This window comes from Aethina tumida, chromosome 7 (genome assembly GCF_024364675.1).
Source record: "Aethina tumida isolate Nest 87 chromosome 7, icAetTumi1.1, whole genome shotgun sequence".
Taxonomy (NCBI): domain Eukaryota; kingdom Metazoa; phylum Arthropoda; class Insecta; order Coleoptera; family Nitidulidae; genus Aethina; species Aethina tumida.
This window is the reverse complement of record NC_065441.1, coordinates 4,379,488-4,503,577: the sequence shown is the minus strand read 5'-3', so window position 1 is coordinate 4,503,577 and position 124,090 is coordinate 4,379,488. Positions and strand designations below refer to the sequence as shown.

The window sequence follows — 124,090 nt, the reverse complement described above, 5'->3', positions numbered from 1 at the left end:
AAGATTTTATTTTATTACTATATATAGTGAAGGAGATTCCGTGGCAACAACAACCACGGATCTATTGATCATCTTTGAAAAGTGAATGAGAAAACCTTTCAAATGAGGTGTGCCAAATCTATATTTCCCGTTCATTTTAGGATTTTATTACTATATATAGAGGAGGAGATTCCGTGGCAACAACAACCACGGATCTATTGATCATCTTTGAAAAGTGAATGAAAAAACCTTTCAAATGAGGTGTCACAAATCTATGTAACCTGTTTATTTTATATATACCATAAGTCATTTCAAATTATTTAAAATGGCAAAACTTAAACAAAGGGATTTCAGTGTAATGAATTGAATTTATTCTTAATACATCCAATATAGGGGATACCACGCACGCCAAGAAACACACAATATGTTAAAACCTTTCTCGGCTAGCTCGGTCGTCAGGCCAACAATCGGAGCCACCGTCCGCCGAACACAGCGAGTCGATCTCTAAGATTTTATTTTATTACTATATATAGTGAAGGAGATTCCGTGGCAACAACAACCACGGATCTATTGATCATCTTTGAAAAGTGAATGAGAAAACCTTTCAAATGAGGTGTGCCAAATCTATATTTCCCGTTCATTTTAGGATTTTATTACTATATATAGAGGAGGAGATTCCGTGGCAACAACAACCACGGATCTATTGATCATCTTTGAAAAGTGAATGAAAAAACCTTTCAAATGAGGTGTCACAAATCTATGTAACCTGTTTATTTTATATATACCATAAGTCATTTCAAATTATTTAAAATGGCAAAACTTAAACAAAGGGATTTCAGTGTAATGAATTGAATTTATTCTTAATACATCCAATATAGGGGATACCACGCACGCCAAGAAACACACAATATGTTAAAACCTTTCTCGGCTAGCTCGGTCGTCAGGCCAACAATCGGAGCCACCGTCCGCCGAACACAGCGAGTCGATCTCTAAGATTTTATTTTATTACTATATATAGTGAAGGAGATTCCGTGGCAACAACAACCACGGATCTATTGATCATCTTTGAAAAGTGAATGAGAAAACCTTTCAAATGAGGTGTGCCAAATCTATATTTCCCGTTCATTTTAGGATTTTATTACTATATATAGAGGAGGAGATTCCGTGGCAACAACAACCACGGATCTATTGATCATCTTTGAAAAGTGAATGAAAAAACCTTTCAAATGAGGTGTCACAAATCTATATAACCTGTTTATTTTATATATACCATAAGTCATTTCAAATTATTTAAAATGGCAAAACTTAAACAAAGGGATTTCAGTGTAATGAATTGAATTTATTCTTAATACATGCAATATAGGGGATACCACGCACGCCAAGAAACACACAATATGTTAAAACCTTTCTCGGCTAGCTCGGTCGTCAGGCCAACAATCGGAGCCACCGTCCGCCGAACACAGCGAGTCGATCTCTAAGATTTTATTTTATTACTATATATAGAGGAGGAGATTCTGTGGCAACAACAACCACGGATATATTGATCATCTTTGAAAAGTGAATGAGAAAACCTTTCAAATGAGGTGTCACAAATCTATATAACCCGTTTATTTTAGGATTTTATTACTATATATAGAGGAGGAGATTCTGTGGCAACAACAACCACGGATATATTGATCATCTTTGAAAATTGAATAAAACTTTTCAAATAAGGTGTCAAATCTATATTAACCCATTTATTTTAGGATTTTATTACTATATATAGAGAAGAAGATTCCGTGGCAGCCACCTAAGCCAGCTAGCTGGGCAACAATCGCTGGTCCGGTCGTCAAACGCGATGGATGGATGTTGCGACAAAGCACAACATTAATCGGTCCCCCAGGATTTTACTTAATATTGTTCTCTTCTTATAATAGAGAAGGAGGACATTCCTGGCTAACGTCGATACAACTACAAGCTAGTTTTTGTAGCTGGCGTGGGTATCCGCCACAGTACGCAACCTCGGCCACCGTTCTCCGTATACGATGAGTCGATCTCTACGATTTTATTACTATATATAGGAGAAGAATTCCGTGGCAGCCATCTAGCCGGTTGGTTAATCGTTGGCTGGTCCGGTCGTCAAACGCGATGGATGGATTTTGCGACAAACCACAACATTAATCGGTCCGCCAGGATTTTACTTAATATTGTTCTCTTATAATAGAGAAGGAGGAAATTCCTGGCTAACGTCGATACATCTACAAGCTAGTTTTTGTAGCTGGCTTGGCAAATGTAATCTCGTTCAACATACGCGACCGACGACTGCAATGAACCAACAACCATTATACACCATCGTCCACAACACCAAAGGCGACGGACGACAGCCAGGAATCGCAAAGCAACAACATGATGCAACACCTCTAAGCAACGACTTCTAAACTGATTGAATAGTATATTATAAACCTGACGACGGTCATATATATATATCCTTTTCCTTTTACAAGATGATCTCTTCTTAGCCAAGAGCAGGGCAACAAACACCTTGCTTTTGGTTCCCTTAGGCGTCATAGTGGGGTGTGAAACTTTACTGTAAATCGTATATTGATTGGATTCCATCCGTGGAATTTGGACAAACTTAATGATTGACTCTTAACAACAAGGACAAATATGAACCGTCGTACCTCTCAACTATCATCATCTCTCCTTCTCTCGCAAGATGAATGTTAAACTTTGTGACTCTGGTTTGTTTATAGGCATACTTTGTTCTTAACTGGTCAATATGCGTTCCTATAGTTAGGCCACACGCGACGGAGAAGGGATCTCTTTGAACCAAGCACAATGTTGAAAATTTATTTAATTTTTTGACAATGTGCGAGGTTTGATCCCTGAACCGACACGATAACACGCTCAAACAATGATAGACTAACAAAATTCGCGAGAGGGTTTTTAATCAGCTGTTTCATATTATTGTTTGATTCATTTTGAATTCCTCTTGTCGAAATAGACTCAGCAGCTGTCGTCATCGAATAGACCCATAGAACAACTTAAAGAGATTCCACCCTACTTTCTTGATCGAAAATTACACAGATTCCACACGTCTACTGAGGCTGCGAGTTGAGTTGACTCGATTATTAAATTTATTGTTTGATTCATGATGATTCATCATAATAGGTGCGCATGAAAGAATTTCAGAGGGAGAGATACGCATTAGTGTGCGTTTATTTTAGAATTTTATTACTATATTATAGAGGAGAAGATTCCGTGGCAACAACAACCACGGATATATTGATCATCTTTGAAAAGTGAACTTTTCAAATGAGGTGTCACAAATCTATATTAACCCATTTATTTTAGGATTTTATTACTATATATAGGAGGAGAAGAATATTTTATATTTTATATCCTATATTTTATATTCTATATTCTATATTTTATATCCTATATTATTATATTCTATATTTTATATTTTATATTATCGCTAGTCCGGTCGTCAAACGCGATGGATGGATTTTGCGACAAACCACAACATTAATCGGTCCGCCAGGATTTTACCTAATATTGTTCTCTTATAATAGAGGAGGAGGAAATTACTGGCTAACGTCGACACATCTACAAGCTAGTTTTTGTAGCTGGCGTGGGTATCGGCCACAGTACGCAACCTCGGCCACCGTTCTCCGTATACGATGACGATCTCTACGATTTTATTACTATATATAGGAGGAGAAGAATTCCGTGGCAGCCACCTAGCCGGTTAACCAGCAACAATCGTTGGCTGGTCCGGTCGTCAAACGCGATGGATGGATTTTGCGACAAACCACAACATTAATCGGTCCGCCAGGATTTTACTTAATATTGTTCTCTTATAATAGAGAAGGAGGAAATTCCTGGCTAACGTCGATACAACTACAAGCTAATTTTTGTAGCTGGCGTGGGTATCCGCCACAGTACGCAACCTCGGCCACCGTTCTCCGTATACGATGAGTCGATCTCTACGATTTTATTACTATATATAGGAGAAGAATTCCGTGGCAGCCATCTAGCCGGTTGGTTAATCGTTGGCTGGTCCGGTCGTCAAACGCGATGGATGGATTTTGCGACAAACCACAACATTAATCGGTCCGCCAGGATTTTACTTAATATTGTTCTCTTATAATAGAGAAGGAGGAAATTCCTGGCTAACGTCGATACATCTACAAGCTAGTTTTTGTAGCTGGCTTGGCAAATGTAATCTCGTTCAACATACGCGACCGACGACTGCAATGAACCAACAACCATTATACACCATCGTCCACAACACCAAAGGCGACGGACGACAGCCAGGAATCGCAAAGCAACAACATGATGCAACACCTCTAAGCAACGACTCTAAACTGATTGAATAGTATATTATAAACCTGACGACGGTCATATATTATATATCCTTTTCCTTTTATAAGATGATCTCTTCTTAGCCAAGAGCAGGGCAACAAACACCTTGCTTTTGGTTCCCTTAGGCGTCATAGTGGGGTGTGAAACTTTACTGTAAATCGTATATTGATTGGATTCCATCCGTGGAATTTGGACAAACTTAATGATTGACTCTTAACAACAAGGACAAATATGAACCGTCGTACCTCTCAACTATCATCATCTCTCCTTCTCTCGCAAGATGAATGTTAAACTTTGTGACTCTGGTTTGTTTATAGGCATACTTTGTTCTTAACTGGTCAATATGCGTTCCTATAGTTAGGCCACACGCGACGGAGAAGGGATCTCTTTGAACCAAGCACAATGTTGAAAATTTATTTAATTTTTTGACAATGTGCGAGGTTCGATCCCTGAACCGACACGATAACACGCTCAAACAATGATAGACTAACAAAATTCGCGAGAGGGTTTTTAATCAGCTGTTTCATATTATTGTTTGATTCATTTTGAATTCCTCTTCTCGAAATAGACCAGCAGCTGTCGTCATCGAATAGGCCCATAGAACAACTTAAAGAGATCCCACCCTACTTTCTTGATCGAAAATTACACAGATTCCACACGTCTACTGAGGCTGCGAGTTGAGTTGACTCGATTATTAAATTTATTGTTTGATTCATGATGATTCATCATCATAGGTGCGCATGAATGAATTTCAGAGGGAGAGATAAAAGCATTAGTGTGCGTTTATTTTAGGATTTTATTACTATATTATAGAGGAGGAGATTCCGTGGCAACAACAACCACGGATATATTGATCATCTTTGAAAAGTGAACTTTTCAAATGAGGTTTCACAAATCTATATTAACCCATTTATTTTAGAATTTTATTACTATATATAGGAGGAGAAGAATATTTTATATTTTATATCCTATAATTTTATATTCTATATTCTATATTTTATATCCTATATTATATATTCTATATTTTATATTTTATATTATCGCTAGTCCGGTCGTCAAACGCGATGGATGGATTTTGCGACAAACCACAACATTAATCGGTCCGCCAGGATTTTACCTAATATTGTTCTCTTATAATAGAGGAGGAGGAAATTACTGGCTAACGTCGACACATCTACAAGCTAGTTTTTGTAGCTGGCGTGGGTATCGGCCACAGTACGCAACCTCGGCCACCGTTCTCCGTATTCGATGAGTCGATCTCTACGATTTTATTACTATATATAGGAGGAGAAGAATTCCGTGGCAGCCACCTAGCCGGTTAATCAGCAACAATCGTTGGCTGGTCCGGTCGTCAAACGCGATGAATGGATTTTGCGACAAACCACAACATTAATCGGTCCCCCAGGATTTTACTTAATATTGTTCTCTTATAATAGAGAAGGAGGAAATTCCTGGCTAACGTCGATACATCTACAAGCTAGTTTTTGTAGCTGGCTTGGCAAATGTAATCTCGTTCAACATAAGCGACCGACGACTGCAATGATGAACCAACAACCATTATACACCACCGTCCACAACACCAAAGGCGACGGACGACAGCCAGGAATCGCAAAGCACCAACATCATGCAACACCTCTAAGCAACGACTCTAAACTGATTGAATAGTATATTATAAACCTGACGACGGTCATATATTATATATCCTTTTCCTTTTACAAGATGATCTCTTCTTAGCCAAGAACAGGGCAACAAACACCTTGCTTTTGGTTTCTTTAGGCGTCATAGTGGGGTGTGAAACTTTACTGTAAATCGTATATTGATTGGATTCCATCCGTGGAATTTGGACAAACTTAATGATTGACTCTTAACAACAAGGACAAATATGAACCGTCGTACCTCTCAACTATCATCATCTCTCCTTCTCTCGCAAGATGAATGTTAAACTTTGTGACTCTGGTTTGTTTATAGGCATACTTTGTTCTTAACTGGTCAATATGCGTTCCTATAGTTAGGCCACACGCGACGGAGAAGGGATCTCTTTGAACCAAGCACAATGTTGAAAATTTATTTAATTTTTTGACAATGTGCGAGGTTCGATCCCTGTACCGACACGGTAACACGCTCAAACAATGATAGACTAACAGAATTCGCGAAATCAGCTGTTTCATATTATTGTTCGATTCATCTTGAATTCTTCTCTCGAAATAGACTCAGCTGTCGTCATTGAATAGGCCCATAGCACAACTTAAAGAGATCCTACCCTACTTTCTTGATCGATAATTACACAGATTCCACACGTCTACTGCGGCTGCGAGTTGAGTTGACTCGATTATTAAATTTATTGTTTGATTCATGATAATTCATTGAATAGGTTCGCATGAATGAATTTCAGAGAGAGATATACTTATGCATTAGTGTGCGAGCTAGACAGAGAACGCATATGAGACCCTAAGTAAACTTGCAGTTGATTGGTTGATGGATGATATGTTATGCACATGCGTGAAAATAGCATTTTAAGCGCGAATTTAATTCAAATGTTATCAGATTGATCTTTTGTGAGATTCGTAAACTCATTATTTTTTTTTAAACATCTTTTGTCCCTTTCTTTTATTGTTATTTTATTACTATTACAAGCTAAAATGAAAGTAATTTTATTAATTATAAATTTTTGATAATATTGTAATAATCATAAATACCTAAATTTAATTATAATCCCTTAACTATTTAATAAACATTATTAATAATGTTATATATCAAAGGTTCGATCAATGGTTAAGCAAATTTATTAGTTAATTTAATTTTTATAAAGAATAGTAATTTTTTAATTAATTAGAGTAATAAATTTTTCTCTGGTCGTAAAAAATACAAAAAATCATCCTTACATACTCTTATTGAAGAACATTTATGCAGCTTTTTAATTAAAAAAATCAAAAATCAACAATAAAATAAAGATATTACAAATAAACCATTTTTAATTATTTTTTTTATCGTTTCGGTGAGTATATAAATGTTTCAATTGTTGGAGCTCTAAATTTTTTTCCTTGAGGGTTTTCTTTAATGTTTTCTGTTTGGTTTCCAGTCGATTCAAGCTGTTGTTCAAAATTTTTTCCTTTTCCCTAAATCTAGCCTGATTTTCCATCACCCGTTCAATTTGTGAAAAAATTTGATTTTCCGCCCTTTTCTTTGTGGCCTCAAACTGGCGTTTCAGACATACATAATTGTTTTCGGCAATGGATAGATCCGACTTTAAAATCTCCTCAGTGGTTTTGTAACCCTCGATTGCCAATTTTAGTCGTTCATAAGATTCGTGGATGTTCAAGAGGCTTTGATCCAAATGAGCTAAACGTTTCACCGTGTTTTCCCTCAAGTCCTTCAGCTTCACATACTGAACAGCTTGGTTGGCCAAAACTTTTTCGTTTGCTTTAAGTTCGTTTAATAGATTCGTCTCTTCCATGTTTTTCTCGTTTAATTTTTCCCTCGCTTCGTCCAGTTTTTTCTTGACTTGTTCTAAATTTGATTCTAGTACTTTCCTCTCTTTGAGCTTAGTACTTCGGATAATCTTTTCTTTGATTTCGTTGATTTTCAGCCTGAATTCTTGTTCTTTCTTTAAGGCGGTGGTGTGACCTCTGAGATCTTTTTCTTTTTCGTCAATGTCGAGTTCCAATTTTTTGATGGATTTCTGAAGAAAGTGGAATTCCAGTTTCATGTCAATTATTTTGTTTTTCTGTTCGGCCGTTAGCGCGGCCAAATTGTTGATTTCAGCCTTTTTCATATTAACCTTCTCATTTGTTTGTATTTGTACAGTCGATTTGCTATCAGGAACGTCTTCCAAATAACACATCTCGGACACATCTTTGCCCGTTGAGCTGGAATCCCTTTTCTTCGTGTCCGGGAGAGTTTCTTGAAATGCAACTTCGGAAGACTTATCCGTATCAGTGTTTCGGCACTTGTTAATGTTTGCGTTGGCCTTTTCGATCAAGTCCTTTATGGTAATGTGACTGTTTTTGTCAATTCCTGCCACCTTCTTCAGAAATAATTGGGCCGATTCACTATTTAATGACAAATTAATTTTTGATTCCAAGCCCTCCATATTGTTGCTGGTTGTTGATACATTATCACATTCCTCGTCTTCGTAACGATCTTCTATGAAATCGAGAATGTAGGCAAGTACGTCTTCTCGGATAAAATCAACGGCATTCGACGAATTTCTTGATGGGTCGACGCTATTATTGGAAAGGTCTTTACCATCGTTCAGTCGACTATCACCACATGAAGAATTTTGTAACTGGTCAGTTGCTTCTTGTTTATTACTATCATTGCTCATAATATCAATAATGTAATTGATTCTCTAACAAAAAACGTGCATTTTTGGATGTTGTGATGGAAAAGTGACAGATCTGACAATCTGGGTTGCATATGTCAAAATGCTACATTTAATTTAACAATTACTTTTAATTTTATTTATTGATTTCTAGTTACGCTTTTCATTTTTTCTCTTTTTTATGATTAATATATATTAGTTTTAAATTTTAAAATTAATATTTATTCCCTATAAAGCTTTTAAGCGTCGCCTCATCATTCACCTCCAGGATGGATCCACCTCGTCGTGGTCCTGGGGCTCAGTACCACTCTACAAACCAGTGGCAGTGGGAAGCTAACGGATCCAACCCCCCAATCCCAATCCCTCCCTAGGAAGATCTTCCTCAAATTGATTTGCCTGCCTTATGCATTACAATTTATGTTTAAAAGCAACATATTAACGTTAATTTAATTCAACTTACTTATTATTTCAATATTTTGTCAATTTTTTTCATAAACTATTTGATCTTTTTTCTCATACATTTTTTAATATTCTCAATTTCTATATATTTTAATGTTCTTATTAGATTTTAGGTTTTATTATATTTAAATTTTACCATCTTCGTTTCATTTATTATTTTTCGTGAATTTTAGAAATTTATTGATGATATATATTTACCATATATTCAATATAATTCAGAACGATATATATATATATATGTTAGCTTACGTCATCACCTTCACCGATGGACCGATACGACGTGCTCACATCTATTTAGACTAGTTTTGTTTTATAAGCAAATCTGAAGTATTTGTTTACATTTAATAATCGGGGCAGTTCTTAAGAAAGAACCAGGCAGTCAAGCTTTAGATGTCGAGGGTTAAAGTACGTTTGTTGTAATAAAGCGTATTATTGTGAATTTAGTGTTTTAATCAAACTAAAAAGCCAGATTAACAGTCGCTAATCTATCATATATATATGTCGCAGCGCGGTCAGGATTATCGGCCATTTCGAATATTAAATAACACGCAAATAGTCCTTACAATGTAATTGAACTAACAGGCACAGGATTACAACTAATAGTCAAACAATTAGGTAGGAGTCGTATGAAACGCGGTGATCCCGACGGTTATGCCAAGCCAAGACTTCTACGCAGCTTCCCTGACGGAGCTTAACTGTCCGCCCTCGCAGGTCTCCTCTACAGTCACCCTCGGTTCGAGTACCATCCCCTGCTTAGCACTTCCGCTGATTCCACCCAAGTACTATAAGTATGCAACCCATAGTACTACTTGCGTTTCACATGAACCCTCCGACACGGCCATTCTGACAAGTCACACGTCCTCGTGTGATTTTCCTGCAAATTAAGTTCAAACAGTAATAGTTCATTTGGCTTTTCCTGACTAATATCAGACAATCTTTAGTTTTATCAACCTTTCAAATCAAATGCATAAAAGTTTGCCCCAATGCGTGTTACATCTACGATATTTTCGAATATAAGACTAGAGTTTATCTATGGACATGAAAACCTCAAGATCTGCATCACTTAACCAGCAATACAGACTCGTCATCACTTAACCAGCGATGACTCTCAACAGAAATTATCACTTAACCAGCGATAAAATCTCTTCGCCACTTAACCAGCGACGGCTCTCACTAGAAATTATCACTTAACCAGCGATAAAATCTCTTCGCCACTTTACCAGCGACGGCTCTCACTAGAAATTATCACTTAACCAGCGATAAAATCTCTTCGCCACTTTACCAGCGACGGCTCTCAACTTAATCAGTGTCCACACAGTTTTCAGTCCAATGATAAAATAATAATAAAAATATAAAAAATGAATAAAATTAAGATTTAAACTATTATTTACGTTGATTCTTCTTCTTCAGAAAAAGTGATTAAATCATCGTCATTGGGTACAAAGTTTTCTGGCATTTTCTTTATGCGGTCATACCAAATAAATATCTGTTACAAGACACTCATAAAATAATTATTACATTTTTACAATTAACTCTTTCCCAAAATAAGACAACCGATTCCATTCAACACAGGTACTGTTTAGATCTATTTCAAAATATCCAAACATGAACATTGATAATAATTCAAATGCCTTTGTTTATATTCCCAATTAAACACATGAATCATCGTCTAAACAATGATCATCTACACACAACGTCTCTACATTGCCTCTGCCCCCTGCGCCATGATCAAAACCAACTGATTTTGCACTTGCAGTTACAGATCGACACATGTAAGACAATCCACAGTCTCACTACTGGGACTCAAACTGACGTCTCTTTCAACGCCTTCAAGTTCAACTGGAATATAACTTTCTGGCATTTTCCACGATTTTTCATGCGCTTACTTATAAGTTCGATTGCTACTTAATGACTTCAAAAATATAGATTACCATTCAATACCTCTATCAGGAAGAAAACAATTCTAAACATAGGGTCAAATTTTGTTTGGTGTCTGACTTTAGAGCGATCAAACATGACTTTATGATATTTATGTAAATTTTGCATACTTCATAAACTTGATATACAAGATATTGAATAGACTTTTTTAAGAAAAGAACATTTCTCCATATGAAAAGAAAATCTAGCTTTTGTCAGTTTCTATGTCTAAATTTTGAAAATTAATTTTGTAGGAATCGTTTAAAACGCACATGTTAACTACATTGATTTTCTTTAGGCTAAGTTCCTCAAATGTCATATGAACAGCTAATCCTTTACTCAAAATTTCTCGGTCAATCATTGTGTCATGTTGCAAACAATAATCCGGTAAAAAGTGAAACAATACTTCAAGAGAGATATTATAAATTTCAACAACAGCCTAAATTTGTTAGGTACTGTTTATACTCATCTGTCCCATGCCAGTCATAACAACAACATTAGAAAATCGTTTACCATTAAGCTTAAGTGATATAGATTTTTTTAATGAGCGAACATTCCGACCCGGAATCAAAACAAAATGAAAACTTCTCACCCTTATGTTTTAAAGTGGCTGCAGGTGTGTTTACCAAACACATATTGACGCGACGCTCGGTACTTGATCCCTTCGACTACGGATTGGCGTCTAAGTGGTTGGGTACAGTACAACGTGATGCAAAGTGTCCCTGTCGTCCACACTTGAAACAGGCAATCGATGGCTTCGTTGAATTTGGTCCATTGAATGATGGATGTCCACTCGAGGTACTGGGTCTCGACATCTGGTTCTCATTATTTCTTGAGCTCCGACACTTGTCCGATTTATGACCCAATTTCCCACAATTGTAACATATTGTTGAAGCCATTGGTAATTTAGGCTTTTTATTGGGGTTGTGGTCGAGGTCGTTCGTCGTTGATTTCCTTTTCATATAAGAAAAAAACGGTCAGTTCTTTTAGCAGTTTAGCTCTTGTATCGATGTCGGAGGTAATCGCAAGTCGACGAGTCCTGGGTTCGAATGATGCGATATGTGCAAGAACTGCACTCGCTAGACGCTCGACGTCATTTGGCGAGCTGCATACGATGCAAGACATTCATCATCCTTTGGCTTATTGTTTAGGAAATTTAGAAAAACAGTCGCTGTTGTTTCGGGACAATGATATCTTGACGCAAAAATGTCTTTAAATTCCGACCACGTCATCTCCGGGTATGTCACTTTTGATAGCCAAGAGGATGCTTGACCCCTTAAAGCTTTACTAAGCAAAATTATCAAGGGAGCACCACTCATTGATTTGTCCGAAATGCACATATCTGCCGTCGAGATCCAAGCTTGTGCATCAGCGTTCTCTGTATCCGGATCAAACTCTGGCAATTCTACACTGACCTGATTCGACGGTGGCCGCAGAGCTTGTAGAAGAGCCAAAAAGTTCCTATTTTGTTGTTCCAATAAAGACTCCCACTTCACTTCACTTCCACCAGATCCAGATCCTGATCCTGATTCAAATCTTGATTCAGATCCCACTTCTGATGTCGCAGCGCGGTCAGGATTATCGGCCATTTCGAATATTAAATAACACGCAAATAGTCCTTACAATGTAATTGAACTAACAGGCACAGGATTACAACTAATAGTCAAACAATTAGGTAGGAGTCGTATGAAACGCGGTGATCCCGACGGTTATGCCAAGCCAAGACTTCTACGCAGCTTCCCTGACGGAGCTTAACTGTCCGCCCTCGCAGGTCTCCTCTACAGTCACCCTCGGTTCGAGTACCATCCCCTGCTTAGCACTTCCGCTGATTCCACCCAAGTACTATAAGTATGCAACCCATAGTACTACTTGCGTTTCACATGAACCCTCCGACATATATATATATATATATATATATATATATATATATATATATATATATATATATATATATATATATTATATATATATAATAGTTCACATTAAATAAAAAAAGAGTTAAAAGCCAAAATAATTAACATTTTAAAAGTTCCTATATTAATGTCCACCATATTTTTATAATTTAATTGTTTCTCAGATAATAAACCGATACAGGTGAATTAGTCAGTTGTTTCGCAAACGATAAAACCCACCGACAAAATAAAAACGAAAGTAACGTAAAATTAAAGAAAGCGATTTCGGGAAACATAAATAATAAATTCGCATCGATTATTTTAGCGCAAGTAAATTACACAAATTAATTTGGTCACATCGTGCATGAAACGGTGAAAGTGGATGTGTCAACTAAGAAAACCGCTTCTGTTGCTCGTAATTTATGTCACGTAGCGTCTGTCAGGTTAAGGTTGAAGTTTAAAGGCACAATGCAGAGGTTAAACTAATCAACCAGTCGAAACAATTCGCATTATTCATCGGTTTTTTTTTTATTTATGGCACCGGATCACAAAGATCAACTTCTTCACTTGAATCATTGTTATGATTTGCTATTCGTTGATAGCTATGTGTGTTGTGCAAATTACTAAGGCCATTTGTTGATAAAGAAATGTGATGTTTTTTAACGTTATCAACAAATGTGCAAAACAGTTCAAGATGCAAGGTCGATTTGTATAAATAAAAAACTGCATTGAAGCAGACATAAAAATTTAATTTTTATAATCATGTATTATACTATTTTTTATAATATATAATTATAATTACTAATAATATTTTATTTATTTCTGCAGGGAACAATTTTCCTTTTAACAATACAACATTAAATAAAATATAAAAACGATTAATATTATCCCATAAAAGTCTTGGATATTCCATGCGTACAATTAGCAATTAATTAAAATTAAAATTCATTGTAGACCTGTGACAAATTGTTGTCACCTTAGTATGATTTCTTTTATTCTTTTGTCGCAATGAAACAAAATTACTTGAACCTCGCTAAATGAAATGATGCCTTAATGTCCGTGAATTTTTATGCTGGTTGTGCAATTTTAATTTTATCACAGATGTGTTTACCAATCAATTAATTAGTGCAATAATTTTCTACTTTAACAGCAATAATAAAATTAATTAATTAACTCAGTATTGTTATCTACAGATAAAAACTTCTCGGGATTTTTTAATTCTTATTTATTTTTCTAAATTAGCCAACTTTTCTGTTATTAAATATTGTTGTTACCATTATTTTGTAAGAAATTTATAATACACATTTAAATTTTCTTTATGTAATTTATATATTTTCTAGATCAGAAATTTGTTTATATATATTTTAATTTTCTAAACATATTTTAATATTTCAAAATTCATATATTTTTTTCTATATTTTATGATTTTTTAGCATTTTTAGTTTATATCTTATACGTAAATTTAAATTCCTAGTGTGTAAAATTTACACGTTGTGGAAATTGATTATTCATTTCTTTTTATTTTATAAACTTGTTTAATATTTATCGTACAGTATTTTTATATTTTTATTTTCTAATTTTAGAATTGTTAATTTTAATAAAATTAAATCTTTTGTAATTTTTATCATTTCAAAACCTAATATGAATGCTGATTTATTTCTAGTTATTTACTTTCATTAATTTATCAAATTATAAAATTATTTATTCCCATAATTTTTGAATGGTTTTGGATATTTCTTTCGTTCAATTTTATTCTTCTATATTTTATAAACTTTTTTTTGTTATTATTGAATTAAATTTGACGAATTAATATTACATATATTTTTCCAAGTTTCCAAATCGTCTTAATTTAGTTTTTGAATTGCGTAGAATTTATAACATTTAATTTAATTAATTTCCATTTTTTATAAATTTTTTATTTAATTTTATTATTATTATTATTTATTATTTTTTTTTATTATATGTTAATTATTTTTAATAGATTTTATTATGTTGAAAAGTATATATTGATATTAATTTTAGCTTTTCTTTTTCAAGAATTATGTACATTTTTTAATAAATTTTCAACTGGTTAATTTTAGGCCATTTTATTGTTTCTTAGAATTTTTTTGATTTTATTATGTCAAATATTTTAATAAATTTTATAGTCCTAAAATATATTGAATTTTGTATTTTAATATTTACCTTAAATTTGTCTGGTTTTTAATAAATTTTTAACATTTTAGGCTTTTTTTTAAATTTTTTGGAGATAAAAAAATTGTTAATTTTAGGCCATTTTGTAGTTTCCTATAATAAAAAAAATAATAAATAAAATCCTATATATATATATATATATATATATATATATATTAATAATTTGTTAACCTTTTGACAATTTTTTTTTAATTTTTTAGAGATTAAAAATTTGTTAATTTTAGACTATTCTGTTGTTTCTTATTATTTTTGTTGTTTTTTATCAAATATTTTAATAAATTTTATGTTGAAAAGTACATATTAATATTAATTTGAGCTTTTTGTTTTCAAGAATTATGTACATTTTTTAATAAATTTTCAACCCCTTGGTTTGTATCTGTTTTTTGTTGTTGTTTCTTATAATATCAAATATATTAAATTTTAGTTGTTAATATTTCCCTTAAATTTGTCTAGTATTATATGTATATTTTTAATAAATTATTAACTTTTTGGTTTATTTTTTTTTACTTTTTGGAGATTAAAAATTGGCTAATTTTAGGCCACTTTATTGTTTCTTATAATTTTTTTGATTTTATATTGTAACAAAAATTTTAATAAATTTTATAGTCCTAAAATATATTGAAATTCGTATTTTAATATTTATCTTAAATTTATCTAGTTTTATATACATATAATTTTTTGGAGATAAAAAATTTGTTAATTTTAGGCCATTTTAATAATTTTTTAACCTTTTGACATATTCTTTTTTTTAATTTTTTAGAGATTAAAAATTTGTTAATTTTAAGCCATTTTGTAGTTTCCTATAATTTTTTTGATTTTATATTGTAACAAATATTTTAATAAATTTTATAATCCTAAAATATATTAAATTTTGTTAATTTTAGACTATTTTGTTGTTTCTTATTATTTTTGCTGTTTTTTTTATCAAATATTTTAATAAATTTTATATATATTTATGTATTGAATTTCGTATTTTAACATTTACGTTAAATTTTTCTAATATTATATACATTTCTTAATAAATTTTTAATTTATTTGTTTATTTTTTATTATATCAAATATTTTAATATTTAAAATATATTGAATTTCGTATTTCAATATATACATAAAATTTTTATAGTATTATATACATTTTGAAATAAATTTTTATCCTCTTGGTTCATTATCATTCTCCAATTATAAAATTACTTATAATTTATTTATTCTCTCCAGTTTATAATCTTTTTTCAGTTTTCTAAAGTTATATTTTGTTATTATTATTATTATTATTAACATTATATTTTGTTTATAAAAAAATAATATCAATATAATTTTTGAAAAACCCAAAGAACAAAGCAACCGCTGAAGCATTAAGGTGAGGCGTCGCGACGGTCCGAGTTCAAATGTCGTTCACCCACGCACCGACGTCGTTTCCGTGACACACTGAAAACGCACAAATGTTTACATGAGTCAGACGAACGGAAGGGGAATATACTCATCGGCGGCTGAATGTTTTTAAATCTAGTGCGGCGCCCGTACCGAGCGCTCGACGTGACGATCGACCGATTAGAATTTCGGTTTTTGGGCCAAACGTACCGCGATCATCCGCGATCATCATCCAATCAAGTGCAAAAATGGACGAGGCGGTGAACAGTGCTAAAAGGACGATAACTTGTGTGTCGAGTCCAACGAGGATCGATTTGGAGTTTCACGATTTGAGTTTTTCGGTGCCGCAGGGACGGAAAGGTCTGAAAATTGTTTAGAAATTTTGTTTATATTAAATAAAAATAAATGTCTACAATAAATGAATCATTTAATTCGATATTATGGCATTTTAACATTTATTTTGTAAATGGTAAATCAATAAAAGAGAAGTTACTTAATAAATAATGCATTTAAAAGTCGTTCATGAATTGTTTATTTTGATTTTTTTGTCACTTTTGACACTCAAAAATGGTTATTTCAATGGTGTTATAAAATTATTTTTATAGCATATTGATTGATAATTTATTTTTCTAGTGTATTATATATTAAATTCAAGTTTTATATAATACATTTAATTGCTGTATTAATCATATAATTACTAAATTATTTATTAATTTTAAAATTAGAATAATTAAAAAAATAGAAATGAAAATCATTTTTTATTTAAATTAAATGTTTATATTTCTTTTAATTTAGAAAATTTAGGTTCTTTTTTCAATGCACTATTTTTTTATTGATTTTATTATGATTGATGACACTATGATACATTTATTGACAAAAGTTTAAATTACAGCTAACATTTAATCATATAATTACCTAACTTTTATTTATTAATTTTGATATCAAAATAAATAAAATAAATCACTATAAAAAAGTATATTTAAATTAAATATTAAAATCTCTTAATTTTTATTGTATAATTATTGACATTAAAAGTTTAGATTATAGTTAATATTAATAATTTTGATATTAAATATAATACAAAAAATACATTAAAATCATTTTTATTTAAATTAAATTTTCTTTCAATTTAGAATTTTATGTTTTTTATAATGTACTTTTTCTATTTAATTTTTACTATAAAATTATTGTGTTAAATTTTAATATTTACTCACATAATTACTCAATTTTTATTTATTAATTTTGATATTAAAATAATTAAAAAAAATACAACAAAAATCAAATTTTATTTAAATTAAATTATAAAATCTTTTTTAACTTAACTTATAATTTATCATAATTTTAGAATTTAATTTTTATGATATAATTGTCATTAATTATATCATAAAAGTTAAAATTTTACTGATATTTAATCTATCAATCATCAATTTTTATTTATTAATTTTAATACTAAAATAATTAAAAAAAGCACAATGAAAACCATTTTTTATTTAAATTAAATTTTAAAATCTGTTTTAATTTAGAAATTTTAGGATTTTTTATAATGTAATTTTTTTATTTAATTTTTATGATAAAATTATTGACATTAAAAGTTTCCAATATTTATTATAATTACTCAATTTTTATTCATTGATTTTGATATTAGAATAATTAAAAAAAATACAATGAAAATCATGTTTATATTTAAATTAAATATTAAAATATCTTTATACTATAAATTTTAAGTTCTTTGTATAATGTATAATTTTAGAATTTAATTTTTATAATATTGTATATAATTATACACAATGAAAATTATTTTTAATTTATAAATTTTAGATTCTTTTTATAATTTTCTATAACTTTTTTATTTTATTTTTAATATATAATTTAAGATATTTTAAAATTTAAGAATAATTTAAAAAACTAAATGAAAATCATTTTAATCTTCCTCTGTTTTTACAATAAAATTAAGCTAATAAATTATATTAATATTTTTTAGATATAAAAGGCTAATTTATTATTATATATTAACCTTTTAATCTTCAAGAAAAAAATGTAAATTAACATTTATATTAATAAAAATCTAAACATATTCTTGTGAAAATCATCAATTTTAAATTTTCGGATGCATTATTAAATTAGCTTAATTAAACATTAAAATTTTTAATAAAATTTCAGGAAGCACATTTGATTAATAATTAACCTTGGCAAAAAAACATTTTTTATAAATTTACATAATGACGGAGATCAAAGTTTTCAAATAGATGCATTATGGATAAAAATGAATTTATGCGATCTCCTTGGCTTTTAATGATTTTAGACTAAAAAAACTTAGGTCATGTGCTAATTAATGTCACACGTGTGTTAATTATTACATCACATGGAGGGTGGTTTTATCTATATTTGCATTAAATTAATTTAAATTTTTTCTCATCATGTGTGTAGGTGAATTATGACCACTTTTGGATCATTTATAACAATATAAATAATTTGAAACATTGTTCAACGACTGAATATGGATACACAGATTTGATTTTTTTATTTATGCATTATTTAAATATTTAATAAATGGGAGAAAAAAAAAGAACCACAAATTAATTATTAAGCAAACTTTAATAATTTATATTTGTATTGATTCATTTTAATATATGGTGTACATTTTATAATAATTGTAATTTATGTGATTATGATATTTGCCAAATTATAGTTTATTTTGTATAAACTAACTTAATTATTTATTTATAAATCAATCCAAATAATACAACTCATATTTTTAATCAAAGATTAGATAAATTAAATATATTTCTTGTCAGTAGTAAAAGATAAAGTGATGAATATTAATGTAGTGTTTTCCACAATGTTTATTTTTTTTATTTTACGACCTGGTCATTTATTACTCAATAAATACCAATTAATTACATTCATTAATATCAACAAACATTCGTTTTTGGGCTTCTTCAAGTTTATACAATTTCGTACCTCCTGGTCGTTAATTATTAAACAAATATGAGACTTTCTCTTTACTTCTTGTTATTTTCCGGTTGTATTTTTGCCCAGTTACACTCCAACGTACAATCTGATAAAAATAATTGCCAAGGTGTATTATTTATTACTTTTAATTTACTTGAACATATTCAACACATATCCAATTAGACGTAGTAAAAAACCAATACTGCAATGTTTGTAAAACACAAACATCACTAATCTTAACACTAACTGATAAAGGTTTCCTCGAATTTAACATAAACGTTATCAGTTGGAGAACTTCTAAATATAATCAGTTAAGTGACTTATTTTGTAGCAAACGTAAAACATTTTGGGTTAAATGTAAGTAACAATTGTTGCACTTAAGATTCAGACGAATTAAGTGAAAGTACTTAGTCTTTTGACGTTACGTCGTGATAGTTCCATTGATATCGAACCTGAATCTCTTGTAAAATGCAACTTTCTTCTCCTCCTTCTGTTGTCGAAATACGGTGTAGTTTTTGAAATGGAATATTTTAAATTATTTTACTATTAACTATAGGACTCGAGGTCTCGAATTGCTTAATTGATATTTCAGGCGTTAAAAATTTGTTGATCGTTTTTAGACACGAATACTGAAATTAGTGTTGTTTACAACAACTTGTTGGTGTAGCAATAAATTAATATTATGAAGTAGGAAAGTTACAGACAAAACTTAGTTTGTACATAAATCGAGGTAAAAACTAACGTAAATAATTTATTTGTTTGTCACATCTATTTTAAATGTTAGAATTTCTTATTAATTATAAAATGAATCAAATTACACTGTACTCAATTAAAATTTCTCATCTATACAATTTATATTTCTTTATTATTATAAATATGTTATATTTATTATTAATACATGTTTTATTTTAATTTTATATACACTTCTGGATAAAAATCTGGGATATAATTGATTAAAATAACAAATAAACTATAAAATAATGATAAAATAAAATTCTGTATATTAAAATACAAAATAATAATAATGCAATACTGCACTTTAGACTCAGTTTTTTACCAAAACAAAGGTTTGGAAACTCCTTAAATTTAAGCAGGTAGTTACGCCACAAAATATTAAAGCTTCTATTTGTTTTTGTTTTATTACTCGAAAATTAAATTATTAAATAAGGTTGCCAATCATATGTTCAATTAAGAAAATTTTATTTTGAATAATATACTTTACTTTATAATATTTTAATAAAGGTAAATACAATTTATGACACATTTAATCTGAATAATAACAATTCAATTTTATCATTTATAATAATAAGGTATCCAAACATATGTCCAAATAAAAAAGTTTTATTTTGAATAATATATTTTACTTTATAATATCTTAATAAAAGTACAATACAATTTATGTAGCATTTTTATTAATCCAAATAATAACAATTCAATTTCAGGGTTTCCAAACTTTTGTCCAGGAGTGTGTATATATACAATTGCAATTGATAAATAATTAATTTAATTACTTAATATATAATAAAAAAAATTAATTCATGTCATTTATTAAATTCACTTATTAATTATAATTGTACATGAAAAATAAATTATAACGTGTACATTTTATAACACAATTGCATACTAATTACATACAAACAGTTGCAAAAATTTAAATTTTTAAATTAATTGTAAATTTAGTACAAATTCACACTTTTTTCGGCTGTCTAAACCTGTATATTATAAACAATTAATTAAACATTTTCTTGTCATTTATATTACTTGAACGTTACTGATGCAAATTTAGTTTAAACAGTAAATATAATTGACATTGGAATTATCTAATTAGAGGGTTTCGAAATTTCACTGAATATTAAATTAATTTATTAATTATATTTTAATTTATATTAAAAAATTAGTGCTTTAAAAAAATTTCTAATAATTATTTTGATATAAAAACTAAATTGGACTTGAATAACTGTACTTACTAAATGAATACTGTTTTAATTTAATACCTAAGGCATTATTTTTTAAAGTTAATACATCTCGAAGTAAAACGAATGACAATTTTAATAATTAAGGTGTGGCTTTAATTGCGTTAACGCATATAAAAAAGGTAATTGGTAATTAGGACATTTCCTCTAGTTATTAGTCCGATAATTAAATACGTTCACTTTGACCAAATACAGCAACAATTCACAATCAAATGACAATATTTCTAATTAAAAAAGAACAATGGAGAACCTTGGCCAAAAATTTATGTGTGTACCATGTTTTGTGTAGGTTTTAACCTTACGAAACGAGACCAAATGCGAAAAGTAGTAGTTCATCTTGCCATAGATGTAACTGATTTTGTTGTAATAATAGTTACGTTATGCGACCGTAAGTTCATTGCACTATGAAAGTAAGATATACAACTGTACTTAACAATTTCCTAGATGAATGCAGTGGAAAAAAACAACAAAGATCGCTGATACACACTCGAATCTCTCCGTTGATTAGAATCAACGAGTAAATCATAATATTGGACGGTTACGTTTTTATTGTGACGTAATTTCCTTAAATATAAACAAACATTTTGCAAATTATTAATTTAAATATGTGTTGGTTTTCTAATTATATAAAATTTTAACTGGTATTAAATAATCAATTAAATAACTCGTTTTTTTCTAATTTATTAATTTGTACCATTAAAATAGATATTTTTATAATTATTTAAAGTGAATAATTATTTAATTGATGCAAATATTATTTAATAATTAAACAACATTTTACCATCTGAATTAAATTTTTATAAAATTTATATTTTTAATTTAATTTAATAATATGGTAAATAACGCCTTCTTTTTTGTGATATGCACCCTTTGAAATATTTGAAAAATTTAATATTTATGGAAGAAATATTAATTAATTAATCACATAAGTTTTATAAAATTTCCACATATTTCTCCACATAAATAGAATTTTTATAAATTTAATAATAAATAATTGGTTCTTTTTTGTGATATACATTTTTTTATATATTTTAGAATTTTAGTATTTATGGAACAAATATTAATTAATCTATTAAATCTCATAAATTGTATTAATTTTCTACACATTTCCCACCTAAATAGAATTTTTATAAAAAATATGTTTTTAATTAAATTTAACAATAAATAACACCTTCTTTTTTATGATTTTAGAAAGTTAATATTTATGGAACACATATTAATTAATCTATTAAACTTTAATAAATTTTCACACATGTCTTTTCTTTAATAGACTTTTTTATAAAAATTATCTTTTTAATTTGATTTGATAATAGGTAATACCTTTTTCTGTGATATGCATCTTTTGAAATATTTTAGAAATTTAATATTTATGAAACAAATATTAATTAATCTATGAAATCACATAAGTTTCATTAAATTTTCACATATTTCTCCACCTAAATAGAATTTTTATAAAAATTATCTTTTTAATTTAATTTAACAATAAATATATAAATAATAAATGACACAATTTGGACAACAAGGATGTTGTTTCTTTTAAAAATTATTTTAATTAGCTTATTTCCAACGCAGTACATTATTTCCAATACCAAATATTAACCAACTTTCAACAAACTTTCATATAGCACTTGACTAATTACAGTAAAATATTACACTAAAACATCAATTATTCGCGGTTTGCGAATTTCACGAATGCACTTTGTCGATCTAACGCAATCTTCAGTGGTTTCGTCACGTGAAAAATTTCGTTTCTACAAATAAACGGAGCCGGCTGAAATTCGCCATCGTGTCGTAAGTGCAACAGAAGAAAACGTTCGACGTTCGTCTTGTGCAAACCGTCGAATCAATTAAAACATTGTGCTAATAATAGATATAATAAATACATTCGGGATTGCATCAGAGATTGTTGGATTGCGGGAATTTAATCACCGGGTAATTTGCACCTGCACCGGACAACGGAAGAGAAAATACACTTCCTTTCTGTGTTATTTCAAGTTCGATACCATTTCTGTTTTGTGAGGCGTTGTTTTTAAATTACTGGCTTTGTTCCGGATTCTAAAAAATATATAAGTTTAATAGATAATTAATGATGTCACATAATGTCACATGATTTTACCCAGAACTTTAAAAAATTTAAAACTTTATTTGGGTTCCATTATTTATCAAACTGTTTGTTCTGATAGATTTTTAGACAAATTTTGGGAGAATACAAATATTTTTTATCAATCTTCACATAATTATTAATTGATAATTACCAAAGCATAAATATCAGGATAATTATTAATAAACTGATTTTATTCAGGACTCTAAAAATATTAAAATTTTAAACAATTAATAGTTAATTATTAAAATTTGATAATATTTAATACTGCATCTTTTTATTTTTATGTTTAATTTATGTATTATTATTATTTTTTTTAAATAAAAAAGTGTTTATTTGTGTTCCATCTTTTAGAAAATTTTTTCTTCTGTTGGATTTTTAGAAAAAATTTTGGAGATTACAAAATATTACGATAATTATTAGTAATTTTATTCAGGAGTCTAAAACTTTTAAAATTTTAAACAATTAATGGTTAATATCAAAATATGATAATATTTGATACGATATCTTTTATTTTATTTGGGTTCCTTTTTTATAAAACTTTTTGTTCTGTTGGATTTTTAGATAAATTTTGGGAGATTACAAATATTTTTGACCAATCTTCACATATTATCAATTGATAATTATCAACACAAAAATATTACGATATTATTAGTAAACTAATTTGATTCATAATTCTAAAACTTAAAATTTTAAACAATTAATGGTTAATTATTAAAATTTGATAATATTTGATTCTATTATTATTTTATAAAACTTTTTGTTCTGTTGGATTTTTAAACAAATTTTGGGAGAATACAAATATTTTTGAGTCTATCAGGATAATTATTATTAAATTGATTTCATTCAGGACTCTAAACATATTAAAATTTTAAACCATTGATGATTAATTATTAAAATTTGATAATATTTAATACTGCATCTTTTTATTTTTATGTTTAATTTATGTATTATTATTATTTTTTTTAAATAAAAAAGTGTTTATTTGTGTTCCATCTTTTAGAAAATTTTTTCTTCTGTTGGATTTTTAGAAAAAATTTTGGAGATTACAAAATATTACGATAATTATTAGTAATTTTATTCAGGAGTCTAAAACTTTTAAAATTTTAAACAATTAATGGTTAATATCAAAATATGATAATATTTGATACGATATCTTTTATTTTATTTGGGTTCCTTTTTTATAAAACTTTTTGTTCTGTTGGATTTTTAGATAAATTTTGGGAGATTACAAATATTTTTGACCAATCTTCACATATTATCAATTGATAATTATCAACACAAAAATATTACGATATTATTAGTAAACTAATTTGATTCATAATTCTAAAACTTAAAATTTTAAACAATTAATGGTTAATTATTAAAATTTGATAATATTTGATTCTATTATTATTTTATAAAACTTTTTGTTCTGTTGGATTTTTAAACAAATTTTGGGAGAATACAAATATTTTTGAGTCTATCAGGATAATTATTATTAAATTGATTTCATTCAGGACTCTAAACATATTAAAATTTTAAACCATTGATGATTAATTATTAAAATTTGATAATATTTAATACTGCATCTTTTTATTTTTATGTTTAATTTATGTATTATTATTATTTTTTTTTAATAAAAAAGTGTTTATTTGTGTTCCATTTTTTAGAAAATTTTTTCTTCTGTTGGATTTTTAGAAAAATTTTGGGAGATTACAAAAATATTACGATAATTATTAGTAATTTTATTCAGGACTCTAAAACTTTTAAAATTTTAAACAATTAATGGTTAATATCAAAATGTGATAATATTTGATACGATATCTTTTATTTTATTTGGGTTCCTTTTTTATAAAATTTTTTGTTCTGTTGGATTTTTAGATAAATTTTGGGAGATTACAAATATTTTTGACCAATCTTCACATATTATCAATTGATAATTATCAACACAAAAATATTACGATATTATTAGTAAACTAATTTGATTCATAATTCTAAAACTTAAAATTTTAAACAATTAATGGTTAATTATCAAAATTTGATGATATTTGATTCTATTATTATTTTATAAAACTTTTTGTTCTGTTGGATTTTTAAACAAATTTTGGGAGAATACAAATATTTTTGAGTCTATCAGGATAATTATTATTAAATTGATTTCATTCAGGACTCTAAACATATTAAAATTTTAAACCATTGATGGTTAATTATTAAAATTTGATAATATTTAACACTGCATCTTTTTATGTTTATGTTTAATTTATTTTATATGGTGCCCAGTTTTATAAAACTTTTTGTTCTGTTGGATTTTTAGATAAATTTTGGGAGGATATAAATATTTTTGATCAATCTTCACATAATTATCAATTGATAATTACCAACCATATGTTTTATTTTATTTGAGTCCTATTTTTATAAAAATGTTTTTTTTTTGTTGGATTTTTAGAGAAATATTGGTAAAAAACAAATATTTTTGATTATTTTTCACATAATAATCAATTGATAATTACCAAAGCATTAATATCAGAATAATTATTAATGAACTGATTTTATTCAGGACTCTAAAATCTTTAAACTTTTTAACGATTAATGGTTAATTATCAAACTTTGATAATATATGATACATCTTTTTATTTTTATGACTAATTTATTTTATTTAATTTTTTTAAATAAAAAAGTGTTTTATTTTATTTGGGTTTTAATTTTCATAAAACTGAATTTTCAAACAAATTTTAGGCAAATATTACTGGAATTATTAAGTTAATTAGGAATAACTCCACTTAAAACTGTCTTTACCAGAACAATTATTTCTTTGTTCATTATTTTTTACATGTGCACAAAGTCGTGTCGTTTTTCAAGCTCCACTGAATCATATTTTTGTTGCATTGTTCACAACGGCGAATAAACCAACGTCAACGCCCATGAAATACGAAGAAGACGTGTTAACAATTTTTTTACACGTTAAGCTTTCTTGAGTTTCCGGTGTGTTGTTACGAAAATTGTGTAAGTCTCAAACTTACAATTTGTAGCAAGCCAGCGTTAAAAATTGTTAATAATAATTTAAAAAATTATTAAAACTAAATTATGTCGGAGTTACGAATTGATTAGGCATTTCAACCTTCACAGGAATTAGCGTAGCCTCGTGCAGAACAATCTGCACACAATCAAAAAATTTTTTTTGTAACTCACGGTCGGTTTCCAGCAATTAAATTGTCGTTTGTCTGAAATTTAAATTAGTGACCACAACTTATTGTTGACAATAAGTAATTTTTAATGTCAGATCAAATTTAATGACGATGTTTGTGGTTGAAAAAAATGTGGGGAAATGAGTGGTCTACGCACAATTATAAAATCGTCATACACAGAGTTATTAAGGCTTAGAAAAACATGTAATTAAAATTAAAATAAAAATACTTAACGAGGTCGCAAGACGCTTTTGCAAAAATCAACAACCTTAACCTGTGCAATATTGTAGTTTTTATTGCTTCCTTATTCTTGTGGCATTTAAAATTAGTCCGAAGAGATCAACAAACCTAAATTTAAGTTAGAGCGATTAACGGATTAAACGGCATGTTAACAAACTAATGAATACTTAACAAGGACAATTGTCTAGTCAATTATTATAAAAAATAGATGACCTTAACCTGTCTAAGATTTAAGTCTTTTTTTGCTGGAAATTTCAATAACAAACTTAATACTTCCTTGTTTTTTGCCAAACAACCATAGATATTTCGTCGATTGACCGCTAAAGGCAAGTTTAATTTTATAGAAAACACAAGATGTGTTGCTGCAAAACAAGGCCGAGGCTGTTTCACGCCGATTCTAAGATTAGTGTCTTGGAAAAACTGCCATGATAGTTTCACCTTGTAAAATCGATTAATCACGCATAAAAAACGTAAGTAATTAATTTATCTTTGGAAATTTTTTAATAAAAATGGCAACAGCAACAACAAGTACTATTTTTATTGTCCTGGCTGATCAGATAATGTCAAACATGGCACAACAATGGTGCGGAATACGCCGACAACAAACAAATGTGACGCTTGTAATATTCATAATATAATTAAATCCTTGACAATGAATTGAGGGGAATATTTTCGTAACAGTTTCGCGAGTTCAAGGACAATTCAACTAACTCATGTTAAGCTCTTAATAGTCATGCACAGACAGCTTTCATCTCTGCCAGAATTAATTTGTGCACTTACGTAAAAAGCACGTGAATGCGATTCGAAAAGTAAAAGCATTGAATAATTATCGAGCAGTCGGGTTACTAAACTTTATGACTGGCGCTATATATTGTTTTAGGAAATCGAGAAACGATGATGATTGTAATAAAAATATGGACATATTTAAATTTATTTAAATTATATTATATCATCGATAATTTATATTTGTTTTATAAATTTTAAATTTTTGCAATAGTTTAGAAATATTATATAATTAAATGTTAAAAGAAATTGTTATAATTTAATAATAATATTAACAATTATTTCTCAAATATTTATAATATTTTAAAATCTTAATATCAATACTATTTGTTTTTATATATTAAATTTTTATAATATTTTAAAAGCTACATATCACAGAAAAACAAATATTATTTATTGTCACAAAATCAACTAGATAATTATTAATAAAATTTAATTTAGATGGCAAAATTCATGGAAATTTAACAAAATTAATATATATTAACTCAATAATCAATATTTGTTTATAAAATATTAAATTTTTAAAGCTTCATACCACATAAAAGCAAATATTATTTATTGTGTTACAAAATGAACTAAATAACTATTAATAAAATTTAATTTAGGTGTCAAAATTCATGGTAATTTAGTATTAATTAATTCAATAATCAATATTTGTTTAGTAAATATTAAATTTTTGTAATATTGTGAATGCTACATATCAAACAAAACATATATTATTTATCGTGTTACAAAATTAATTAGTTAATTATTAACAAACTTTAAGGATTAAAATTCATGGAAATTTTATCAAATTGGTATTAATTAATTCAATAATCAATATTTGTTTATAAAATATTAAATTTTTGCAATAATTTATAAGCTACATATCACTGAAAAACAAATATTATTTGTGATGTCACAAGTTGAACTAGATAATTATAAATAAAATTTAATGTAGGTCGCAAAATTCGTGAAAATTTAATAAAATTAATAATAATTTATTTTATAATCAATATTTGTTTATAAAATATTAAATTTTTACAATATTTTAAAAGCTACATGTCACAGAAAAACAAATATTATTTGTTGTGTCTCAAGATTAACTAAATAATTATTAATAAAATGTAATTTAAGTTGCAAAATTCATAGAAATTTAATAAAATTAATATTAATTAATTCAATAATCAATATTTGTTTATAAAATATTAAATATATACAATATTTTAAAAGCTACATGTCACAGAAAAACAAAAATTATTTGTTGCGTCACAAGATTAACTAGATAATTATTAATAAAATGTAATTTAAGTTGCAAAATTCATGGAAATTTATTGAAACTAATATTAATTAATTCAATAATCAATATTTGTTTATTAAATATTAAATTTTTGCAATAATTTATGAGCTACATATCACTGAAACACAAATATTATTTGTCGTGTCACAATATTAACTAAATAATTATTAATAAAATTTAATTTAAGTGGTAAAATTCATGGAAATTTAATAAAATTAATAATAATTAACTCAATAATAAAAAAATAAAATAAAAAAAAATATATTAAATTTTTACAATATTTTAAAAGCTACATGTCACAGAAAAACAAATATTATTTATTATGCCACAAAATTAGCTATATAATTATTATTAAAATTTAATTTAGGCTCCAAAATTCATGGAAATTTAATAAAATTAATATTAATTAATTCAATAATCAATATTTGTTTATAAAATATTAAATTTTTACAATATTTTAAAAGCTACATTTCACTGAAAATCAAATATTATTTGTTGTGTCACAAGATTAACTAAATAATTATTAATAAAATTTAATTTAAGTGGTAAAATTAATGGAAATTTAATAAAATTAATAATAACTAACTCAATAATCAATATTTGTTTAAAAAATATTAAATTTTTACAATTATTTATAAGCTACATATCACCGAAAATCAAATATTATTTATCGTGTTATAAAATTAATTAGATAATTATTAACAAAATTTAAAATTGTGGCAAAATTCATAGAAATTTAATAAAATTAATAATAATTAATTCAATAATCAATATTTGTTTATAACATATTAAATTTATGCAATAATTTATAAGCTACATATCAAGAAAAACAAATATTTGTTTTGTCACAAAATTAACTAGATAATAATTAATAAAATTGATATTAAATTTTGCAATATTTTAAAAGCCTATGTACATAGTAAATATTATTCTTGGAAATTTAAGAAAATTAGTATTAATTAATTCAATAATCAATATTCGTTAAATATTAAATTTTCGCAATATTCTATAACAGGGTGGTCAAGCTCCTTGATAGACCCCTGTTCTATAAGTTACATACCACAAAATTAATTAAATAATTATTAATTAAATTTAATAAAATTAGGAATTAAGTATAAAATTATTATTAAAATTAAAATTAGTGATAAAAAAACTGAAATTATATAAGACTCATGAGAATAAATTGATTAATTATAACTTCTTCCATAAATAATATATTTTTCAATATTTTGAAAGTTCCATAAATAATAAACATTGGCAATATATCAATATAAAAGCAGGGACAACATATCACACCAAAGCAGGGACACGATTGACGTCAAACAAATAAATTATTAAATGAATCATTAATTGAAATAGTTCTTCTTCAATCTTCTCTAGATTGAAATAATTGTAAATATGTTATGAACTGGATTAATTGTATAAAAAATCTAATTATTATGAATATGGTGGAATCTAGGAAGATTTTGTTAATAAACCACAATTATGTATGTTAATTGTGTTGAAACGAAATTGTTGGCGTATTTAAAATAGAGTTGAAACAATGTATTATTTGCATCCATAACGATTGTAACCAAATGAGGTTTCGTACCGGAAACATGATAGTACTTATGATAGCGCACAAAAATATGACCATGATCACAAACCAGATGAGCTTATACATTAATCATAACTTGACAACGTGCAAAACAAACGATTCCAAATTTTCCCTCGTTTAAATTCATGAAATACAATCTACTTTTTTTGATCATTTTAGAACGTTTTAATGGAAATCTATTTGTGGGTAAAATAAAACTGGTTAATAATTATGCTCGTGCATAATAAATTCCTTACGTTTTGCCTTGCTTAAAATTCCATTAAAAGTTTCCAACATTTTATAATTTTATCTGCAGCCACAGTTGGTCGTTTCGACAACTAAAATATTAGAAAGTTTGAAAATTGCGTAAAAGGAAAATGTTGCCGGCATTTTTCTGCCACAATGAAATACCTACAACCAGCCTAACATAAATTAAAATTAATGACAGTCAAGTGCATGGTATTATTAAGTTCAGTGCTCCGCACGTTGCTCAATTTAGTATCAAGTCACCCTGGATAAATTCGTCTAGAATCGCAGCATATTGACCCAGTTTCCAATCACCGATATGGTTTCTCTCGACGCAACTATTTCAAATATTGTGCGATTGCCATTTGTGAACTTCGCAGTCGTTTATGTTTATTTCTGTATGGACCAAATCACTTTCAAAACTAATTAGAAACCTCTGTTTGATATCAAATGGCAGATAAATAAGTGTTTTCATTTTAACAACAAAAATTGTTCAGATTGTTTAAGTTAAACGACGGTCAGAAAGAGGAAATAAGTAATTTGCTGAAGGAAATTATCTAATAATAGTACTGAAGGTGAGGAAACAAAGAGGAAAGGAGCCATTATGTGAGGAGATCATTGATTAATAAAAAGTAGATATTTTAAAAATTTATTTTACACATTTTTAATTTTATTTGTTTGTTAAATACTCTGAGTCAGTGTTGGCGATTTGTCTAATTACACATAGATTTTACTTGAACACACAAAACAATGACTCAAAAGTGCTAATTCTTGTGTTGGAATTATTATAATTATTTTCAAATAAAATAATTTTCCTGGTATTTAAATTGACGCACCTAGTTAATGTAATTGTGGTTTTTCCTTATACACTAAAATTATATTCATCAGAACAAATTTTCTCTTCTCCAAAATCTATTAACTAATAGCATCATTTTATTTTTAAAATATCATATTTTAACCACTAGAACAAAAATTTAAACATTAGCAAGGATATCCACAATTTAGCTGCTTTTTTCTACAAGTGCTGCATTTTTTAACTAACTTATTGCCTCAATATATAATTAAGTTGTATATTAATATCGTGAGACGCAAAAATTACAACACATTTTGTTTTTATCCCGCAGTACCAACACGATATCACATCCTGCCAATCCGAATCTGGAACGGTTGCCCAACTCGAACAATTACCCACCCTGTCCAATCTCGAAAAAGTCATTTCACTTTGGATACAAGCGAACATTTTCACAACAATCATTTCATTGTATTCCTGTCGTTTGTCCATGACCAACGGCATAAATTACAGACCGCTTAAGTTCATGAACATTTTTATACATTGTATTGTTCTGCAGCCAATTATCTAATTGTACCGCTGAAACGTAAATGGTTAATTATCGTTTCCCATAGGCCACATCATCAGTCCCATGTATATGTTTTGTTTCACGGCTGAAACTGCAATTTGTTCTAATCGTTGTACTTTTTATATATGTCACATATCTGATGGACAAGGCTGAAAGGTTACTGGGTTGATGTCTACTATCAACAGCGTTTTCAATGTCAGTGATAAATGATTTTTATAATGTTAAGTTATCAACGAATATTTCTATACCAATTTTCTGGGCAAAAAATTTTGATTAATTGAGTCCTTTCAAAATTAAATAAAGCAAACAGAAAATATAAAAATGGTTTATGTTTATAATCAACAATTTCCAATCTTATTTATTTATTTAAGTTTTAAATTGTTGTGGGATATGTTTTTTATATATAACTTTAATAGCAGATTTCATTATGCTTAATTTTAAAATATATGTCAGTTTATTGATGATTACTAACTAAAAATTTATTATCAGTAAATATAAAATTATAATAATACCAGTAATATAAAAATTGTTTTTTATTTTAAATTGCCTTGACATGATACTTTGAAATCTATTTCCAGATAAAAATATTACTATTATGCCTAATTGTGTCTTTAAAGTTTGCATCAAGTTGCCAATTAACACTAACTAAGAATTCCACTAACATAAAATATAAAACTGAGTTTATGTCTACTATAAACAATGTTTAATGTTAGTCATTACTGATTTTTTTCATTTTTAAATTGTCTGAGATACATACTAAATATTATATTATTTTCAACTAAAAAATATTAGGATTATGTCTAAAATGCACTTCAATTTATCATTGAGCACTTACTAAAAATTGACTAACAGTAAATATAAAATTGGATTTATGCCAACAATCATTAATGATTTATTTAATTTTAAATGGTCTTGCCATCATATTTGTTAATGTACTTTTTCTCGTCAAAAATATTATGCTTAATTAAGTCTCCTAAAGTTTTTATCAAGTTGCTAATTAACACTAAACAAGAATTTACTAACAGTAAATATAAAACTGAATTTATGTTTACAATAAACAGTGTTTAATGTAAGTCATTAACGATTTTTTAAATTTTAATTTGTCGGAGATAAATATTTTTAAATACTATTTTTCCCACTAAAACTAAAAAATATTACAGTTATACCTAATTTCTTCTAGTTACCAATTAGAATTGATTTACTTATCCATTTACACAGACGAAAATTTGACTAACAGTAAGTATAAAAGTGGGTTAAACTCTACAATAAACAAAGTAACGTACTATTTTGTAGACAAAATATATGAGAATTCCGCTTAATGAATATTTAAATTATCAATTATTAATTAATAGTGAATATAAAATTAAAATAATCCAATAATTACATATTTAACCAAAATATTCAGAAGTAGAACATTATTATCAATAAAGGTCACATAATTTTAAAATTTATTATACTTTTGCAATGCCTTTGATAACTTCTTAATGTCTGTTTGTTTAAGTTCAGTGTTTTCAATTAACAACAACCAGAACCAAATAATCAGTCATGGCATCTTATAAGACATTCAGGGAAAACCCAAACCACTTGGACACTTCAATGATTAATAAAAAAATGTATATTTTTAAGAAATGTGACGAAGGAATTATTTGGCAAAATATCTGCGGTTATTTTCCTTTCTAGCAGCAGCTTGAATGCAAATCTGGGCAAAAATCCTACGGTACCAGCTTTCTATCAACATTGCATAATAGTTATATTATCATACACGTAACGGTGCGACTGAATAATCGACAAAAAGTGAACGAGCGCGCGTTTGGTGAAATCCGTCGTGAAAGTCACTAAGGGCAAAATACCCGACGCAGCTTCCTATCGACTTTCTAAAATCGCAAGAAAAATGCATGTTTAAGCAACGGTACGTTCCGTTTTCGACGTCTTATTGCAAAAATGTCTTTTGTCAATGGTGAAAGGATCACTGGCTTTCTTGCGTTTGGTTTTGTTTATTTATTAAGGCAATAAAAGTGGTTTTTTCGGCTTATTAAATAATAAATTGCAAAATCGCTTTCTTATACATTTTAAACAGAAATTGACGATAATAAAGATAATAAATGGGACTTTTCTAATCGAAAACGTCGTTTTGCGTTTCATAATGATTTAATTGGTGCGTTTTACTTTTCAGGTTCCAAACTGATACTTAGAAATGTAAACGGACAGTTTAAATCACGACAGTTGCACGCAATTATTGGACCTTCAGGCGCAGGAAAGACTACACTTTTAAATATTCTAGCAGGATACAAGTAAGTTGTATGAATCAGATATTTACAATTGTTTGAAACTTTTCTGTCTTTATCAGAACGAATGTATGGCAAATCTTTAACTACTTTTGGAAAAACTTGATTAAAATGTTTCACAACCATAGAAAGTGGTTACCGATCATAAACCTTCAAACATTATTTTTGCAACCACTTTTTTCTTATCTAAAACAATATCCATTCTGTATTGAACTAAAATACCCAATCTACAATTTTATAGGCAATTTACTAAAGGTTAATTGCAGAGCATACCATACTGGTATTACAAATGACGTGATTTTCTTTCTTGCAATTGCCCATTGGTCAATGACCATCAAGGAATAACAATTTAACTATTATTACATCAAACAGTTTACACAATAATTGCAATTAAATTCACACTTCAATCTATTAAAATAACCTGTTACAGATGTACGGAAGCAACAGGGTCGATATTTGTGAATGGAAAACTCAGGAATATCAAGCAGTTCAGGAAAATGTCAAGGTACATTATGCAAGAAGACCTAATCCAACCGATGCTTTCGGTTACAGAGGCCATGATGGTGGCTGCCAATTTGAAACTAGCAAAAAATATCGGACAAGAAGAAAAACTGCAAAATGTAAGTATATAAGTAAAAAAAATCATACTCCACATTTGATGTGATTTACAAGTTTAATTATTCTATATAAATTTGTAAAAAAATATTCAGTATATTTATAAAATATACAAAAACACAACAATAACATTATTTCACAAACATTAAATAATATTATTAGACTACTATTTACTATATGAACATTTTTTCCAATATGAAGGATCTAAAAACAATAAAATTTGAGACAGTAGGTAAAAATTTAATAAAAACAGGATACTTAGAAAACTACTATAGGCTATGTAATATTTTTTCGAATCAATTATATATCAAAAATTAAAAAAATAAAGAAATTTTTAAGTCAACAAATGAAAATCAAAATAATTTGAAAATAAAAAATAAAAAATGAATGTTGTAGACAATAAAATTATAAACAGAAAGTAAAAATTTAAAATTTAATAATTATAAGGGACCCCAGAAAACTAGTAAATGATATGCAATGTTCTTTCCAATTAATTGTAGATCAAAAATGAAAAATAAAAGAAATTTTAAAGTCAGCAAGTGAAAACAAAAAAAATTAGAAATCAAAAAATAAAATTTAATGTTATTAGACAATAAAATTGGAGACAGAAAGTAAAAAACTAAAATTTAATAATTATAGGAGACCTCAGAAAACTACTGAATATTATGTAATATCTTTTCCTATTAATTGTAAATCAAAAATGAAAAAAATTAAAGCAATTTTAAAGTTAACAAATGAAAACCAAAAAAATTTGAAATTAAAAAATAAAAAAAATGAATATTATTAGATAATAAAAATGAGGGCAGAAGGTAAAAAATTAAAATTTAATAATTAGAGGGGATCTCAGAAAACTACTAAATTTTATGTAATATTTTTTCTAATTAATTGTAGTTCAAAAAAGAAAAAAATTAATGAAATTTTAATTGTAGATCAAAGTCAAAAAATGAAAACCAAAAAAATTAGAAATAAAAAAATAAGATGTTATTAGTGAAAGAAGATTAAAAAATAAAATTTAATAATTATGGGGAACCTTAGAAAACTACTAAGTGTTATGAATTTTTTTCCAATTAATTGTAGATCAAAAATGAAAAAAAAACAAATTTAAATGAAAACCTAAAAGATAAGGAATTAAAAAATGAAAGATAAAGTATTATTAGACAATAAAGCTTGGGGCAAATTTAATAATTTCAAGGGAACTTGATGCTATTATATGCTATATAATATTTTCCTCCAAATTGAACAAAATTATAGAAGTAATTGTAGATCAAACACAAAAAAAATTAAACCCAGAAATTAAAAAATAAATGTATTAGAAGAACATATGTTTATTCATATAAAAAATAATAAAACTAAGAATACTATAAAAAAAGACGTTCTAGAAAAAATTATTCTTAGATTTTTCTCAGCTATATATTATGACCAAAACTGCTTAAAATTCCGTAATTACAATTGAATTAAAACAATAATTAAGTATCTGTTTGCTTATGGAAAAATTGTGAATAAAAACAATACTTATGTTCCACTTAATAGTTTCAGTCTGATTTTAGTTTATAGTCATTGTGGAATATTTAGAAGCCTTAAGCAATGACGTAATTTTAAATTATGATCTTAAATTTAACTTCTATAATTGTAATACAAATATAAATAATAATTTTTCCATATTTATTTCGTTATAAAAATATTTATAAATAATAAAATAATATAAATTATAATATAATTAAATATGTGTCCAAAATATTAGTAAAATTATTATGTTAAATCTATTGTTTATTTTTAAATAAAAGACAAATTTTACTATACTACTATTGTAATACATAAATGTTAAGTAATTCTATTGTCAAACTCTGGTTACAATTTATGAGGTTGCATTAAAAACCAGTTTTAATTATGAAAATGAAAATATTACAATTTCCTACCTTGGTAAATAAGATACTTGTAATTTGTACAATGTAATAATATGTGGTTTTACTGTGATAAAATAGTGCGTGTGTTTTGTAAACAAATGAAAGCATCAGCGATAACATTTTTAGAAAGCAGGTATTTTATGAATGAAATGAGCTACGCATCAAAAATTGACAGATTGTTGTAATAGTTAGAAAACAAATTCGGTCATTCACATTGTGATGAATGTATTCGGTACATCCTGAAAACTTTTATAATTATGTAAATGTCATTATTTTCGTATGGTTATGTGAGACTTACTCAATTTGCTATAAAGTAATAAAATGCAACTTTATATTCGGAATATGCCTTCCTCTAATGTGGGCTATAAATCAACAGTTATCTGGTACAACGTTTCTAAATAATGCGCAAACAGGATAGGCCGTTGAATGTAAATTAATAATTAATTAGTATGTTTATTATCTTGCGCAACAGATGCATCTCAAATCTAGGACAATTGCTGAATTAATTTTATGCAATTACATCAGATGCTGTAAACGTGCATTCATCAAAACTGGTACTACATTTCGCTCCTTCAATCGACGTGTTATTGCTTCAGATAAACGAAATCCTGGACTTGTTGGGCCTAAGGAAAACGTCTGAAACCTCAACTAGCAGGCTGTCGGGGGGTGAAAGGAAAAGACTGGCGATAGCCCTTGAACTATTGAACAATCCACCTTTAATATTTCTAGACGAACCCACCACGTAAATATTTACCCACTTTAAATTATTGTAAACATATAAACATTAAAATTTTTAGAGGATTGGATGATCTGTCCTGTTCTCAATGCATCGCGTTGCTGAAAATGTTGGCGGAAGGCGGAAGAACTGTGATTTGCTCCATTCATTCGCCAAGTGCGAGACTGTTCTCCCTCATCGATAACGTGTATGTGGTCGCCTCGGGGCAATGCGTTTTTCAGGGCTATGGTCCCAATGTCGTTCCATTTTTGTCGAAAATCGGATTGGACTGTCCCAAACACTACAATCCTGCCGACTTCAGTAAGTTCTGCAATTGTTTTATATATTTTGTTTGTAATGTTTGGATTTTAGTTATGGAGGTGTGTTGCCATGAATACGGCGACTTCCATGATAAGATGGTTTCGGCTATCGACAATGGAAAGTGCATATACAGAAGGGACGAGGAATTAACAGAAGCTATGGAAATACCAGAGGATAATCAGTTGGTTCCATGTTTAATCGATACAGGGTATCAAAACGACGAAAAAATCAACTGGTTTAGCCAGTTTAGAATTTTGCTAATGAGGATGTGGCTGCAAATGTGGAGGGATAAGGTAATTTTCCTCTAAACTGTTTGTTGGATGCTTCAACATGAATGTTATAGAACTTCATCTTTATGAAAATCGCCCTACATGTTGTCCTGGGACTGTTGGTTGGTACCATGTACATTGGCATGGGACAGGACGGTTCCAAGACTATTTTCAACTTTGGATTTTACTTTTGCTGCCTCATTTTCTTCATGTACATACCCATGATGCCAGTGCTGTCAAACTGTAAGTCCCTTACCAAACAATCACAACATCTTGTAATATTATTTATTTCAGTTCCAACAGAAGTACACTATCTTAAAAGGGAACACTTTAACAAATGGTATCGACTAAGTGCCTATTTCAGTGCCTTAACTGTATCAACTTTACCTATGCAAATTATTTTGGGAACCGTATATTTATCTTTGGTTTACTTATTATCGGACCAGCCTTTAGAGTACATGAGAATGATAAAATTTTTCTCTGTATGCCTTTTAACGGGCGTCATATCCGAAAGTTTTGGCCTCTTGATTTCATCACAACTAAACATAGTCGTAAGTATCAATGGTCAACGTAAAGTCGTCCAGTTACTTGTGAAAGTTCCTGGTCCTAAATAATTAATAATATTAATTTTCAGAATGCCATGTTCGTGGGACCGGTGGCGGTGGTACCGCTGATGTTGCTGGCGGTGTATGGTTTCGGGTCGGGCTACAGCAGCATACCGAAACTGATCCGGGTGGCGATGCACTTCAGCTACTTGCGATACTCTCTGGAAGCCCTAATAGATTCGATGCTCAGGGACAGACCGAAGCTAGGCTGTCCAGACACGGAGGACCACTGCATCTTCACTGATCTGAACTATTTCATCAAGGAAATGGGAATGGAGAACACGATATTCTGGGTGGACATGGCCACGCTTGTTTTCACCCTTGTCTTGTTTAAGGGTGTGGGTTTCTATCTGCTCAGACAACGACTGACGCCCAGCAAAACGTTCCTTTCATTGCAACACGTCGGACGGTTTGTCAAGTCCCAGCTGGGCGGATCGCGTTGAATTTAGTTTGTCTACTTAATTTTTGGATAATGCAATCTTGCCAAATTTTATTATTGTGATTTTTTAAGGCTGGATCTGAGGAGGGGCGTTTGCTCCGGAATGTCACTAAATTATTTTGTCGTTAAGTGCCTGGAACCTTTAAATTTATGCCTAACTGTGAGAAACGTTTCGATCTACTTAAAATGTGATATATGTATTTCATGTTATTGTGGTCAGAGTATTTTTTGTATTTAGAGATTTATATCCAATTCAGCTTGTTTTTTGGTTGATTTGGATGCCGGATTGTCTTATTTTGATACAAATATTATTTATTAAACTTAAAATTAGTTTGTTTGCATTGAAATATATTGTTGACCAAATTATGTAATTGGTAGTAATAAATTCAAATCACCAAATGAAAATTTAATGTTTTATTTATGTAAATGTTAAGCTGATGTATTCCATTTAAACCATGATTTTTATAACGGTGGTATTTGTAGTTTAATTGTGATAGTAACATCACTTATTGAATATGTTTTATGTATTTTTATAAAAAATAAATTAATCTGAACTTGTTATTATTTCTCTCATTTCCCTATTTATTTATTAATGCTAATACTACATAAATAGGATCTTACAATGCTTATAAATGTGACAACAATCATTTAGATGAATTGTGGTTATTAATTAAAGAGTCGTGAAATTTAATTGCAAGCGACCATTGCCTATATATCATTGAATCTTTACATTACGGTTTACAGGTGAAATAAAGAGTGCCCAACAAAATATTAATAATTTTGTTTAAAAATATGTATACGTTAGTTGAGAACGAATGTTAAAGTGTTCAGTAACAGAAATGAAATGAATTTTAAACTACATACAATTATTTTAGTTCATATCGTTGCTAAATACTTAAACATGTATAAAGTTTACCTTAAAACACGGTGTACATGATTGTAGTCCACTTAGAAACAGCAAAGAACCTCTTGGACATTTTGAAAATCAACCACCACGGACTATTAGCGTCTTCGCGGTTGCGCATCAGTGTCTTCAAAAAACTCAACAATCAAAATGCATTCTACTAATATTTTAATTTAATTAAAAGGTTCCGTCATTATTAATTATTTTTCATATTTTGAGTTTAATTTATATTTAATTGGTTTCTTATTAGATGTAATTGTAATTAAATGATACAATTAGTTTAAATTTGACTGCGGACTGTCAAAAACTCGCCTTGGAATTTATTTCTACGTTTTAAATGTTTAAATTTTGACATCGTTGCAGCGTCCCTTGAGAAATATTGTAAGTACTAAATATATTTATTTGATCAATTCATTAGACTTGTTCACATTTATCACTTGTTTGATACAATGGATGAAATATTATTTCGTGGGGGCCATCAAAAACTATAAATCATTTTTAATTTAATACTCATATTGGTAATAAGTACGAATACAATTACAGTCTTATGATTTAATTTATTGTTGAATTACACGTTTTATTATATACAGAATTTCAAAAAATATTTACACTTATGAAAACAGTTTACAGGCAGTATAATTTCATCTAATTGTAGCGAACTGTTGAAACTCTACGGTGGAGAAGTTCAAAAAGTTATCCAGTTGAATAGTAGGATTGTCAATTGGGCTGTGAATTTTGATTTGCCTCATGTGTGTGTCCCTTCCATTCTGATGGTTGCTTGTCACAGCTATTTGTATCATGAACACTCTGATTGGCCTATCTCTTATATCTTTAATGGGAACATGCACCCAACCAGATGGTTCGGTTAACATAACCAACTCAATCTCTTGCAGGTCATTGAAATGTGTACCAACTCTTATTGATATACGGCTTGGCGTGTAGCTCTCATCCAATTTGTAGTCCGTGTAAATGTACATGTCACTAACTGTGGTCTTTCTTTGGAACTGGATGTTGACCAGGTGGGGCAACTGTCCGTCTGACTGCCAATAGGTATCCGCCCGATCATCTCGCAACTGATCAACCCCGAAGCCTATACAAGAAAATAAACAATACAACGTTATTAAGGACGTTAATTTTATTACCGGGCTTGCACGACGACAAACTCCATATTGCTTGCGAGCCAACTTCTCGCACGTTGCCCGTCCTTTCATTCTTTATTGGGTCGACTTCTGTGGATTGTTTCAAAGACATGTTTTTTAAAATTTAAATACTCGTTCGTTCGTTTTTGTTTATAGAATGACAGATTGTATTTGTGGAATTTCCATCTATCGGACGAGTGTTTAAATTTTAACATGTACAGCTTGCGACATCTTTTAACCTAAATATCAACCCAGGTACAAAATAGAATTCTTTAACATAATACTCTCAAGTTATATGATTATAATATGCACTTATATATACAGTGTGACTCCTTTGAAAACGGGACACCACCATAAAATTTGAATTTTTTTTCAATTTTGAAAAACTTTTTTCCAATTGAAAAGCACGAAATAATATAATTATATATATAAGAGACCATGTGGACAAGTTTCTTGGCCCAAAACCAAAACCTGCAGGAACATATTTAGGCCATAGAATTGAAGAAATCATACTAATAAACTTTTTATAGAAAATCTAATAACTGGATTAAGAATCACCTGAAATGACTATATACCCAATTTCATATTTTCATATTTTTAAAAATATTAAAATATATATGAATACTATATTCTTATTCTGTAAAATGTTTCTCTGAATTGAGTTGAACATAAATATGGAAAGAAATATTTAGTCCTTTACCGTATGTATTTTTTTAAAACTAAATAGTTTTTTTGTTAATAGCTATTTGTTATTAAATACTTATTACGTTCCAGAGATATTTTAATTATCGTATTTTTAAGAGCACTATGACGTATTGTTTATCACTACAGTAGTTTAGACTGTAATTGTTTATTGAGAACGGAATGTTTTGACCAGTATAAAGAAAAATCTAATAATTTATTGCAAATATTGAAATATAATTTATATTTTGTGAAATAAAAAATACAATATATATTTATGTATCAATTTATTCCTATAGAAAGATTCCTATAAATAAAATAATCACAAGTATCAATAAAATGTTATACACTATATTATTCATGGTAAATAGAAAAAAGCAATTAAGTAAATAACAGTTCTTAAAATGATTACATAATAGAGTTAATAATATTAAATAGAAAATAATGACCATCACAATATTATCCTGGTCCAGATTTGGATAACATCATACACTTAATACTAATCATTTCAGTTCAGCAACTAATATTCCTACTAAAATAATAATTATCACAACTCCAATTCCTAACAAAATCAACATTCTTTTCCTTCTTCTGCTCACATATCTTGACGCCTTTATCAACTGTTCTGTACCTTCCTCAACATTACCAACAGCATGATCAATACTGTTCTCAATTGTGTCTAAAAATAATAAATAAATTTAAAAAAAAGATTGTTTGTAACTCTATTGGAGTACCTATAGTTTCAGCCTGTTGATGTACCACTGAACCCAATTCCCTCATCAATTCATTGATATCCAGTACATCAGATTCAATCTGTTTAATTCTAGCCTCCCTTTCCAATGCCATATCTTGTTCAAATTCGAGTTCTCTGGCCATCTGGGCCTGTTGCTGCAGATCTGGATGTTCATCTGGTGTTGTTGGCTCATTTTCTATACTCACTGACACCAACAAATGTGCCTTTTGTTTATTAGCTACTTGCTGAAATATACAATTTTATAACTCTTATTATGATATAATGTACCATATTTACTTTTTGTAGACTGTAATATCTGTTGATTGCTTCTTTGAAATTCTCCTCCAACTTCTCCACCTGCAACTGTTCCTGTTTGCCCGACTTCGAGACCAAGTTCTTCAATTTACTAAGCGCCCTTGTTGTGGTGGAAGCAATTTGATTTGTGCTCAGTTGCGTTACATGACTGAAACGAATCAATTCAGATAAAATTGGCGCAGTCCTATGCACTTACACACTGTTTCTCAGTCCCTGATTGTCACGTTTCGTGCCTATCGTTTTGAGAGCATTGTCCAGCGTTTTCAGGCTCTGGTTTATTGTGTAGATGTTGGTGACGACCGAATCGCACAGATTATTGAATTCGGGGGCGTTTGTACCAACGAACGCCACGGGTGAGCCCGAAATCGAGCCATAGTTCTGCTGCTGCCTGTTCATCGTTGTCTGTACGAGTCGCAATCGTGCTTTGTTTTCGTTCTAAACGCGTATTATGATACTTTCACAAAACAATGACTAACAGGTTATGTTCTAATTTGACAAGGTGTCACGTGATACACTTTGTTTTGACTCTTTCTCCCCTGAATTACTGCAACCAGCTTTACAATATATATACAGTAACCGCACATTAATAATTTTCTCAAAATATATACAGTGTGGTTAAAAGTGGTGGCTACTCAGATGAGGCAAGTAAGGTAGTGAGTGCCTCATCATATGTACTCATTAAAAAAATGTTACTTTATTGGTCTAAGACGGTATGAAAATTGAAGAAATCACACTAGCAAATTTTTTTTATAAAAATCTAACTTAAATAGACCGCACTGTAGAAAATTATTTTCTTATAAATTTTATTAGCAACGTTTAAATAAACAAATTGTAATTTGTGAGTAAACGGAATTAAATTTATTAATTAAATATTTCAATAAGGTAGTTTATTTTTTAAATAAAACAAATTAAACAACGAATTAATTATGAACATAAAAGCATACATAGTTTTATAGTTTTTAACTATATGTCACTGATGCCAATATCATATTGTATAGCCCATATCTCGATATCCGAGGTAGAATACTCAAGCTGAACAGATAAAAAAGAATAAGTACATGTATACATATAAGTTGGCCCATCAAAAACGTGGCGCCAAAAAACAAAAAGAGAGAAATTACCTATAACTTAAAATATCTTCATCCTTTTTCTCCCTGAATAATTTTTTTCCAGCATTTTCCAATCACTGTAGAATTTAGTTTGGGATGTGTATCAAGAATATAATTTTCTTGATTTTAATTCGTTAACTTTTTCTTGTAATCTTCGTAAAAACGTCTTACTTAAAATAAGTACTTTTTGAGCAAAAACCACTGTGAACAAGTGATTGTTCCATTTCGAGAAATTCTTCAGATTTTGTTGTTTTTTGTGTATTAGCTACTCTATCATATATCATTTGTGTATCTTGCAATCTTCAGGTTTTTTATATAAAATTAAGAATTTACTTTGCCCATTTTATAATATTTTAATATTGTTAATATTTATATTGTAACCAAACAAACAACGGAAAACACAAACTCATTTTGTACTTCTTTTAGTTTAGTTTAGTAATAGTTTTATTGTTAAGTATTATAAACAAATTTATATTAATTGCATTATTGTAAGGGTTTATGATCAGGAATATCAGAACTAAGTCAAGTCAAGTATAATTCCTTTTTAAGACAGTCCAGAGAGTTCGTTCCACATATTAATTATTATTTAATATGTAATAAATATTTATTGGTAAATGTAAATATGTTAAAAAAATATAGTAGGCCCCAAAAAGATTTAATTACAGAGTTATCACAAAAATAATACATTTAATACGGTAGTTTTAAAAATAAACCAAAAATAACTTGTTAACAAAATAATATATTAAATACAGTTGTAACCGCAAGTAAAGTAAATAATTATTATCTACGGGCGAGGACCAGTAACGGGTTTCTGGTGTACTTGATCCTTTTACCCGAGATTCGATTATGGAATACATCTAATTCTCTCTTTTATTTAACACGAGTTAAGTGTGTTAGTGAATCTTATTATATTAATTCCTTATTTTTATAATATGTTTAACGAATTAAAGTGTGTAAGCAGGAAATAAATTCTTAATTGAACTCTAACAAGAATTTTTTTATATTTACACCTAATTCTTTTTTAAAGCGAATTTTTTGGGAACATCTATCGTGTAAAAAGAGAATTAGTTGCACTTTGTTTCATAATTGTCGATTTGCTATAGTTAAAACGATTCAGGAGTCCTTTAAAGATGTGAAAATAGATTGATAATAATAGGCATAATAATAAATTTTTGTTAACTATAAACTAACCTACAGCCTGGTGTGAAAAATCGAGTATTAAACATTTTAGAAACCTTTCTTATGAATAAATATATTATAAATAAGAAAAACATGAAAGCAACAATTGTGAATATTTCTTTTTTGTTTTGAGAATATATCCATTCAACTGTGTTAGGCAATTTTGACTTTTTTCTTTTTTCAATAATGTCTTGGTTATCTTTGGTAATATTACAAGGTTCAGAAGTATCCGAATCCATGCAGTTGTGCTTCTGTGTGTGAGCTGCATCCTAAAAAACAAAATTAAAAATTAATATTTTTTAATTCGTCAAAAAATCAAATTGAACAATTAAGAATAAAATTTAATTTGTTTCATATTCATTTTAGACTAATTTTAGATACTGAATTTGACGATGTACTACTGGAGGATTAACAGGGTATCCTTGTTGACTGCGAATTGCTTGTAAATAATCCATGAGTTAGATAGTAGTTGAGATTAAAATTAAAAAAATAATAATTTGTGTACATTATTTTAGTGACCTCTATATGTTACAAATACAAATAACAAACACAAGTACCTAACACAATCTGGAGTCTAATTCTACTTGATTTTGTATAATATGATAATCAAAATGAAACAGAGGTAGCCTTTTTATAAAATGTATAAACTAAAGGAATAGTTTAACCCCCTAGAAACCCCAGCCATTAAAAATTTGTCATTTTTTACGTTTTTCGAGTTAACGATTATTTGTCATATTTACTCCAAGAGCCAAATTAGCTGTGGGTGCAGTGGCAACTAAGACGTTAGTTTTTTTCACGTAGTTAGGTTTTCTAAAACCCAAATTGAATAATGATGTGATTAGCATATGTAAGTCAGCGACTTGTACCTGGATATTCACAAAATATAATTAATTATTGTTTGGAGACCTTCTGTTTTAATATAATGTTCTCTACGAACTAAACAGTGTATAAATATATTAAATTGTTTGTCTTTAGTTTTGGAATATTTACGTGAATTGATAATTGGATATAATTCTACGACAAATTACTAACCAAATATCGTAACCTCTATCAGCCAACATTAATCCATAATTCACATGATCTATCCTGCCGCCATTAAATACATCAACAAGAAGAATTGGAGGTTTTCCTTTTATTGCTGTAGTAAACCTGTAGAGTCTTAGATCGTATATTTATATTCATACATCAATATATATTTCTGCTAAGAAGACAATAAATATTTGTTAGTCACTCAGTATGTATTTCAATCCATATAGTCAAATAATTATCATAAAAATCAAGATTATTGATAAGATGTAATGTATCACATAATATTTATAAATATACTATTATTTTTATTAATATTGAGTGACTTTTTTATTACTCATTTATCCAAACTTCCTTTTTTAAAAGTGAATGTAATAATGGTTCTAATTAGGTTGATTAATAAATTTACTTACAGTGTTCAGCCTAATAACAGAAGCATCGGAACTGGAGATTCGATTATGTGAAATGACACATATGACTAAAGGAATCCATTTCATTATATTCATTGTTGAAATTTTTACATGTGATCCCTCTTTTTTGTATTTGTTCCTAAGCGTTGAAAACACACGTAACAATCACTTTACTATTCGCATTCTAGAGAAACATGATAAGTTATCAAATTTAAATAAAGTAGTTAATAGATGTCGCTAACTGTTATTTTAACACAAATATTTTTACAGTATTCTATAATTTACTCATCATATGTGCATAAATTTTTCAAATTTATTATAAAGAATATACATTTTAAAATATTAATAATTGTAAATTTATCTTTTTCTTTGAAACCAGGTTTTATAATATAATTTAATGCCTGGATCATATTCCAACAAATTATAAATTATTGAATTACTGTTTAACCTACTGTTTAACCTAGCAATAATATGTTGGTTCTTTATTATTATTATAGAGAATAAACATTTTTATAATATTAAAAATCGTACAGACATTTCATCAATAACTCCCAATCAAATTTTGTACAAACAATAAACACAAAAGCAAAACACTTCCAGATACTGCAGTGGCAGAATCTGAGTTATCCGGCACATCAGTAGTTGTGGATGATGAAGGTCCCGTCGACATTTCTGAGGTAGAAGTCTCAGTTGTTACAGTTGATATTTTAACGTCATTATACTTATTCATCAGTTCTATAACGTCGTTGTTCAGAAGTTCCACAATGTCTTTGCTCCAAAGAAAGTCCAAGTGTGTGAAATTCGTAGAATTTATGAACTTCAATTCGGCACTTGGAAAAATATCTGCAAGCTGTTCAACATTCTGAAAATTAAAATTGATGATGTTGATTTTTAATCGTTTACAATTACTTACAGTGGGTGACGCAAGGGTGTCTCCATCTCCATAATAAATGGTTATTGGAGGAGGGGCGATTTTCTTCAGATTGTAAGGTTCTGCTGTATGTTTTCCATTGTAAATTTCTCTATTCTTCTGTACTCCAAAATTGTACGGCTCAAAATTACCTGTTCATTAAAATCAAATTAGTTTTGTTAAGTATGCTTAAGTGGTTGGATGAGTATACCGCTACGAATTTCTTGCAGGTAATGCATCGCCTGTCTATATGATATTCCTGCAGGAGCGTTAGAGAAAATCATTGGTAAAGAATCCTAAAATCACAAAATTTAGGGGATAAAACTATTAATAAATTAAATGTCAATTTACATAATCGATTTGTTCTTCATCTCTTTTCCCGGCAATGTCGTAGTACACACTTGCACAAAAATATTTCCATATTTTGTCTTCGCATAGTGTGGCGAAAGATGTGAAGATATCATAGTGCGGTACTACCAAGTACATTTGTGTTGCTTCAATTAAAAACTAAAATTCATTCAAGTGTTGTAATTTATGTTGAACGCTAAAAAATACCTACCTACCCCTAGAGCTAAATTGACCAGTGGTTGAGCTGCAAGCTTTACAAGCGGATGCGATGTATTCGCCATAAAAACGGCAGGAGCCAGTGCAGCCATAACGTTTATTTTTTTCATGTAATCAGGTTTCACGGAACCCATAATGAAAAATGTTGTACAACCTTGAGAATGACCAATGTAAGACAATTGATCCTTGTTCGTTTTATCCAGAATATAATCGATTGTGGCTGGAAGATCGTAGACTCCAATTTCATGAAAGCTGCTCGAAAAACAATTAATAATCGACACCAGTCAGTGCAGTCTTCTTCCGTTTGTACCTGAACTGATAAAATTCCCTATCGGTGGTAGAGAGCGTCTTGTGTTTCCTTGACCAAGTGTTCCCCCGACAATTCACCAACCAAACGTCGTAACCACCATCAGCCAACATCAACCCCAACGACCGACCAGGGCCATAATTCACGTAATCCATACTACTACTGATGAGTCCATGGACCAGAAGAATTGGAGGTTTCCCTTCAGTTGCGTAGATGCCATTCCTTCCTGTTGTAATTCTGTGCAGCCCCAGGATGTAGCCATCACTTGTTGTTACTGTGTGGTCTTCGAGGGTATAATTGTATTTTTTTAAATAATTGTACTGGAATAAAAAGTTAAGATGTAATATATTTATTAAAAAATAATAAATAATTAAATATCCAAGCCAATATCTGTTGGATCAAAGCTTGGTACCCCTTAAGAAAAATTGATACAAATTATTAATTAAAAAATAAGGTAGGCAACTCGATTATTGGTTCAAGGTGTTATAAGGTCAATTAAGGTATTTTGTAAGGTCACCATCAGTTATATAGTACGATTAGATCGTATTATCATGAAACTTTTAACAAAAATTATTTATAAATTGACAAAGGTCAAGAATAAAATCATGATTAAGCTATAAGTTATAAAATAAATATTTTTATCCTACAATATTAGTATATTTGTAATAAAAATCATTAGGATATTTAAGTATTTAAAATTCATTTCTCACTTTAATCTTTAATTTTATATTTAACAACACTGTTTAAATATATAATATTTACACTTTTGAAATGATGTGTTGAACTACTATTTTTTTAAAATTGTTTTAATAAATATAATAAATAAGTATACTCACAATATCCAATCCAACATCTGATACATTGAAGCTTGAAAATCCATAACAAACATTAGTGCAAATCATTAAAACCAAATAACTTATAATGTTCATGGTTAATATAATAATATTAATTATTATAACAATGTACTTTACTTACTATTCTTTTTATGTATAAGATAATATGAAGATAATTGATAAAGAAAGGAAAAAATTGAATAAATGAAAGATAAACTAAAGTAAATTTTTATAGTATTCTTTTTTATATATTTATATGTTATAAATGATTGTTTCCAATAATTTAATAATGTGTTTCATGTTTATTTATCGATAAAATATTATCTCACTTGACTTTGTTTCTTGACCAATTTGTAAATCAATTTAGATAACATTTTACAAATAAAAAAGTGCAACTGAATATAGATTCTACAGTATAATAAAATGAATAATAAAAAACAATATTATTAATTCTCGTAATTTATTATTAAGCCCAAGCTTTAAATTTATCACGCTATACTGATCATATTTAATATAAATATTACACAAAAGTATAACGTCGAATTTATTTAATTTAATCAATAATTCTTGAAGAAAATGTGTAACAACAACAATCCGAAAATCATAACATTTCCGGATATTGATGTAGCCGAGTCCGTGTCTGGTTTTATAGAGGAAGTTTCTGGGTTTTCCGATGCGGTAGTCTCTGGTTTTTGAGGGGTTGTCACAGAGGATGTCTCCGGTTTTTGTGGGGTTGTCGGATTTGATGAGGCAGCTTCTGTTGTGATTTCTGAGCTAGAAGGCCCGGTTGTCGTTACTTTTACATCGTTGTACTTATTCATCAACGCCACTATGTCGTTGTTCAAAAGTTCCACAATGTCTTTGCTCCAAAGAAAGTCCAAGTGCATGAAATTCGTAGCATTTATCAACTTTAGTTCGACATTTGGAAGAATATTCTTCAGTTGTTCGGTGTTCTGAAATTTAAAATTGACGCTTCTTTGTTTTATTGTGTTTGAAAAGTTACTTACAGTGGGTGCTACAAGCGTATCTCCTGCTCCATAATAAATTTTTACTGGGGGCGAAATGTTTTTCCCCAGGTTATAATTTCCGGGTTTTTGTTTGCCGTATTTCTGTCTATTCACTGTAAGACCGAAATCTAATGGTCCAAATGTACCTGGCAAATAATCATAATTAAAAAATGCAATTTATTTTTTTTACAAACATACCTGTTCGAATTGCTTGTGCAAAGTGCAGTAGTTGCTTATATGATATTCCTGCAGGAGCGTTAGATAATGCAATTGGTACAATACCCTGAAAAACAAAAATGTTATATAAAAGTGGTCAATGTAACGTTTAAAATAATTACATCCTCCATTTGTTCTTCGTCTATGCCTCCAATCAAGTAGTATCCCATTTGGCAAATATATTTTATATTATCATCTTGACACAAGTGTGCAAATTCGGTAAATATATCATAGTGAGGTACAACTAAGTGCATCTTTACTGCTTCCAAAAGGAACTGGAAATCAATTTTCTTGTTACAATTTTTATAATAATTTAATCAATTGTATAATGGTTTTAAAAACAAAATTTAAATTAAAGAACAATGGTTATTATCACTTAGGTTTTTATACTTATTTTTAAGTAATCCTTATTTTGTTAAGATATTTTTATTGTTTTTATAACTTTTATCTATTATCTAAATACATACCCCAAGAGCCAATGTAACTATCGGTTGAGCTGCTAATCTAATAAGAGGATTTGAAACATCGGACATTAGAACAGCGGGTGCCAAACCAGCCATAACGTTTATTTTCTTCATATATTCAGGTCTTGTGCATCCCAAAATAAAAAATGTCGTGCCCCCTTGTGAGTGACCAATATAAGACAATTGGTCCTTATTAGTTTTCTGCAGAATATAATCAATTTTGGCTGGAAGATCGTAGTATCCAATTTCATGATAACTGAAACACACTTTAATGAGTACTCAAATAGCTCCAATAAATTTTAAGACGTTTACCTGAATTGATAAAATTCCCTGGTGGTTGGATCCAAATTTTTGTGATTTCTGGACCAAGTATTTCCTCTGCAGTTTGCCAACCAAACATCGTAACCACCATCGGCCAACATCAATCCAATTGATCTACCCGGTCCATAATTCACGTAATCCATGCTGCTGCTACCAAGACCATGAACCAGAAGGACTGGTGGTTTTCCTTCCGTCGCGTAGATGCCATTTCTTCCAGTTGTAATCCTGTGTAACTTCAGGATGTAGCCATCTTCTGTTGTTACTGTATGTTCTTCAAGGGTGTAATTGTATTTATTTAAATATTTGTACTGGAATAAAAAATGAATGTTAACAATAAGAAAAATAATATGTAATTTAAAATACTCACAATATCCAGTCCAATGTCTGTAGAATCAAAACTTGATACACCATGACAAAGATGCATACAAATTATTAATTGCAAAATGAGATAAACAGCTCGATTCATGGTTCACGGTGTTATAAGGTGAATTAAGGTGTATTGTAAGATCAACATCAGTTATATATGTTAGTGTTAGATTAGATAGTATTATGATGAAAGTTAACTTAATAAAAATCTATAAAAACATTAATCAAATCTTAATTGTAATTATTTTATTTATAAATTGTTTTATCTTTATATAAAAAACATATTTAAATTTTAAGTAAACTCATTTATTTTTTACATAAAGTGTACAATGATCAAAAGCATCATTACAATACTAGAATATACGGCAGTTCCTGCGCCAGGGCTAGGATTGCCAGTGGTAGTTCTAGATGTAGTAGTTGAACTAGTATTCGCATCATCATCAGGCAATTGAGAAGAAATAGGGGAGGCATCACTTGTACTAGAAATAGTAGAGGGGCTTGTGTCGTCCCCAGGTAGTTCAGTAGTTCTTGTAACATTATTGTATTCGTCGAATAATGCAATCAGGTCGTTATTCAACAACTCCACCACATCTTTGGCCCAAAGGAAATCCAGATGCATCCATTTATCGAATTCTATCAGTTTCGCCTTAACGCAATTAGGCAATTCTGACTTTAGTCGTTCAACATTCTGAAATATTTCTTTTTTTATTTAACCACTTTATTGATTTATACTTGACTTACAACAAGACCTGCAAGCCAATCGTTTGCTCCGTAGTATAGAGCAACTGGAGCAGTTACCTTCTTTAAATTGTAACTGGGAGGAACCCTGTTGCCGTACTTTTGTCTGTTTGCTGTTACTCCATAATCATAAGGTCTAAAAAATCCTAAAATGTTTTTTTGTATAGTTGATTGTTGATAATTAATTTCGAACCAACCTGAATGAACAAGTTGCAAATAATGAAAACCTTGTTTGTAGGAAAATCCAGCTGGTGCATTAGAAAGTGCAATTGAAATGATATCCTGAAAATTTTATAATTGTGATTTGAATCATTTGAAGCCCTTACCACCTACATAAACAAGTTGTTCTTCGTCTCGCCCACCAATAAGATAAAACCCTTGTTCGCAAACCATCTTGACTAATGAATTTTCAGTTTGACAAAGTCTACCTACATCGGTAAAAATGTCATAGTGGGGTACCAACAAATGCATCTTAATTGCTTCAGCTGCAAACTTAAAACAAAATTTTGCAGCTTGCTGTTAAAAAGTTTTTTGGTAAACCTACGCCAAGAACCAATGAAATAAGTGGATTAGATCCTAATTGTACCAAAGGATGTGACATATTTTGTGCGTACGTTGACGGTGCCAAGGCCGCCATGATGCTAATTTTTTTGTTGTACTCTGGTCTCGTAGCCCCCATGATGAAGGAAACTGTTGTCCCTTGGGAATGACCGATGTAAGATACTTGCTCTTTGCCAGTTTCCTTTAAGATATAATCAATTTCTGCTGGTAAATCGTAATAGGCTATTTCATGAAAACTGCGAATTCAACAATTAATTAATTAATTTATACATTCAATGAAACAATGAAATACCTAAACTGATAATATTCTCTTTGGGTAGGGTCCAAAGTGGTGTGATTCCTAGACCAAGTGTTACCTCGACAGTTCGCCAACCAAACATCGTAACCCGAATCCGCCAGCATTAGTCCGATAGCTTTGCCGGGACCGTAATTGACGAAGTCCATCGCACTGCTTCCCAAGCCGTGCACCAAGAGAATTGGGGGCTTCCCCGATTCGCTGTAGGCGCCATTTCTTCCAGTCGGGATTCGCTGCATGTGCAGGATGTAGCCATCATCCGTGATGATTTCGTGTGTTTCCACTGGGTAATTATATTTTTCCAAAAATTGGTACTGTAAAAATATATTCAGAAATTGGAAATTGTAGGATTTTTAAATGTGCATAATTTGTAGATAATTGTGTTTATTGTTTTTAATTGAAAAGATTTATATCAGATATGAAAACAATATTATCTGTGGAATGGTATTAGATCTAAGATCAGCAATGCCTTAAAAAATAATCATTTATCTAAATTGAATATTTAGCATATTTTATAATTTTTATATTATGGCATATTTGTTTTCCTTCCTTAATAGTATATATTGTATTATACTTTTTATAAACTTGAAAAAATATTGTATTATTAATAATCTATTACTAATAATTCGAAAGATGTAAGAACAAGTATTGAAAAAAAAGTTGTTAAAGAAGATTTGACTTGAAATATAATAAACATTATTATCATTAATTAAAAAAATACTTACAATATCAAGTCCAATATCCGAAGGATCGACTGAACAACACAAATTCACCAAAATGGTGAACACCAAAACCCCAAACAATTTGTTCATTTTACTTGTAACTAATCAATTTTCCAATTGACAATAGGTATTTTATTAGAAGATTATATAGAAAACGGTTATCAATTTATACTTTTATTACTGTTCACACATCCTTTGTAGGAGATAAATCTAATAATTTTGTGTAGATAGAAACTATATATGTATCTGAAGATAAAATTAATAGGAATTGCTAATAAATTAGAAAAAAAAAAATATTATTATATCTTAAAATCGTGAAAATAAACATAGTTTTTTCTTTTTCACTGCACGAGTTCAAGTGGTTGTTTTTATCTGTATCTAAATATTATTCCTAATTGCAATGCGACTTATTTAAAATAGAAATAGCCTCGACACTTTTATTATTATAAAGTTTAGTTATTAAATAATAAGCACAAAATTAGTTTCTCTATTAATTGACAAAGGTCTACTGTATCATTATTATAGTAATAATGAGAAAATATTTCTACTGAATTTAGAATTCTTCAAAATAATTATTTAATTTTTTTAATGGCACATTGGAAAATTCTTCAGTTATTCCATCCAGTCCTCAAATGACATTTAATAATAATGTTACAAATGATCGTTCTAAACAACTCACAGAAGTGATTTTTATCAATAACATGTATAGTAACAACAAATCCAAAATCAAAACTCTTCCAGATATTGTTGTTGGTGAGATTTTTCAGTGGTGTTTTAGAGGCTGTAATAGAGGAAGTTTCTGTTGCCTCCGATGTTTATGATTCTGTCATAACAATTGGGAGCAAGCTTTCTCTCATTTTTTAGTTTTGTCATAAAAGAAGCTCCTGTTGCCTTCGATGAGAAAGATTTTGTGGCTATTTCTAAACCAGAAGTCACATCTCAAAGTTCTTGTTATAATTTTTATAATAATTTAATCAATTCTATATTAAATTTTAAAAACAAAATTTAAATAAGAGGACAATAAATATCCCATATGATTTATCAACTATATTTTTATACATATTTTTAGATAATCCTTATTTTTTTAAGATATTTTTATTGTTTTTATAGTATGTATTTTTTATCTAAATACCTACCCCAAGGATCAATGTGATTATTGGTTGAGCTGTCAATCTACCAAGAGAATTTGAAAGATGTGACATTAGAACAGTGAGTGCCAAAGCAGCCTTAACATTTATTTTCTCCAAATATTCTGGTCTTGTGTAGCCCAAAATAAAAAAATGTCGTACCATCTTGTGTGTGTCCAATATAAGACAATTGATCCTTATTATTTTCTTCAGAATATAATCAATTTTTGCTGCTACCAAGACCCTGAACCAGACGAATTGGAGGTTTCCTTTCCGTTGTGTAGAGGTTTTTATCTTTTTCTCTACTATTTGACAGAGACCTGCTATATCATTTTTACAGGAAAAATGAGAAAACATGTTTAAGGCATTTTTTCTCCATTAAATTTAGTATCCTTTAAATTGAATAAACAAGGTTTTTCAAACATAAGATAAAATATTTGAGGATGCTTGTGTTCATTATAATAAAATACTTCATATGCACATATATCCTAAACGTCTTAAATTTTGAGATACAAGATGCTGAAATTTTCACAAAATTTTGTTTTCTATATACTTTATATATTTTAATATTGTTTGATACATATCTATCTATCAAGAGGTATGTTCTGATATATATATATATATATATATATATATATATATAGATATGTATATATATATATATATATATATGTATATATATTCCAGTGGCATTGGTGCAAGTTTTAAATGAAATATTTTATGCTTTTTTCGTAAAAAAATGTATTTTTAAAATTTAAAAATGGGGTTAGACATTTTCTGATATGTGGTCGAAATTCCAGAGTTTTTTTTTAATTTTGTATTTTATCCAGATATATATTAAACATATTTTTATATTTTTAACAAAAAAAAAAAAATAAACATTGCATAACATATATAACATATATATAGTATAAAAATATTATATCTATAATTACATCAAAACAAAATAATTTTTATTTTTAACTTTTATTGTTGTGTTCATCCAGCAAAGCAATAACATCATTGTTTACATATTTGTTTAAATCAATTGCCCATAAAAAGTTTAAATGTGTAAAATCTTCCAGGTCAACTTTTTTAAACGTCACCACATTAGGAAGTTCATTTTTCAGTTGTTCCACATCCTGAAACGCCAAAATGAATGATAATAATACAAATAATCATTTTTATCCAACTTACACAAGCTTCGGCAAACAAATCCTTATTAGCATAAAGTAGTGCTACAGGTGCTGTGATTTTTTTAACGTTGTAATCTTTTGGTTTGTTTTGCCCATATAATTGTCTGTTTTTTACGAGTCCATAGTCATGAGGCCTAAAATGTCCTGTAAATAATTAAAGGATTATAAAAGTTCTGAGTAGTCTAAGTTATTTTATGATACCTGAACGCATTTCTTGAATATAATGCATCATCTGTTTGTGAGACGTTCCTGCTGGAGCACTAGTCACAATGACGGGCATGAAAGTCTGAAAAACTATCAAATAAGCGACTTCAGTAACATATTGTGAATTTTAATTACCTTATTCAGTTGTGCTTCATTCATTCCACCCATGAAAGATAATACACCGGCGCACAGGAACTGCAAACTTGATTCGTCATTGCACACAAGCCCACCAAGCAATGTAACGATCTCCCAATGTGGGAGAATGTTGTAGAATTTCAAGGCGTGAATACCAAACTAAAATATATTGTACATTATAAACTTTATAATTTGTGGAACAATAGTTACTTACACCTAAACCAAGATTGATAATGGGGTTGCCCATAAATCTTACAAGTGGATGTGTCATGTGGGTCATATGGGCCACAGGAGCCAAGGCGATCATAAGCGTTATTTTGTCATTGTACTCAGGTCTACTGGCCATACAGGCGAAGAAGATAGTTGTGCCCTGCGAATGTCCTACATAACTCAACTTTTCCTTTCCTGTGTTACCCAATATGTAATCGATAACTGCAGGCAAATCGTAGTTGCCTATTTCATGAAAGCTGCAACATTCAATAACGTTTAACAACAACCACCAATAATGGAAGACTGTAGTTATACCTGAAGTCCCAGAACTCCCTGGTGTCACTGTCAAGAGTCAAGTGCTTTTCGGACCAAGTGTTCCCTCTGCAATTGCCCAACCAAACGTCATATCCTTTATCGGCCAACCGAAGTGCAGTACCTGATTCAGGTCCGCTGTTGACGAAATCTGCGCTGCTACTTTCCAAGCCGTGGTATATCAGTACCACAGGTTTTGTACCGTTGTCGTTCTTGTGGTAGCGGGCGGACGTGATCCTATGGATGCCCAAAACGTATCCATCTTCGGTCACCACTGTGTGAGCCTCGTACGAGTACTGGTATTTATCCAACAATTGGAACTACCAAAACATGATTGTGTTTGGGTATTAGGAAGTAAAAATTTCTAAGATAATGGTTAATCCGTAGAAGTATTTAACAAACAATGAATTACATTTGAAAAAATTTTTGACGATAATCAATTTAAAGTATATTATATTAATTGGTGACAGCTTACATGCGTTAAGATTAATTATAATTATAACAATCGAACGATTTTGATAATGTTTTAAGTAGTTGCACCTGGCATGATATTTAAATTACTTTTAGAATGTGTCTTTGGTTTTGTTTATTTAATAATTTTTGTTTATTCATTGTTGTCGAAGAGATTTCACTTTCCCTGAAGGCTGTAATTTATACAGTAGGAAAAGCGTTTGACCCGTCTGAATTTAGAGAGAGACATCATGCATGACAGAGACAGTAGAAGTCTGTTCCGTAGTGGGAGATTTACTGTCTCTATTATACAGTCTAGACTTAAGAAGAGTTAAAAGTACTTTGATATTTTGCCCAATTAATAAATTTTAATAAACATAATAATAATAATCAATAAATAAATATCTCTTAAACATATTGTCCACAATTTTTTTATTAATTTATTAAATTTAAATTTAATTTTTAATTAAAATATTAAATAATTTTTAGTTAAAAAATATTACAAAAATTAATTTCTTACAATATTTAAACCCCAGTCTTCATGTATAGCACAAGACACCTGGCTCCATAGCAGACAAATGGAGAAAAATATCAACAATTTCATATTAATGCACTTAATAAAACTAATTAATCGATGTTTAACAGGTGGATATATAACCACATTTGGCATTTTATCTTAATCACGATAATTTTAGTGTATTGTTAGAAAAAACTTAGAGGCCATTACCTTTGGCTGATAAGAAATGATTAATCTGTTTGAAAAGAGTTTTAATTGTAAAAATAATTTAATTATAATGCAATTCTTGCAGACAAATAACAATGATTTTATGTGTGGAAAAGAAAACAGATACTGACATTTATTTATATATTTTTATGTCCAGCTTACTCTGATAATTTTTAAGAATTCAATAAACTTCTGATAAATTCCTTCAATGATCATGGCCAGGATAATATTTTTGTTGTTGAAGAACTTGTCCTTCAAATTTCTGATGATATCAGTGCTAAATAAGTTATTATTAAGTCTTGGCCAAGTTATATTCTTTACTTTGTTTATTTATTGTGACTTACCTGAATTAATTGTAAAAGAGTAACAAAGAAATTTCTGTGTAATTACAATAAAAAAACAAATGTAGACTTTGTACAATTTATTTATGCCATTTCTATGTACAATTGATTCCAACAGGATAATCAAACACTGTTGACTTTCAAGAATTCAACAACCTTCTGGTTGACCCTTTCAACATCCTTGGCAAGAATGAGATCCATGTTGTTGGAGAACTCCTCGAACATGTAGTCACCATAGACCTTGGTGAACTTGCCCTTCAAAGTGTTGATGTCATCAACGCTGGACAAGTAGTCGTTGGGGGCGTACAAGAAGGCAACTGGCACCGTGATCTTGGACAAGTCGTACTCTTCAACTTGACGGAGTCCTTGGGTCTTGCCTGAGAAGTTCTCGTCGAACTTTTCGAAACGTCCTGTGGAACACAATCATTCACCATCTAATTCGTATTTATGTTAACAACCCACTTACCGGATTTTTTGATTTGTACCCAGTGAAGGAGTGCCTTGGAGGCGGCCTGAATTGGTACTCTTGGCAAGATTTCGTCGACGGTGGTTTCGTTGTAGTTCACGGAGTTGTAGCCGTTCATCAAGAAGTAGGCGTTGTCGCAGACTTTACGTTCGTACTTTTCGCTGACGCAACGGTCTCTGACATCCTTCATCACCAATTCGCTTGGGTTGAAGGTGCTCATTCCGAAGTTCTTGTTGAAAGTCTAAGGAAAAATCCCTTATTGTGAACCTTGTTGGAATTAAATTAACCAAGTACTTACGACTCTGTCGTAGTTGATGGCCTTGTTGATGAGTTCGTGCTTGGAGTTTTGCAAGTAAGCCATAGGTCCGAGGGAGATCAGATTTTCGATTTTGTCGTTGTATTCGGGTTTTTCGGACAGGAGGACGTAAGAAGCGGCGGAACCTTCCATGTGACCGATGAAGTGGAGTTTGCTACGTCCGCTAATTTCCAAAACTTTGTCGATGACAGCCGGCAAATCTTTGGCACCGATGTCGTGGAAGCTGCAACAAACAATGAATAATTACTACAAGATCGCAATAGACTGGAGTCGTCGTACCAGTATCTCCAGAAGGCGGAATCGCTCTTGGGGTTCAAGTGTGCGTGTCTCATGCCGTAAACAGTACCTCTGGCGTTGGCGAGGTAGACTTCGAAACCTTGTTCGATGAGGTAGAAGGCCAAAGCTTCAGTTTTGCCGCCCATGACGAATTCTTCGGAGTCGAACAAGTAGCCGTGGAACAAGAGGACGACTTCCCTTTCGGATTTGTCGGTTTGTTCGTTGCTGGAACCGTCGGCACCTTGGTAGAGGCGGTGGAAGTTCAAGATGTAACCATCTTCAGTTTGGACCTCGTATTTGTTGATCTTGTAGCCGTACTTTTGGACTATTCTTTCCTAAAATTACGAAAGTTTTCTTTCTTATCTATGTTTTATCATTTTATATTTTTGTAGTAGCTTTTGAGTCTTAAAATATTAGATGAAAGTACAATTTTTATCTGCTTATTGTTCCTTTTTAAAAATGAAAAATTTCATACCTACTTTATCTAATAATAGTAATTAGGACAGAAAAAAAATGCATGTTATCTTGTCGAAAAGCAAAAACACTTAAAAAACAGAGTTTGTAGTTAATAAAAATAATGTACTTACAATATCTCCACCCATGGAACTTGGGCCCAAAGAGGCGCAAGTTGCAACTGCGAACAGTGCACAGAAAACAGCAAACTTCATCGTAGACTTCTTTGACAAGTCTCCTGAGTATACAAAACTGTAACTAACCATTTCCTTCGTCGATTTGCGTTTTATAGTTGTTTAAAGATATAATATTGCTAATAATGCATTTTTCAAAGACTAATAAAATTGTTATCGACAAATTTCATTCAGCAAAATTTTTCATTAACAAATGAGATGAACCTATGAACTTTGCATGTATGGAAACTATGAATGCATTATGCAAAAATCACTAACACTATCAATTATATAAATAAATAATTTATTGCTCTCACCAATTTTTTGATTAAACGTTTTTAAACGAGTAGAATTAAAATATGTCATTGAATGTTGTATATTATATTTAAAATTGAATCAATAAAATGGGGATTGGTAAAACAAAATTATTGATTTAAATAAATATTAAAATACAAGGTGCTTCTAAAATTAGCGCATATTTATTAAAATTATTAATCTTTTCATATCATCTGCACAATTTAGAAATAAAATGTGTTCTTGATTCATTTTGATTAACACAATCGATTTTGAGATATTTTAATTTTATTGTTAAAGTTCTTTCAAACATTGGAACTGATATAAAGAATGTGTTAAAAAATAGCAAATTTCTAAAAAAAATTATCGATAATGTAATTTTTCAGTTTGTTATAAATTTTTGAAAATTAATTTTTTTCATATATATACATACATACATAGAATATTTTTATATATATATTGAAAGTTAGTTAACGTAACTTTACAAGAAAAAATATATTTGTTTTTAAAAAATATTGATTTTGGTTTTTTCTTGAAATTTTTATTAACACATTTATTAATGTTTTTTCAATGTTATATTTTAAAAATAAAAACAGCATTTAATGAACGATAACAAAACTTAAATAATAGATTCTATTTGTTTAATTAACAATATACTACAATTAATAAAATAATAATAAATTCAGCCCATAATAAATACAACTTCTGTTAATGTTAAAATAGAAATTGTTTGAAACAGAATATTAAGAATTTGATTTCTTGTTTTTTTCAATCAAAATATTTCGAAAATTATTGAAAATTAATAATAGAGTAATAGAGTATTTTAAAAAATACATAAGACATCTTGGATATAAATATTTAAATATAAATATTTTTTTAAAAAATTTTCATTCATAAAAGAATTGAAAAAACGTAATTGACATTTTACTGTGTAAAATAATATTTTCATAAAATTTTCGAAGAAAAAACACAAAAACTTTGTTTTTTTTTTCAATTGATCAAGATAAGTTCTTTATCACGCCTAAAAATTGAACACTTAAAAAATATATATTATATAAAACATAAAACTTCAATTAAATAAAAATTGTTAAATTTTCAAAATTTCATAAAAAATTGAGAAATTACTTTATGGACAACTTTTTTTTTAAATATACTATTTTTGATGAACATTTTGAAATAAAATAGACATATAATAGTATTAAAAATTTGTTTCATAAAAATTTCTATCAAAAACCGTGAAAATCGGCATATTTTCAAACTTAAAATTATTTTCTACAAATAAATTTTTTTTCTAAATTCCGTAAAGAATATAAAAAGTATAATTATGGATAAAGTATTACATGTATTTTAGAATAATATACCAAATTTAAGCATGATGGTCCAAAGGTTGCTGAAATATGAAGGAAAAACAAATTTCTTCATATTTGAATAATTGTAGCACTCTGTGTAGTAAACATAAATAATAAAAAATATATTTACATACAATTATATTTAACAAATATGCTATATTCTTATATATTTGTTAAATAATAGTTAATTTAATTAAAAAATATTTATATGCAATAAAAAATCTTTATTTAAATTATCATTCACAATTAACAAAATAGAAAACATTAATTAATATTAACATTAATATTTTTAATATTTATAAAATATTAGTAAATATTAATTTAAATTACAAAAGGTTGATAACATTTTATATTATCGACGTCATCAGTCTTGTTATTAGATAATTTGCTCAAAATCATTATATTATATTAGTGAGTAATAAAAAAATTTTTATTTAAATTTTCGTTTATCAAGTCTTAATATAAATTGGCCATGTGTCTGTTATAATTAGTGTCTGGCGAAAAGACTAATAACTTTGTTGTAAATTAGGGTCGGTGCATGGATACCATACATATAATCAACATGATTAATCTTGTTATTAGAGAGCAAAAACTTGGCCTTTGTTGGTGCGTTTGTAAGTTGGTTATAAAGTCTATCCACATCTTTAGTTGCGGACAACCAGTCATTATTGCTGTAGATTATATAAATTGGAGCCGTAATTTTGCTAAGGTCATATTTTGGAGGAGTAGCTTTTCCATAAGCTTTTATGTTACCAATAAGGCCATGATCGTATTGTCTAAAGTAACCTAAAAGGAACAACAGTAAAGAAAACTAGTCAATAATTAATCGTTGAAACATACCTGATTTAATTTCTTGTCCGTAATGCAAAAATTGTCTGGTTGAGGAACCTGCCGGAGTGTGACCCATCAAAGTTGGCAACATGGTGGCGTTCATCTCGTCCTTGTTGAAGCCGCAAATGGCGAAAAGTCCATTGGTGCATAACACCTGAGTTAAGGAGTCGTCGCTGCACAGTGCCGACCCTGCCAACGCCAAGAAATCGCTGCTTGGAAGGAACTCGTTGATACCAATCAGCGACATCAAAGCCTATGAACAATTAATTAATTATCCCATTTCCTGACGTTGTACATTAATGACTTACTCCAAGGGTTTTGTTCCAGAAGGCGATAAGTTTAAGCAAGGGGCTGGTCATGTGATTCATGTAAGCAATGGGGGCCATACTGACGTGGACCTTGATTTTATTATTATATTCGGGATGTTCGCTCAACATGACGTAATAACTGGTGGTTCCTTGTGAGTGTCCCACATAATAGACGCCGTCGGCTCCAGTTATCTCCAAGGTCAGGTCGATCATTGCGGGAAGATCGATGGCACCGATTTCGTGCCAGCTGAACTGCCAGAACTTGGAGTCTTTGTCGGGGTTGTAGACGGTGTGGTTTCTGGAGTAAGTATTACCTCGACCGTTGCCCATCCAAACGTCATAACCCAAGTCAGCCAGAATGTAAGCTATAAAATTTGCAAATAACCATCACATCTAAAAGTAATAAGACATTACTTAACCTAAGCCTTTGCCAGGTCCGGTGATGATCCAATCGGCGGACGAAGAAATCAGGCCGTGCTGCAAGAAGGCAACCCTTCCGTTGTTCTTCCCTGTGACTCCCGAAGGAATCCTATGGACTGTCAGCAAATAATTGTCAGAGGTTTGGATCTGGTAGGTTTCGCAAGGATAGCCATGCTTTTGCAGCAGTTCAGGCTGCAAAGTAATCGTTTAAGGACAAATTCCAAGGAGCATAATCCACCCATACTTACCACTTTCATGTGAGCCTCCTCATCGTAGGGTAGCTCTAGTTCTGGTTGTTCATGATGTTGGTTTAATGTTGGTACAGCGTTAAGATACACAGTACCGAATAGTGCGACCAAAACGATAACCAACTTCATGATTTTCAAGTTATGAATTTCTGTTTCGAGTCTTACGAATTGAATGCTGGTGTCAATGCATGTGCAATTTATATGGTTGAGCAATTATCGGGACACTTTTGATAAATAAGATTAGAATGATGTGCCTTAGGAAAAACATCGTTTCAAGTAAAGGAGGAGGGGCTATAATTAAAAAGAATGACACTATCAGTTGATCAAAAGATTATAATGATGATGTAAAAAATAAAAATTAAAAGAATTGATTTGCGTAAACATGTGAATTGCGTATTGCCATTTCTTATACAATATTATCCCCACAGATGGTGAAATGAACAGAAAAACATAGGAAACAGTGTTTTTTTTACTTTTTGGTCATTGTTTTAAATGTGATAAAACATGTGAAGAGTACCAATGTACTTGTATCACTATCTACTTATACATGATTAAATCACATTTTAACTTTAAGTATTTACCCTGCATAATTGATTATGGTACTTAAAAACGTTCAAGTAAAACAGTTTTGTAATAAAATAAAAAAATACAATTGGTTCAATGGTTCAAAGAAAATAAAATAAATAAATATAATGCAGTAAAAGATTTTTATTTAAATGATCAATTAAAATTAACAAAATAATATTTATAATATTTATAAAATATTAGTAAATATTAATATAAACTACAAAAAGTTGATAACTTTGTTGAAAGTCAGGTTCAGAGCGTGGGTTCCTAATATTACAGACATCATCAAATTTTGTTGTTGAATGATTTGTTTAAAATATTTAAATTATGTTGGTATGCAATAAAAATGTTTATTTAATTTTCCATTTAGCAGTAATTAATATAAATTGGCCATGTGTCTTTTAAACCTAATGTCTTGCAAAAAGACTAATAACTTTGTTGTAAACCAGAGTCGGTGCATGAATTCCATACAAAAAGTCGATATGATTAAATTTGTAATCGGAAAGTAAAAACTTGGCCTTCGTTTGAGCGTTTGTAAGTTGGTTATAAAGCCTATCCACATCTACAGTTGCAGCCAACCAGTCATTTTCACTGTAGAGCAAATAAATTGGAGCCGTAATTTTGCTAAGGTCATAATCTGGAGGAGTAAGTCTTCCATAAATTTGCAAGTTACCAATAGGGCCATGATCCAATTGCCTAAAGTGACCTATAAGGAACAAGATTAACATTAAGAAGCAATAATTAATTGCTAAAACATACCTGATCTAATTTCTTGTCCGTAATGCAAAATTTGTTTGGTTGAGGAACCTGCCGGAGTGTGACCCATCAAAGTTGGCAACATGGTGGCGTTCATCTCGTCCTTGCTGAAGCCGCAAACGACGAAAAGCACGTTCGTGCACAACACCTGAGTTATGTCATCATCGCCGCATAAAGCCGAACCAACCAACGCCAAGAAATCGGAGCTTGGAAGGAACTCGTTCATACCAATCAATGACAGCAAAGCCTAAGAACAATTAAATTAATTATCCTAGTCTATATGTTGAACTAACAACTTACAGCAAGGCCGTCGCTCCAGAAGGAAATTATTTGAAGCAAAGGACTTGTCATGTGATTCATGAAAGCAATGGGGGCCAAACTGACATGGACTTTGATCTTGTCATTGTACTCGGGACGTTCGCTCAACATCACATAATAACTGGTGGTTCCTTGTGAGTGTCCCACATAGTAAACACTATCGACACCAGTTTTCTCCAAGGTGAAGTCGATCATTGTGGGAAGATCGATGACTCCGATTTCGTGCCAGCTGAATTGCCAGAACTCGGCGTCTTTATCGGGGTTGTATATGGTGTGATTCCTGGAGTATTTGTTACCACGACCGTTGCCCATCCAAACGTCATAACCCAAATCGGCCAGAATGTAAGCTATAAAATTAACAAATCACCGACAAATCCAAAAGTAATAAAAACTTAAAGTACAATACCTAAACCTTTGCCAGGGCCTGCGATGACCCAGTCAGCGGAAGAACAAATCAGGCCATGCTGCAAGAAGGCCACCTTTCCGTTACTCTGCCCAATGACTCCTGAAGGAATCCTGTGCATTGTGAGCAAATAATTGTCGGGGGTTTCGATCTGGTAGGTTTCAGCAGGGTAGCCATGCTTTTCAATCAGTTCTGGCTGGAAATTAAGCATTTAAGGACACATTCCGACAATAATAAACCAAGTTCATACATACCACAGTCATGTGTGCTTCTTCATCATATGGCAGGTCATATTTTTGTTGCTCATGGTGTTGGATTAAAGTTGGTATAGCGTTAGGATACACAGTACCAAATAGTGCGACCAAAACAATAACCAACCTCATGATTTGATTTTCAAGTTATTATTTTCTGTTTGGAGACATACGAATTTAATGCTGGTGTGTCCGCATGTGCAATTTATATATTTGGGAAATTATCGCGGTCAGTTTGATAAATAAGATTAGAATGGTATGTTTTAAGAAAAATATCGTTTGGAGCAAAGGTTGATCTCAAGATTGATGATTGATGAGAGAAAAACATTTGAATTCCTGGGATTGTTTTGCGTACAAATGTGAAATGTGCGTTTAAAATTGTCATTTCTTATACTGCATGTACAAAAGGTCCAGAAGACAGAAAAGCATTTGAAAAAATGTTATTTTTTGACTTTTCAGATACTAATTGAAATATGATAAATATGTGAAGAGTACAAATGTACTTGTATCATTAATCTGATCGTTTATATATAACTAATCACATTTTAAGGTTTGAGTATTTAACCTGTACTATAATTTATGTTTTTTAAAACTGTTAAATAAACATGAATTAATTCTACAATTAGCATGTTAAATATAAGTTTAAAGAGAAAATTTATTTATCAGTTTCTATTGTTAAAGAAATGTTTTTATGATAAATTATATTATATTTATTTTCTTATTAAACTTGTAATTGTCTATTAAAAACAATGTTATCATGTATGCAACTTTCTCTTCACAAAATAATAAGAATTGTAATTAACACAATTTAAATAATTGGAGATACAATATCAATTTTTTTATGAAACCTCTAAAACTAGGACCATTACTCGCTTTCTGAGGTCTAACATCATAAAATATTCCTTTAAATAACTTTGAAATATTCTTAATTTCTTTTTCACTAATAAATAATTTGATTATTCATTATTTTATTCTCCTAACTAACAAGTCCTTTATTTATATAAAGAATAATTTTATTCCTGTAATTACATAAATGTTTTGTTTTCATATATTTTTTAATTTATTTATATGTAAATGATAAAATTTGTTGTAATTAAATAATTACAATTAAACATTAAATAATTTAAACAACTATTTGACTTTTTTAAATGTTAATCGCTTTCTGAAAATTTTCAGCATAAAATATTGTATTATTTTTGAAATATTTTCTTATTTTCTGTTTAACTAATTAATTATTTTATTATTCTCATTAACAATTCCTTCATTTATTTAAAGATTTCTTACATTAATTCAATTTTTTATATTTATTTAATTTTCATTTGCTTTTGAAAGTTCACATTTAAATAGATAAACTTTATTTTAGTTACAAAAGATATTGTAAGTATGTGATATAAGTATATTGTTTATTCTGTTCTTGATATTCAGATTTATTTATATTTATAGTGACATTTAACCTTACACCTGTTATAAAAATATCAGATACATATCTAATGATTGGTACAGATAACAATGTTATTAATATTGATTTTTAATGACGACAAAAAAATGTATATATTTTTTTGCAAAACAACAGTGATTTTGCTAAATTTAATTTTGTTCATTGTTAACTTTTGATATAAATATTGATAAAATATTCTGAAAGGTTATAAATATGTGAAGATTGCTATTATTTATTTACATACGTTTTTAATTGATTAATCCACATTTAAGCCTTTGAATATTTAATCTACACAAAAAATTAATTGAAAAAACAATATAAAACATTACATGAATTAACTCTCTAAATTTAATTATGAAATAAATACATTTAAATTAGGAATTTAGGTTTATTTTTAATATGATAGTTTAATCATATTATTAAGTTTTACTATAATTATTAATATTAAATTTGTTTTGTGTTATTGATTTTTATATGTAATATTTTAATAATTTTGATGTATTATATATATTTTTTTAATTTTTATTTGGAAATTACATTTAAATGGATAAAAAAAATTAAAATACGCATTTATAAAATGATTTTAGTAACAAAAATATGAATTATTTCTATATAAAAATGTTTACTAATTTATTCTATTTAAATTCCTTTCCTTGAAATTATATTATAAAAATTTGTTTAAATGTTTAATTAATTGTTTACATTCGAATTCTTAGGTACATCTTCTAAGACCTAAGATATTTATTTTTTGTTCCTAATTACTTAAAATGTATTTAAATGTTTACAATAAAATTATCTAATTATTATCTGGTATTATAGTCTTTTGTTCATTTTAAATTTTATTTTATTATATTCAACATTTTACTAATAACATATAATACTTTTATCTTTGTACATAGAGTAATAGATTTATATCAGTTATAAGGAAATCTTGATTAAAATTCTGAAGAAATAGAAAAAATATGTATCAAATCTTATATAATTGTTGAAAAAAATGTAATCGTACATCATAAGTGAAAACAAGTTCAAAGTTAATTTTTCTTGATAAAATAGCACAAATAATTTCTATTCTATAAATAATTTGTCTACTTATTTGTTAATCCAATATTAATGGATTATCTTTTTTAATGTTACTAGAGTAATACCCAATATTTTCACAAATTTTATTTACTGATAAAACATTTTATGAAAAAAAAAAACAATTAAATGGACGTTACAAAAGGGAAGAACTTTAAAGATTAGTACGGTATTTTTTTCGAAACTTAACAATAAATACAAATACATTAATAAAACACAATGGCATAAATAATCTTCAAAATATTGCTATTTATCTACAATACTTGAGATTAACGCAACTACTTGAATTGATTTTTATCTGTATTTTACTAAAACTTGTAGAACAGCCTGTGCAAAGCGTGTAGGAATTTTTTTAGATAAGAACAGAAGAGTGGTTAGGGCCGGATCTCCTATAAAACGACCGGAGCTGTGTTAGCATTAATCTAGAAACAAAATCAATCTAAGATGTAATGTTTTAAGATTGAGACATTTACAGGTTTAAAAACATTAACATATTCATAATAGTTTCTAAGTAACACATTCTCAAAGACGTGAACATTTATTTAGTAATCTGCAGCTTATAACCTTGTTATTGACCTTCAAGAAGATAGAATAGTTGTTGTAATCAATTTATTGTTTATCATTAAAGAATGTCAATTATTTATTTCCCCCTCATTGGCAAAACAGGCTAAGTCCGGCACTGCCTAATATTAGTGGCACGTACCAAATTAATTTAGATAAATTGTCGTTGTTAATAAAATGATCACTAAACTATTTACTTCTATTATTTAATAATAAGAAACTGTCCATAACAAACAACACAACATTTTTATTACTATTTTATTTATTTCTTAAATAACAAAATACTTAACATTTTCAATGTCGAGACATCAAACTAATAACATGATTGTAAACCAACTTCGGAGCTCGCAGCCCATACAGATAGTCCAAATGATTAAAGCTCCCATCAGAAACTAAAAATTTCCCCTTGCAGTTCCCAAGCATCTTGCATAGTCTCAGTACATCCGTCTCCGCAGACAGCCAATCATTTCGGCTGTAGAGGAGATAAACTGGTGACGTTATTTTACTTAAATCGTAATCTGGAGGCGAGAATCTTCCATACACGTGGTGATTTTGAAACATTCCATAGTCATACTGACGGAAACGTCCTTAAAATTAAGATTTATAACCGATTATTACTAGATTAATTAATATCGATTTACCTGAATTGATCTCTTGGGCGTAATGTAGGAATTGTCTAGTAGATGAGCCGGCAGGAGTGTGACCCAAAACGACTGGCAGTAATGTGGTGTTCATTTCCTTGTAACTGAAACCACAAACTGCAAACAATGCGTTGGTGCACAAGATTTGGGTGAAAGAATTGTCGTTGCACAGGCTACCGCTCACGTTACTCAAAAAATCGCTGCTGGGAAGGAACTCATCTACTCCAATCATTTTGAGCAACATCTAAAAATACAAACAGGTGATAAACGAATCAATTTGATGTACATTTTTATTTACACCAAGAGGTTTTTGCCAAAATGCCATGAGATGCATCAGAGGACTCTTCATGTGGCTCATGAACCCTATAGGAGCTAAACTGACGTGCACCTTTATCTTGTCATTGTACTCGGGCCTGGAAGCAGCCATCACGTAAAAGCTGGTGGTGCCTTGAGAGTGGCCAGCATAATAAACACCATCCACCCCAGTTGTATTCAAGACGAAGTCGATCATTGTTGGCAGATCTATTTTACCGATTTGGTGCCAGCTGAATTCCCAAAATTTGGAGTCTTTATCTGGATTGTATTTAACGTTGTTCCTGGAGTATTTGTTGCCTCTGGCATTGCCCAGCCAAACGTCATACCCTTCATCAGCCATAATGTATGCTAAAAGTTTATGGTCACAATTAAGTTTCCTGAGTATTTTTGCGAATTAGTACCTAATCCTTTTGTTTCTCCAGTAACAATCCAGTCGGCGGAAGAGGACAATATACCGTGCATCAAAAATAAGACTTTTCCATTATTTTTTTTGCGTTTTCCGTTTGGTATTCTATGCAAGGTCAGAACGTAACCATCCTCAGTAGTCACTTCGTGCTCTTCACACAAATATCCATTATTTTTGATCATTTCAGGCTAAAAAACAACAACCAAAGTTTAAAACAAATATACTGATACTGCCAGAGTTTAATATTTACCACAGTTGCAGAAGCTTCATCTTTTATTTCCTCAAGACTCTTGCTTTGAAATTCAGGAAGAGATCTGATCAGTTCCAGATGTTCCACGCTCAAATTGGCTGTGACTACTGCCGCAGTTGCTGCAAGGACCAAAAGGATGAGGTGCATCTTGTTCCAGAACCGAAACAGATCTAAACTTACTGTGGAAAAGTGTTTCTTTTATATTTTCTCGATTTTAGATAAGATTTACAATAATTATTTACAATTTTGAAATAATTGCCCAATATTTTTTATATTGTATTCTCAATGTGGATATCTATAATAATAACAACGTGACCTTATGTTTGTGCAAATTACTATTGTTTTTAAATTTTATTCAAATGCATTGATAAAAAGACTTACTGTAGAAAAACAAAATGATTTGTAAAAATAATACAAAATATTTTTAATAAAAATGTAAATTAGGGCATACCATTACTTATTTAAAAAATAAAAAATAATTTATTAATATTATTTAATACTGTTTAATTATGACTTTTGTTTCAATCTACAGATAATGTTCAGTTTAAATTAAAATTTTCAAAATACTTTTTTAATTAAAGAAATTTGTTAAATGAAGTGTCATTTTCAACTATTGGCTCAAAGATGTCACCATAAATCGCATGTTTCGTTGAAAATTTTTTTAAATATTTTTGCGAATAGCGCTACACGTTGCATACTGTTTTTCTTAGTTTGTTCCTTCTTCTTAATGTTATAAAAACGTTGGTTGGTTCTAATTTTACTTGTGCGAGGTAAGTTTTGTGTTTATTTAATTATTATTAATTTGAATTATCAAAAAATAATGCTGATTTGAATTTTATTACACTAGTTCATGTATTTTATATATTAATTGTTTTTATTATTATTTTAACTTTTGTGTTTCATATTTCTATAAACTAGTTAGTTTTGAAATATTTTAATTTCTATTATTTTGCATAATTTATTAATTATATTAGTAGAAAAGTAGTTTTTGTTATTTAATTTATACAATTAATTATTTGTAACTGAAACAAAATGATATTTACTTAATGACGGTTCATTATTTGTAATTAATAGACTAGAAACTAGCTCAGGTGTATCAATCCCTTTCAAATTAAAATGATTGATATTTGACATCAGGATTTTGAAATACAAATTTGACAGAAAATCAATTAAAATCAAATCTGAAATCAAATCACCATATAAATATATACAAGAATAATTATTTTATTAAATCATAAAATGAACATGTGAATATGCCAAAATGCCAGTTTTCAATAAATAAAAATCACCTTAGTGTTCTCAAATCTATATTGAGAAGTAGCTGGTTAATACTAATTAATTCAAACACTATCTAAAAATATTTTATCAGCAATTATATTTATCACATTATTTTCACCCATCCCAAAGGAAAATATACAGCATATATATATATATATATATATATATATATATATATATATATATATATATATATATATATATATATATCATTATAATTTTTTGGAAAATAATTTGTAATATATATTCAAGTTAGTTAGTTATAAATTTTGTTCTAAAAATTTTAACTGAGTGATGGCCTAACAAAAATGTCTGTGGATGTTGTGATGTTGGAAACTTAATTTTTGGCATCACCTTAACTAGGGAACTATTAATACTTCCAAATTTCATACAGGGTGTTCGCTATTTATGTTACGCTTAATTTTGTGCATTTTGGAAATAAATAATTGGCATTCAAGTTCCATATAAATTAATAATCATTATTATAGCAACTTTTTAAAATGTTAAATATTTTGCCTCAGTTCTTTTATTTAATGTGAACTGGCATTAAATAAAAAAAAAATGTTTCTTTCCAGTCCCAATTTTAATTTAACCATGGACGAACCGATTATTCCACCTCATTTTTTCGAGGCGGACAATAGACAAGATGAAGTAAGTACATTGAAAAGTTCTAAATACAACCCTAGTCGAAAAATAATTTTAGACCAACTGGGATCACGAACTACGTGAAGAGTTCCAGTGCCAAGTCTGCATGAATTACATGCACCCCCCAATATTTTTGTGCGAAACTGGCCACAACTACTGCAGAAGTTGCTTCAACAAACTAAGCCAGTGCCCCACTTGCGGGGCACCCAAGAAGCAAACCAGGAACTTCACAATGGAACGTTTGTGGCACAAGGTGGTTTTACCCTGCACAAACGCGGATAACGGTTGCGACGTGATGGCGAGGGGCCCAGACGTTCTGCGTCATCAGCTCAGATGCGTCTACCAGCCGAGCAATTGCCCTTACAAACACATCGACGGTTGCACCTGGATTGGGTGCCCATCGGAGTTCGAAACGCATTTAATCGAGAGACATCAGGAAACGATTTGGCACAACTTCTCCACCGTTGATATTCGAGACATCTCGTCGCCGTGTCGTACACTTTTCCATGCGGTATTTTACACGGACAGAGAGCTTTTCTACTTCTGTTATCAAATTACCAATGGGCAATTTAAAGTTTGCGTTATTAAATTGACCAATTTCACGGAGACTGATTTTAAATATCGATTTGTCATTTTACGTTCGGACGGCGAAACCCCGGCGCTTCAATATGAATGCCCCACATCATACATGAGAAATTTCAATCCCACTAATATCTCCCAATATTTTTGTTGGGGGACCGCCTATATTAAGGAATTTGCCGATGCCAGTGGTACCATCTCTGTAACATGCACTATAATAGAAAAGAGGAATACCAGGCATATGTGAATGAAAAAGATGAATTCATTATTAAAATCCTTTTTTAATATGTCATCATTTTTCGAAATTTGTAAACTTTTATTGATTTTTTTTCAGTATTACTTAGTGCTATACAATATGTGTTGTAATGTCCTCGTATTTCGTATATATTTCTATGTCTTAAATTGTCATTTACATGTTTTTATTTTTAATATTTTTGTATGACTACATCTTAACACATTATTAAGAGTGTGTTTTTGAGTAAAAAAAGTATTTTTTGTGTATATTTTTAAATGAGAATATAGCATTACCATTTTATTGATGAATTGATTTATTTACATATTGACTTACAATAATGATCATTAGTTATTAAATAATCATTTCTAAATGAATGAGATATAAATTTCTTAATTAACGAAAGTTATTAATGTGAAGTAATATTTCTTATACTAATTAGAAATATTACTTATTTTGATGAATTCATTGAACTAATTCATTTACTTTGATACCCTGTTGATTCGTTGAGAGTTTAATTAGTTTAAAGTTGTTAGATACGTAAAATTCTTTGATTTTACATCTAATTACAGTTTAATTTGTATGTAAGGAAAGTCCTGCACATAAATATAAAATAAGACACATATTCACTACAAATACTTTTATTTAAAACAATTATTTAACATACACTGTCCACTAAAGGATATCCGGGTATATTTAGTAGATACACTTAGTTGTACTTTTTACATAAATGCATACATATTTTGATAAAATTTTGAATTCGAACTGATATCACAGATTCACACTAAAGACTTTTAATCAAACCATTTTGTAATTTCATAGGGAAACTTACGAACTAGACAAATATAAATAATAAATTGTAATCAAATCTTCTCAATATTGTAATAAATTACAACATACTTTTCATAGAACATGATGGAGCAGGAATGTGGAAATCATTAGTTAAACGTTTTTGGTCCGTATATAGCAAAATTATCACACCAAAAAATAATAAAATCCATTCATTCATAAAAATACATTTATATCAGTCATATTTTAAAATATAAGTATCAGTTAGCTGCTTTCCTATAAGAGGTGACTTAATTTTTAAATCATCATGGAGGTGATCCAACACATCTATTAAAATATAGATGACAGTGACACCCATAGTATATTACATATTATATTTTGGATAATGCCATCTAAACACTTAATCGTGCAAATTTTTCAAAAGCAATTCAAAAAGTGAATTGTCACTAAATCCGTGTAGATATTCGTTGATCCAGCTCACTGATACATGCTAACTTAAAACATAAATATCAACCTAAATCTAGATTAGTGCCTTAGTTGTAACATGCCAGTGTTAATACTAGAATTAAGTACGGAACGAGGCAACAGCTCCCTCAGCGAAAAATATCTTTTTGCATCGTTCACTTCGACTGTGGTCACGTGTTGGAAGCAGCACGGCTGCGAGATGTGTGTCTTCGGGGGCAGAGGCGCTGGTTTCGGTTGCTTCTTGGTTTTCTTTTTTTTCTTCTTGCCTGCAACCGCAATCAGTTAGTCGATAAATCAATAATCGAGTCCGAGATGAAATCTTACCGGGTGTGGACAGGTTCACGTTCTCCGGACGGGCCACCAGAGTTTCCACGTGTCGTCCCAGCTCCTCGGCCGCCATGCACATGTCGAAACTGAAGCCGATCTGGAGCTTGTGATCCTCGGAGAAGCACATGGTGTGGAACGTCGGTCCCTCCATCTTGTACGAGGACAGGTTGTCGACGATGTCGTGCCACAGCATGAAACCCGTGCCCCTTTCGGCCAACGCTATTTTGATGCAGCGCTTCGTCCGCGCCCTGGATTCACCCCTGTCCAGGATCACGACCGGGATTCCCTCGTATTTCAGCTTCCAGTCGCTGTCCTCCGGCGATTTCACGTAGAGATTCGCCAGCGAGTTGCACACGTACACCTGGAAATGGAACTTACATGAACAACGTGGCATCTAAGGCATGTGTGACGTAAGGCAATTATTTCAGTGTTGTTAAAATTAATTATTTAGCAATTTTTTTACACGTCTTGGCTCGGTTGAAATGAGATGATAAAAATGTATGTAAATTATACTCCACTTCACATAACATTTTTATTTCCCACAGATTAGTGTTGGAGATGCGAAGGTCAAAGTAAGATTGGAATAACAGATTTGAGTTTTTCTCATGAACCAGGATAAATTTAAACATTTAATGGACAAAAAAGTTCCTTAAATTAACGAAGAATGATCTAATGAAGACGTTAAAATGTATTTTCTCAGGATTATAATGACGCAACCGTTCAATAATTCTTTTAAACAACAGTTTCATATTTCCCCTTTTATGTTCCTTTATTCCTGCTATTTGGTTTCGTGCTTTTAGATATTAAATGCTGCAGAGTTTAATGAATCTGGGAGATACTGGCTTAATTATCTGGGGGTAATAATAAAATTTACTGTACTGTAAAATCTTTAATCGTCCAATATGTGAGTAACGTTAAAAAATCACACTTGATGTAAACTTTTTTATTGGCAATTAACGTTTTTAGTTATAACTCAATATCCAATAATCATCAATTTTTATTCACACTCAGTTTCCTTTGTCTGCGAAAAAATATAAATTTCCTTTTTTAGCAAGGTTAAATCAAATATCTTTCCCAATAACACCCCTTAAAGGACACTGCGACGTTTGACCAACATAAATCAAACCCATCCATATTCATAAAAAACCATTTAGGTTTCCTTAAATAAAATATATAGGCGATCGTTTTTTTATTAAAGAAGATTTATCGTTAACCGACTGGATAGTAAACGATATCGGTGGTTTTGTCCGTTTATAGCTCATATTTTATTTTGTTGATATTGAACAGAGGCTGATCGACTAATGGATTAGCAAACATCGATGGGAGCGGCTACACAGTGCAGTATCCACAACATGTAGATGAATGATGGCGTACTACATTATAAACACGGTTTATATCTGACATGTGGACCGACGTAAAACGATAAATCATTTATTAATTAATGACTAATCCAATAAAAACTTTAACACGATTCGATTCACCTTTATGTGCGTAATCAACGTTATTTACCTCGGTTTTCAACCCCCTGAAAAACGACTCGATCTGTTCCCTTTCGGCCGGCGTGATCACCCCCTGATACGGCTTCTCCTGGGCCTCCCTCTCGTTCTCCTCGCTCTCCGTTCTCGTTTCGCTCATGTCCTCCCTTTCGCCGTAGCTGCTGCCCGACGTGGTGGTGCTGGAGTCGCCGCTTCCTTCACCCGTCGAGGACAGACGTTGTCGTTGCTGCTGGGCTTTGTAGAACTCCTGGTACGAGTCGTACTTCTGCGAGAATCGGTTGATGGCGTACTCCGAACTGTCATGGTTCTTCGACTGTATCGACAGGGTGGACAGACGTTTGTCTATGGAGATCGTTGGGTACGTCGTGTAAGCCTCCATTTCTTATCTGAAACCAATTAGAGGATTATTAAATTTTGCTTGTTTAATCCTCGTGGATTAATATTTAATCAGCGGAATTATCTTCTACGAAATTGCAGCGCTCAAAGTAAATATCCCTGTTTAAAAACAAGTCCCGGAGCAAAAATAAACAGTTAAAGCTAACGCATATAATTATTACTAAGTATAACAGTTTTAAACGCAAAACTAATTCATCTTGTTCATGTTGATTATAAACTTTCCTTGGCAAAGTTCTGCCTGTTTTTATAATACCATGTAGTTAACTTCATCCCGTACATTTTAATGTGGAGCCATACATAGCACACTTTTATTTTGTGAAGCTGGGCATTCGTTGAAGTTGAATTGTTTGAAACGAATTCAAACGTTAGTTGTTAATGGAATAATTTTTTTGCTGTCCAGAGTAAATATGTCGGTCATGCGAACGAGGGAAAATATATCCAACTTTTTTGTGTTATTTTTATTCATGAGATTACACAGACTAGTTACGATTGCACGATCTAGATAACATTGTAATTTTTTTTATTTATTTATTTAGTAATATCTAGATATTTGCACTGTTTGTTGTTATGACGTCAATCATTTTTATGGAAGGTGAAAATATAACGTTTAACTATAATCGTACTTTCGATTATAACTAAAAAAATCTTAATTAAACAATGTGATTTTCTAAATTGGTTAGATCAGCAGTTCTATGATCTGACCTCTTAAAGAATTAGAAAATTTTAACACATAAAAACTAAAATTTTACGGTCGATAAAAGAAATAATCGTCAATATTTAATAGTTATTGTACTTTCGATTATAGTTTACACAATATACTTTTCGTATTGTCTAAATATTTATTTTTATACAACATTGGAAAAAAATAAAAGAAATGTTATTCTGTCGTTATTAAGTTCATCAATAACTTTATAATTGCGAATTTTTAATAAATAGTTTTGAGAAGAACATAAATTATCTCAACAGACAAATAGATTATTTTAAAACATTAGTAATTATGTTAAATAGTTTGGCTTCATCCAATTTCCTTATGAATAGACTCAAAGCTTTCAAAATTGTCCAAAAGAATTTGGAAAGCTTCTTAGGACAGTTCATAGAGTTCTAACTTATTAACTAATACTTACCATTAAGTTATTTTTGACAGTTTTGAAGATATTTATTCGTTTCCCAAATTTATAATATTTTTACCTTCTTAAAGTCAGTCATTAAAGCTCTACTTAAGAGAAGAAGAAAATTTTTGTTTTCATTTAAAAAGCAGAATAAATTTTTGAATTGAATTTTATCGTTGGTTTTGGGAATAATTAAACCTGTTGTTTTTTATATTATAGTTGTTACTAAGTGAGATTCATGCAATAATAAAATAACGTAAAACATCTCGTTATGATTTAGATAGGACTGAAGCTATTTATAAGTTCCTAAAAGCAACGTATTTGTCTTTGTAAAATTTCTTCAAAGAATTTATTTCTTTTCAACAATTTCTGTGACAATTTTGAGCTCTTTAAACCGTTTACCAAAAAACTCTTCTGAAACTACTCAAACTAAAGAAAAATCTTAATATAATTTACTTAGTTTCAGTATACAAACAACCAAGGGAATTTATTTACTAAATTTTACTATTAACCAAGTTCATCTGACACTATTTATGTAATTATCAAATAAATTAAAGATCAATAAATCCTTTCTAGGGCTGTTTAAAGCATTATAATAAAAAAATATATCTTTTCAACCTCTTTTCGATAATGTCTAAAGTATTTGTCTTCATTCAATTTATCTTACAGAAGTTCAAGCTTGGAAACTGGACATTTTGAAAACTTCTTAGTACACCTAGTATATATATTTTTGACAGATATTTCCCAAATTTAGGATAGTTTTGGACCATTCTAAAGACATTAAAACTTCTACCAAAAGAAGAATTTGTAAGTTTCTCATTACAAAGTTCTTGAATTGAATTTTCCAGTTTCCTTCTAATAATTGCACATTCTTGCTTTATATTTCGTTTTGTCTAAATTTTTATTCCATATTTAGTTCCCTTCTAATAATTGCACATTCTTGCTTTATATTTCGTTTTGTCTAAATTTTTATTCCATATTTAGTTCTTCGACTCATTTCTGAATAAAACATTAGAAATAAACAAAGCAACAAAGTTTATACTAAAAGAAGAAGAAAATGTATATTTCCTATTATAAAATAGAAAATGTTTTTGAATTTACTTAGTTTTGACAGATATTCTTCATTTTTCCAACTTTAGAATAGTTTTGGAACATTCTAAAGAGATTAAAACTTCTACCAAAAGAAGAAAAATATGCAAGTTTCTCATTACTAAGTTTTTGAATTGAATTTTCCAGTTTCCTTCCAATAATTGCACTTTGTTGCTTCATATTTCGTCTTGTCTAAATTTTTATTCCATATTTAGTTCTTCTACTTGTTTCTGAATAAAACATTAGAAATGAAACATAGCAACAAAGCTTCTAGCAAAAAAAGAAGAAAATGTTTGTTTCCTATTATAAAATAGAAAAAGTTTTTGAATTTACTTAGTTTTGATAAATATTCAACCATTTTCCAAATTAAGAATAGTTTTGAACCATTCTAAAGACATCAAAATTTCTACCAAAAGAAAAAAATATGTAAGGTTCTCATTGAATTGAATTTTCCAGTTTTCTTCCAATAATTGCACCTTCTTGCTTTATATTTCGTCTTATCTAAATTTTTATTCCACATTTAATTCTTCGACTTGTTTCTGAATAAAACATTAGAAATAAATCAAAGTAACATTAGAAATAAATCAAAGTAACAAAGTTTCTACCAAAAGAAGAAGAAAATGTTTGTTTCCTATTATAAAATAAAAAAAGTTTTTGAATTTACTTATTTTTGACAGATATTAATCGAAGAAAAATATGTAAGTTTCTCATTACAAAGTTTTTGAATTGAATTTTCCAGTTTTCTTCCAATAATTGCACTTTCTTGTTTCATATTTCGTCTTGTCTAAATTTTTATTCCATATTTAGTTCTTCAACTTATTTCTGAATAAAATTTTAGAAATAAAACATAGCAACAAAGCTTCTACCAAAAGAAGAAGAAAATGTTTGTTTCCTATTATAAAATAGAAAAAGTTTTTGAATTCACTTATTTTTGACAGATATTCTTCCTTTTTCCAAATTTAGTATAGTTTAATAGTTTAGAATAGTAAAACTTCCACCAAAAGAAGAAAAATATGTAAGTTTCTCATTACAAAGTTTTTGAATTGAATTTTCTAGTTTCCTTCCAATATTAACACTTTCTTGCTTAATATTTCGTCTTGTCTAAATTTGTATTCCATAATTAGTTCTTCGACTTGTCTTTATTTCTAATGTTTTATACATTAGAAATAAAACAAAGCAAAGATAAAATTATTGTTCTGTCACAGTTTATTATTATACAAGACATGTGAATCGTTTGTAAAGTTTTAAAAACCCTGAACCTTTGAAAGCATGCATGCAGTTATGACCCGATATGATTTCTGGAATCGAACCACCCAAGTGGAATCGATAAAAATATGAAAGGAGTGCCTTTTCGTTGCGGGCATTAAGAATTAACAAACAATTATTGCGATATTTTTTTCACGTAGCGTTATGTGCATGTAAATCAACTATTATATGAGCTTCGATCGTAAAAAAATGAATCACGTTTCGTTGTGCACATTGAGATCATACGTGCGGATGATATAATCAATCGGGAATGAGTCAAACTTATTGCTCAACAGATCAACTTGCTAGACGAAAAAAATGTTCAGTGGTAAAATGGTGGATGATCCTAAAAAAAGTTGTTTCGTTCTCGTTTATGAGGGGGAAACGAGTCGAGGTGCATTAGCTGGCGAAACTCCGAAAGTAGCACATGAAACGGCTTGATGGGTGTCTCGCTTCTCGGCATTCTCGGCTTTGTTTACGGTCACGTTTCGGTTACAGGTTGTTTAGTCTATTTGTTCTTTTGCGTCGTGCCACGGCCGTTGCATAAACCGAATCCCGTCGCAATTTTTGATTTACTGCCCAGACGGAAGGAAGTGTATTGTTGCACGTTTTTATTTTTTTTTTTCCAGCACTACGAAACAATGATAAATCACGTCGGAGGTGGTTAATTGCTCTGTGGCATCGTGTTTGCGGAAGTGCCGGCGAACAATCGACACTTGAAGATGATAAGTTCGATGCGGGCGGATGCGCCGATGATTTGGTACGACCTTACGGTGGTTCTGTTGGCGGAACAATGAAAGATCCGAATTAAAACAATCGTCGTTTCTCGCCGGCGGTGCGGTTTTCGCATGCAACGCTCCTTGCACAGGAGGAATGGCGGCGGTTCTTGTGCCTCCCACAATAAAAACGTTAATTCGAATTACCGCACGTTACTGCTGCGGTTTCGCTTGGAGAAAAAACTGACCCACATCGCACTAATGAGTGCGTTGCGTTCATTGAGGATGCGTGAATAATAAAAATCGTTTTTTATCTTTGATATTATGTGCTGAAACAATGCGGAAGCTGACTTTATGTTTTTTCCCATAACATTTTGAACGTCAGTCTTTCGCATATTGAGCGCATCAGATGGCTTTGGATTTTCACACGGGACGGACGTTATTGCGGTTCAATGGTTTATCAACGGTTATCGAATTGTGCAATTTTAAATGTGAGGTGAAAGCTAAAATGTGAAATAAATATCAATAAAGTCCAAATGGCATTCGCAACTTCTTAAATGTGCTGTCTAAATTATTCGGGAAGCTTCAGAAATGCCATAAATGTGGTGAGAAGTAATTGTTTCATAATTTAACTGCAAAATGTTTTGTAATTATTCCCATTATTTCTTTGGCAACGTCATAAAGTTTCAAGTATACAACTAATAGAATCCCACCAATTTCCCTTTTTCAACATAATTTTATAGTCCCAAAAATATTTAAAATTTACACATTTCTATAAAGAAAGGAAACGTCAGTCGATATTCTGGACACTCTTAGACAGTTATGACATCTAATAGATTAAGAAATTATTAAAAAAATATATATAAAATAAAGTTATAAAACAATTTACTTTCCTTCAATATATTTTAGACAATTCTTATGCTTAACTTTATTTTATTTTAAAGAATTAATTCTTTAATCCTTATTCAAAATATATTTTTTTGCCTTAAGAATATATAAAATTAAGTTTACTTTACTAATTAAGTCTTCTTTGTACAATTTTAAACGGTTCTTGAAAGTCTTAAAAGCTCCCTGGTTGTTAGTATACGGAAATTGAGTAACTCTTTCTGAGAACTTTGAATTTATTTTCACAATTACCAAATGGAAATTGGATAGTTTGGAAATTGATAGTCAGCTGTGAAATCTAATAGTCACACAACAATTTACTCATTTTAAACATTAGACATTTGTGGATATAGTTGTACTTCTCCTAAAACACTTTGGAAGGCTTCTTAAGACAATATATTGTGTCTAAGTATCCTTTTAACAATTGTGTAAATAAACTTAAAGATCTGTAAAATAAATTATTTTAAAGAAATGATAAATACATTAAGGATTGTCCAAAGTATATTGGAAAGAAATACTTCTTGCCTTCAGAATATCTAAAATTAAGACAGTCCTCTTCGTAAAACTTTATACGGCTCTTGAAAGTCTTAAAAGTCATTGGTATACTAAAACTGAGTAACTCTTTCTGGGATCATTCAAGTTATTTACACAATTACTAAAAGGAAATTTAATAGTTTGGAAACTGATAGTCAGATATCATATCTAATAGTGTCATACAACAATTTACTTATTTTAAACATAATTTAGACATTTATGGATATATTTGTACTCCTCCTAAAACACTTTGGAAGGCCTCTTAAGACAATATATTGTGTCTAAGTGTCTGATTTCCTTTTAACAATTGTGTAAATAAACTTAAAGATCTGTAAAATAAATTATTTTAAAGAAATGATAAATACATTAAGGATTGTCCAAAGTATATTGGAAAGAAATACTTCTTGCCTTCAGAATATCTAAAATTAAGACAGTCCTCTTCGTAAAACTTTAAACGGCTCTTGAAAGTCTTAAAAGTCATTGGTATACTAAAACTGAGTAACTCTTTCTGGAATCATTCAAGTTATTTACACAATTACTAAAAGGAAATTTAATAGTTTGGAAACTGATAGTCAGATATCACATCTAATAGTGTCATACAACAATTTACTTATTTTAAACATAATTTAGACATTTGTGGATATATTTGTACTCCTCCTAAAACACTTTGGAAGGCTTCTTAAGACAATATATTGTGTCTAAGTGTCTGATTTCCTTTTAACAATTGTGTAAATAAACTTAAAGATCTGTAAAATAAATTATTTTAAAGAAATGATAAATACATTAAGGATTGTCCAAAGTATATTGGAAAGAAATACTTCTTGCCTTCAGAATATCTAAAATTAAGACAGTCCTCTTCGTAAAACTTTAAACGGCTCTTGAAAGTCTTAAAAGTCATTGGTATACTAAAACTGAGTAACTCTTTCTGGAATCATTCAAGTTATTTACACAATTACTAAAAGGAAATTTAATAGTTTGGAAACTGATAGTCAGATATCACATCTAATAGTGTCATACAACAATTTACTTATTTTAAACATAATTTAGACATTTGTGGATATATTTGTACTCCTCCTAAAACACTTTGGAAGGCTTCTTAAGACAATATATTGTGTCTAAGTGTCTGATTTCCTTTTAACAATTGTGTAAATAAACTTAAAGATCTGTAAAATAAATTATTTTAAAGAAATGATAAATACATTAAGGATTGTCCAAAGTATATTGGAAAGAAATACTTCTTGCCTTCAGAATATCTAAAATTAAGACAGTCCTCTTCGTAAAACTTTAAACGGCTCTTGAAAGTCTTAAAAGTCATTGGTATACTAAAACTGAGTAACTCTTTCTGGAATCATTCAAGTTATTTACACAATTACTAAAAGGAAATTTAATAGTTTGGAAACTGATAGTCAGATATCACATCTAATAGTGTCATACAACAATTTACTTATTTTAAACATAATTTAGACATTTGTGGATATATTTGTACTCCTCCTAAAATACTTTGGAAGGCTTCTTAAGACAATATATTGTGTCTAAGTGTCTGATTTCCTTTTAACAATTGTGTAAATAAACCTAAAGATCTGTAAAATAAATTATTTTAAAGAGATGATAAATACATTAAGGATTGTCCAAAGTATATTGGAAAGAAATACTTTTTGCCTTCAGAATATCTAAAATTAAGACAGTCCTCTTCGTAAAACTTTAAGAGGCTGTTGAAAGTCTTAAATGTCATTGGTATACTGAAACTGAGTAACTCTTCCTGGGAACATTCAAGTTATTTACACAATTACTAAAAGGAAATTTAATAGTTTGAAAACTGATAGTCAGCTATGACATCTAATAGAGTCACACAACAATTTACTTATTTTAAACATAATTTAGACATCTGTCGAGATATTTGTACTCCTCCCAAACAACTTTGGAAATCTTTTTAAGACAATATATTGTGTCTAAGTGTCTGATTTCCTTTTAACAATTATGGAAATAAACTTAAAGATCTGTAAGATTGTCGAAAGTGTATTGGAAAGAAATACTTTAAGATATTCATCTTTGTTTATAAAACTTAAAACTGCTCTGGAAAGTCTTTAAGGCTCCTTGGTTGTTTGTATATTGAAACTGAGTAAATTATTTTATTTTATTTCTTATACTATGGTTAATTTCAAATCTGTTGCTTAGGACACCATGTAAATTGCTTCAGACACTTCAAATTGTCACAGAAATTACTAAAATGTGTTGAAACGAGTAAATTCTTTAAAGAAACTTTACAAAGACTAAGGCTTCGCTTTCAGGAGATTATAAATAGCTTCAGCTCCATTTAAATCATGACGAGATGTTCCACATTGTTCTGCTATAAAATAAATCAAATTTAGCATCAATTATAAAAGACAACAGGCTTAATTATTCCCAAACCAACGTTCTCCAGTCTCCCATCAGCAGGTGAATGACAATGGGAAGTACTATAACCGCCATAACTTCAACGTCGAGATATATCTCGTCTGCGTCATTATATTTCCATGTTATCCGGCTAAGTAAATGTAAATACCCGAAGCACAGGTCTTTGCCGTCTCCGTAATTATTATTTCAGTAACTCCTGGCGTAATACGTGACGATACCCTTACAACAGAGGATTTTGATGTAACGAGTGACTTGCGCCAGAATGACTAATTTAATAAGTTCTCGGATTTTCGGGACGTGCTTATCATACAATAACGAAACACTGGCTTTTCTGGCCGGTCTATTACCATAAAATTGACGGTGTTTTATTACTGATGAACATTCCTTGTTTCAAACGCCATTGTTGTGTTTTATGGGGTATTTATAATTTGTAAGTATGAGCGATGACACAACCGCTCATAAAAGAAAAAATGCTTTTCTCTGTTAAGACGATGTCTGATGCATCTCATCCATTATGTATAATTGATGTAACACTGTTAATTTTATGTTACAAATGTACTACTTTCTCACTACATGTTATTAAAACACTTAATACTAGTTTATAGAAAACGTACGCAATATTTACTTTACTATTAACCTAATTGTTGTCGTACTTGAGGAAGGAATAACAATAATTGTTATGAACTGTGTATGAACACTTCTGAATACATGATTAAGTGTCTTCTGTAAACTTTGATTCGTACCTTAGCATAACTTCCAAGTTTACGTTTGTTGAGGAAGGTTGAATTCCGGCTGGGTTAGGTCAAAGAACTTGTTATTGTTGGTACTTTTACTTTCGAACAATGCAAAATCAACATTTGAAAATGTGCCATCTGCATATGCTCGTACCACGAAACTTTCCCAGTCAGTTCCCTTTAACTGATGTTTTCAATTGGCATCCTTGAAGTGGAATAAAATACTTTATAATGAATGTACGGTTTTACTTTCATTATAATTAGACTCTCAATTGTACAGATGTACACAAAGGATTGTTTTTTTATTATTATAGACGTTAATCGTTAATTACAAAATCATTCAAATAAATGATTTCATATTTGTTCCAGGAAAGTATTGTTTGTAGATGATGACTGTACGTTTTGTGGAACTAAGGCGACTGACCTCATCCGCATTTTCCTCTTTAACCCATCACATCTTTAACAACATTTTATATGGTAATTAATTATGTTTATATATCACAGTTCCCCCGCAACAAAGTGATGTAATTAGTGAATGAATCTTGACGAGACTCAGGTAATGACACTTTCATCTCGGCAAGACGAGAATCCGCGTAAATGGAACGGCGGTTCGGCGAAGCGGCTGCAACGGCAACGGCAAGTTTTTTTTTTTGTTGCTTCTTTTGCCCGACGAAGAGGAGAGAGTTCAACGTCTCCTCTCGGCCACTCCGCGTACAAGCCACAAGTGCAACCCAACCCCGACGCAACGTCCATTAAAATTAATTTGAATTAATTAACCGGCCAGCTAAAAATGCACGTTTCTAGAGGCTTAATTGGACGGGCCGCTTTAAATCAAGACGTTTGCCGGATGCACTCGTATGTATTCTGCGCCGAGTGGGAAAACGTCTTGGTATTTTTCACCACCGATCCTTATAAGTGCTGATGCGGTTTCTTGCGATATTTTAATATAGTTGTTACCAGCAGCTTATCGTCATACTCTTTAGACCTGCAGGTTGATTATATTAACACAAATTGTTGCTCTCAGCTAGTTTTTAAGGTGTGCTCTTTGTTTGCCAGTGGGAAATTGCTGGAGTGGTTGTTCACTTCATTAAATCAATGGCAAATTGTTTTAGGTTCTTAAAGAGAGTTCCACTTTGAGAACGTACATCGAACTACATCATTATCATCTTAATCATTGTAACCGTGAATCTAAGACAAGTTTATCATTAACAATGAATATTAGAGAACAAATTGAATGAATATTTTAAGATAAAAAACTTAACCTTTTGCAAAATTATCAGATCCAATAAAAGATATGATTTATGACATTAACCTATCCAATGATTTCCAAAAGAAATATTATATATATAAAACAACTACACAAATTACAAATGATACAATGCTTATTGTTCATAATTAAATCCGGATGGGTTCACCTTTAACAAATTAACAGAGTGAAACATCCAACTGAACAATGGTGCTTCAAAATATGATCTATTTGGTAACTTTCTAAGAACATTTTTTGCGCTGTTGAGTAAGACATATTTTTGCATTAAATAATAATTGTAAACAATACTGTTTTGTAATGAGAAAAATAAAAATTATGCTTCTTTTGAGGCCTTTATATCTATAGGATGGCCTAAAAGTTCATAAACAATTTATTTTAGAAATATTTTAAATTTTGGGTTTTGTTTTGTTGTTTTGGGAATATCATCTGAGCTGTTTAAAGTATGTTGAAAAAAAATGATTTAGGTTTCTAAAGGTTCTCCAATTTCATTACAATATTTGTGTAAATTGATTCAAATTTCTTTAATCATTGTGTGTGTGATAAAAGTTTATAATAGTCTTCAAAGAATCCAATTTCCTTTTAGTAATTGTGTAAATAGAGAACTAAAAAATATATATTATTTTAAGAATTGTCTAAAATATATTGGATTAAAGTAGTTTTTTTTCAGGTTTCTATTAGTTCCAGTTTCCTCCCAATATTAGTGTAAATATATTCAAATATATCCTAAGATATATTGTTTTAGGAAGAGGATAAATACCTTAAGTATATATTGGAAAAAGTAATTTTTTAGGTTTCTTTTAGTTGTCCAATTTCCTTTCAATATCTGTGTAAATATATTCAAAAGTCAATTTAAAGACTTGGAAAAGAGTTAAATATCTTCAAAACAATTGTCCTTAGAAATTTATAAATAGTTTTCTGAGTCCAATTTCTTCTTTATAATTATGTAAGTAGACTCAAAGTTCCTTCAGGACTATTGTTTTAAGAAGAGGATAAATACCTTAAGCTTTGTCGAAAATAACTATGTTGGAAAAAAGTAAATTGTTTAGGTTCCTAAAAGATGTTCAATTTCCTTCCAATATTTATGTAAATATATTCAAATATATCCTAAAATATATTGTTTTAGGAAGAGGATAAATACCTTAAGTATATATTGGAAAAAGTAATTTTTTAGATTTCTTTTAGTTGTCCAATTTCCTTCCAATATATGTGTAAATATATTCAAAGGTCTTTAAATTATCTTGGAAAAAAGTTAAATATCTTCAAAACAGTTACCCTTAGAAATTTATAAATAGTTTTCTGAGTCCAATTTCTTCTTTGTAATTATGTAAGTAGACTCAAAGTTCCTTCAGGTTTATTGTTTTCAGAAGAGGATAAATACCTTAAGCTTTGTCGAAAATAACTATGTTGGAAAAAAGTAAATTGTTTAGGTGCCTAAAAGTTGTTCAATTTCCTTCCAATATTTATGTAAATATATTCAAATATATCCTAAGATATATTGTTTTAGGAAGGGGATAAATACCTTAAGTATATATTGGAAAAAGTAATTTCTTACGTTTCTATTAGTTGTCCAATTTCCTTCCAATATTTGTGAAAATGCTTTAAAATATCTTTAAATTATTTTGGAAAAAGTTGTCCTTAGAAATTTTTCTGTGTCCAATTTCCTTTTAGTATTTAAGTAAGTAGATGTGAAGCTCCCTAAGATAGTTTTAGGAAGAGGATAAATACCTAGTAGTGTCTAAAATATGTAAGAAAGAAATACTTTTTGTCTATAAATATCTAAATAATAGCCTTAAATATCCAACTTTCTAAGAACATTTCAATTAGAGTTGTTTTTTTGTCATTAAATCCAGAATAGTGTTTCAACTTCGTAAACTAAATATTTTAAAGACTGAGAATCGAAGGTAAAATTATATTAACATGTTAATCATAACGTTGCTTTAATTTTAATTGATGAATCAAAACAACCTTATTCCTCATCAATAAGGTTCTGAAGAAATATTATATAATCGTGTTAAGGTGAAGACTTACCAAAATTATAAAAAATTATCAGAGTGAAACATTCAACTAAAGAATGGTGCTTCAGAATATGATCTCTTTGCTAACTTTTTACGTTATTGAGCAAGTCGCATTTTCGCTTTCATTAATAATTGTAAACAATTCATTTCCTGCTCCGTAATGGGAAACATCAATTTTCTTCATCATGCAATATTGAATTATTTCAACAATTTAACCAGTTACATGCAAGGGTAACTAATCGAGAAAGTTTCGTGTTAGCTATGAAATAACATTCAGTCGCTTGTAATATTGCATCTGCATAAATTATAAAGTAATCTTTACGTATTTCATCTAAAAACACAATTGCAATAAAGATTAGTTATTACAATGTGACACATACACAAATAAGATTGTTACCATGAGTAATCCGCCTGCAACATCCGAGATAGATTATAATTTTATTGTATGAAAATTTCATGCGAAATCTGAAGATAATGCGTTCGTTATTCATTTTGAACAATCGCACTTTTACCCACACTTCATTTAATACAACTATTGTAATTAAAACGTAATTTAACATCGCAGTTTTGATTTGGGGAACAATAGCTGAAATATAAGATTATTAATGTTGAAAAAATCGAACCTGATCATTTTTGTTTTCATTAGCTAAATCCTTTAGCGTGACTGCGGCATATTTTCTTCGCTGCGAACGGAACACAAAGAGTTAGTTAACAAAACCCTTGCGTCCGGCAAAAGATTGGATTACAGCAAGGAAAAATGCAATTCGATTCCCGGATTAATATACGAAATTGTCCGCATTGAAACAACAATGATGGACTTATTTAAAAGGAATTATCTCGACAGATTTACAATTAATTCCAATGATGAATCAGAATGGGTATTATGTTCGGCTGAATTAGCATACTTGAAACTGACAACGGACAATAACAACGGAGTTTGCGTGAATAATTAACGGTGTGAATTAAAAATTAGCATCGTTTTGAGATTTCCAATCTTGTCAACAGTCATTAATTGTATTTATGTCATAGAATTTGTACTTTATTAGCATAACATCACCTGGTTTAGATTTAGAGTTCTGAAAACTACGTTTCTAAGAATTAAAGATGAATATCTGCATAATTCAATATATTCATTTTATCTTTTTTAGTTATTCTATAAGATAGTTTTAAAATTAAAAAATTAGATATTAACCAAGACATAAATAACAGGATAATTATCAAAATAATCATCTATGAACCCTAAATTGTAAGGTACCAAAATTATTTATATTGGTAGTATCTATAACACCACCGCAATTCCTGAAATTTTACAAAATATTTTTGGTAGAATTCAAAGATTCTTGATATATTTTGAAACAATTATCAACTGGTAATAATCAAAGCAAAAATATTTGGATTTGGTCTAAGAAAGAAATACTTTTTGTCTATAAATATCTAAATAATAACCTGAAACATCCAACTTTCATTTCAGTTAGAGTTTTCTTTTTGTCATTAAATCCAGAACAAATTGTTGCCCTTAGAAATTTATAAATAGTTTTCTGAGTCTAATTTCCTCTTTGTAATTATGTAAATAGACTCAAAGTTCCTTCAGATATATTGTTTTAGGAAGAGGATAAATACCTTAAGTATATATTCCAAAAAGTAATTTTTTAGGTTTCTTTTAGTTGTCCAATTTCCTTCCAATATTTGTGTAAATATATTAAAATATCTTTAAATTATTTTTGGAAAAAAGTTAAATATCTTCAAAACAGTCTAAATTATGTTAAAAATAAATAAATTGCATTTATTAGTTGTCTTTAGAAAATTTTCTGTGTCCAATTTCCTTTTAGTATTTATGTAAGATGTGAAGCTCCCTAAGATAGTTTTAGAAAGAGGATAAACATCTTGTAGTGTCTAAAATTTGTAAGAAAGAAATACTTTTTGTCTATAAATATCTAAATAATACCCTGAAACACCCAACTTTCTAAGAACATTTCATTTACAGTTGTTTTTTTGTCATTAAATCCGGAATAAAGTGTTTTTAACTTCATAAACTAAACATTTTAATGGCTGACAATCGAAGGTAAAATAATATTATCACGTTAATCATAACGTTGCTTTAATTTTAATTGATGAATCAATTAATGATGAAATATTATACAAATGTGTTAAGGTGAAGACTTACCAAAATTATAAATTATAAAAAATTATCAGAGTGAAACATTCAACATTCAGAATGGTGCTTCAGAATATGAATATTGTTAACTTTGTTGTTGTTTAAATTCAAAGATTCTTGATATATTTTGAAATAATTATCAACTGGTAATAATCAAAGCAAAAACATTTAGATAATTATTAAGATAATTATAATCTAACCCTAAATTTTAGTGGTACAGATTGCAACGAATTTTAAAGAATACGAAGATTCTTTGATAATCTTGATATACTTGTCAATGAATAATAATCAAGGCTTAAATAACCATTGATATTGCTATTTCTGGAGGGTTTTTAGACGAATTTTAGAGCAATATAAAATTCTTGATTAATTGATAATAATTATGTCAAAAATAACCAGATATCAAGATAATTATCACCTAATCCTGAATTTTTGTGTTTTTTGAATAAAAGTATTTATCCTTGATCTTTTTTAATCAACTGGTAATTCGAAAGAAATTTTAAACGAATGTTATTATATATTGTATAATGGTAATAAACAAAGGCATAAATATCAAGATAATTATCAGAGAACATTGGATTCGATTGATCAAAAATGATACATTTAAGATACCTAACATTTTATATTACATGAGTATGAACATTTTTCTGAAGATTTTCAACATTATCAAGCTAATTATCACTGAATCATAAATTTTAGAGTTCAAAAATGATATATGATATTTACAACACCTAATATATCTTAAATGATTTGAGGTTCTTGAATAAACTAACGAGTTTTATAAATGATAATAATTATACATAAATATTTCGATAATTTCCAAGATAATTATCCGTAGATTTGACACATATTAAGACCTAACATGTGTATTTGATTTAAGATTTTTAGAATTTTTGGCAAAATTATAAAGATAATTATATCAATAATATAAAATCTTGGTAAAATCTCTTGATGAATTTTATATTATATGATATAATTATTATAACAAATTATAATTACTAAGATAATAAGACAATTATCAAGATAGTGACTGACTGATTGTGATAATTGACTTGATTTTAGTATTTATGATATAAAATTCTTGATTGACACATGATGATGGTAATAATAGCAGTATTCCCTAAAGGAGTGTTATGTGAATTAGTCCAATAAACCGCCATAAATGCACATCGTCAATTAACAATGATGCCTCTCGCATTATTCCACGGAGACTTCGACGAGCAACCTGACGATTATTTAGGTCAGACGGCTAATTTACCTGACACGACTGTGATGCTGTGTCTTCTTAATGCCGTGAAAGTCGTGATTTAATCAATGGTTTCAGCGATCGGGTACACGTATCGATAAATTTGTGTTGAATTCATCATCGTCTCCCATACTGCGGATGTTCGTTGTTTTTCTCGTGCGGATGTTAATGTTTAAATGTTGCCAAGCCGATAAGATATGTTGCGTTATTTTTCTTGAAACTTAGTTTGGTCGGTTCGTACATATTTAACGCGGCACATCCTTTGTTTAAACACGATTTTATCATTAAATTTTCTCTCGTCGAAATAAATTAAAGTTGAAAGTTAGTTTTGCGAAACAATACAAAAAGTTTTGGTGCAGCATCCCGTTTATCTCTGAAATGAATTTCAGTGTTGGGACATTGAACTTGCTTAATAATGCATTCGTAACTCGTTCACGAAACATAATTAGTTCATATTGTTGGCTTCATTTTATTAGGATTATTCATTCGCAATACTATAGGAACATGCTAAGAAATTCTAATGTTTTTTGTTTAATAATAAAGCATTAATTTTATATTAGGATGGATAATTTAAGGATTCTTAACCTTGCTGATTGTGAAAAAATGATCAGACACCATTAACCTAGAAATTTTTTTACCTAAAATTGTCCATTATCCTTTAAAAGTACTTCAACACTTAATTATAGAACGCCGTCACTCAACCCACCCAAAATTTTTTCGTCCCTGAACTGTGGGAACTGATTCGTCTCAAGCAGCACAATTCGATCTATCATTGTGAATTATTCAAACAGCAATCAATAGTTCGGAACACGTATTATGAAACTTTTGACGGCGATTTCGACAACGGAAGAAAAACGTGACCGACCCGCAATTTCAAAACTGATTGATTCGGATCGATAAACTGGAAAATCTCGATGACAAAATTTGCTTGCGTTTTTATTATTGTCAGTTCTCATGACCTAATGTGGTAGCGAAGATTTATTTATAATGGTGACACAGAACACTTATTACTGGGAGTTTTTCTTGAGGAATTATGTAACCTTGTATGTTGCCTTCGACGGTTTCCTGAATGAATTATGGGCTAACGGATATGAACAAAAAAAAGTGTAATGGTCAACAATTCGTCTTCAGGCAATGGACAATCTCTCACAATCAGATTCCACGTTGTCTACAATTAATTTATATTATATAAGTGAATCAAAATGGGTATAAACAATTTGTTAGAGATAATTGAGGTTATACAGATTTGGAGGACCCAGTTGAAAATACTATTAAAATTGTGATGACATTCATTAACGATTTATTGCGGCTAATTTGTTTAATGGTTAAAAACATATTAATTGATAATAAAAGATAAGATGTAGTAATAATTTATTACATTCATTTTACAAAACAGAAATCAAAAATAAGAATTACGTTATTTATTGGAATAATTTATTTTTATCGCACTTGATGATAATGAAGATGAGAATGCGAACATATTTATTTATAGTGATTTATTAATTCTTAACATATTTATGCAAATTAAATCTATGTGTTAGCACAACTTTATCTTTTCGAGTGGAATCATTTCATGATCTAAGATTATGTGTAAATTGGCCAATAACCTTTTAATAGCTATTATATAAAAAATATTGTAAAAAATAAAGATTTATTACAAAAAAATTCTTTCTGGATTTATTTTAACAAATTTATAATATAAAAATTAAAAATTATACATTTTAAGGATGTATATATAATGGTTAATAGTCTCTTAATACATATTTATAATGACAATATTATGAAAAACTCTAAAAAGATAAAGACCTATTACAAGAAATAAACTTCCTAAGGATTTATTTTGTGTATAAATTAGTCAATAAACTGTTAATAGCTATTTGTAATTGTAATATTATCAAAAAATAATAAAAAATACAAAAATCTATTACAAAAAGTAAACTTCTTAAACATTTATCTTAAAACACACTTACAAATCTCTTGTTTGTGTTCAAATTGATCACTTAACTCTTAATAGCTATTTGTTATTGTAATATTGTAAAAATACTAGGAGAAGAAAAAGAACCATTAACAAAAATTCTTACAGAATTTATTTTAATAGGAAGTAACAAATCCGTTGTTTATGAATAAATTGGTTAATATATTCTTAATAGACATTTATAATAATAATTAATTTCTTAAGAATTTATTAGAAATATATATAAAAATAGTCTTTAAAGAATTATCAAAAAATAATATAAAAATACAAAAATATATTAAATATCACTAGACTCTTAATATCTATTTGTAATTGTAATATTATAAAAAATACTATTAACAAAAAAATCTTGGAGGATTTTTAATAGATATTTATAGTCGTAACTTTATAAAAAAATACTCCAAAAAGACAAAGATTTATTATAAAAGGATTAATTTCTTAAGAATTTAATAAAAAAATATTAAAAAATAGTGTGTTTATGTACAAGTTGTATAATTTATAAAAAATACTTCAAAAAAGGTAAAAATTTATTATAAAAGGATTAATTTTTTAAGAATTTATAAAAAAAATATTAAAAAATAATTTGTTTATGTGCAAGTTGGATATTTAATTTTAATAGCTATTTGTCTTTAAAAAATTATCTAAAAATTATATAAAAATACTAAAAGTAAACTTCTTAAAGATTTATTTTAAAACACACTAACAAATCCCTTACTATTTTGCAAATTGATCACTAAATAGCTTTTTGTAATATTTAAAAAAAAACACTATCAGAATAAAAAGAACTAATCTAAATCTTGGAGGATTTATTTCAGTAGAAAATAACAAATCCCTTTTTTATGAATAAATTGGTTACTCTGACTATCTTCTTAATAGATATTTATAGTCGTAACTTTATAAAAAAATACTCTAAAAAGACTAATATTTATTATAAAATTCTTAATTTTTAAGAATTAATTTTAAAAAAATATGTAAGTTGGACAATAAATTTTGATAGCTATTTGTCTTTGAAGAATTATCAAAATATAATATAAAAATACAAAAATCTATTACAATAGCTTATGTGCAAATTGGTCAGTAGATTGTTAATAGCTATTTGTAATTGTGACATTATTAAAAAATGTTGTGAGAAGAAAAAGATTTATTAACAAATAAATCTTGAAGGATTTATTTGAATCTAACAAATACCTTGTGTATGAATAAATTGGTTAATATGATCTTATTACATGTATATAGTCGTAACTTTTATATATATATATACTCTAGAAAGACAAAGGTATATAATAAAATCTTAAATTCTTAAGAATTTATTTTAAAAAATATTAAAAAATGCTTTGCTAATATGTAAATGGGACAATTAATTTTAATAGTTGTTTGTTTTTAAAGAATTATCAAAAAATAATATAAAAATACAAAAAAAAAACACTTATGTTGATGAATAAATATATTTTTAACAGCTGTTTTTCTCGAATAAATTTTCAAAAAAACAAAAATACTTATTTATTTTAATTTGTATTTATAAAATGTATATACAATATATTTAAAACCACTTTCTTTCACATGTTGCTTATAATTAAAAAAAAACAGAAGCATTTTATGACCGTTTTATGCAAAATTATTCATAATAATATTGAATTTTACATTTGAAACAATCTCAAGAATGAACAGTTCTGTTAATTATGCATGAACATTTTTATTGGTATTTTATTTAACCAGTCGTATAACCATAGCACCAATACAAAACGTATGCACACCTACAGTTATCTACATACATATAACTTGGGGCATTTGCATATTATGTACTTTATGACGTACAATATATATAGATTAATATTTTTAACTATTTTCCGGTGTTCGTTAATTTTTCGAATACGGTACATTTAACAGTTTCGATGTTAATTAAAAATTTTAACGCTGAAACAATTTGATTTGTACATTAATCCGTTTTGTTTTTGTTCACAGATGCCGGCCATAAATCCGATCGATCCGTTTCGAAGTTTTTCCTATTCATTTCCCAGCCACTTGATAAATCGCATAACAATTTATTGAAAATGGAATAATTTGTCACGACTACTTAAACTGACGCCGTTACTGTTACATCGGTTTGCACATTACGGTAAGTGCTATTTATTGGATTTGTAAAGTCGGCTTTTTGTCGTGGAACTTTTCAAACTGTTAATGGAAATCATGACCAACTCAATGATCCCATTAATCTAATCTACCGAAGGTAATTTGTATGGTATATTTTATTGATTTACGTTCAGAGGAAACTGTCAGAGAGAATATTTTTAAACCGCAATTTGTATTAAAACATCAATTTGCTGTATGCATTAATTATTCAGAATTTAATATATGAATTTAACTGATGTTTATTATAAAAATAAAAATTATCCAATTTAGTAATCATGACAGAATTTTGTTTACTATAATCAACAAATAAATTTTGTCCACTTAAATTAATACTTTTAAAAAATTAAATAAATAATTAATTAAAAAGAAATACAAAAAATTAATTGATTAAAAAATAAACAAATTTAGAAATCACAGCAAAATATTTAAAAAATTGAAATAATTAAACAATTTTTGAAGGAATTCAAAATTTAAACTGTAATATATAAAATATTTATACCATGTTTTTAATTTTTTATTTCTTTTATTATTATTATTATTATTATTATTATTATTATTATTATTATTATTATTATTATTATTTCTGGGAACTTCTTTAAAATAGAATTACATAAAATATGTCTAAACCATTTTTTAAATATATGTATATAACCTTCCATATTACAGTATAGAACTTACACATAAATCTTGATAACATTTATCTAATCTACACCAGATAGTTTTCATCGATATTTGTCCGGAAAATGTAAAATCTTTCGCCATTTCTAAACCGTTGCCTCCAAATTGAAACATTATTATTGCATTTTCAGCAACAAAAACGCCGAGGTAAACAAATAAAATCAAAACTGTGGCTAATTAATACAAAACAAACGTGATTTGTCACATTCGGTCCGGCAAACATTACGGTTTTATAAACGACCCCGATACGGTGTTATTTATTTGATTTATATTTACAATTATTATTTGGCGCGTTATGGAAATGGACGGACGAATAATTGGACCACAACGGTTTTTTTTTGTTTATGGACCTGAAATCTATGAAATTTTACGGTACGGCTTCATTGGACCATTTAAAAATGGCTTAATTACACAGCCACTGCAACGTTCGCTTAATAACCCCCGTTAAAAGTTGATATAAGGTTATTTTATGGGGACGCTTAATGAGGTAATGTTCTTGGAGTAAAAATGTTCAATAATCGAACGGTGATTTCGTTGGTTTTCAATTTAAATGTGACGTGTGGGTAAAGATCAATAATACCTAAGTTTGGCAGATGTGTGTCAGTAGATATAAAATAATTTTGGTGTCTTAATTTCTCTTTCCTATTATAAAATAAGGTTAATTTGACGGTGACTAATAAAAGTGAATATATTTCTTGATGGGTTTAATTGCCCGACTCGGAAACTGGGCAAAGTGAAACTTCAATTACTCCGGATTAGATTAGAATATACGGGTTCTATTATATAAACATTAACTAATAACACAATTATGGGTTTATTAATTTACATTTGTGTCAATAAAGTAAATTATCGTACAATTACACATATCTGTGGTGCAAACGGAAGGATGAAACACAGCAAAAAAATATCCATTATTATCATTTAACGTCGTATCAAAATATTATCATCAGTTTTGCGCAGCTGGTGAAAAACACGACGTGGGATGCTGAACTCGGACATGTTTTTTGCAGATACATGAAACTGTTGATGCCGAGAGCTTTTGTACGTGGGCCGAAAAATGTGAATAACTGTGCTCTCTGCTAATTCCTAGTACATTGATGCTGAAATTTTTAAAGTTATGAAATTTTTTTAACCATTTTGCAGTAACAATTTCATAAAGGATAACATTTTGAAACGTATTCGTTTATATAAAACAAATTGCCACAATTTTAACAGTGAAAGTCGCAATTTATTATTTTAAATTGAAACAATTTTGCCTGCTTTTGTTGTAGGTTAAAATTAACATAATATTCCAATTACTAACTTAATAGATGACTGGATTACAAAACTATAAACCTATATATAAAGCCATTTTTACAAAAAAAAAAAAAAAAACTGTAAAAGGCTTGTCAATTGTAATAGGTAGAACAATGAGTTACATTTCACAAAATAAATAAATATTAACAATTTAATTTAACAAAAGTAATTTTAAGTATTTTATCATGGATTATTAAATATTAAATTGAAATATATAATTTTAACACATTTCTTTTATATCCTGAATAATTGATTATTTGAAATTAATTATAAACAAATAAATAAATATTGATAGTAAATGAAAGAAAATTACATAATCAGGACGTAATTGCAAAAGCTTTTAAACAAATAAAAAAATATTATGATTTTTTATAATGTAATTATTATTATATTAAATTAATTTTAAAATATCCACGAATTAAAAAATAAGGATAAAATTTTAAAATGAAATAATTAGCAATAATTTCAATAATTTAGAAAGAAATTTATTTTAATAATGGAAAAACTTTTAATATACCAAGATTTTAAAATAAATAAATAAATTTTAACAACTATTAAAAATAATAATACATTAAGAATACAGGACAAGAAAATATGAAATAATATCTAATAATTTGAATATTTGAATAAAAATAGTAAAATAAATAAAATTAATTAAATAAAATATTTAAAATAATTAAAATTTATAAAATATATGAAATTTATAAAATTTATAAAATTTATAAAATTTATAAAATTTATAAAATTTATAAAATTTATAAAATTTATAAAATTTATAAAATTTATAAAATTTATAAAATTTATAAAATTTATAATACTTATAATATAAAATAAAAAAATCTAAATATTTTAATTTTGAAAAATATAAAAGATAAGAAATTAAAAAAAATATTTGTAAATAATTTTAATCACTCTTTTCCAACTTTAATGTGTATAATAATAATAAGTAACAATTTTTATATTTTTAATAGGAAATCAATTTGCTGTATATTATTAATTATTTAGTATTTAATATATAAATTTAACTGATGTTTATTATAAAAATTAATAGTAAAAAGCATAAAAATAAAAATTTTCAACAATATATTTAAATCATTAAAGAACAATATTTTGACCTTCTTTTTGGTATTTAATATAAAAAATTAATTAATAATAGTAAACATAAAAAAATTAACTAATTTAGTAATCACGATAGAATTTTATTTACTATAATCAACAAATAAATTTTGTCTATTTAATTTTATACTTTTAAAAAAATTAAATAAATAATTAATTAAAAAGAAATACAAAAAATTAATTGATTAAAAAATAATATATGATAGATTAGCGACTGTTAATCTGTCTTTTTAGTTTGATTAAAACACTAAATTCACAATAATACGCTTTATTACGACAAACGTAGTTTAACCCTCGACATCTAAAGCTTGACTGTTCGGTTCTTTCTTAAGAACTGCCCCGATTATTAAATGTAAACAAATACTTCAGATTTGCTTATGAAACAAAACTAGTCTAAATAGATGTGAGCACGTCGCATCGGTCCATCGGTGAAGGTGATGACGTAAGCTAACACGGCCTTCCTGACATGTGGGGCGTCCTCGCACCTTCCACAGTTTTGCAAAGATTCACCTGACACCGGTAATCTGTAAACATTATAACAGCAGTACAAGCTCAAAATATATTCGAAGAACTAAGTCTAAACCTTATTTCATTTAACAAAATAGACTGTTATGTGGCACAGTTAACAACCACTAGAAGCACAGAGGCGGCTCAACCATCAACAGGTCTGTTACACCCATGACTCTCAAGTGCTATCAAAAGATACCATATTCTAGCCAGGAGCTCAGAGGCGGTTCAACCACTACCAGGTCTATTACCCGCTTGTCTCACAGACCCAGAACACAACAATCTAAGCCTGCAGAGCAGGGACCTTAAAAATAGCCTGCCGAGCAGGGACCTTTAAACATAGCCTGCAAAGTAGGGACCTTAAACATAGCCTGCAAAGTAGGGACCTCAAACATAGCCTGCGACGCAGGGACCTTAAAAATAGCCTGCCGAGCAGGGACCTTAATCATAGCCTACTAAGCAGGGACCTTCACATATAGCCTGATACACAGGGACCTTAAACAGCCTACTAAGCAGGGACCTTTACACACATTCACACATCAATCTTATTAAATAAATCTATATCCATCATACCTTATAGAATTTCTGTATCTGGCCAGGTTCGTAACTGTTCATGCGCTGCTATTGTTGTTCTACCTCGGCTGCCAATCCTTCGGAGTGCGTACCTCTCATTAGGTAAACAATGCGTTACCTCAAAGGGTCCGTGATACTTTGGTTTCAATTTTCCTCCATTCGACAGCTGACTATTTTCAATAACAACTTTATCACCAACAGCGTATGGTATTGCCGGCACTCTTTTCTTATTAAAGTTTGTAATTGTTCTACTGGTTACTTCGCACACGCGACTGTGAGCTTGTTGTCTAAGTATTTCAGCGTCCACATCACTTGTCTGTATTGGCACACCATTTAACAGTTCGTTAGTTGCTCTCAGACGTCGATTTTCACCAAACATTAATATCCACGGCGCGAATCCTGTCGATTTGTTCACAGTTACATTAAAATCGTCCTCAATATCAGGTAGCACTTTTGTCCATTTATTTTCGTCTTTTTCATTCAACACAGCACGCATCGCATTAAACAAACTTCTCATAACGCGTTCCACTTGTCCATTACCTCTAGGAACTCCTGTTGCAATTAGGTGTAGCTCAACAGAGTTATCATTGAGAAATTCTCGAAATTTACTCGCTACAAATGCTGTTCCCCGATCAGCTATTATTCGTTTTGGTCGACCCAATTCCATAAATAATGCATCTAATGCCTTTATAGTACATTCGGCATTTTTTTGTCTAATAGGACAAAATCGCACAAATTTAGTAAAAGCGTCTATAACCACTAAAATTTGAGTGCATTTATTAGATTTGACCAAAGGTCCGGCATGGTCAATATGCCACGTATCCATTTTACTTGAAGGTTTCGTTTTCTGTTGACACAATCCACTCCGTTTTCCAGTAAAAGATTTACCCAACACACACGATCTACAATTTGCAACATATTTGCGTACTGTTTTACCCATGCGTGGCCATATTAAGTCCTCACGTAATTTCATTAACATTTTATCAGCACCAATATGAGACGAGTTATCATGATACAGTTTCATTATCTCTAGTCGAGCTGCTACAGGTACAAAACAACGTTCGCGACCATCATTTGAACATTGTAAAAACACTAAATTGTCTTTCACTATATATCCCGTCTCATGATGCGTTTTGTTTATTATTGTCTGACAAAACACATCCTCTGATTGATATTCACAAATTGTCTTTGGTTTGTTAGCAATAATTCGTGCTGCTAAAATTCGTTTTGTCGGAGATGCTGTATTTCGACTTAAATAGTCGACATGTGCCATTTTATGTCCTGGTCTATATTCTATATCAAAATTAAAGTACTGCAATTTTATCCACCATCTTGCAACGCGGGGGTGTAGTTCCTTTTTGAGTGCTGTAGCCCTTACTGAATTACAGTCTGTATAGATTGTAAACTTTATACCATACAGATATGTGCGAAAATACTGAGTGGCTTCCACTATCGCTAGAGTTTCCAAATCATAAGAATGATATCGCGATTCACAATCAGTTGTACGCCTAGAATAATACGCCACTGGATGAAGCACATTATTTAAGTCTTTTTGCATAAGTATGGCACCCAATCCAAGCGAACTCGCGTCTGTATGTAGTTCGGTAGTCAGTTCCGGATCAAAAATGTTCAAAATCGGATAAGAAGTCAATCGTTTCACTAAATCCAATCGCACATTTTCACATTCACTTGTCCACTCAAAAGTTTTTCCCTTACGTAACAGTGCAGATATCGGTGCTGTCAAAGTTGCAAAGTTTTTCACGAAACGTCTAAAGTATCCAGCCAGTCCTAATAATTGACGAACACCTTTTACATCTTTAGGAGCTGATGTTTGAGCGAGCGCGTCAACTTTTCGCGAACTAGGTTTTACCGTACCGTTTTCGATCACAACACCCAAATATTCCACAGATGTTTGGAAAAAGTTACATTTTTTTATGTTTAAAACAAATCCGGCCTTCAAAAGGGCGTCAATGACCTTTCTTAAGTTCTTAAGACCTTCTTGAATGGTTCGAGAGGGGCACAACACATCATCAACGTAAACAAACGCAATATCGTCTTTAAGTGGTCCAAGGGCTTTATCGATGGCACTTTGATAACACGATGGGGAGTTTATAAAACCAAACGGCATTCGATTGTACTCGTAAAGTCCATCTGGTGTCACAAAAGCAGTTATATGTTTTGAATTCTCTTCTATTTCAACTTGGTGAAATCCCGATTTCATATCAAGAGTACAAAAATATACAGCTTTGGCAAGGGCGTCAATCTGATCTTGTATCCGTGGTAGAGGATAATTATTACGTAATACTTTTTTATTTACGTCTCGATAATCTACACATAATCTTGTGTCTCCGTTTTTCTTTTTGACAAGGACTATTGGGCTTGCATAAGGAGATTCACTTTGTCGTATTATTCCACTCTCAATTTGTTCTTTTATTATTTGTTTCACTTGTAATCTTTCGCCATATGACAAATGACGGGGTTTATAGGCCACTGGCTGTAGATCACGTAATGTTATTCTTAACTTGTTTGTTGTTACTGCGGCCGGTGTTTGACTTATTCCATTTTGGATTATTGTTTTTATTTCCTTAATAACCCACTCGTCCAGTCCTGACAAATTTAAGTCATTTTCTTCAAACGCGTATATAGCACAAATTCGTTGCCTATCACTATGATCATATACAATGTCTACACTGTTTGCATTAAATTCAATTTTAATACCTGGTCGTTTTAAAACATCAAGTCCAATTAAAGCGTCAACATCACATCCCGGAATTGATCCATCTGGCACAATTAGAAAATCAATTTCTAATGTCATGGTTGGTGTACACATCACAACACTACTGCGACCCAGAGGCTTCATAACACAATTTCCTACACCAGACAGTATTTGGCAATCCGGTTGAATTTGCAAGTCTAAGGCTTTCGCTATTTTTTCGTGAAGTATTGAGACATCTGCACCTGTGTCTACTAAGTATGCTATTGAACTGATCATGGAATTGTTAGTAACCGTAGCTGATGGAAATGAACGGATAAAACGAGTGTTTTTTGCCAGGAGCACTCGTTTTGATGCCTCATGTCATTGTTTTTTACTATAGCATGTATCTTCTGAATGGCCATTCATTCTACAGATGTTACAAAACTTATTTGCTGAGGTGTTGTTGCCAGACGAAAAATTTCTTTGATGTACTCCAGAAGGACCCGGCTGTACCTTTTCCGACATATTCTGTACTTTTTCCGCATTTTTGCAATCCACTGCTTTATGTCCATAGCGTTGACATCTTCTGCAGTTTCCTTGAAACGAACGCTGATCACGAAAGCTATACGGTCGTTTTCGTGACAATTCACGCTCTCGCACACCAGCGTTCAATTTATTCGCATCACAGGTAGCCAACAGTTTTAATAGTTCAGAATCACATGTAGGAGCTAGCAAGGAGATTCGATTTTTCACTTCTGTGTTTTGAATATCGTATTCAACAAGACTTAACACAACATTCCATGGAAAGTCTGAATAAAATCTTCTAATTGCTGTTAATTTGGCGTTACCGTATTCTACTAGTGAATCAAAACTTGAACTCTTAATTGCTAAACAATTTCTGATACGAGTAGCAGGAGTACCTAACTCAGGAAACGCAATTTCAAAATCTCGTCGAAAAGAAGCCCAATCTCTAATAATAGGTTTCCAATGTTGATAAAAGCGTGCTGCACGTCCTCGTAAAGCATGACCAGCTTTTAAAACAATAAGAGTATCGGATATTTCCAGCTCCTGTTGGATCCTAGTAACATCATCCATCCACTCAACCATAGTAAACGGTGTATCATCTGGGTCAAAACTGGCAAGTCGAAACTGCGCCGCCGCGGCACTTACACCTTCTGATACTGAAGCGGAAACAGGTTGCGTCTGCGCAGTCACCCTCAATGTTGCTTGAGTAGTTTGGGCGTTGGCCATTGTCGACAAAATTTCCATGATTTGTTTTTGGAAACTGTTGTTATTTTCTTGCTGCATTTTAAATAACAACGCCATATTATTGTCTGTCTCCGATACACTTTCGGTAATGTTCACAACGTTCGGACTCACTGCGCGGTCGCGTTTTTCACTATTGTCTGCCATTGTTCGTTCACAAAGAAACACAAAAAAAAAATTTATTTTTTTAGGTCCTTTCTTCCGGAAATAATTCACGAGAAGATATCCCACTTCTGATGATAGATTAGCGACTGTTAATCTGTCTTTTTAGTTTGATTAAAACACTAAATTCACAATAATACGCTTTATTACGACAAACGTAGTTTAACCCTCGACATCTAAAGCTTGACTGTTCGGTTCTTTCTTAAGAACTGCCCCGATTATTAAATGTAAACAAATACTTCAGATTTGCTTATGAAACAAAACTAGTCTAAATAGATGTGAGCACGTCGCATCGGTCCATCGGTGAAGGTGATGACGTAAGCTAACATATATAAAATTTATAAAATTTATAAAATTTATAAAATTTATAAAATTTATAAAATTTATAAAATTTATAAAATTTATAAAATTTATAAAATTTATAAAATTTATAAAATTTATAAAATTTGTAAAATTTATAAAATTTATAAAATTTATAAAATTTATAAAATTATTTATAAAATTTATAAAATTTATAAAATTTATAAAATTTTATAAATTTTATAAATTTTATAAATAATTTTATAAATTTTGTCTATTTAATTTTATACTTTTAAAAAAATTAAATAAATAATTAATTAAAAAGAAATACAAAAAATTAATTGATTAAAAAATAATATATAAAATTTATAAAATTTATAAAATTTATAAAATTTATAAAATTTATAAAATTTATAAAATTTATAAAATTTATAAAATTTATAAAATTTAAAAATTTATAAAATTTATAAAATTTATAAAATTTATAAAACAAAAAAATATTTAAAATTACAGTAACAATTTTTAAAGGAAACTAAAAAATATTAAAAAATAATAAAATAATATTTCAAATTATTATATTTTAACCTTCTTTGATATAAATTATTTTGCACTTATTATAAAAGGTAAATAATAATAATAAATATAAAAAATAAATAATAAACACTTCAATTTTTGTTTTTGTGGTTTATTTAAGATTTTTAAAATTTATATTCATATCTTATTTAGTTAATTTTTTTTTATTTCTATTAAATGTACTTATAAACTTTATTATATTATAGGTATCTAAATTTTATATATTTATTTTCATTTTATTAGTAATCTGTCGTTAGACTTTTAAATTCTAAATATTAAAATTATGTTTTAAGAAAATATGTCAATATTAGCATTAAACAAAAACTAAGAGAAATTTCTCATCTTCAGACACAACATCATGTCCATATTTGCGGCAGGTCAAAATAACCATGACTCCATTCGACTTTTGACATTATAAACAACAAACCGAAGCAAATTTTGCTCTTATTTTCTGACCTCCCAAATCTTTATTAAAACGGTTCGAGACACCGCTATACCTGCAGGTCGTAACAAAACGTCTCTTTTATCCGAATGTAAATTAAGCTTCGACTGTGTCGGCTACGTTACGCTTTACGTTACATTAACATGTCGTCATTTTATGTCGTTTTCCCCCCTAATTAAGGTGTTTGACCGTTGAACCTAAATGAAACGAAAAAAATATCCATTAGTGGTGGTGGTGCTAATTGATTACATATTCCGAGCACAAAACCTCGCTTGTTTCGTGGTTGAAATTGCAAAATCAGCACTTGCGACCACAATTATCGTCGAATGTTTTTATAAACGGGCCTTTGTTTATCGCCAGACAATAAAATAACGATTACATAATGGGAAATTTAAAAATATCTACCCGATTGCAGGTCTCGAAAACATGTTATTGTAAAATAATCCGTTCGCAGTCTAAATGGTTTTCCAATAATAAATTCAAATATGCACGGATCGCACGGTATAATCAATATTGGAGCCCGCACAACGCATAGTTTACAATTGGCCATATCATTATACAAACAGATACGGATATAATACATAAACGCGACGTTCGACCAGAATCTCTAATATAATTGGGCTGATTTATACGTCGGATTGATCAACTGATAAGCGGTTTAATAAGGTTCTAGTTCTAGTTGGAATGAGTCATCAGCATATTGTATTTTCTGATTATGTTTTTCGTGCTGGGCGAAATTTACGTCCGGCAAAAATTATCGGGATCGATCTCCAGACGTTTCCATTATAGAAGACGTGACTTTTTACAATCAAGCTAAAATTACCAATTTACCTAAAAGTTTATGTAAGCTTGTTGATGTCCAACGACAAAATTAACTAAATAACTAATTTTGTGCTTGCTTTTATTTTTACGATTCCTTACATGTATTTACTGCTTTTTTTCTGAACTGTACAGTTTTATGATTTTTACCATTGGCTGTCTTAAAATTACTGAAAATCAATTGTTCTAAACGTTATTTCTGCTTTTGTCTTTTGATATAAATTTTAATAATTTTGAAATTAAAAAAAATCCAGATGAAAACTCAAAATTCGAATTTTGAAAAAAAAATATTTATTTATTTTATTATATTTTTTAGGGAATAAAATATAAAATGAGTCATTAAAAGAAATTAAAATAAAAAAATCCCTAAACATGGAAAAAAATCTCAGAAGAAATTATTAAAAATATTAAAGAATCTCTAAAACTAAATAAATATTCTTAAAATTATCTCTTTAAGATATACGAAAATTAGATTTTTTATTTTCAAATGTTTAGAATACACAAACAATTTTCTTTATCTTCCATTTTTTTTCATTAATTAATATTTATATTAATAGATAATATTTATAATAAAATAATTAATAAAAGTAATAAGAAATCATATTCCAGGAAAGAAAATAGAAAATGAGTGCTTAATATAAAATAATTTAAAATGGAATCCAAAAGAAAATTTGAGAAGAAATTTTTAATAAAAATAATAAAGAATCTCGAAAATTGAATAAATATTCTCCACATTTTCTCATTTCTCATTCGACTTTTATTTACAAATTAAAAAAAAAAAACAAACATTATTTTTTTTCACACAAAAAATTATCTTGTTTTTTTTTTTCATTAATTAACATTTATGTCAATAGATAATATTTATAATAAAACAATAAATAAAAGTAATAAGAAATCATATTCTAGAAAGGAAAATATGATGTTTAATAAAAAAACACAACAATTATTTTTCTTCTATTGTGTTTTCATATTAGTATTTAATAAATAATATTTTTTATGTAAAATTATAAATAAAAATAATCAGAAAATGTAAAATAAATAATTTCTATTTGAGAATTAAAAAGTAAATATTCTCAAAAATCTTTAAGATACACAAAATTTACATCATCACTTATTATTTTTAAATTTTTAGAATTAAAAGTAATACATGAAAATTATCTTTTTTATTAATAAATAAAAAAATTATAAAAATGTAATAAATTAATAAAAAATAGTTTAAAATAATTTATGAAATTTATGAAATTAATAAAATTTATAAAATAATATAAAATAAAACAAACAAAAAATCTAAATATTTAAATTTTGTAAAATATAAAAGATAAATATCACTTATTATTTTCAAATTTTTAGAATTAAAAGTAATACATAAAAATTATCTTTTTTTATTAATAAATAAAAGAATTATAAAAATGTAATAAATTAATAAAAAATAGTTTAAAATATCGTGAAAAAATCTTAAAATACCCACAAATTCAGAAATAGTTTAAAAAATATAAAATAGTTTTCAAAATTTTCTCTCTTTTTAATCTGTTTTATACATTTCCAAATTCTGAATTTTCTTTTAGAATTCAAAAATAATATAAGAATGGTAACAATGACAAATCTAATTCTTAGATTATGTCTTCAATAAATACATTATTTATAAACCATTTTTTTAAACAATAATATTTAATTTTTTTATGTTTAACCACACTTTACAAATACCACAACCAGACGTAAAATTTCTACAAAACTTACGATTAATTGGGCGAGCACAATTACCTGAAAATACAATTAAAATTAATTAAAATACAATGTTAACAACACAAATTCGAAACGCATAAATCCCAATAAAAGTGTACAAACATAGAAATCGCGGAACGGCGACATTGACACAGGCCTCATGTAAATATTAAATACATGTACGATTTCCTGGGTTAACATATGTAAACGCACGTGATTAATATAAAATTTTGTAAATGCACGTGATCAATATAAAATTTTGTAAAGGCACGTGTATGATTAATAATTCCAAATAAAAACGTTAATTAATCCTTTAGTTTGCTTGGGGCGTGAACGAACCAGTTAACCACGGATACTGTTATAAAAGTTGATTAAAATAATGTACGGATAATGGGGCATTAACATAATTTGTAATGCTTGCAAGTTTGATTTAATAACAACTTGTTTGGACTAATTTGAGTGGTGCATTTCCTTTTTAGTTAGGTTCATGCTAAAACGAAAGAGAAAACTAATGTGGCGACTTTCATTTTCCCCGAATATTTACTGAAGGACACATACGAATCCTTAAACGTTTTGCCAAATGCAATCGACGTTGTTCGAATAATAAAATAAATGTATCATGTTTCAGTCCTCTGACTCACAATTATGTTTGTATAATAAAATTCAATACTTTATCGTGTACACCACACATACTTTTTATTAATGAATCATACAAGTTAATAGATTATTTTATATTAATATTTATCAACACTTTTCTTATCAATTCTTGTTATGACCAACTTACAATTAACAATTACTTTTATAAACCAATATAAATTAAAGTTTTCCACGAAAGTTGTTTACTCGATTATTACCGAGGCCTTTAACAAAACTGTGTCGTTGGCAAAATTATCCCAAAAACTGAATAATTAATAACCCGCTCCGGTTAGGTCCGGTGAGATCGTCAACCCCGCCAACCGAAGTGGAACGCGCTGTAAACAAAAATACCGTGGCGAAGAGGAAATGGGCGCTTCGTTTCTTGTTTTACTCGTGACGTTCCTCAAACTGTGACATATGTGGAACAAACGACGTCGAGATCGTGAGAAGATATATGTGGGGACGGATCAAACGTGCCGGCTACGAGTTCAAGTACGAAGTGATCTTTTTTAATATAATAAAGTTGGAAAATTTTATTTAAAATATTTTTTGTGAATGTAATATTTTTATCTTTGTATAATAAGTATATAAAAAATCTGAATTAGTTTATTTGGAATTTATTATGAAAATTTAATAATACGATAGATTTTAGATAAAACATAAAAAAGAAAAAATATAAACAGACAGATATAGAATGATAATTTGAATGTATTATAAAATAAAAAGGTAATAAAATAATAAATAAACAGAAATAATGTTCTAGGAAAGAAAATATAAAATTAGGGTGTAATATAAAAATTTAAAATCGAATCGAATTTCGAAAATTAAATAATTCTCTTCAACATACACAAATTTTATTTTTTTTAACATTTTTTGTAATAAATAATACTAAAAAAATGATCTTGGTAACCTAAAAATATTAAAAATTTATAAATTGCAATTATATCTATTAAAGCTTATATTATTTTAAATAATTTAGATTTTATTATAAAAATTTAAATATATAAACTGAAATAATTCTATAGAAAAGAAAGTATAAAAGATTAAATAATAAAAAATAAATTAATGTGAAGAAATTTCTACATTCTAAAGAAAATTCTTAAGATTGAGTAAACTTAACTAAAAATATAAGGACATAAAAAATAATAAAATTTCGAAAATTTATAAATTATTTAAATTTTAATAATTAAAAAATGAAATATGAAACAAATATAAATATATTGATTTAAATAATTCAGAATTTATTATGAAAAAATAATTTGAAATAATACTTTAGAGAAAAAAATATATATAAAAAGACTAGGTAATAAAAAATAATTTAAAATGAAAACTTAAACTTGGAAATTCAAAAATAATCTCAAAAATATAAGGACAGAAAACAATATACAATATTTCGAATACCCAAAAAATTAGTATTCATCCAATTGCAACAAATATTACTATTTTTAAATATTATATGTTTAAATAATGTAAAAATTATTATGAAAATCTAATTAAATAATCTGAAATAATTCTTTAGACAAGTAAGTATAAAAAGTAATAATAAAAATAATTTAAAATAAAGAAATTTCCACATTCCAAAAAAAATTCTGAATACTGAGTAAACCTTCAAAATTACACAGATTTTACTTCTAGATTATTTAGAATTTATTGTGAAAAATCTGAAATAATTCTTAAAAGAAGAAAATTATAATAATAAATAATTTAAATGCAAAAATAAGACATCACTAAAATTTGTAGAAATATTTTAATTACTTTAAATTATTTAGAATGTATTATGAAAAAAACTAATAAAATAATAAATATAAACTATCTAAAGTAACTCTTTAAAGAAGCTAATTTAAAAGGACCAAATAATAAAAAAATCTATATATCCTAAAGTTCTAAAGATTGATAAAACCTATAAATTTTGAATTTTAAAAATATATAGATCATTCATATTCTAATATTATGAGAATCTCATAAAATAATAAATGCAAAAAAACTGAAAGAATTATTTAAAGAGAAATACAAAAATATAAAATAAGAAAAGTTAAAAATAATCTCTAAAATTCTAAATATTAGATATTTTCAATTCGAAAAAAGAACCATTAAAATTTTATTAATAAAAATATATCCAACGCATGTGGTATGAAACGAAAAATAATTAATGAAATAAAATATTATATTTTTATATTCCCAATATATCAACAAATTTTAACAATCAAACATGATAAAATAATATAGTTTATAATGAAATAAAATTAAAGGAGTAATAATTTAAAAAATCTGATATATTCTTTTTTTTAATATATAATATTAAATAAATAGTTATTAAAATCATTTCTAGATTCTAAAAGTAACTCTTAAGATAAAGTAAAGATCAAATTTTAATAAATAAATAGCAATAATAGTAAGATCTGAATAAAATTAATTGTGTTTTATATTTATTAAATAAAATAATTAAAAATCCATTACCTAAATAATTTTTTTAATCTCCAGCAATAGTTATTTTGTACAATACATAAAACACAACTAGTAGATATACTTTCATAGTTATCACTTTAGATTTATATCGTCTTCAAGGAAACAGATAAGTTTTCTCACTCCTTATCTTGTTAGGAGTAACAACCTGGCTCCAGATAAAAAAATCGCTTTAAAATCTGATGTGTACGTTTTAAACACGTACAAAATACTTATTGAAATGTGAAACGAGAAACGAGAACGTTACAGTTTCGTGATAACTTGTACAAATATTTTCAATGGATTCGTACCAAGGGTGAAGCGATACGAACAGTAGTCATCATAAATATTATTCTTGAACGTTACCACAAATCAATTTTTATGCGTATTAAATTGTCGTAGTTTGAGCGACAAAGTTTTACTCGCAATTTTGTTGTTCTGGTTGAAGTAAATCAAAATAGTTCACACAAAAAAATCAATTATTATGAATAATACATTAAAAAATTAAAAATATTTAATAATTTAACTTAAAACAATATAAAACCATTTTAATTTGTGCTTAATTAACTATTTATTACACTTCAATCATCTAATTAGACCAATACTAATGGTAACTAACTCTCTTATTCTTGAAGTGCAAAAATCCAAAGTAACATTGAAGATTGAACCCATAAAATAGTTGATTAGATAATTAATAAAGAAAAAGTCTAAATTTAGTCAATATTGAACTTGAAAACGACTTTTAAACATTAAACGTCTGACATCATTTGTTTATAAACCGACTTAATGATTTTTCTACACGTGTTTACACGCTGCTCGTTCAGAATCTTAATTGTCCATGTGAATCACTGTTCCAATAGGTTTTCGGAAAAACACCTTCGACAAATACGGCGGCTTTTATGATGTTAATAAATGAAATATTTTTTTTTGCCGCGCATTAAATGAACAAACAATTTAATCAGGTTTAACGGTGAGTAATTCGGAAATGTTAAGATGGTAAATTGAATTACGATTAAATAAAAAATTGGACGTTTTTATTATTGGTGTGTGGGTGGTTTTGTGCGCATCAATTCCCGACGTGGAACAACGTAAATCCTAATACGTATTGAGTTATTTATTATATTTTTTAATAATTTATGTAAAATGTGTGGTACTTATACATAAATACATTTTTTCTTCAAATGTTTCTTCTCCATTTTAATCATTTTGTTTTATTTTATAAATTGAATCAAGAAGAATTTTTATAGATAGAAAAATTGTATGATATTTATTTTTTATTTATATTTTAATAAAATAATATGTTAAAATTAATTTTTATTACTTTTATAAAAAATATTTAATCTCCATTATCTTTTGTTTTAATAAATATTTTCGCAGTATATTTAATTTTATTATTCCAATGAAATCCTTTGTGACGCAAACATTTAGAATATCATATCATTGAAAAAATACCGATTTATTTGTCCTTACAGGGTTTATCGAAGCTAAGTGTTATCACATATTTTGAAAAATAGAGAAATGTTTAAGGTATTCGTACATAAATCAAGATAAAAAAGTCTATTATCTTTAAAACATAAAAAGAAACATTTCTTTTATTGAAAGTGTAATTATTTTAGAAGATTAGATTTTAGAATTTTTCTAATTAATTATTTGGTCTTTATTTTCTATTTCGATTATTTTTATTACAATAACAAACATAAATTCTATTCAAATTATATTTTTTATTAAAATTATACTAACATATAATAATATTATGCGTTGCATGTCAATAAGTGTAATTTAAACCGTGTTATTAAAAATTTTTTAAATACAGAAGGTTGCGTCTAAAATTCCAAGATAATAAAACGCAAATTAAACGATATTATTTATTTAATGACCACCAGTTGAATTCCCAGATTTATGGTATTCCAATCAACCATGTGAAATTAGATAATTGATAGTAATAAGAGCCAATTAAACTAATCATTCGTCGCATCGAATGAGATGCAGCTTTTATGTTGGATAAATTCTTTCACCGAGAATCCCATTATTAATACTGGGGCGGAATCAATAATTGCATGTGGAATTATTTAATAACATTATTGTTCTATTAGCGAAATGTAAATTTGTATGTATACGTTGGGAAAAACCGCTCGTATGTTTTTAATAGAATTTATAAATTATACATGGTTTTATTTCATTAATTATATTAGAATAATTTCACGTTAATAATAACAAATAGTTAACTATAAAAACAATAATAAATTGTTTGTAAAACGGAATAAATCATAAAAATAGATAAAATCAAATCTATTTTTCTCATAACCTTAACATTAAAACTAAACATACAAACACCCTTGATTTCAGAAGTTACGAACTTTTAGATCTGCCAAATAAGAAATAAAATGGTGTAATTAATTTTGACATTTTTAAATTATGGATAACATTAATCATATACTATATCATATTAATTATTGAATTTTATCTGTAACACTAAACTGATCGTTTACAAAACGATCTTTTGTAACCGATTTACATAAGCAGGTTAATACAACCATACAAGTCTAGATCAAGGCTGAAAATGTTTCGATTGTTCAAATTTATCAAATGTGATTCGAAACCTTGTTTGCAGAAATTATGTAAATGTTTCATTGATAGTTATTCAGATTTGTTTCGATTTTTCATGAATTTTTATGACACATTTTCACAGTTTTGTTTTAAAAATGAATGTGTGGAATATTATCAATTTATTTGTAAAAACAAACAGCAATGTAGTTTGTTGTTTTTAATGAAAAGTCTGTATTTATTTATATGAATATTTTCAGTTTTAATTTGTAACCTAAAATATTAAATATTATATAATATATAAATTATAATGTTTTTATTAATTTTCTATTCTGTAATTATTCATATTAATATTTTTATTTCCAGTTTTAATTTTTAACTTAAGTAATTCATAATTTTTTTGAACTAAAATATAAATTATAATGTTTTTATTTCTTTTTTATTTGTAAATTGTCTCTTGAGAATAAGAATAGAAACCAAAATATGAATTATAATGTTTTTATTTCTTTTTTATTCTGTAAATTTTCTCTTGATATTAAGAGTAGAAACAATTAGCTTCAAATTATTTAAATTTTACTAGTCATTCAGCTACAAAATTATATTTTAAAGTCTTCCCAAAAAATCTCCAGTTTAATAAAATTAAACTTCCATTTTATAATTTCAGTTCAAATTTGTAAAATAAGTAATTTTTAATTAATATTAAATAACATATTATAGTTTTTATTTATTGTTTAATATGTAAATTTTCTCTTGAGAAGAAAAGAAGAAAAAATAGGAAATTTACTTTATTTAAATAAATATTCAGCCAGATAAATAAAGTTTAAAGATTTACAAGGAAACCTACAAAAATAAAAATACATTTATTGGTATGAATGAAGCTGTAGATTATTATTTATTGCAAAGTGTTATCATTATTACTTATTCACAATCAATATTTAATTTTCTCATCATTACACTAATGGTAATTTAAATGCTACAAAGAATCGATAACCAATTTAAAACTGAATGTTACCATCCCAACGTCATTCACTTTGTTTAAATATTTACAAGTACGTCCCTAATAATAAAGTTATTACACGGCCTTTAAACCGTCACAAATTGCTCGGTTAAATTTTTAATAACAAATGAAACAAGCCATAAGATAACATTTTCCAAATATTCAAGTTCAACGACGTAAAACAACAGTGTTCCGCGTCGTGTTCCATTATGCAAACCATTTTACACAAACATCATTGACATTTCCCCAACTGGCAAACATTTATCGAATTGCATTTACCCCCATTTTCCCATGATTGACGTATCAACCCCCCGAACTCACTGTAAGTCGTCCGCGAACCGGTAACAGAAAGGGGGTGGCAAGGTACACAACACGTGCCCCCAGGCGAACCGCCAACTTAGGTCGCGTTACTAATTTATTAGTCCCAGTGAATCATCGCGGTAACTAAAGGAAATAAATATTGGTGACGTGTATGTTTAAATTTTAACCAGTTCTTATTTAATTACATTGTTTAATTAGTTATGCAATAATTGCCTTAATATAATTACCACATTTTCTGGTTTAATAAATCAATATTTTCTTAGAACATTATTTATGTATTAATAAAATTATCTTCTGAATATTTTAAATCTAATCTGAGTAAATAAACTGATGTAATTAAATTAAATAAATTAATTATTTAACTCATTTTCAAAATTTTATAAAACAAATTCACACACAATTCACATTCAACAAATTAACTAATTATTAATAAATATTTTAAATGTTATGCTTTTACGCTCATTTTATTATGCAACTTTGCAACTTTATGACCTAATAATTGGTACACAATTATGTTTATATTTAATTTAATAGTTACTAAAAAGTTTGGAAAAAATTACTTTATCAATATTTTGAAACTATGACAACATTTTTGTAAATAATTTATTACTTTGCGTACCATTAATATTTTCCATTAATAAAGTTTATGTACGTATAAACAGTGACTAAAAATTGACTAATTAACATGTGCAATTTCCTGTACTGATCGTAAAACCTCCACAAAAAAAACCTCTTTAAAACCACCCAAAAATTATGTTTTGTGACACGTCGTGTGTAAAAAAACATCGACAATTATAAAAGGGTTGTTTTATTTTGTACCCCGCAGTAACAACATATAAAATCTAATGTGGCATGAAATAATTGAGCGAAAGGGCGACAACAAGTAACCTTTCACGTGTGTTTAAACGCGATTTATTCACTTTTTCAACTACGAACATGGGGTTTGTATTAATTTAATGTGGCGCCCAACGATTTTTACGGAATTAGGAATGTTCGGAGTTATTAGGAGGGCTGGAAACAGGTAGTCTGATCTAATAATGGATACTATGAAATATTATGTTTTTATGATAAAATAATTTTAACATTAACAAGTTTGTTTTAACTTTATGAGGCGCCCAACTTTTTTTGTAGAATTAGAAATGTTCATAATTATTAAGAGGAATGGAAATAGTCTGATCTATTTTGGATGGACATTTAGTCGATTTGAAAGCTTATTTATTTAAGGTAGAAACTATTTTACCAAGAATAAAACGATTGTTTCAGAAATATATCTCTTTAAAATTTCGATATATGGGACTTGTTTATTTTAAATGGAAACCGTAATTGAATTTGTCTTGAAAATTAATTTAAATTTTAAAAACCTTTTACATGTATTTTAACGTGATTTATCCATGTTTTCAACTATAAACATGGGGTTTGTTTTAATTTAATATGGCGCCCAACGTTTTTTGTAGAATTAGGAATGTCCATAGTCATTAGGAAGGATGAAAACAGATAGTCTGATCTATTACGTATGAATGATATGAAATTTTATGTTTTTATGATAAAATAATTTTAACATGGATTTATTCATGTTTTCAACTATAAACATGAGGTTTGGTTTAACTTAATGTGGCGCCCAACTTTTTTTTGTAGAATTAGAAATGTTATTAATTATTAGGAGGAATGGAAATAGTCTGATCTATTTTGGATGGACATTTAGTCGATTTGAAAGCTTATTTATTTAAGGTAGAAACTATTTTACCAAGAATAAAACGATTCTTTCAGAAATATATCTCTTTAAAATTTCGATATATGGGACTTGTTTATTTTAAATGGAAACCGTAATTGAATTTGTCTTGAAAATTAATTTAAATTTTAAAAACCTTTTACATGTATTTTAACGTGATTTATCCATGTTTTCAACTATAAACATGAGGTTTGTTTTAATTTAATATGGCGCCCAACGTTTTTTGTAGAATTAGGAATGTCCATAGTCATTAGGAAGAATGAAAACAGATAGTCTGATCTATTACGTATGAATGATATGAAATTTTATGTTTTTATGATAAAATAATTTTAACATGGATTTATTCATGTTTTCAACTATAAACATGAGGTTTGGTTTAACTTAATGTGGCGCCCAACTTTTTTTTGTAGAATTAGAAATGTTATTAGTTATTAGGAGGAATGGAAATAGTCTGATCTATTATGGATGGACATTTAGTCGATTTGAAAACTTATTTATTTAAGGTAGAAACTATTTTACCAAGAATAAAACGATTCTTTCAGAAATATATCTCTTTAAAATTTCGATATATGGGACTTTTTTATTTTAAATGGAAACCGTGATTGAATTTGTCTTTAAAATTAATTTAAATTTTAAAAACCTTTTACATGTATTTTAACGTGATTTATCCATGTTTTCAACTATAAACATGGGGTTTGTTTTAATTTAATATGGCGCCCAACGTTTTTTGTAGAATTAGGAATGTTCATAGTCATTAGGAAGGATGAAAACAGGTAGTTTGATATATTACGTATGAATGATATGAAATTTTATGTTTTCAAAATAAATTTAATTTTAACATGGGTTTATTCATATTTTCAACTATAAACATGAGGATTGTTTTAACTTAATGTGGCGCCCAACGTTTTTTAGAGAATTGGAAATGTTCATAATTATTAGGAGAAATGGAAACAGCTAGTCTAATCTATTATGGATGGACATTTAGAAGATTTCAAAGCTCTTTTATTTACGGTAGAAACTATTTTAAAAATTATAAAATGATTCCTTCAGAAATATATTTCTTTAAAATTTCGATATATGGGCATTTCTTATTTTAAATGTAAACCATAATTGAATTTGTCTTTAAAATTAATTTAAATTTTAGAAACCTTATACTTGTATTTAAACGTGATTTACCCATATTTTCAACTATAAACATTTTTTTTAATTTAATATGGCGCCCAACGTTTTTTGGAGAATAAAAATTATATAAAATTTTATGTTTTCATAATAAAATAAATTTAACATAAAAGTATAATTTTTATGAATTGTGTGAAAAATTAAGACTATAAATGAATAAATATATATAATATATAAAAATTAAACTTATAAATAAACTGATAAAATCAGTAGTAGTCAATAAATAAATGTTTTGAGTTCCTCGTTTCTTTATTTTAAGTATAAAAAATAAAGAAAAGACTAGACCATCGATATACATTTTATAATTAAATTTAGGGTCTCAGTTCAATATATATTAAATTCTTATTTAATATTAATAGCGTCGATAATTAAGAAACTAATTAATCCAAAAACACTGGAATATTTAAGAGATTTAAAAGCAATAAATCTAAGAACTTTCGGGAAAATCTGTATTGTGTCACAGTTTAATAAACATTAAATAATTTCAGTGTTTTATATTTAATATTAATATAATTAAAAAATTGAATAAACTGGATCATTTATAAAATGTAAAAGTAATAAAACTGAAAACATTTAAGAAAAACTTAAGTACATAGTTCAAAATATATACATAAATTGGAAAAATGAAAAAATTACAAATTCCAATAATTTAAATAAATACACTCTAACAATAATGTTTACCTTAGTTTCCTCTCCGACTACTCCATAAATTGCAATCGCCGAACGACAAAATAATATCAACCAAAAAAATAATCCCCCAAGCGTCACACCACCACCAATGAGCACACGCGCACGTAATTGAATCCAAAAATGCAGGTAAACGGAACCCGACGTGTACTTCTCGTCGCGTGTTTTCGTCGACTGAAAGCGACCAGTTTGACGCAAAGCTCCGACGACGAACAAGTGGAGTTCACTTGGTGAACGATGTGGAGAGAGAAATGCGCCTGGTCAACTTGCCGGTACCGCAGAACTGGTGTGTGCAGGAGGTCCCGTGCACTTTTGTGCATTCGCACGACTAGTTTTCGTTTCGAAAAATGCTTTGAGCAACGGTTTCAAACGAAATTTTAATTAACAATTGGGAGTTAGTTAGATATTATAATAAAAAAAAAAAACAAATCGAAACCATCCCAAAAGTACATGAAGATTAAACTAATTTTTTTGAGGATGTTAAAACTTTTTGAAGCTTAATAATGGCCATAAAATATAGAAATTTAATTTCATGAAACAAAAAAGATACAAATTAAGGAGTCTAATAAAGTATTTTATAACTAGATTTACGATTGTCTTAAAGGAATTATAAATAAAACAAATTAAATAAAAGAAAGGAAACATTACAAAAGGAGTAGAAATTATGAATTCAAGGGAATGTGAAGGAGAACCATTTTAATAAAATCAGAAAATATAAAACAACAATATAAATATATTAAAATGCTAAAATGAAATAATAATTGACGAGATAAATATTAATTTAACATATTATTAAGGCAAAACTTAATTCTTACATTAGAGTCGTTGATGACTAACATTTAAAAGTATTTTTTTCTTTCCCTTTACAGTGCGATAACCAAAGTACCTTAAGACCAGTTAATTTGACAAATGCACTTATTTATTTTCTTGTTATTATGGTTACAAGTAATTTTATCATTTTTCAAAACAATTTGGTAAATAAATAATCAGTTTTAATTTAGATTACTTATCGATGAAATTAAAAAGAATTATAATAGTAATTTTCTATGATATATCAGTCTAGGAGATAAAATTTTGAAAAAATATAAAAACTGAACTACAATTTATCAGGTGTTTTAATACTGATACAATTGTGTTATTCAAACTATTAATAATTTGTAGATCATGTACATCTACTTACTTTTTTAGTCCATCATTTAAAAACAATGTCAACAATTTTAAATGTATATCTAAATAAACAATCAAATTCATAATAATTACTATGTAGTATGTGTAGTATAATGTAGAGCTTATTATACTTTATTTATCTACGATTCCTTTAAATCATACTTTCCAAAGAAAAGAAGAGAGTTTAACTATCATTAAGTTCGACTTCCAATTTTGCACGCAAACGAGGAAAGACAAGACGTTAAAAGTGTACTTGTTAGTCGCACCATGGATTTATTATTGCTGGTTTCAATGCGGCGGAGTGAAGTGGCTTTTATATTAAGAAATTCCGACTTATTCATTCAGCACCGAATCAGCGACATTAAATCGGACCGAATTTTATGGCTGCCCACAAAGGAAAAGTTTGGGAAAGTCGCCTCGGTTTAAATGCGAATTTTATTAATAATCTTTTACACGATTCTTATTATTATTATTATTATTATTATTATTATTAATGTTTTTTCTTAGATTTTTTACATTTGCAATATATTAATAATTGATAATTAAATTTTTAATAATTGGGATATTTAAAATTTTTACAAATAATTTAGAATGAAAATCCAGAATAATAAATTTTTGAACTTTTTGGTCTTTTATAAATTTTCATATTATTTCATATATTTTTTCTCCTTTTTACCTTAACTTTTCAATGTTTATTATATTCTTTAAAAGTCTAATTCCCAATTTTGATATATTTTTTTAATATTTTAATCTACCTTTGAGATGATCTGGTCTAATTAAACTTTCCATACATTTTAATCCTGAAAATCTAAAAAATTTTGTACTTTTTTTGACTTTATTGAATTTCATAATTTTTTAAAATTGTTACATATTTTATTTATAGTTTATTAACATTTTTTTCTTCCTTTGACATTTTCCATACCTTGTTTATCATATTTTTTGGAATTTTCACAATGAATAACATATTTAAACTTAAATATTTATTAAATTTGAACTTTTACAAAATTTAATATAATATATTGTCTTATATATAATTGATTGATTTATAGATTTTTTTTAGTTTTATTAAATCATTAAACTAATATCAATCATCAACTTTTAAAATTTGTATATTTTTTAAATTTATTTTGTCGTTTAAAATATTTTTTTTTTGTGTTTTTTACTTTGTTTGATTTTATCAAATTTTATATTTTTTAAACTATTTTTTTTTATGTAAATTATATGTCATAAGTTATATGTAAGTTTTTCACATATTTTAATCGTAATGTTTTTTGTACTTTTATTTAAAATTTTATTTTATTTATTTTTTACAAATTTTGTACCATAAATAGTTTTTTAATTAACATAATTGAATAATTTATAGATTTTTTTTAGTATTGTTAAATTAAAAAACTAATATTCATCACAAATCTTTAAAATTTGCAGAACTATTTTTTTTTTCATTTTTCATTTTATATGTTTATTTTTATGTAATTTTGCAATTTTTAAATTATATATAATTTTTAAGTTTTTTCATATATTTTAATCCCAAAATTCTATAAATTGTTTTTGTACTTTTGACTTTCTTGAGAATGTCATAAATTATCAAAATGTCGAAAATTATTGCATATTTTACTTATTATGGTTTATTCGCATTGTTCACTTTGACATTTACCTCTGCTTTTTAATGTTTATTATATTTATTTGTGAATTTTTTTTACATTTTATGCATAGAAATTTTTTTTCATATAACTTAAATCTTTTAATTTAATTTCAATTTTTATACATAACTTTTTTATCATTCTTTCATATAACTCCTAAATCACACAAACGTGGTTCCAGGATTAGCCAAAGATCTGTTTTCACCTTCCCCTCTAAACCGAGAATTGATGTTCCCGAAATCCCTTTATAATTTAAATAAATTCTCCATTAATCCCAAAAGCTTGTTAAGTCTCAACGACAAAGTGTAAACAGACTTTTGCGGAGACGCCTCATCCAGGTAATCCATAGCATAACTTACTCAAGTTATGACGCTTATGGTCCACAGTCGGAGGTAACCGTCTGACAACGTCGCTCCAAACAATCAACCGGAGACGAGACACCTCGGAGCTTATAGAGCGTCTAGAAACCGCACGTGATTCATTCCGGACTTGTATATATTCGAGGCATGTAAACCGTGAGTGATTCTAACTCGACATTCCTCGAATGCCTGCGGCCATACAATCGAAATGAACGGCGGTTTGTGTGGTGAATGACGGATATCGCTGGGATCAAAGAGATGCAGCTAGATGGTTGGTTTTACGGCTGCCATAAACGGGTTGCAATGAAAACAATCAATTGGCGACAGAATTAGAAGTGCATACAAAGGGACAAAGAAATTTGTTTGTTTGGTTTGATTAGGGCAGGATTTATAATTATGAGGCAGTGGCGCCTATATTCATCGAATACACACATATACACTCAAAATAAATGTTCTGTATTCTTTTATATATTAAATATTTTAATATTATGAAAAAATAAGAACTGTGATTGCCTAAGTTCTATTATTTTATATTTTTATATCCCCATGGTCAGTAGAATTTAAAAAATTAATCAATTATTTTTTGTTATTTTTAGTGTACCTTATATTTTATTTCTATGTTTCTGATATTATCAATATGCTTATCCATAATTTATTTATTATTACTTAGAGAGACAAAATGTTTAATTGTAATAATAACCCTGAATACAACAAATGATGAACTTTTGCCTCCCTTACTTGTTTCCATTTTTATACTTTTATTTAATTTTAAGTAATAAATAATGCCTGTGAAAAAACTTCTTTCTGTTAATCACATAATATCGTAGATATCCTATCATCTTCATATATTGTATAAATAATTGTTCATACTTTAATAAATAATATTTCAGAATACCTGATAGATTACATTACCAATATTATTTCCACATTAATTATAAATTTTCATATTCTTTCATATATTTTTTACATTAACCTTTCAATGTTTATTATATTTTTTTGAAGTTGAGATAATCTGATCTAATTAAATTTTCCGCACATTTTAATCCTGAAAATCTAGATTATTTTGTACTTTTTTTGGCTTTCTTGAATTTCATAAGTTTTCTTCCTTTGATATTTGCCATACTTTGCTTATCATATTTTTTTGGAATTCTTATAATGAATGAAACTTAAAACATAAATATTAATAAATTTGATTTTTTTACAAAATTTAATATAATATATTGTCTTATAATTAATATAATTGATTGATCTATATATTTATTTAGTTTTATTAAATCAATAAACTAATATCAATCATCAACTTTCAAAATTAGTAGATTTTTTAAATTTATTTAGTTGTTTAAAATATTTTTTTTGTGTTTTTTACTGTGATTTGATGTCTGTTTTTTTTAATCAAATTTTATATTTTTTAAACTACTTTTTTTAAATGTTAATTTAAGAGAGACAAAATGGAAATTATTGGTTACGACAAAAAATATTTAATTGTACTAATAACTCTGAAAATATAACAAATGACAATCAAGAGAAATATTTTGGGATTCAATGAATTATAACCATATGTATAAAAACTTTTGTCTCCCTTACTTGTTTCCCACTTGTATAATTTTATTTACTTTTAAATAATAAATAATGGCTGTGAAAAA

The 124,090-nt window shown here is 28.6% G+C and overlaps 12 protein-coding genes and 1 long non-coding RNA gene across 14 annotated transcripts; 2 read left to right on the top strand and 11 right to left on the bottom strand.

Moving 5' to 3' along the window:
- The first annotated feature begins 16,609 nt into the window (after positions 1-16,609).
- Positions 16,610-39,862, top strand: LOC109604817 (ATP-binding cassette subfamily G member 4-like). 2 transcript variants are annotated; one of them, XM_049969979.1, is made up of 9 exons: positions 16,611-16,833; positions 34,322-34,439; positions 34,864-35,053; positions 37,549-37,694; positions 37,750-37,988; positions 38,040-38,281; positions 38,332-38,500; positions 38,552-38,808; positions 38,892-39,862. In XM_049969979.1, exons 1-9 carry the CDS (start codon positions 16,722-16,724, stop codon positions 39,303-39,305), a joined length of 1,887 nt encoding a protein of 628 aa, XP_049825936.1. In that variant the 5' UTR covers positions 16,611-16,721; the 3' UTR covers positions 39,306-39,862. The 2 variants fall into 2 exon arrangements, with proteins under 2 accessions (XP_049825935.1, XP_049825936.1); XM_049969978.1 differs by having other exon boundaries at positions 16,610-16,833; positions 38,332-38,808.
- An 880-nt stretch (positions 39,863-40,742) lies between these two features.
- LOC109604824 (anaphase-promoting complex subunit 10) lies at positions 40,743-41,506 on the bottom strand. Its single transcript, XM_020021357.2, has 2 exons — positions 41,348-41,506; positions 40,743-41,295 (listed from the first exon to the last, which is right to left on the bottom strand). Exons 1-2 carry the CDS (start codon positions 41,454-41,456, stop codon positions 40,847-40,849), a joined length of 558 nt encoding a protein of 185 aa, XP_019876916.2. The 5' UTR covers positions 41,457-41,506; the 3' UTR covers positions 40,743-40,846.
- A 787-nt stretch (positions 41,507-42,293) lies between these two features.
- On the bottom strand, positions 42,294-43,566 carry LOC109607059 (syntaxin-12). The gene is made up of 4 exons (XM_020023582.2): positions 43,270-43,566; positions 43,056-43,221; positions 42,760-43,003; positions 42,294-42,704 (listed from the first exon to the last, which is right to left on the bottom strand). Exons 1-4 carry the CDS (start codon positions 43,467-43,469, stop codon positions 42,529-42,531), a joined length of 786 nt encoding a protein of 261 aa, XP_019879141.1. The 5' UTR covers positions 43,470-43,566; the 3' UTR covers positions 42,294-42,528.
- Positions 43,567-44,821: 1,255 nt separating this feature from the next.
- Positions 44,822-46,945, bottom strand: LOC126266212 (uncharacterized). The gene is made up of 2 exons (XR_007548675.1): positions 46,801-46,945; positions 44,822-45,630 (listed from the first exon to the last, which is right to left on the bottom strand). It is a non-coding gene; the product is annotated as an uncharacterized LOC126266212 (long non-coding RNA).
- A 178-nt stretch (positions 46,946-47,123) lies between these two features.
- Positions 47,124-49,507, bottom strand: LOC109604816 (lipase 3-like). The gene is made up of 7 exons (XM_020021350.2): positions 49,415-49,507; positions 48,582-48,898; positions 48,271-48,523; positions 48,059-48,214; positions 47,919-48,003; positions 47,711-47,859; positions 47,124-47,659 (listed from the first exon to the last, which is right to left on the bottom strand). Exons 1-7 carry the CDS (start codon positions 49,505-49,507, stop codon positions 47,339-47,341), a joined length of 1,374 nt encoding a protein of 457 aa, XP_019876909.2. The 3' UTR covers positions 47,124-47,338.
- A 353-nt stretch (positions 49,508-49,860) lies between these two features.
- LOC109607058 (lipase 3-like) lies at positions 49,861-51,880 on the bottom strand. Its single transcript, XM_049969714.1, has 7 exons — positions 51,787-51,880; positions 51,411-51,727; positions 51,102-51,354; positions 50,757-50,909; positions 50,617-50,701; positions 50,419-50,564; positions 49,861-50,364 (listed from the first exon to the last, which is right to left on the bottom strand). Exons 1-7 carry the CDS (start codon positions 51,841-51,843, stop codon positions 49,969-49,971), a joined length of 1,407 nt encoding a protein of 468 aa, XP_049825671.1. The 5' UTR covers positions 51,844-51,880; the 3' UTR covers positions 49,861-49,968.
- Positions 51,881-52,051: 171 nt separating this feature from the next.
- Positions 52,052-58,333, bottom strand: LOC109604814 (uncharacterized). Its single transcript, XM_049969905.1, has 14 exons — positions 58,235-58,333; positions 57,268-57,584; positions 56,957-57,209; positions 56,743-56,901; positions 56,605-56,689; positions 56,405-56,547; positions 56,193-56,349; positions 54,105-54,133; positions 53,377-53,687; positions 53,068-53,320; positions 52,857-53,015; positions 52,721-52,805; positions 52,527-52,669; positions 52,052-52,473 (listed from the first exon to the last, which is right to left on the bottom strand). The coding sequence occupies exons 1-14, from the start codon at positions 58,316-58,318 to the stop codon at positions 52,099-52,101; spliced, it is 2,553 nt and encodes an 850-aa protein (XP_049825862.1). The 5' UTR covers positions 58,319-58,333; the 3' UTR covers positions 52,052-52,098.
- Positions 58,334-58,844: 511 nt separating this feature from the next.
- LOC109604820 (lipase 1) lies at positions 58,845-60,544 on the bottom strand. The gene is made up of 5 exons (XM_020021354.2): positions 60,425-60,544; positions 59,841-60,172; positions 59,544-59,784; positions 59,246-59,486; positions 58,845-59,189 (listed from the first exon to the last, which is right to left on the bottom strand). The coding sequence occupies exons 1-5, from the start codon at positions 60,503-60,505 to the stop codon at positions 58,903-58,905; spliced, it is 1,182 nt and encodes a 393-aa protein (XP_019876913.1). The 5' UTR covers positions 60,506-60,544; the 3' UTR covers positions 58,845-58,902.
- Positions 60,545-62,577: 2,033 nt separating this feature from the next.
- Positions 62,578-64,042, bottom strand: LOC109604825 (lipase 3). The gene is made up of 5 exons (XM_020021358.2): positions 63,914-64,042; positions 63,665-63,857; positions 63,246-63,610; positions 62,947-63,190; positions 62,578-62,892 (listed from the first exon to the last, which is right to left on the bottom strand). The coding sequence occupies exons 1-5, from the start codon at positions 64,040-64,042 to the stop codon at positions 62,594-62,596; spliced, it is 1,230 nt and encodes a 409-aa protein (XP_019876917.2). The 3' UTR covers positions 62,578-62,593.
- A 777-nt stretch (positions 64,043-64,819) lies between these two features.
- Positions 64,820-66,340, bottom strand: LOC109604813 (lipase 3-like). Its single transcript, XM_049969904.1, has 5 exons — positions 66,212-66,340; positions 65,961-66,153; positions 65,537-65,901; positions 65,240-65,483; positions 64,820-65,186 (listed from the first exon to the last, which is right to left on the bottom strand). Exons 1-5 carry the CDS (start codon positions 66,338-66,340, stop codon positions 64,888-64,890), a joined length of 1,230 nt encoding a protein of 409 aa, XP_049825861.1. The 3' UTR covers positions 64,820-64,887.
- Positions 66,341-69,544: 3,204 nt separating this feature from the next.
- Positions 69,545-71,145, bottom strand: LOC109604819 (lipase 3). Its single transcript, XM_020021353.2, has 5 exons — positions 70,897-71,145; positions 70,642-70,834; positions 70,224-70,588; positions 69,926-70,169; positions 69,545-69,871 (listed from the first exon to the last, which is right to left on the bottom strand). The coding sequence occupies exons 1-5, from the start codon at positions 71,041-71,043 to the stop codon at positions 69,579-69,581; spliced, it is 1,242 nt and encodes a 413-aa protein (XP_019876912.2). The 5' UTR covers positions 71,044-71,145; the 3' UTR covers positions 69,545-69,578.
- A 436-nt stretch (positions 71,146-71,581) lies between these two features.
- On the top strand, positions 71,582-73,933 carry LOC109604821 (uncharacterized). Its single transcript, XM_020021355.2, has 3 exons — positions 71,582-71,666; positions 72,750-72,825; positions 72,878-73,933. Exons 2-3 carry the CDS (start codon positions 72,769-72,771, stop codon positions 73,643-73,645), a joined length of 825 nt encoding a protein of 274 aa, XP_019876914.2. The 5' UTR covers positions 71,582-71,666; positions 72,750-72,768; the 3' UTR covers positions 73,646-73,933.
- A 322-nt stretch (positions 73,934-74,255) lies between these two features.
- LOC109604818 (uncharacterized) lies at positions 74,256-119,557 on the bottom strand. Its single transcript, XM_049969514.1, has 4 exons — positions 119,276-119,557; positions 76,721-77,093; positions 75,209-75,572; positions 74,256-75,150 (listed from the first exon to the last, which is right to left on the bottom strand). The coding sequence occupies exons 2-4, from the start codon at positions 77,084-77,086 to the stop codon at positions 74,945-74,947; spliced, it is 936 nt and encodes a 311-aa protein (XP_049825471.1). The 5' UTR covers positions 77,087-77,093; positions 119,276-119,557; the 3' UTR covers positions 74,256-74,944.
- Positions 119,558-124,090: the final 4,533 nt, after the last annotated feature.

Coding starts and splice junctions, on each gene's coding strand:
- LOC109604817 (XM_049969978.1), top strand. CDS start 16,722: ATGGACGAGGCGGTGAACAGTGCTAAAAGGACGATAACTTGTGTGTCG. Junction 34,440..34,863: donor AATATTCTAGCAGGATACAA/GTAAGTTGTATG, acceptor AACCTGTTACAG/ATGTACGGAAGCAACAGGGT. Junction 38,809..38,891: donor CATCACAACTAAACATAGTC/GTAAGTATCAAT, acceptor ATTAATTTTCAG/AATGCCATGTTCGTGGGACC.
- LOC109604824 (XM_020021357.2), bottom strand. CDS start 41,456: ATGTCTTTGAAACAATCCACAGAAGTCGACCCAATAAAGAATGAAAGG. Junction 41,296..41,347: donor TTTGTCGTCGTGCAAGCCCG/GTAATAAAATTA, acceptor TTTCTTGTATAG/GCTTCGGGGTTGATCAGTTG.
- LOC109607059 (XM_020023582.2), bottom strand. CDS start 43,469: ATGAACAGGCAGCAGCAGAACTATGGCTCGATTTCGGGCTCACCCGTG. Junction 43,222..43,269: donor CAGGGACTGAGAAACAGTGT/GTAAGTGCATAG, acceptor GATTCGTTTCAG/TCATGTAACGCAACTGAGCA. Junction 42,705..42,759: donor TCAACAGGCTGAAACTATAG/GTACTCCAATAG, acceptor TATTATTTTTAG/ACACAATTGAGAACAGTATT.
- LOC109604816 (XM_020021350.2), bottom strand. CDS start 49,507: ATGAACATTATAAGTTATTTGGTTTTAATGATTTGCACTAATGTTTGT. Junction 48,899..49,414: donor CAGATGTTGGATTGGATATT/GTGAGTATACTT, acceptor TTTTTATTCCAG/TACAATTATTTAAAAAAATA. Junction 47,660..47,710: donor ACACCCTTGCGTCACCCACT/GTAAGTAATTGT, acceptor TTTAATTTTCAG/AATGTTGAACAGCTTGCAGA.
- LOC109607058 (XM_049969714.1), bottom strand. CDS start 51,843: ATGCATCTTTGTCATGGTGTATCAAGTTTTGATTCTACAGACATTGGA. Junction 51,355..51,410: donor AGGGAATTTTATCAATTCAG/GTAAACGTCTTA, acceptor AGTGTGTTTCAG/TTATCATGAAATTGGATACT. Junction 50,565..50,616: donor TGCACAAGCAATTCGAACAG/GTATGTTTGTAA, acceptor ATTATTTGCCAG/GTACATTTGGACCATTAGAT.
- LOC109604814 (XM_049969905.1), bottom strand. CDS start 58,318: ATGAAATTGTTGATATTTTTCTCCATTTGTCTGCTATGGAGCCAGGTG. Junction 56,350..56,404: donor ATTTGTTTGCCGAAGCTTGT/GTAAGTTGGATA, acceptor TTGGCGTTTCAG/GATGTGGAACAACTGAAAAA. Junction 53,016..53,067: donor TTATTTCATTGGTTCTTGGC/GTAGGTTTACCA, acceptor TTTTGTTTTAAG/TTTGCAGCTGAAGCAATTAA.
- LOC109604820 (XM_020021354.2), bottom strand. CDS start 60,505: ATGAAGTTTGCTGTTTTCTGTGCACTGTTCGCAGTTGCAACTTGCGCC. Junction 59,785..59,840: donor TCCGCCTTCTGGAGATACTG/GTACGACGACTC, acceptor TGTTTGTTGCAG/CTTCCACGACATCGGTGCCA. Junction 59,190..59,245: donor GGTACAAATCAAAAAATCCG/GTAAGTGGGTTG, acceptor TGTGTTCCACAG/GACGTTTCGAAAAGTTCGAC.
- LOC109604825 (XM_020021358.2), bottom strand. CDS start 64,042: ATGAAGTTGGTTATCGTTTTGGTCGCACTATTCGGTACTGTGTATCTT. Junction 63,858..63,913: donor AGGAGGCTCACATGAAAGTG/GTAAGTATGGGT, acceptor ATTACTTTGCAG/CCTGAACTGCTGCAAAAGCA. Junction 62,893..62,946: donor CGGACAAGAAATTAAATCAG/GTATGTTTCAAC, acceptor TGTTCCTTTTAG/GTTACTTTAGACAATACGAT.
- LOC109604813 (XM_049969904.1), bottom strand. CDS start 66,340: ATGAGGTTGGTTATTGTTTTGGTCGCACTATTTGGTACTGTGTATCCT. Junction 66,154..66,211: donor AAGAAGCACACATGACTGTG/GTATGTATGAAC, acceptor CTTAATTTCCAG/CCAGAACTGATTGAAAAGCA. Junction 65,902..65,960: donor AGGCCCTGGCAAAGGTTTAG/GTATTGTACTTT, acceptor TTAATTTTATAG/CTTACATTCTGGCCGATTTG.
- LOC109604819 (XM_020021353.2), bottom strand. CDS start 71,043: ATGCACCTCATCCTTTTGGTCCTTGCAGCAACTGCGGCAGTAGTCACA. Junction 70,835..70,896: donor ATGAAGCTTCTGCAACTGTG/GTAAATATTAAA, acceptor GTTGTTTTTTAG/CCTGAAATGATCAAAAATAA. Junction 70,170..70,223: donor TTTGGCAAAAACCTCTTGGT/GTAAATAAAAAT, acceptor TTGTATTTTTAG/ATGTTGCTCAAAATGATTGG.
- LOC109604821 (XM_020021355.2), top strand. CDS start 72,769: ATGGACGAACCGATTATTCCACCTCATTTTTTCGAGGCGGACAATAGA. Junction 72,826..72,877: donor CGGACAATAGACAAGATGAA/GTAAGTACATTG, acceptor AAATAATTTTAG/ACCAACTGGGATCACGAACT.
- LOC109604818 (XM_049969514.1), bottom strand. CDS start 77,086: ATGGAGGCTTACACGACGTACCCAACGATCTCCATAGACAAACGTCTG. Junction 75,573..76,720: donor TCAGGGGGTTGAAAACCGAG/GTAAATAACGTT, acceptor TTCCATTTCCAG/GTGTACGTGTGCAACTCGCT. Junction 75,151..75,208: donor CGTGAACCTGTCCACACCCG/GTAAGATTTCAT, acceptor TTGCGGTTGCAG/GCAAGAAGAAAAAAAAGAAA.